This window comes from Thalia democratica, chromosome 6 (assembly GCF_965202585.1).
Source record: "Thalia democratica chromosome 6, ktThaDemo2.hap1.1, whole genome shotgun sequence".
Taxonomy (NCBI): Eukaryota; Metazoa; Chordata; class Thaliacea; order Salpida; family Salpidae; genus Thalia; species Thalia democratica.
The window spans coordinates 10,366,311-10,510,489 of record NC_139170.1 but is presented as its reverse complement, the minus strand read 5'-3'; the positions used below and the strand labels follow the sequence as shown (position 1 = coordinate 10,510,489).

The 144,179-nt window shown below is 26.0% G+C and overlaps 3 protein-coding genes across 5 annotated transcripts; 2 read left to right on the top strand and 1 right to left on the bottom strand.

The window, feature by feature from the left end:
* Nucleotides 1-69,337: 69,337 nt before the first annotated feature.
* LOC145837822 (uncharacterized) lies at nt 69,338-87,324 on the top strand. Its single transcript, XM_082945272.1, has 19 exons — nt 69,338-69,622; nt 71,045-71,161; nt 72,680-72,743; nt 73,549-73,664; nt 76,770-76,815; nt 77,154-77,278; nt 78,331-78,454; nt 80,118-80,215; nt 80,451-80,588; nt 82,017-82,190; nt 82,351-82,576; nt 82,700-82,887; nt 83,044-83,416; nt 83,692-83,825; nt 84,249-84,320; nt 84,872-85,005; nt 85,219-85,383; nt 86,198-86,353; nt 86,469-87,324. Exons 1-19 carry the CDS (start codon nt 69,407-69,409, stop codon nt 86,752-86,754), a joined length of 2,952 nt encoding a protein of 983 aa, XP_082801398.1. The 5' UTR covers nt 69,338-69,406; the 3' UTR covers nt 86,755-87,324.
* A 15,938-nt stretch (nt 87,325-103,262) lies between these two features.
* On the bottom strand, nt 103,263-123,312 carry LOC145837997 (DNA repair endonuclease XPF-like). Of its 3 annotated transcripts, XM_082945510.1 has the most exons (19): nt 123,161-123,312; nt 122,533-122,657; nt 120,055-120,229; nt 117,164-117,382; nt 115,700-115,816; nt 114,333-114,385; nt 112,705-112,844; nt 111,890-111,998; nt 111,347-111,459; nt 109,807-109,938; nt 108,887-109,076; nt 108,417-108,603; nt 107,866-107,957; nt 107,276-107,393; nt 106,063-106,236; nt 105,534-105,679; nt 104,469-104,550; nt 104,165-104,305; nt 103,263-103,626 (listed from the first exon to the last, which is right to left on the bottom strand). In XM_082945510.1, exons 1-19 carry the CDS (start codon nt 123,278-123,280, stop codon nt 103,486-103,488), a joined length of 2,574 nt encoding a protein of 857 aa, XP_082801636.1. In that variant the 5' UTR covers nt 123,281-123,312; the 3' UTR covers nt 103,263-103,485. The 3 variants fall into 3 exon arrangements, with proteins under 3 accessions (XP_082801636.1, XP_082801637.1, XP_082801638.1); XM_082945511.1 differs by lacking the exon at nt 117,164-117,382; XM_082945512.1 differs by lacking the exon at nt 123,161-123,312 and having other exon boundaries at nt 120,055-120,225; nt 122,533-122,639.
* A 14,982-nt stretch (nt 123,313-138,294) lies between these two features.
* On the top strand, nt 138,295-143,491 carry LOC145839481 (dnaJ homolog subfamily B member 4-like). Its single transcript, XM_082947054.1, has 6 exons — nt 138,295-138,456; nt 138,891-139,059; nt 140,316-140,479; nt 140,835-140,963; nt 141,912-142,067; nt 142,309-143,491. Exons 1-6 carry the CDS (start codon nt 138,316-138,318, stop codon nt 142,534-142,536), a joined length of 987 nt encoding a protein of 328 aa, XP_082803180.1. The 5' UTR covers nt 138,295-138,315; the 3' UTR covers nt 142,537-143,491.
* Nucleotides 143,492-144,179: the final 688 nt, after the last annotated feature.

Here is a 144,179-nt window from a genome sequence, read left to right as displayed (position 1 = left end):
GTTGTTGGAAATTAAAGTTTGGTCTACAAGTGTTCAAGTAAAGAAATAAACATTTAATACCTTACGAAAAAAGTTTTGTAAATAACAATTTTTATAGTCTATGTCATGTGTCGATAGCCTTTTATAAGTCGCCGGCCAATTTTCTTGGAAAGAGTTGCTATGATGCCGCATTGTAGTTTAAAAAGTCTTCCCAAGCCACAGTTTATCTAAAGTAGTTGTAACAATCAATATAAAAACACTGTCCTAAACTTAATATTTCATAAAAGAAAACTAGTAAATAATAGTTGTTTAATTAACAGCCTAACTGTAAGTATTTACCACATAAAAATTTGTTTTTAAGTTTTTCTTAATTACGTTTTTAGCTGAAATCTATCTTGCGGCCGCATATCTTGGCTCAGAGAGCCGCAGTTTGCTGGTCTATGGTTTAATTCTATAGTGTTCATAGGTGATTGAAATTTATGCTATATTTTATGCAGGCCGTCCTATGAGTGTAAATTTTAATTTCAAAATTAAACTACTAAAATATTGTTTACAATATTGGTATAATTTATTAATAGTTTATAGTTTTCACTACTAAGATATTGCTTATTCATGAACCAAAAATTAAACTCGATTATTGACTTTATAATAAAATAAAATTAGTTATAATTAAATAGTAATTTTATAAGTTTAAAATTACTCTTTAGTTCAAGTGCACTTTTGGGTTTTACTGTTGTTACTAATGTAAAATTAACTTCATAAAGGTTTTTTAATCTATCCACTTAAACTTCTTTTTTAAACTTAATTATTATAAACTGTTGTATTTCTTAAAGATTAAAAAAAAACAAAAGCTAACAACAAAGTTGTTTTTTTTTTATTCTAGCGAATACAAAAAATATTAACAGTACGAATTTATTGTTTTTTACACGCTAACTGTTTTACAATTTAATAACTATTTGCTTTACTTCAAAATAAGATAGCTCTGAACGTTAAAAAATTAAACATAAAAAAAATCAACTGTCCATTAAGTGGAAAAAATTCATAGTAAATAAATCAAACCAAAGTTTGTTTTTGCTTTATAAAAACTAAAAATATTTTAAAGTAAAAAACAGTAACTTGAAAACAAACTAACAACTTAAAAACTTAAGAAAACGCGAAATTCAAAATTAAAAAGAATAAGAAACATAAATCTATTTCTTTACAAGCTTGAATTGAAAATACAAATTGAAAACGTAAAAGTTATACTTTTCCCGTGTTTTAATAATTGAAGCGGCTAACAGTTGTAGTTCGATATATTTTACTTTGATTGTTTTAATTGTTGTTTCGTTTTCTTTTGCTTTGCTCATAACTTTAAGCAACTGGTTTTCCAAAACTTCCTTTTCATTAAGCAAATTATCTAGGTTTACACTTTTTTCAACTATTTCTTTTTCAAATGACGACACTTTAACATTTTCAACTTTAATCTCTTATTTTTAACTGCCCTTTTCCTTTTCTACCTTTGTAACCGTTTTTAACAAGTCCTGATTCTCGATCATTAAATTTCTGAAACTTAGGTCCAACGATTTGAAATTGTTTTGCATTTTATCTCGCTGTTTTTCAGTAACAACCAATTTGTTTTTTAAATCTTCGTTAACTTCTTTTAGTTTCCCATTTTGTAAAATCAAGTTTTCTTTTTCTTTCATTGACTTATTAACAGAAATCTTATATTCTTCCTTATCCTTTACCAAAAACTTTTACTATAAGTCTGTTTTATACAAACAATAAGCAGAGTTGATTAGAAAAAAAATACTTTTTTATGGTTCAAATTTTAAATAGAGCTTTTAACAGAACACATTTTATAGATACTATAGATTAGTTTAGATTTTTTTGGTCAAATTCTAATCCGTGAAGCAGTTAGGTAAAAAGAATAAAAATAATCTATAACCTACCCGTGGGGTTGGCAAACTGTGGTTTGAAATGTACTTTTTAGCCAAGAACACACTTTTTTTTAAATATAAAGTGAGGCTCTACAATTTCTAATTACCATTGCTTTAATAAAGATTGATTTATCACATTTTTGGTTTATTTAGATTTTTGGTTTTACTTGTATAAAATTAGCTATAGTATACTGAAGTTATACAACTTTAATTGATACATATATATACTTTAACGGGCACAGTTTTAGCCTTTTTTACTTATTTAAGTTAAATATTTTTATAACTTCCTAGATAACTAACTTTAAATAACCTATATCATTTTCTAATTCACTTTAAACTGCAAACTAAATATTTCTACCTGAGAAGTCTCAACTAGGACGACACTGGTCGTAGATTTTTTAGGAAAATGATGTTGCTAATTTTCGGTGCTTATTGACTGAAGGCGAAACTGGGCTTTGCTGAAGATAGCCGAAGTATTAGTACTAGTTGAAAAATAAAGATAAATAAAATTTAGGTTTTAAAAAAACAAACACATTATTTGTAAGCAACACTTTTTATAGTCTTGTCTGGGGTCATTAATGAGTCACGAGTCAAAATTCATAGAAAAAAATTACTCTTACGCCACTCTATAGTTAAAAAATCTGTTCTAAAGTCGTTTAACAATCAAGATGAAAATATTGTTCAAAGTTAAAATATCATATAGTATGCAGTTTAAGAAAGCTAGTAAAAATTAGTTATTTAATTATAGCCTAACTGTAAATACTTACCACGAAAACATTTGTTTTTAACCTTTTTCAGCTGAAAAGTATATCGCAGGCCGCATATTTTGGCTTATAGGACCGCATTTTTCCGAACCTTAGTCTATGTAGATAACTAGTAATAATGGACGGCTGATCTTTATGTATAGTTTTTGCAGGTCGCCATACTTGTGTATATGTATATTTCTAAATTAAACAACCCGAATAATGTTGAAATTTATCAACATTTTATTTTTAGTTTATAGTTTTTAGTACTTAAATATTTTTTTGTCACTAGCCGAAAATTCAAACCTTAATATTGTTTTTATCATAAAAAGAACTTGTTTTCTACAACAACAACAACATTAAAAATATAAATATAAATTACCATTTACTTTAAATGTACTGTTGGGTTTTACTGTTTTCACAAATGAAAAACTTGTTTCATAAAACTTTTTTTATCTATTAACATAAACTTCTATTTTATCCAATATATTACAGAATGTTGTATGGCTTGAACATTATATAACAAAAACACAACAAAGGCTCAACATACAGTTGATACAACTTTATTTTAAAATATACTCAATACAAAATTGTTGTGAACAGTATGAGTTTATTGCTTTTTCGCACGTAAATACTTAACCAACATAATAACTACTTGTTTTACTTGAAAAGAAACTCGCTTTGGACGTTATATAATATCAAGGCATAAAAAATTTGTTATTCATTCAGTTAGTGGAAAAACCTCGTAGTAGATAAAGTTTTACCAAAGTTTCTTTTAGTGTTAGAAAAAAACAAAAAGTACTTTAAAGCAAAAAGAAGTAATTTTAAAATACACTTTCAGCAAGTTAAATAACTTTAAAACTTAAGCGCTAAATACAAAGTTACAATAAAAAACAGTAATTAGTTTATGGGTTATCTAAATTAAAAACAAAAAAGTCGAAATTTTTTCTTTTCCGTTTTTTTCATAGCTGAAGCGGCTAACAGTTGTAATTCGATGTAATTATCTTTGATAATCTTAATTGTTGTTTCGTTTTATTTAGCTTTTTTTAAGTTTAAAAAACTGGTTTTTCATAAATTCGTTTTCCTTGATAAAAAAGTTTATACTTTCTATTTTCACAAGTATTTCTTTTTCCAATGACGACACTTTAACTTTTTCACCTTCAATTTCTAACTTTAAACTTTTTTCTTCCCCTTCTACCTTTGTAACATTTTTCAATAAGTCGTGATTCTCGATCATTAAAGTTTTGTAGCTTAGATCCAACGAATTAAATTTTTTATCCATCTCTTCTTGCTGTTTTTCAAATACAGCCAATTTACTTTTTATGTCTTTGTTGATTTTATTCAATTTATCTTTTTCTAAGAGCATGCTTTCCTTTTCCTGCATGGTAAAAGCCTTAATTTCTTCTTTATCTTTTATCACACACCTGATATTTTCCTTCAACTTCGCTGTTTCTCTCAATAGGCAAGCATTTTTAAATCTAACTTTCTCATTTAGTTTTTTAACCTAACAGTTTTCCTTTAAAATTTTCTTATTTTCAAAAACTATATTTTGATTCTGTACATAAAATCTTTCGTTTTCTTTTAACAAGTTATCATTTTCATTCATCACTCTACCGTTTTCCTTTCTAAGATATTTATTTTCCGTTTTTAGCGCTTCATTTATCAAACAAACTCTATTGCTTTCTTTTAGAAAGTTGTCATTTTCCTTAATAATTTGTTAATTAATTTTTTCAAGTTTGAGATTTTTCTCTTTCATATCATTCATAAATATGTCCATATCTTCCTTCGCTTCCTCAAAACCATACAAAACTTGCTTCAACTCATTCTTCTCTTTGTGTAGTCTCGTTATTACATTTTCTTTTCGTTGATTTTCTCTTTGAAACTTTGCCTGTAAAAACTAGTTTTAAGTTATTATAAGAGTAAGGTGTTTACCAAAACAGTATTTCAAAGTTTGAAAAATAAAAATTCTTCTTCTCTGTAATCAAAGACTGACAATCAAAGTAAGATTTTAAATTATTCTCTTTTATTCTAACAAATTATTGAAAATATAAAGATACATGGGAGTTTTTGTTTATAAACACTCAACATAAGAGCACTACTTTTTATAAACTAAACTATAAAAACATCAGTAGCTTAAAATCGCAAAATCTAATAAGCAGAATAAAGAGTAAAGCTATCAAAGTTACTAACTTTTACTTATAGTATACTTTTTATTACATTAAAGATATTATGTGTAAGTGGTTTTCTATAGGTAGTGATTTTGAGTAAAATACCTATAGAAATTAGTATAAATATCCTTTTAACTTTCAGTAGAAATGAAGTTTAAATTTATTTTTATCGAGTAAACTATGCACATACTAACCTCTAAGCTCTTAATGTAATTTTCCAACTCAGTAATTTTAGAACTCATGTTTGGTTTTTTCAGCTTTTTGCCAATAGTAATGACTATTTCACTAGCACTTTAGATGTGATCTAAATATTTGTATAAAAATATAAAACTTAAAATGTCAAACTTTTAAAAACTTGAACGTCATAATAAAACAATTTGATAAAATATATACTAGTTGTTAAAGAAGAAAGCAAGTTACATTTTTTATTGAAAAAAAATTATGAAATTTATCTTTACTTTAAAAAACCAACAAAATATATTTTACAAAAAAAGACTCATATCAAGTTAATCAAGACCAGGGGTCATCAAACTGCGGTCCGCACCTCTTATAGTCAAGATATGCCCCCCGCGAAATACTTTAAACAATAATTATAACATTTAAAAGTAACAAAAAGAAAGTTTTTGTGGTTAAAACTTACTATTAGGTTCTTTATTTGATGATCACACTTTATAAGCGCTCTTTTATTGCTTATTTAATCACATTTTTGGTTTAAAACAGTGTTTTTATATAACTTACCACACTCGTTTAAAACTACTGTTGCCTGCAGAAGACCTTTTAAAGTTTATTTCGGCTCACGACTAAAAAAGTTGGCCGATCCTTGATAATGACTGACTAAATGCTTACAACAGGAGTTGGCAGCCTTGTATAAGTAACAGGCTAATTTTCTAAAAAAAAGTTGCTTGCGGGTTAGACTTGTATTGATGAAGCTTTCTGCTGTCTGTACTTGTTTAAAATGATTGCTGTGATCAATAAATATACTACTTCAAGCAAAAAATATATAAAATAAGTAATACTGAAGCACTAGTATTTATGAACTGATGTACTTTCATTTTTTAAAAAGTGTTTTTTAGTAGAAAAGTACATCACCGGCCGCTCATCATTGCTTTGCGAGATGCAGTTTGCCAATCCTTGGCCTACAACTTCAAAAAAATAATGTACTGAATTCTACTAATCTTGTACTGAAAATAGCGGTTGTAGGAAAAATAGCGGTTTTTAAGGTGTTGTTCTAAAATTCGAATTTTCAAAAACATATAATATTAACCTATCAGTTTTTTGCAAATACTTAATTTTTAGTTTTTTAATTTTGAACTTGTTAAAACGTGCATTTTAGTTTCATCCAAAAAAACATGCAAAATTGACATTTAAAAGAAAGTTTACTTTTACGAAATATAAAGACTTCAGATTTGCTGAAGATAGCTGAAATGTTGCTTATAATTTTTTTAGGTAATAAAATTAAACTTTATGAGAACTTAAAGAACTTCATTTAAAGATTACAAATTTAAAGATAAAACTTATGATATATAGAACTCATTAAATTCGAATAAAACTTATGATAGAAATTTACAAAATATTGTTCTGATATTTTTACTTTTTAACCTTGCTGAAAATAATTTTCTTTAAAATTTATTGAATTTGGTGTTGTTAACAAAACTTTCTGTACTTAAAGTTTCCAAATTATTTTTTCTACTTCAAAAATATCTATGTTTGGGCATTTAATTTTTTTAAAGATTTTTTTTAATTTTTATTTCATATTTCGTAATTGATGCCTTAGGCTAAGGTTGGGCAGTATACGGCCCGCTGACAAAAAACTTTGGTTCATGACGTACTTTTAAGCTTAAATTCATTTTGTACAAAACAAACGAAATTGACTTTATTCAACAATTTTTCTGAAATGTGCCGTTAAATTTAAATTTTAAGTATACAGTTAAACTAACACTGTTATTAAAGTGCTAATAAAATTATCATATTCATAGAAGTTTGCCTTTAAAGAGCATTTTGAATTTTTTACAGCACAAAAACTCAAAACTAGTTGGACTGTAAAGACTTTTTGTTTACAAGCAAAATACATAGTTTTATCACATAGGTCTTTAAACTACAACCGTTAAAAGATAATTCTAACTCATGAGGTTTTCTTAGCATAAAATCAACTTGTGCAGAAAATTTAAATGAAATTTTTATGGCAAAACTTCATTGATTAATGTTTTGTTTGATTGTGAAAGGTTAAAAGAACAAAATTTAAGCTATATTTAACTAAATTCCTTTTTTGTTTTAACTAGAAATACTTATAGATTGTTTGTGTTAACCAAGTACGGAAAAGACTTTTTTGTGAAAAACTCAATCTGCAAAATATTTTAAAAATAGTTAAGTTTAAAAAAGTCTAACCTTTTTCATTAGAACTTAATATATGATTATGTGTACAAGATGGTAAAGTTAGAACAAATAGGTTGATGAACTAAATAACATTTAAATGTTTTATATATCTCATCTTGCTTACACTGTTTAATAATATATATTAGCAACTCTTTATGCAAAGTAAAAACTTTGATAATGTGTTACATAATAATAGTGCAAATTAAACACTTGATTCACTACCAGGTTTCAATAAAAAAAGTATTTTTAAGTTGAGATAAATAACGATAATGTGTTATGTTCGACTTCTGCCTGCTTTTTATTTTAATACCGACATTGTTTTTCAAAACTTTAACGTTTCGAACTTTAATCGTTTTAGTAACCAGTTTGTTATACTAGACGTTTACAGGAATGTAAAAAAACATTTACAGTTTACAAAAACAATGTCGTACATATATTTTGTAGTTATGATGAGTAAATCATGCTGAAAAGGTTAAATTGTTACTTTAAAATTTTACGTTAACTGAAATCTTCTGAGTTTCAGTTGTTCCAATATGCACAAGAATAGATTTAACTGGCTTACACTTAAATGCAAAACTGATTTGAATGGTAATTTGTTCAGATGAGAAATATTTTTAATTGCAATTTATCAAGTTGGAAGAATCTTAGATGAAATTTAAACGGGTTGATGTTGAACAAGTTAGAACAAAGTTAGGTTGGATTGAGTCGAGTAAGAATTGATTTCGAGCGGATTGTATCTGATATCAGCGGAATTTAATACAGGTGGGAATCAGACGATTGGAACGCATCTGAAGTGGTCAAAGTCAGCTGGTCGTGTGAAAATTGACACGATTTGGAATTGATGGTAAAACAAAAAAAATCGAAAAAAACAATTCAACTGTGCGACCTTGAATCACGTTACTTTATTTACTTACACTCTACTTAATTAAGTATAAAAAGCTGTTAAGTACACTAGTGTCAAAAGAAAATATTAAATAGTTGTATTTCTAATGTCTATTTACGTTTATATTTTTCCTTTTTATCATAACTTGTACTGTTATTATTTATTATTTTTGTCCTGGAGAAACTTTGAAAGGCAAATAAGTGGTGTAGGACACGATAACCGAAAGGTTTTTTCGTAAGGTCAATAAACAAAAATTTTTGAGCGCATTTCTTGTCGTTTAATAAGCTACTATTATCATTATTGTTTATTTACAATATTTTTTCGGGATTTCATTTTTAAGTACCCAAACAAAATTATTTTAGACAACTAGTTTTGTTCACTGCTTTAGAACAGTTTTAAAATATTGCTTGCGTTTTAGATCAACTTACAAGTAGTTTCATTATTTTATTATCCCATCAGCTTTTCAAATATTTCAGGCAGATTCTTAAAGATTTTTTTAATTTTTTGAAATTTATTTCTCTAATTACATCTTTTTTGATGCTTATAAAAGTCTACCGAAAAGTATACTTGTTGAAGTTAATGCAATTTTGAACTTTTTATATATCATTAGCACAATAAAAATACACTCACCTTAATTGTTTACTTTTGAAACTTTCTACTACTACAATTTAAAATAGTGTTTAAAAAATATACACTTATGTAAGTTCTGTAGAATTAAAGTTATGAAAAGTAAATTTTTCAAATGATACTACTTTAAAATAAACCCACGTTATAAAAATTTTGTTCCATATTTTCATTAAAACCATTATCTGAGTGGAAAATTAGAATGTATATCAATTTTGTAAAAATAATTTTAATGTGACATAACTCATATAGGTACATTTGTAGACTGACATACTTATGGGTTAATTACATTCAAGTTAGATCTGGTTTTGTCCCATACAAAGTTAGTATATAATTCTACTCGGGTGGAAAATTAAAATTCTAAAATTACTACTTAAACATAAACTTAACATCTGTAGTTTCAAAATTATCAAACGCAGTATTGATATAAGATAGCGTGAGACAAGGTTTTTTACTGTACCTGATGATAATAAAAAAAAATTATTTTTGATTGTTGTTTTTGTTGGTTGTATCTAACCAATAAATCTAACACATCACACTATTTATAACTATCCAAAACAGTTTGTAAAATAAAAGAAGGAATTATTAAAACTTAAATATGTTCCAAATATCATCATACTGTTCACTGTAAAGTAAATTTATAAGTTTTTATGGAAAGCAAAATATTTAATTTTTTTATACGGATGAAGTTTTTAAAAAATCTAGCGTTTCTAACTTTTATCTATTTACCTAAGTATTATTTATACACATGTTAAAAACATTTATGTAGTATGATAGTTATACCATACAATTTTAGTATATCTTATAGTTATAGACATTAAATCAAACTGAAACTGTCTAGCTGTTATTTTATAAACTTTACATGAACTGAAAACTTTCTCAGTTGTTCCAATACGTACATGGGTTATTATATAGGATTATAATAAATAGAAAACTTATTGGATGGGAATTTGTTTAGATGGAAAAAAAATATGACTTTAATGGATCAGATTGGATGTATAATAAATAACAATTAAAACTTAAAACTAATCAAGTTAAAAAAAATTAAGTTGGTTTACGTCAGGTATGTATTGATTTGGAACGGAAATATTTTGGGTTGGAACTGATCAGAATGGAACTAATTCAGATTGGAATTATACGAGTGGAACGCAGTTGAAAATTGTCAAATTTAGAATTTAGAAATTTACTCAATTTGGAATTGATAGTTAAAAAATTAGTTTAAAGAAAGTTAAAAAAAACGCTCAATTGCGTCAACTTGAGCGTCACATTACTGCAAATGCTCATCTTGATTTAATACAAAAAAACAACTTTGTGTCAAAACAAAATACTGAACTACATGTAAACTTTTTTTTAACATGTCTATCTATATATTTAACTTTTTTTTTACAATTTGTATTAGTTTTTAAGGTTTAAGCTAAAGATGTCATAATAAAGTATAGCTTAGACATTTATTCTAAACAAAGATTTGGAAAAAAAAAAAGAATGCTGCTTGCTTTTTACTACTATTTACAGTTTTTGATAATTTTCCAACAGTTATTTTTAAACATTTCAGGCATATTGTGTATAGAAAGTTTAAAAAATTTGCTAGTTCTTAACTTCATTATTCCAAATGTATGTTTTTTAAATCTACTCAAAAGGTATGCTTGTAGGATTTTATGCATTTTTACGACTGACATTTTTCTTTTAACGGTTTAGTAGAAGTTTTTCTTCTCTCCATATCAAATCACCATACAACTACAAAATATCACCTTGAGGTACAACCTAAAAAAAATCCCTAATGTAGTTTATAATGATCAGGTAACTACTCTTACTTAGGAAATTGTATAGTATTTTTATTTGAACAACTTTTCAAAATTGTTTAGTGATAAACTTGATAAATAGTTTTAATTTAACGAAAAAGTTCTTGGTATATAGTACAGTTTTTTAATTTACTTATTTTTTGCAAACTAGCCTAATAACAGTACGTAACAACTTTAAACTTGTTTTTTAGATAAAAAAAATAATTTCAAACTTCTATAATATTAAAAAACAAAAGCTGTTTACAGTATCACTAAGTTTATTTCCAATTTAACTACTCATATCAAAGAAAATGCTAAATAAACCACTGCGCGCTAATATTGTACTTTTCTACTCTTTAAGAACAGTGTCCAAGTACTTCGCGTCGAACACGCTTTCGCGCAGCTCGGGACGCGGACACTTTTCAGCGTCGAACTTGTAGTGCGTGCGCATGCGTGCCTCGATGAACTTCGTCAGCGGGTAGAGCTTCAGCTTCGTCGCCAGCTTGTGGTAGAAGCAGATGTGGTTGTGGAAGCGGGTGGGGTCGCACTTCTGCAGCTCCGCCCTCCCTTCGCCGATCCCCGCCGCTTGCTTCAGCGCTTCCGTCGGCTCCACGTGAGTCTCCACGTACAGCGTGGCGGGATCCTCCCCCTCGTCGGTTAGCAGGGAAGCGAGGTACAAGACGCTGTTGAGGTGCTCTTCGACGAACTCGTTGTACTTGGCTGTTTGGAAAAAGTGTTGTTATTTAGTTGGAAATGTCAAAAAGTCTGTTGTGACAGCTTTTGATACAGAAGTTCATTATAAAATATTGTTTCCTTAGATTGACTTCTCAGATATGTTAAAACTGTAAACATTTTAAAACTAAAAAAAAAAAATTTAGCATAGTCAGTTTCACAGCAACACGGTTAGGTCTTGAATTTGCACGAAGGGTCACTTTTTCAGCAAGACACTTTTGCACGGCGTCACATTTACACAACGGGTCATTATTGTACAAGAAAGTTTTGCACATATGGTCACTTTTGCATGAAGACACTACTGAGCGGGTTGAAACTTTTTTTGTTCTTTTTTTTTTATTTTTTCGATTTATTGTTTTTTTCCTTTTTTTTAAGTATCATTGTTACCCCTAACCCAGCGATTCTTAACCTGGGTAAATTTACCCCTGGAGGTGAATTTTTTTAATATAAGTTATGTAAACTAATGTTTATTAATTGTCTTTTTAATTTATAAGTTAGTATTTAATTTAAAATTTTTTCAAGTTAAAAAAACTCTTAAAACTTAACAATTTTTTTTTATTTTAAATAGCTTAAAGTTCAACATATCTATTTTTTTTTAATTTAACACCGGTATATTGGAGGTAAATTTAGTAATTATGTTCGAAAAAGGGGTAAAACATTTAAAAGTTTAAGAACCCTTACCCTTAGTCGGTAACTTATATACTGTTAATTATTTATTTATTTTTACTTTGTTTTACTGTTGAGCAAAACTGTCACTAGTGCAAAAGTGCCCCTCGTGCAAAAGTGACACTTCGTGCATATTTGACGCCAATAATTACTGTTAGGATGTATAAAAACATAAGAAATGCTTTCAGAAATAACATGAGATTATCTATAGTCAAAAATTGTTTTGAAAAGTATTTTTAATTCTAGTAAATGAAGTAAATCAATCACCAAGTACTAGATGTAACATAAAAATTTAATTCAAAACTAATTTTGAATAATTATTCACACTAATTCTACTAAATATAGTTGTCCATGAGGTATATTTTTTAGTCAAACATAAGTAAGTACAGCAAACTTTATTAAGAGCAAAAACAAGTTGATCTGAAAAACTAAAAAGTACCTGAGTTACTATAAACTAACCACAGTTCATAATAATTTTTTTTTTTTTTTTGCTTCATAGGTGTAATTTACCATAGGCTTATTTTTGGTTACATGTTAAATACTTTTTAATATTTACTTACACACTCTAGTTTAACTTATGTATACCAAAATACATAGAACATAAAACTTTTTAATAAACGAAGAATTTTTCAAAAACCATAAACTCTGAAGAAATTAGAAATTTATTAGCAAACTTTGAAGTTGGCATAATTGATTTTATAAATATGTAAAACTTGGTAAAAGTGTAAAATACCAAGTGGTCTTTACTTGTGGTAATTCCAAAGTTAGTTTCAATGTTGACCAAAAAATAATTTATTTATTAAGTTGTTTATAGTTTAGTTCCTAATAGTTTACAGCATTAACTTTTGCAGCAAATATTATTTAAAAATAAAAACTTCAAACCTTATAGTTCATTTAGTTCCTCAATAAATAAATCAACCAACTTTTAAAAGTAATCAAGCAAATTAAAACATGTAGCATTGAGTTGTCAACTAATCTGTTCATTGTAACACGACGCGAGGGAAATTTTATTTTGTCAATTCTGAAATCTATTATTCTAGTTCTTCTGATTTAACATTTTTTTAAAACTATTTGGCTTTTATTTTTGAAAGAAACTAAAAATTATTGTTACAAACAGATAAGCTTAAAAAGTTGCAACTATACAAAGATTAAAATAAAAAAATCAACAAAACTAATTGTACTTTTATTTAATATTTCCTTGACTATGTTTTAAATAAATAATAAAACAAAAGACTACTTTTATCAACAGCTGTGACAGGGATTATGAAGTACGTAGATTGAAAACAGAATAAAAAAAAACAATTCTTCTTGAATTGCATATCTGCATTAAACACTTTATTCAATTGTATAAATAGTAAACTCAATTAATAAGTTTTTATAGCAAATGTTTTTAAGTATTTTTAACCGTGCCAAATAAAATCTTAATAATTAAATAACATTTGCATTTCGTAATAACTAATATGAGAACTTAACTATTTGACTTAATACATTTACTTCATACATTTAATTGTACAAGTAACAACAGTATTAATACAAAACACTGAATAACAAACATCTAAACCTTTTTGACGGAGCTCAGACAAAGCGTCCGCATCGGCAACTAGATCTTCGTAGCCTGCATTCTTAACCATCAGGTGGTACTTGTTGTAAGTGGCGTCGGTGAGATTCTTGCTGATGCATTCCATGCAGTAGTTCTTGAGATCATCCAGGTTGAGTTGTTTGGAAACTTTTATCAAGCTTTCGATCTTCGCGTCAGTGGGGTTTTTTAAACATCCTGTTAAAACAGTTTTGTTGAAGTACTTTTTTTTGATATCTTATACAAAAAGTTTTAACCTTTTAGTTACGATTAAAAATTAAATTGGTCAAAAATATTTCATTTTAAAGACTTATCTTATAATATGAATTTTTTTTTGTTATATTTGTCGAACTTAAGACTTTCTAAATTTCAACTTAAGTTTTGGTAAAGCAAAACTATATTTTCTTTGTTTTGCACTACACTTTTGACTGCAACACTCCTTGAAATGATTAGTCATATGACTTTTTTTTCAATGACTAAATCATTTCGTTTTATCTCAGGTTTACAATTTTATTTTTAAACTTTCAGTTTAAATGTTCAGATTTGTACTTATAAAAATTAAAAAATTTACTTAAAGGAGAAATTTAAAAAAAAAGTAAATGAGTTCCCTTTAACTATTCAGTTTTCTTTCTGATGGCAATATTCAACGTTTAAGAAGTTTCTTAATACTAAATATGAAATTGATAAAAAATTGTACAACTTGGAGAAAAAAGCTTTAAGATCAAAATTGTGTTTACTATTAAGAAAAAAGTTAATTTTCTAACAGAGTTTTGTAGAACAAAAAATAAAGTAAAACATGTTTTAGCGTTAACTTAAAACCATAGTTTACATGGAATTAAAATTTTATTATCTACAAATAAAAAAAATATATGGTATGAAATCTATATTAACTTTGATTATATATTAGATATTGTTATACACTTTAAAAGATCCTATGTTTCCACTTTTTCAAAAGATAGAACCTGATTAAAAATACACTCTATAATATGTAAACTCAATACTATAAGTACAAAGATACATTTTTGAAAATGCTACAAGATTAAGAGGGTGAGTTAAATGATGAAGCTGAACCAGTGCAAACAGTAAAAAGTGAAATCTAAACAAAAAGTATATTGACTTAATAGACAAACTTTTAGTTTTCAAATTAATGTGGTAAAGTCATTTAACTAACAAGATAAAATAAAACGAGTTGCACTAAGCTATCATATTAAAATGGTCAAATTCGTTAAAATTTTTTATGCATTTGGATAAAGAATAATATTCTTTTCAGAAGATTAAAGTGAAAAACTTTAAAAGGTATTATAAAGCACTTCATCTAGTTTTCACCTTTTAAACTTTGTTTTTTAAACTTTATATTAAAATAAATAAACTTATGTGTTATAACCGAAATTTACAGACACTGTATTAAATAATTCATAACAACAAACTTTAAAAGCATATATTATTAACTTAAAACTACACAGCATATGCAACAACAACTTGTATGGAATAAGAAACGTACCTGTTATTTGGAATTCAACAAGCAAATTCTTCGCCTCCTCTGGCAGCTTTTGGATCACTTCTTCCGCTTCTACTAAACACTTTTGATTTGATGCACTGCTTTTGATATACTTCATGATGGTGTTGATTAAGACATTCTTTCCAAAACTTCCTACAGCAGCTGGTTTAAAATCTGAGGCGTTTGGGTTCATCCTACTAAAAATTAGTTTATATCTGTAGAAGTTTTATAAAAGTTTTAGTTTTTAATTTTTGCGTAATCATAGGTTTGATACCAAATTTGTTATACTAATAACGCAATTTGATAATAAAAATACTAGGTTGGAATGAAACTAAAATTAGAAAATATTTAATAATATTCCGCTAAAAAGCATCACTAATTGTAATTAATTTACAAGTTTTACCCGGTTTACATCAGTGCTCTCAAATTGTAAAGGAAAATAGTTTACTAACTACATAATTTTTAATAGTTATGAAAAAGATTTTCAAATTCATATTCGAAATCAGTATAAATATATTACAAAAAAAATCAGATTTCTTTTAAAGTTAATCGTAGTCAATATAGCAAAAAGTACGTTTTAAACATAACAAAAGCAGTACTTGTATAAAACTTTTTTTACTAAATATTTTTACTAATGCAGATTTGATTTAGTCATCTATAGTGCAATTAATCATTGTCAAAAAAAATAGAAAACGACTGATAAAAGCTATACTGTAAAATCATTTTCTTACTGTTATTTTTTAAAGCGATTTGTGTTAAATCGTAAACTTGGTTATCGTTTTAACATTTATTTGTAAACAAAAAATAAAGTTTATAATAGTGATGTGTCTAAACTTTTTTCAGCAGGGTTGTTTTTAACAATTTGTATTTGTTTGTTTAACAATAGAGCATTTTCTGTAGTAGCTTTCAATACTATAGTACAGAAAGTTACATAACTGCCTAAAACTTTTCAAGTAGATTTATTTTTTTTAACTTTTAACATTTTTAAAATACTATTTAATCATATTGCAAAGCCTTAATAAGTAATTAACCTATTTAATTTTAAGTTAAACAATTAAGGTGTAAACCTAAGTCCTGTTATTATTGACAATGTGAAAGTTTTTCCTACATTGTGAAACTTAAATGTATAACAAAAACTTTTAAACATAAAAAACTGAAAACAAAGTATTAATCATATAGACCAATTAATTTATCTTAGTAGTAGAAAAATAGTTTTATTGATAAGTAAGTAAATTACTTAGTCCAACAGTTCCTATTAAACTAGTTTAGCTAAAAATCAAATTAAATCAAAAATAAATAGATAAGTCTAAACAATTATTTCACAATTTGATGAAACAAAAAACGTATAAATAATACCGTAAAAAATAACGTAGTTTTGTAAGTTTTTTGTAAATGAAAAATTATATAATAAATAATTATTACCAAAGATGCATATTTAAAAAAAAAACCATTTTAGATAAAAATACTTCAATAATATTTTTTTAAACTTTAGAATAGCTTAAAATGAGTGAACTGTACTCTTTTTCGAATGTACAATTTTCGAAACAAAAATCTTCTTTTTTTTTCAACAATAATTATTATAAAACTACGTAATTTTTGCAAAACGAAAAATATACTAAACTAATATGATAGTAAAAAGTTAACAGATTAATATTTATCTTTAGTAAACTCAAAAAAAAAAACCTTATTCAATCGTTTTTTATAACGCTTTTTTTAATTTTTTTCCAGGAGTCGCACAAGAAACAGAAAACTAGTCAAAATACGCCCCTGATTTATAGTAACAAAAATAAATTTTGGCTGTAGATAAATGTTAACATTTAATATGGACAGGAAAATGCTTTTAATACTTTAAGCTACAAATTAAAACTACTGAAATCTGTTACACTAAACATTAAGTAGATATTGAAAATAGTTAGCTAATTAGTTTAGTTTAAGTTTCATTTTATCTTTAATCCAAAAACAATGTTAAAATGCTTATATAATCTGAAGTACTGTAAACTAATTATCAATTATTACTTTTAACAACTAAAACAAAGTTATTAAATTACTTATAATTTCTTATATGATAACTACAATTAAAGCTTTTAATTACTATAAACATACACAAACTTAAAAAATTAGATTTCCATGTTAAAACTAAAACTTTTTTAGTTTTTTCTACTTTATAAATAAAAATAGGGTCAGGAAAAAAAAAAATTGTGCTGATTATATTTGAAATATTTAAAATTACTAACTGCTGAAAGCATCTTTTAGAGGCTAAAATATTTTTTATGTAAATAAATAAATCCACACTTAAATAGATTTGGTCAGTCTAAGTCTTCAGACTTAATCGGGGACCACTCAGTTCAATCCCGCGCGCAATTCCCACTGATTAGGTCCAAGAACCGCTTAGCGACCAAGTGCAATAGTTAGGATTGACAATGATAGTAGAATATATATAAAATAAAGAAAAATAACTTAAAAATATTTGAAATCAAAAAATTGAATAAAATTGGTTGGATTTGTGAATATATCGACTTAATCCACGTATAATGCTCATTTTAGCACGAGAGTAAAAAAACAAAGACAATTAAAAAAAAAATAGAAAACGCAAACATATAGATTAACAAATTAATAGAAAAAAAAACAAGCTACCGATAGAGGGTTAGGCTAGAGGTAACATTTTAGTAAACATAAAAATAACTATTTAAGATCAATAATTAAACAATAAAAAAGTAAAAATAAATAAAATGAAAGGAAATAAACATCGACCGAGCTATAGAATTATAAGTAATAGTGATAGTAAAATAATATAAATAGATAAAATACTTTAACACAAAAAAAAAGAAGAAAATAGTTAACAAAAAATGTAAGTTTAACAAAAAAATAAAAAGAGTGAAAAAAAACCGACCGAGAATAAGGGTTAGGGGTAACACAGGTAGTAAATGTTGAATTAATAAAAAATAATTAATAAAAAATAAAACAATTTAAAAAATAAACTTAAAAAACTTTTAACCCGTGCAAAAGTGTCTTTTTGCAAAATTGATCTGACATGAAAAATTGACGCCGTGCAAAAGTTTATTCGTGCAAAACTGTCCCTTCGTGCATATTAGATTCCTATTTACACAATACACAAGTAAACTGCTTTAAACTTTTAATGTAAATAATTTTACTTCTTTACTATAAAATAAAAATTTGCAGTCCTCGAAAAAATGGCAGGCTACAAAATTTTTAAGTTAGTAGAAACTCCAAAAACTAAACTTAAACAGTGATTTAGATTTAATCAGTAACTGTCAAGTAACATTACAACTTGCAAATATATACTAAAAATTTATTCATTATATTCTAAAACTGTTATTATAAAAAATAAAGATCTAATACAATAAATAAAATATATGTTTAGAAAAATATCTACTTTTATCTATAATGTGTATAAATATTTTTTCATTAAGCTATAAATGAGGTTTTATGTAAAACCTATAAAAGAAATTAAAAATTTTGCCATTTGATTAAACTGTGTAAATTTTTTTTCCTAAGTGTCAAGTATTATGCCATACCTTTTTTATGAAATCTTTAAGTTTTACAAAGTATTCCTGAAAACAGTTAAATTAAGCAATTTAAGATGATTAACTTTTCTGTTTTACTACCGTAAAGAAATAACTTTGAGAAAATCATAGAACCAGTTTAATAACTTTATAGGCATTTGTACTAAAAAAAATATTTATAACATAGAAACTACTTCATAATTAAATGTTGAAAATTGATTAACTTTTTATACTTTATAAGCAACAAACATATTAATTAAGTTCAGTTTGTAAAACTTTAATTTTAGTTTTTTTTTTCAGAATAAACTCTAAACGATAATACAAGTGCAAATCAAAAGTTTTTTTCACTACCAGGCTTTGGTGAAAAAAAAATTGACTTGGTCAAGTATAATAAAATAGTAAACAGAATAAGCTTTAAAACTATAGAGCTATTATAAGATGTATTTAAAAATATAAGACATACACAAAGTTTTATTTAACTTGTAATTTGTGCAGTTAATGTTTTTTTCACAAACCTTATCATTAACAAAATTGACGCATGGTTGCCACTCTTTGAGACTAAGAAACCAGCTTAGTGACAAAAAATAAGCTGGAGTTGTTTAAGCTTATCAAAGTTTATATGAAAAATTTTAAAACGATAATACAAGCCAAATATTAAAAAAATAGCTATTGATCAAGTTTAAAACCTACAAATACCAAAATAATTAACAAAAAGACTTAATAGTAAATAAAATTAAGATAAAATATCAATATTATAAAACTAGCATGAGTTTTTTAAAAAGTTAAAGGTAGTCTCAGTGGTTATAATTTTTAAAAATTGTACTCTGGTTGTTGTTTTACTTTATATTCTAGTTTTACAGATATAAAAAAATGTGTACTATTGTAATCATTTTCATGGTTGCCACAGATCAAGCTGAGAAAAATTTCCTGACTTTTCTTGACTTTTAGTTAAAATTTTCTTGACTTTTTTAAATCTAAACTCTTAAGTTTAACTTATTCTAAAATACATAATTATACACTTGAAATTATATAAATCTTCCAATCTTATTTTTATACAGGTTTAAACAACAGTTTTTTTGATGAACTCAATCATCTTACTTCCATTAAATCACTTGAACCATCTGTGTATGATTGATGTTTTTACAATAAACAGCTCTATCAGCAAAATACTTGTATTTTCTAACTTAATACAGTTCTAGTTTGTATGCACTCATATAATCTTTAACTCTAGATCTAATATTCTGGATGTAATAGTTTCTCATTTCATACTGTTTTCAAGCAGAGCTTTGTTAATACTTAATCTATTTCGACCTCAGCCTGGTCATTGTGCAACACAAATAATGGTTGCAACAACTTTCCGAGAGAAGATTTGGCAGGAAATTTTAATGTTTCAAAATAGAACTAGTCCAAACAATCTTCCTTTAGCTTGAAGCTCTTGAACTTTAATGCATTCATTGGACAATTTACCAAAGTTCTAAATTGTTTAACGCTAGTATCACCTTCAGAGTTGGAGCACATTTTTTACTATGTTAAGGAGTGCACAATGTTGGCAAAACACATAACAACAATTGTGACTCCTAATTTTTCAAGACTATGCGGATTTAGTCATGACATATTTCATACAAATGTACTTCCAATAGCCATTCTACTCTGAAAATTTTTAACCGCTTTTATAACAAATAATCTAGATTTTTGTTAAAATTTAAGAGCTTTTATTCGTCAATTAGGTCTCTTTTCCTCAAATTTCCAAGCAAATTGGTTGCAGCACAACCAAGATCAAGGGCAGGTTTTAGGGAAGCTTGATCATTTAATTCAACCTTGAATAACTGGTTAAGCTGAGATTCGTAACTATCACGTCTTTCATAATGATGCACTGAAATTTAATAACCAAGCACGAAATGTCATCATGCATAAAAGCAACAACAGGCTGGGTACTCTGGTACAATTTCAAAAAAGGCTGCATAAGAGATATCACATAACTAAAGAAATGCAAGAAAAACTTTGTGTATATATCACAGTTTCACTATGGAAGTGTCCTTGCCACAGACCATCAATACTAAAGAGCATAAAAAAACTGCTTGTTCAAGTAGGGTAGTTGTTCAATATGATAGAAATAATTTGCAGTTTTGCAAAGGATATTTTATTAATTTATACCAGATGAAGGCATTGAAATTAAATAATTTTGTAAATTTCTAGGAAAATTTTGCAATTTCTGTCTGACTTTAAATGATTTTTGATTGTTTTTTCAATTTTGTCAAATTTCCTGACTATTCCTGACTTTTTTTCAAAAACCACAATTTTTTCCTGACTTTTACTGACTTTTTTCTTTATTTTTAGTTTTTCTTAGTTTTACCTACCGTGTGGCAACCCTTCATTTTTCTTGAAAAATTTATTTAGTATTTAGCATTTTATACATTGTTTAATAGTAAGTACCACTAATTTAACAGGGTTGCCACTCTTTGAGTCAAAAAAAAACTGTGCTAAGTGAATAAAAACTGCTTTGAGTTATCTTAATCTACCCTAAGTTACTTAGATTTTTTCAAATACTTAAAAAACAAAATTTTGCTTCTAGGGCAAACTAGTTAACCTCATGCTCATTTTTTTCTTAATAACTCAAAGGAAAGTTTTCTGTGCATGCTTCTGCATTAGATATTCATTAAACTTATGAGAAATTTTGTTTTTAAAGATTCAACTTAAAAAGCTTAAATCAGTTGAAATTGAAAAGCAAAACTTTCAGACAAATTTATGTAACCATGTCAGTTAAATTTATATTAAATAAAAAAAAAATATTTAAAAATGTTGGTTGAATAACTTGGATCTTACTCACTTGAATGCATATTTATTAGCTTAATGTTAACTTCTATTTTAATTTAACATTTCAGTATAAACTCAAATCATGATAAATATTACTATCAAATTTAAAAGGTTATTTATAAGAATAGTGAATAAAGCAAGGCTAAAACAGTTTAAATAAGCATTCTAAAATTAAAAAAATCATGTTCTTGAACAAAATAGGTTAGATTAAAAAATATATTGAAACTTTATTAATTAAATCTCTTTCTAGATCTAGAAAAAATTATGTCCTAAAATTTTAAAATGTCTTAAAACTATTCTGATAACTGTATAAAAATTAAAACTGTCCTGAGTCATCCTGAGTTTAAAAAGTCAAAACATCCTGAGATATCCTAAGATTATCTAGAGTTCCAAAATATCCTGAGTAACCTGAGTGTGTGACAACTCTTTTTTAAGCAAAATAAATCCTGATAGACATATAAACTTGATTAGATAGACTTTGTTGATAAAGTGTATAAAATGTTGATACAGTATCCATAAATGTTATTAATAAATCTGACCTCAAAGCTGATTTAAATAAAAAATACACAAATTTCAAATGTTGTAGTTAATACTTTAAACCAAAAGTGCATAGTTTTAAGCAAAAATTTAAACTAACATTATGTTTGTTTGAAAAACCTTATTACCAGCTTGTATAAGCCTCAAAGTAAGAGTTTGAACTAGGTTGTACTATACTGGTTACAACTTTTATTATGGTTTACTTTTAATGTAATTTTTATATAGATCTAAATTAGCTAACGTTCTACTGGAAAATTATTTACTGATCTATTTATTTTACATTAACAAAATTTTTATGAGTTGAATAATACATACAAAAAAGATTTATCAAATATATATCAGTTATTAGATTTGTTTGTTTAATATTTTTCTATTTCAGGGTTACAATAGGTTTCCAAAAAAGCTTTTTCAGATTTTTCTGAAATTTTTTCAGGATTTTTAAAATAAAAGTTATTTTGTACATTTTAGATAGAATTAAATTAAAAGTTTGTTTTAACTAGTTTAAAGTATTAAAAATATTTTGTACTGCAGCTTTAAATGTACTTTATAATATATAAAGTTCTATATAATACAAAATAAAAATCATAGTTGATATTTTTATTTTATCTAAATTTCTATACTTTATTTTTAAACATTGTTCTAAGTTAAAATTTTCAGTGAATTTTCTTCAAATTTACTTTTTTTTTTCTGTTTATATTCCTCAAATCAAAGTTTTTTTTTTATATTTGCCAAAATTATCAAATTCAATGTTGTATGGTAACCCTGTTGTTATATAAAATCATTTAATAAAAACTTCTTTGTTATAGAAACAGTCATTTAAATTAATTGAGTTGTAATTTTTTGAGCTTTTTGTACACCCAAAAAATACTAAGTTCTGAACAAATCTATATACAAGTCAATTTAATACTATAACTTTACTAAAAACAAAAAACTAAACTGTATTGCTACAATTTTAAAATAAAAATAATGCAGACTAGTTTTGTCTTATGTTTATATCTAGACTTTTTTTAGCTTGAAATTAATTATTGTTATTTAATAAAAAGAAAAATATCACACAAATCTAATTTAGCTTTTCATTGCTCAAATTTAAATTCTTCCAGTCGTATCCAAAGAAAGCCCTGTAGTTCAAGAAAGTATGCGTGTCGCTATTATTTTTGACCAAATTTGTTCTATTACAAGCATGTAGCAGAGTTTTTATGTGTAACATTAATCATAGAAACATCAAACAAATAAGTAATAAAAACTTTCATATAAAAACTTAAGTTAAAATAGTTTTAAAAACTGAAGTTTTTTAGACTAATTGTTGACAGTTTTCTAAAAAAAAACTTAATCTTAGATTTTTCATGGTTAAAAGTTTATACTTCATGTTTATCACAAACTGCATATACTAAGTCAGTAAGAATGACTTTTTTTGCATAAAATATAATTTAACGTTAGAAATATGTTTTATGCAAATTACATGTTTTATTTTTAAATGGTTTTCTTTTTTAAACTGTTTTATATAAATAAATTTTCAAAATGTTTTATTAGACGACAAAAAGCTCTCAAAATATTTATTTTTAAGAGGTGGTGTGCAAATAAAACTTTCGACTTTCAAGTCAAATACATTGAGTACAGTTTAGTGTCTAGCTAGTACAGAAAAATAAAACTCAAAAAAAAAACTTTGTAGATAAAAATTTCTAAATTATTTAAAACAGTTACATAGATAATACCTGGTTTCTAAAAATATTTATTTACAACTATGTAATTGTTTGGTGAAAGCTTGTTTCATAACTTTAATTAGTTTGACACATTAGTTTTACACAATTTTAAAGTAGTAGTTATTGTAACATTATATGAAAATCGAGGTTTTTTTCAATAAATTAGCAAAAAAAACGAGCTGATTTTTAAATGAAGTTTGATAAAAGAAAAACATTTTTTCGTTTTATTTTATCAGTATATACCATGTAAAATCACAATAAATGAGCCGTATTATGCTATCTATCAGTTTATATTTAAATCAAATACTCATACATGAAGACATATTATCCGGACATGATTTGTCATCTAGTTCATTCAGTAGCACTAAAGTTAATCTGCAAATATCACAATACAGGTCAAGTATAGGTTATAAAAATGTATTGTTTTTTAAATTATCTAATTGAAATATTTTGATTGTCAGTAATTAAATTACAAAAATATAAGTCGATTTTTAAAAGACATTATTAAAATCATCAAATTTGAGATTTACTAACTAATAATATAAAACTTCAAAGTGTCGGAAGTTAAATTGTCCTAATTAAATTTAAAGAAACTTTAATTGTCAGATCTGCACTGTCAAAATGTGAAATAACAAAATTCGAAGTGTTAAAATTTCGTTTATTTGAATTTAAATTTTTTGAATTAAGGTTATTTATTATCTAAAATTACAAGCTGGTTTAACATTTTTAATACTACTCACAGTATCCAAATTTGCATAAAAACTTGTAAAGGCTGGCAACATACAACAACTTAGTTTTTAGTTTTATAGCACAAGTTTTAATAGTTAGTTTTGCAGAGAGACCTAAAATGTTAAACCGTAAAAGCTGTGCAAATTAAATCTTCTATACTCTTATTCCGTATAAGTGATTTTAACTACTCAGAAAATTTGAAATAAGTGAATTTAAACACTAACTTATGTTTTATTTAGTTCACAAAAGCTTTCTTAAATACCCATATAAGTTTATGACCCAATACTTTTGTCTTAAACCTAGTTAAACAAAATTTGACTAAATCATAAAACAGACGACGAAAAATGTTACAAAGAAATTATAGAAGTCATATAAATGAGTGTACAACGATAAAAATATTTGCAATAAAAATTCTAACAATTCCACTTCGGGAAAAATCGATGACTATTTTTTCCGTTTACTTAAGTTCCGGGATTTGAATTTCGGGCAATTCAAATGTGGAAAAATAAAATACTAAACGAGACTATTCGAAATTACGAGAACTCAAATTCATACAACTCATATTGTGACAAATCAAATTATAAAAGTTCAAACTATTGAAAATTATATTCAATCAATGAAGATTTGCGTACCAAAAGTTTAATTTTTACAATACAGGCATACAAACTAATTTGAACCTTGAAATCTTTTAAAAAAAAAACTTAATTTAAATTTTAGGAGTTTGAAGTGCTAGATTTTGAAACTTCAGAATAAGAACTATTAAAATTTAAGTATTAAAGGTGCATTGTTGGAATATGAAGTGTCTGAATATCATTTTATGACAGATGTGCATACACATTATGTTTTTGAATTCAAAGTATTAATTAGCAAAGTAAGTTACCCTTGGAAATAACTATATGAAATTTTTTTAGTATTTTTAAGCATTACAACAATGATATTGTCTATTAATCAACTAATGATGTATTTAAAACTAAACTTTATTATACAAAATTTAGTTTCTTACAATAATATCTACTACTTTAACTGAATGATTTATGTTGGTATATATGAAATTTTACTCTATACAATTATATGCATATGTAGGTTATTTTTTTGTTAAAGGATACTGAAACTTTAAAATACTTATATTCGTATAACCCAAGTTTTAGTTTAGTTATTTATTAGGTTACATTGTAATATGTCAAAATAATTCATCTAAAAATAAAATAAATAAAAAAATGTTCACGTTATATTTTGTTTAAAATAAAATGAATGACAAGTAAACAAAAGGTCTCGTTGTAACAGAAATTTAGGCTACTTAATTTTCTTTTTGTTATATTTGACCAGGAAAAACTAATTCTCTGCCGTATGAATGTAATAATTAAGCTCAGGGATTCTAGAAATAAAAAAATTCTGAATACGTAATAAAAAACTAAAAATGTGAGGTTGAGGTCTTGTCCTGGGCAAAACCTTAATGTACGACTCGATGACCAAAAAGCTTTTTTGTGCAACCTGTCCAAGAAACAAGTATTTTGTGCTTTTTTTGTCTTTCATTAAACAAACAACATTGAGCAACTTTTGAACATCATATAGGTTAAAAACGCTGCTTTGGCTTATGAAAACACATAATTTTTTTTCAAATCCTTTCCCTAACTAAAAATGCTGCGCAATGCATCCTTCTATATATTACTGTTTCTAGAAACATAAATAAATTACGACTCTAGTCATTATATTAACGAATAAAAAACAAAGTTAACAAAAAATATAGATTCGAGGGTTTTTTAGGTACGTGGTTTAAAAACGCTAAAGAAGATAAGCGTCAATAAAGTAAATATTTACTACATATGTGATTTGTTAGAACACATTGTCGTGTAAAATTTAAAATACAGTTAAAACTATTTTATTTAAACTATTTTTTTTATTTAAATGTTTTCTTAGTAGTTTTTTCTTGTTTTGTCCAAATTAATCTATACAAGCTTGAAAATACATAAAAGATAAGATATAAGATACTAGAAATCAACAAGTAAAATGTTATCAACATTTCCTAATTACGATTTATTCCCTGCGAAAAAATTATTTTAGTTTATAGTCTGGTGTGATCTGATTGAAACGTTCAGGTGATTCCCAAATATTTGATGAGTCAGCATTTTTTTTATTTATGCTTACCCTTACCCCTAACCCACCTTACGCAAAAATAATAAAAACAAAAAAAAATTTTTTTAATAACTTAAATTAAAAACAAAATAGTAAAAAGCTCTTTTCTGCTGACTCATCAAATACAAGGGGAAACACCAAAGCATACGACCCGCAGGCCGGATCCAGCCCACTTCGTGAAAATGACTGGCCTCCAACCGTTTTTTAAGTTCCTAAAAATGGAATTCGGCCCGCAGGTGAAAAGACCGGCCAGCAAAGTGACAGGCCAGCAAAGGTTAATACTACAAAATTCATATACTCCTGCATCATATTTTTACAAAACAGAACTGAAAGAGTTTCACTTTAAAAATGGCTTTTCATCTAAATAAGTAACTAAAAATAACTTTTTTTACTAATTGTCAAAATCATTTGGATTATCAATTTTTCATACAACCCCAAGCAAAATTTCATTTAAATCTAAATTTTTAAATACATACCTTTGTCAATTATCTGGTCGATTCTTTTTATAGTCATTATAAAAACATCTGACATGACTCAATCTACATCTTCTGTTGTCTCATTTGAGACATTTTTGTGAACTAGAAGGTTACAAAAAAGTGATCTGCCATATATAAAAAGTCAGATTCCAGCCTGATCCAGAACCTCTGTTTAAATTAGAATCTGACCGGATCCGGATCTCAATTTAAAATTAGTATCCAGTAAGATCCAGATAGTATTTTCATTTTAGGATTCGGCCGGATCCGGATCTAAAAAGGCATAATCCGGCTGAATCCATTTACTGGATCTTGTAATTCATTAATCCTAAATGCTCCGCCCCGCTTAAGACTAAATATTTCCGGATTCGGCCTGCCGATTGAAAACGTTGCCCACCCCTACTCTAGTTAATAGAATCTTGTTAAATTATACACGAAAAGGTACCGTAAAATATTTTTTAATATTGTTGGAAAAAAATGCCCTTTTAAAAATTAGCATGCTAGTGTTTTTATTTTCGAAAAAACAGCTTCTTTCATTATCTATAGGTTAGATATGTGACTTAAATTAGTTTTGTACTGAGTTAAGTTTATTTTAGTATAGAGAGTTATACGATTTCATTAACTCTATAATTAAATTAGATTTATTATTATATAATAACAGTTTTAAAAGGAAAAGTAATACCAAAACCAAAAGTTTAGTTTATTTTACAGAATTCCATATACAGTAACCTCTCGCTTATTTACGCACATTGATACGAGAGATCGTAAAAATACAAGAGGTTCTAAATATACTTGCTATAATGGCAGTTTTTTGATATTGCTTCTAGTTAAAAGCAGACTGGGGACTTTCCCACTTTTAACAATTTGTTTACTTTATTTGTAAATTTGAAAACCGAAGATAAAACTATACATATATAAAAAAAATTAAATGTAAGTAAAATACTAATTTTTTAATAATAAGTAGATTTTATCTTTATTTTTATTTATAAGTGACTTATTTGATACTTAACATTTATATCTTTCTACTTAGCAAATTAAATTTATAATTAAGCATTTATTTACAATTTAGAAATGGTGCAGTCTCTATATTAAAAATTTTTTCTGTAGCCTTTTACAAAAACATCCATTTGGTGCTGTAATGGATTTCTTATTTTGAACAAAAATATGTAAAATATAAGAAAAATGTTTAATAAAACTGTTTATGTTTAGATTATTTATTTAATCTAACAAAAATTCTTATATACTAAGGTATAACTAAATGTTTATCAATTAGTCAAGGAACATGAGTTTACAAAGTTTAAAGATATAGAGAGATGAGTTAGCATCTAAAAACATTTTTTAAATCAAAAATATACAATTAACATAGTTTGTGCAATATCAAAAAAAAATAAGGTTTTTGTTTTTTGAAAATTTTAGAATTCTAAAATGCTTATCTAAACGAGAGTGCGTAACGTCACGAGTTCCTAAAGATGCGAGAGGTTACTGTAATGTTAAAATGTACATATATTATTTCTTAAAACAACCTTTTTAAATATTTACTCTTTAATACAAACTAAAAATATACTTATAGGTTTATTTATACTAAACTAAATAGCATAGTGAATTCTTATTATATACCACAAAATCACATTTTTTAAACATTGAGTATTACTGAAAAAATGTTTAGATAAATTTTTTGTTTGAAAAATTTATTTAGTTTAAAACTGAAGCTTGTACCCTCTTCAATCAAAAATAGTTGTTTATATTTCTAGAAAGTAAACAGAGAAATTATTCAAACTAGTATTTAAACTGTTTAAACATAGTTTAATTAAAGCTCTGTTAAATAAAAAAGAAAATTATGTCATTAATAATTTAGTGTAATAAGCTGATAACTATAAGCGATTATTTTTTTTAATTTTTGACTTTAATAAATGTAATTGTTTTATGTTAAAGTGAAAAGCAGAATATTTTATGCTCGTAGTTTTCTTGGCTTCTAAAGGTTCATATTATTGCAGGATTACTTGCTGATTCACAGCTTTTACAAATTTTAAAATATTTTTTTATCAGTTATTGATTAGTTTAAAATTACTAGAAAGTTCATGAAAAAAGTAAAAAAAAATCATTCAATAAATTTTATTAAAGTACAATAAGAAAAGTTTTTTTTTTTAATTATTCAAAATAACACTTGTTAAAAAAATTAAAGAAAGTTTATAAAATCTATGAAAAGAAAAGCTTTAAGGCAGCATTTACCTATCAAGTGTAAAAATGTAGAAGTGAGGAAAAATAACTTTAAAAAACCAATCTACGACCTTAATAGCTGTTATTGGACAATAATGATGATAATTTTTTTAGTACTTCCAAAAAGATAAAATATAAAAGATTGATGTTTCAGAAGTTTTTATTATTGTAAAACTAATGAGTTAGTTATCTTTTTGTTTATTTTTATTTAATTATATGAAGTAATAAAAAACAAGTGTTTTTTAAAAAGCTAAATGAACAACATTTAAAAAAAGGCAACTAAGAGAATAACAAAAAGTATATTCAACCTAAACATTCAACTCCTAAAAATAATATTCAAGAATATGATTGATTTTGTACAACATATTTATATATTTTTAATTCTTTTAAACTAATAAATTATATTAGACCGTGCCGCACTTTCATAACATAAATTTTCCAAATTACAAGATTTTATAAAATGTTCTGTATATGTTTAATAAACTAAAAATATAATTATTGTTTGAAAATCATTATCTATGAGACATCAACATAAGACTTGTTGATAGATTTCTTATGGCTGTGTCTACTTGAAAACAACTTGTTCTTAATCATTTTGTTTCACAAAAGCTGTTTACGATGATGATGCGGTGCAGTCTTATCGCATCTTTGTTTTTTAGACTTATATCTCTTTTGATTTGAAAACTGCTCAAAAGTGCTTACCCGTCAGAAATAAGGTACACGACAATTAAAATTCTAACAATTAAAGTTTCTGTAAATCAAACTCAAAAATTCTTACTTATTGTTAATTATCTCTTTTAATAGACTCTTTTTTTTAATGTAGTCTTACTTATTAGACCTAAATGAATTTTTTAAAACATTTGTAGCTGTAGCTCCTTAAACTTCTTCGTAATAGTTTAAGTTGCCGAATTTTAATCATCATAGTTGAATAGTCATGTAACGACAAGAAGAAGGTACCTGAGAAGTACCAGTTTGAATGGAAAACTGAATTCTAAAAAATCATGCTTGAAAATTAGGGCAGACGTCAAAGTTTTAGCCAAGTTTGTTGCACTGCTACTAGCAAAACACTTGACTTTAGTTACGAAAAAACAATAAAAATACTAAAATGAAACCTAAACTCACTCAAGCTTATCAGTAAAAACTGAATGTCGATGAAGCATGGGCTAACACTTTTAAAGCCTTTAAAAATTTCTATTCAGGGGAAATACATATTTAACAGGAAGGGGACCCTGTCACTAATGCACAGAGAGTCGCTTTTGCACGAGCTTAAACTGGTCTAATTAAAAACTTTTAAGATTAATAACTATTTTATTTTAAAGTTTTTTCTTTGAATTTCGGTTTAAAAAAAGTTTGCTAATCTGTTTTAAATTGAGTTACATTACAATTTAAATTCTTATAAAAATATTTAAGAGGCGATATTTCAAAAGGAAACATATTTTTAAAATAGGTATGTAGGTTATATCAATATATACAAACCATTCATTCCTTTTCACAAAATTTTTAAAGATTTTAAAATTTACTATAAATAACTATATGTTAAAACTTTGTTTAGCCATATCAAAAAAAAAAAAAAAGAAAAGATGCCTTGTAAATACTAATAAGAACTAAATCTATATATCTATTAATTTTTGAGTTGTTGCCCTTAAAAAATTTTTTAAGAATTTCAATTGTTCGAATTTGAATTATTGGAATTTGAATTGTCGTGTACCCTTTAAATTTGATTTTTTTTTAAATGCAAAACAAAGTGCTTGTGAATTTATGACAAGTACCAACTGTAAGAAAATTGTAAAACAAAAAACATTTTAATTCAGTTTGCAGCAATCTAAAACTAAAGTTACACATTAAAATTAAAAAGTTTAATCTTTCAGTATTATAAACTGGTTTTAAAATTATTCTTCCACTGATTTCCACACTTTTTAACGGGTTTTTACTTTAAAGAATTGTAAAAAGTTTCTGAAAGTTTAAAATGTTTAAAAACACACTTTTTATATAATTAAACCATTTTGTTTTACAAAACTAAATCTTTTGAAAAACATTAAGTCTTAAATTAATGTTTTGATAAAAAACTTTTAGGAGTTAAATTAGTAATATTCGTTTTTTTAACTATACAACTTTAATGCTTTTAAATTTTGCTTTGTAAACTTTACAAAAAAATTCTTAGATATGATCTCAGAAGCTTGTTTAGTATTTGTTTTGTTTTTATTAGTCACTGGTTAACCTTTAAAATTAGTGTTTAGTGTTTAAAGCAGGGGTCGGCAGCCTTTAATCACTCACGGGCCATTTTTCATAGAAAAAATGCTCGCGGGCCGCACTATTTAGAAAAAATCTTTGAGAGCCGCAATTTTTTTGAAAAATTTGTAATAATTACTACAAAATTACTGTTTAAAACCTAAAATATATATGTAAAATAAGTAATAATAAAGCACTAGTAAAGAGTTTTTATTGAACTAAAAGCCTAATTTCAAGTTTTTTATTACAATACCTTTTATTTTTATTGTTTTAAAAAAGTACGTTTTTAGCTAAAAAGTACCTCGCGGGCCGTAAAATTTGGCTTTGAGGGCCGCAGTTTGCCGACCCCTGGTTTAGAGCAAAGTTTTTTTTCGGCAAGCCGGATGTAATTTTATTTCTATGCAGATCATCTAATTTAATTCAAGACAATAAGTAAGTTATCAATTTCCTTTTAATAAATGGTAATTATATGTGCCCTTTCTTTTTGATAATATCTAATGTAAGTTTAAAATCCCCGTAAATTATATAATATAAGAGTGTAAATCTTTAATATTTTCTTATCTTTTCAAAGTCAGAATATCTAGTATAAGTTTAAAATTTTGATTTAGCGGGCCATATTATGCTCCTGGCCACTGTTTTAATTTTATCGGGCCGATTTTTAGTTAAGTAAACATTGGCGGGGCGGTTAATCACTCCGAAGGCTGGGTTCAACTTGCGGGCCGTACATTACCCTCCCCTTTTGCTACTAGACCTCATTAAAAAAAACTGTCAGCATTTTATACAGTTTAAAAAAAAAATTAGATGAATACCTTTACACAACGCTGATCTTTGCCACAAGAACAAACAAGATAATATAAAAGAGTCGCAAACTTCAAAAATAAAACAAGTTTTCTAAAAGTACTCCTTCCCATTACTCACATCTTCAACCTCTTACAAGTGCGCCAATTTTTAGTTACATAGAACGATGCTTCACAAATCTTTCTCAAACTCCTAGCCTTTTACAACTAAACTTTAGCAATGTGAAGAGAATACTTTTTAACTCCAGAATAAATATAACCTCAAAGATTTCAGTTTTCTCAGCAGCAGAAGACTGGATTGCTTACTGTGTTCACAAAAGAATCAAGTGACCAAGAAACCTTTTGCTAACTGTCTGCTTGCATTTACTACCAAGACTTGCTTTAAAGTTCTTGTTTAAGCAGTCAAAAGCTTTAAAAAACATAAACTATTGTGTCGATTACATAGACCGATATTTAGTATACTGTAGTTATTATGACAGCATACCAGATAAACTTACTACCAACAGGTATCGCAACCAAAATTCCTTCGGGATACAAACAAAAGGCTCACAGGTTCAGACTCGAGTTGACAAAGTGGCCACAATCGAACGAAAGCTGTCACAATTTTCCATTTGTGGTCTGGTAGACAAAGTCTACATCATAGGTGGCTACGAACACAAAAAACCTGTTAACTCCTGCATTGAGCTCAACAAAAAAGTTATAAATACAAGAAATTTCATCAATGAACACGTTTAGAGCAACTGCTTCAAGCACCGTGTTCAAGGAATAATAGTAGTAACTGACGGGTGCTATGTACATGATGGCCAGTTTGAAGTAGATTTGAAAACGACCGAAATGTACGATCATGTAGCTGATATTTGATCACAATTTCCTGACATGGTCGATTCCAGGAGCTGTCACGGGTCAGCTGCGATAAGAAACAAAATGTTTATCGTGGGAGGAATTAAGAAGAAAGACGTGCGAGATCTTTTAAGCGGTTTCCAATAATTTTACCCTACTCACTAAAACATCCCCCGTTTTCGTGGCAGACCGAATCTATCAAAAACACGTGTTTTTTTTGTTTGAAAACAAACTGTTTGTGTTCAGATACAATTCAAATAAGGTTTTGTTCTACGACACAGAGATTGAAAACGGTCGGATGTAAAGTCAAAAAAACAGGCCGCATTCTTTCCTATTATTGTTGTGTTATAGTTCTAATATTAGAAAGCTGATATGAATATTGTCTTATGTATTTGAGACTATAACATGACTGTAACACTTTTTTAAGCTAGAAGTTGGAAACTTTTCGTTTTTACGTTGGAAATAAAAAACCATATCTTTTATATCATTCGTATTATAAGAATTTGGGACTAAACGTATTTGTATATTTTTTTAGTCTAAAAGCAATTAAGTATAACTTAAATAAAACTTTTTTGAAACATGTAAAGTTTTCAAAAGTTATATAATATAAATAGCTGTGACAAAGCAGTACTTTTTTTTGTACAGCTCTTGATTTTTTTCTAAAAGTTGCTGACTTTGAGTCTCTCGAATGTTTTACTTTATTTATATAAAGCTTGTTAGTCTTAAGAACGGATTAAAATAAGCTCTACATCATTATTGCTTTTTTCTTTACAACTTTCCTTATTTCTCACTTTTTAATATTTTTACTACAGTCTTTCATGCTTAGGTTTTCTTATTTTTTTTTAGTTTATGTGTTCTAACTTGTATATACTAATGAACTGCATTATGATACAAAGTTTGTGTATTTTATAACAGTACAATACGAAATATTAACTAAAAATTACGTAACTCAAAATCACCTGCTTCCTGCTTCATTTCATAATATTAAACAGTTTTATGCTACAGTTTGATTAGTATATAACCAGTACTCAAGGTCAAATTTGTTTTTATTTTTAGAAAAAACACGCACGGTGGTTCTTAAAAACCGTTTAATATCCAATAAAAAACTGATCTTGAAGATTAACATCTTTATCGAAGAACTTGGTCATACATCCACCAATAACAAAACATTTTAAAAAAATTAATCTAAGATCGCAAAATAGTTTTTATGTCTTTTAACGTTAGTCTTTGATTTTCTGTTTTTTTTTTTACAGGTTTACGGATGTTTAGAAAAATCATAATGGTTTTGATATAACATATTTTATTTAAAAATCATGTTCTTAGTACTTATTTTTTTATAAAAATGTTGCCAAAAATGGAAACCTTGTATTAGTTTGCTTGTTATTTTAAGTGTATACAAGTTTGATACTGCATCATTTCTAAATTATATATTGGACTGTACTTAAAAGTTTCTAAATGCTTTAAATGTTAAGTTCAACTTATATCTAGAAAGAAATGGGTAAAAGTGTCTTTTATATTAAATGAATTTAGTTTATTTAAGTATTAGTTTATATTGAAACACATTTCTAAACGCTTTTTTTGCATGAGTTTTTTTTCTAGTAATTTAGACTTTTTAATTTTTTTAAATGAATAAGTTCTAAAAGATGGTTTCTCCGACTTTTACGTCACTTCAACTATTCGACTACAACATAAATTTATGAATTCAAAACTTTTTTCCGAAACGTGATATGTTACTGAAAAAATAAAACTACTTTATGTTTTAAATATTCATATTAACCACAAAGAATAACAGCAATAAATGTTATTATAGTTAACATTAACTTTAAATAATTTTTTTTTAAATTAAGCTTAAAATTTACAAATTAATTTCATTAACTAAAAACACCTGATTACACAGAGAGTAAAAATAAAAATTGTTAAAAGTTGAAATGGCACACAGTGGGCTGACAAGCGGACATTGACCATTTTAGTGACTAAAAAAATAAACCAAGAGTCGTTTCATTATTAAGATTTCTTCCTTTAAAAACTGGGTTTAGTTTTATTCTGCTTCAAGTATTTTAAAAGTTTCGTCAGGTTAAATGTAGCAAACTTTTGCTGTTTTGAAGTTTGAACAAAACTGAAAAATCCAAAAATTTATGTCAAAATTAAGGTCTATAGCAGGGGTCGGCAGCCTTATGTAACTGCGGGCCAATTTTCTTAGAAAAATAACATGCGGGCCTCACTATTTAGAAAAAAACCTTTAAGGGCCGCATTTATTTAACAAAAATTCTAGTAATCAGTAGAAAAATATTATTTAAGATCAAAAATACGATAAATTGCAGCCCGCAGAGTAAAAATGACCGCCCCCGATCTTTTTTTAAACTTTAATAGGATCTGGCCCGCAAATGAACACTACCGGCCCGCGAGCAAAGTGACAGGTACGAAAAGGGTCAATATTACAAAATTTATAGAACTATGTATCATATTTTTACAAAAAAAAGTGTAAGAATTTGAGTTTAAAAACATGCTGACAAATGATTTTATAAATTAGTGACTATTAATAAATACACCATCTTGTCCTAATATTTTGTGCTGTTCTGATTTAGTCGAAATATCTTTTTTGTCAAATTACCCCAGGCAAAGTGTTTTTTTTAATACAATATTTTACATACGTACATGTTACATTTTATAATTTTTTCTTAACTTTTTTTTTTGGTTTTTTTTTAATTAGATATTTTTTTACTATCACTGTTACTCCTTACCCTCGGTCGGTATCTTTTTCTTTTTTTCTTTTATTAATTTTTCGTTTTATATTATAATAGTTTTTATTAGTTAATTTTTATTTTTATTATCACTGTTACCCCTAACCATTACCCTCGGTCAGTAACTTTTTTTTTCTTTTTCTTTTTTTTTTAATTTATCTTTTACGTTTGTTTTCTTTTTTTTTTATATATACTTTTTTTTACTTTCGTGCAAAATTGTAACTCGTGCAAATATTACCCTTGGTACAACTTTGACTTGATGCAATTTTCTCCCCTCGAGAAAATTTGTCTTCGTGCAATGTTGTGCCCTCGTACAATTTTGTCTTTGTGCAACTTAGACCTGTTCCCATTTTTAAGACTTAGACATCTCAAAATATCAAACGCAGAAATTTGTTTTTATCTTTTAGAACACATGAAAATGAATCCATATACAAAATTTTAAAAGCTTCTACCAATGGGTTGGGTATATAACTATTTAACTATCTTTATACAAGCAATGTTTTGATGCTTACTTACTTAAAAAAAAAAAAAATATCAATTAAAAGTAAAAAAGTTACAGATTTTAATTAACTTGTATAATTTGTTTTGTTTTTAATATATAGTTTAGAAATAAAAACATAAAAACTAGTTTCTGTAAGTAAATATTTCAGGTATTTTTATTTAACTTTCTGTAAGTAAACTTTTGACGAAAGCTATGAAAAGTTTTGAGTAGTTTTTACACTTTGAAAGGCAAAGACTGGTTGAGTTTAATCTTGCATAATGTTTCAAACAATTGAAGTGGAAAAAAAACAAAACCAAGTTCAATAAAAAAATCTATCTAAGTATGTTTAAAACTTAGTTTAACTTTCATTTCAGCAAATTATCTTTTTATTTAATAGCCGCTTGTACCCCGTTTTCAGTCCACTGTGTGGCACTGTAGAAACTTATAAAAATTAAAAATACTTAAAACAACAAGATCAGTTTAGTTTTCAGGGGTCGGCAAGAGTTTTGCGGTCTCAGGCTGGATTTTGAAAAAAAAATATTCATGGGCCACAGTTGTAATTTTTAGTTTTTACTATTCTTAAAAAACCCCAGAATATATAAAGTAGGTTGAAATGGTTTCTTTTGCGGGCCGCACATTTACCATTCGCCGCAGTTTGTCGTTCCTGGTTCAAAATATAGTTTCTGGTTTAATTTTGTATTATCAAGATGCTACCGGCGAGGTTTGGTTTAAAATTCTTTGTAACAAGTTATATCAGGTTAAATGTTGGATAAAAACTAAAATAAACCTCATGAATTAAAGCTATCAACTGTTTATACAACAAATTAAATAACAATAAGTGCTAACTTTCACAGCAATCAATTAAACAAATTTTGCAAAGATAGTCAGCTTTTGATTTTTACAAATCAAAATAGTAATTTGTTATTTTTATGTTAAAATTTGTTAGTCGGTTTGATTAAAACATAAAAAAAAGAGACTTTTGATATACTTTTCATTGAATGACAAAAATAAAAGCTCTTAAAATATTCAGTCCTAGAACCTGGTGCACGAAAAAAGCTTTCGGTTATCGAACCGCATACCACTTAGACGCCTTTTAAGGTCTTTCCAGGATATAAAGGGTCTATTTGAACTAAACTTATTGAAAAATTTTTAATGTATAAGAACATTATATGTTCAATATTTAATTTAAAATACACTCTCTGATCTTTTGTTTGTAAAATTGTGTGTTAGTTTAAAAAAATCATACGACACCAATTGCTTACAAGATATGTTAAACGTTTACTTTTAGTCAACTGCTTGGTTTTTTAACAGTTAAAACAAAAAAAAGTATTAAGAAGCTGCTGTAAACCAAACACTAAAAACAAAACACGTGTAACTTTACAAAAATGGAAAACTTGAAAGTTTGAAGCGTAGGCTACAAATCTTATTAAGTGTTAAGTTAATTTATATAGAGTTCAAACAAGCTCACTTAAAATAAACTTTAAAATACGCCCACTATTTTCAATTTTTTTGCTAAACAGGAGCTTTACAGCTTATTATTTGCTAAAACACCATAGTTTTTTGATTATATAGTTTTTCAAAACTAATTTAAGAAAAAGCCTTAAAAATTAATTTGTTAGAATAAAACTTTTTACGGAAATAACGATCGAAAATCTACTGTGAATTTAAACCCTATAGCTAATTTTACTAAAAAAATTTTATTTAAAAATATTTAAATTTTAAACAGTTATCTTTTACTCCATAAAAAGGGCTCGGCAGGAATTTGGAGGTCCCGGGCCAAATTTCAAATATAAAAGTATACGAAGGTTGTAGATGTAGTTTTAGTTTTTACCTTTCAAAAACATTTTGCACATATATATTTCAAAATTTTACTTTTATCTAGGAACTTATTTTTGCTCTTCACTTCAAACTTCAAAATATCGAGTGTCTGTTTTAAAAATTTCAATGTTTTTCACATGTTGCCCGTGGACCGCAGATTCCTTGGCTTAGTCATTAAAACTTTGATATCAAAAAAAAATCCTTTCATAAGTTTTATATCTTAAGAATATTTATTTTTAATTTACTTATTATTAAACCTTAGTTTTGTAAATACCAAGTTATGTTTATTCTGCAATTAAGTGTGCTTATAGAAAACAATAAATACTTACTTCATTTTATAAAGAATGTTCTCAAGTAAGCTAAATTCTTTATTTAAAAACAAAAGAAGTCTTGTGAAACATCACTTGAAACATTCTATTAATGCCCCTGGTGCAGTATAGTGCTTAAAAATGATAGTTAACTTAAACTTATATAAAAATATTTTGCTTTTAAAAAGCATTAAAAACGTTAAAAACATACAAATAATAAATGGAAATTTGAAAAAGAAATAAAGGAGCTTCGGAATATTTTGTCGTATTGAAGGATAATTTTTTTATTATGATAAGGTCTGAACTAATTTTAATAACTGTATTTTCAAATGAAGCTAATTTGTTGTTTGACTTTGTTTTTCAATGTAAGGCTTTACTTAGTTTTGGTAAGACCAAAGCATTAATGATAGAAGCTTGTAAGCAATAACTAATCTTTACATAAAGTCCATAGACATTAATTGTGAGGGTTAACTCCTCATTTAGTTTTTATCCCTAGTTACAGTGTAAAATTTTTCGTAAGCAAATTTTTTTTTTTATTAGTTAAACTAATGCTAAAAATCAATTAGTGTGCCTCTTTATTAAAGACTATGTGTATGTTTTTACAATAACTACAAAAAAAACTATTATAAAGAGTTTAAATGTACTTGTTTAGTGACTATTATTATTAATTTTAATGTTATAGTAATCTCAAAGTTTAAAGCTATCCTATGAACCTTTCAAAACAATTTATCTCAAACCTTTAAGTTAGGTGTAGAAGTTTTGTAATTAAATTAACGCTGCTTCTTTTATAACTATGTATAAAAGTAATTTCAGTAGTAATAAACTAAATTTACTGTTCAACTGCATAAAAATATCAAAATATTTCTAGTAAGTTGACTTAAAGTTTAAAGTATTAGTAGTATAAGTAAACTTATTTACATGTTTGAAAATATGTTTATTTATACAAATATTTAGAAGTTTTGTTTTCCAAGATTCCCCTGAATTAATTTAAAAGAAACCACGTTAAAATCATTCTTTTTAACATTTCTAGACTAAAAAACCAAAAAGTTAATAAAATTACAAACCTTCATTCATAGTCTAATTTTTAGCAATTTAACAGTTTTAGATGTTATGGTTTCTTCAACTTAGACCGTTATGAATCTAGCCCTGACAAATTAAGTGCAAAATATAAGTATAAAATTTATAGACTATGGCTAGACTTATAACGATTTTGCTTTCAAATACCTTACATTTGACAAAAATTCCTCCAGCTTTGTTTAAAATAAATCAACTATTTTATTATTGCTTAATTAAAAACTCATCTGAAATTTGAAAATACATGTTTACTAAATTATTCTTGATAAAGTAGGAAGTAAACAAAAAAAAAACAATGTATCATAAATTAAAAATACAAACTCTTAAAATAGGTTGACACGAGTTGTTTTATAAAAACGTAAATTATGCGAGGTTGGATGTATTTAAGTTGCATAAAGTAAAATTTGTTATTAATTTTAAATATTTTCATTTTATAAAATTAACACACTTTTCACTGAGTTATAAAACTAGTTTATCACAATATTAATTCTTTTTTGTAAAACTCTTAGAGTCATAGCATGTTTGTTAATTTTATATTTCTGTTTTATTGTAAATTAGCAAATTTGTTTTGTTTTATTTATTTTTTAGGTTATAAGGTTTTAAGTAGTTTACAGTTAGTACTGAATATAAAGTGTTTCTAACTAGGTAACTATCTTGGTTATTTTGAAACAGAAAAGTATGTTTATGATAAACATTAATTTCGATATGTTTTATATTAAATATTACATGTAACATTTCCAATAAAGTTAAATGAAACACTGCGTTCTTTTAAGTGCACCAACTTTGTTGAAGTTCTAACAAACGATTTTTCTTCAAAGCTGTTTTCGCTTCACAACCGTGAGAACTCCTTTCTGTAATTGCAGTAAAGTTGAAAACAAATTACCTTCTATCTTAATTTCAACGAAAACTAATTTAATTTTATTGACTTAGAAGTTTGAGTATTTTGTTTCATATTTTGAAATTGTTAAAATTCAAGTTTAACTTTTTTTTTCAAATACAAATCTTAAATAAGAAAATCATAAATTAAAAATTATCAGTTTTGAAATTTATTTGCTCAAAAAAAAAGTACATTAGGTTATGTATTTATAAATTCTTGAAATTAGAAAATCAAACTAAGAATCATTTTGAAATAAAGTTTTTATTAGCTGTTGGACTAATCAATACTTTAAAACTTAGATATTTTCAGTAAATTAAATAGCTTTGATCTTGATGTAAAGCAAAAATAATAAGTGTTCTTAAGACTTTTATAAAACTAATTTACTTACGTACATTCTTAATCAATCAGATTTAGGTTTTAAAAATATTTTGTAACTTACGTTCTATTTGTTTTTCTTGTCGTACTTGAATTAAAACATTATAAAAATACTTGGTTAAATACGCACATATACCTTTTGTAAAAGGTTGATGAAAAATAACAGTAAGAAAATAGATTTTTAAACTTTTAAATCTTTGTTTATTTATATCAAGGATGTAATAATTTGTTAACAAAAATTAAAAAAGCTAACTGTTTTTTATCATTTACATAATTTCTAAACTTTAGTTTAAATCACCTACCTTTTAAACCGAAATAAATTTTTCATTAATAATTAAAAAATAAAATTAGTATAAACCCCGAAACTGAAATTGTACAACTAATGACTGTTTAAAAAAAAGTATTAAAAGTAAATGTTTGTTAAAATAAATATACTAAAAAGTTTACTAGTAATAAACACTTTTGAGTTTTGATTTATTATAGAGAATCTAAATTTTATACTGTGTTTAGTTATACTGTGTTGAGAAAATCGAAAATATAAATCTTAATAATTGTGTTTTATAGACTATATCTATAGCCTGATAGCACAACAATTGTTTTTACTTAAGGTGATAACTGTTATAATAAGTATTACACGAAACTTAAAACTACGTACTTAGAAATTTAAATATATGATCAAAAAGTTCAAAAGTAAAACAATGGTTAAAGTTCGTATTAAGTGCAAAACTTTTCACAAAACAACAATTACATTATTGTATACTTTTGAAAACTATTGCTTGTACATAAAAATGTGAATAAGTTAAAAATTATAATTTTTTATTAGTTTAAACACAAAGTTAAATATTTTTGACTTTTATAAGAACTTAACATAGGCTGAGGTTTTGTTTTCAGTTGTAATACAAACTAAAACATACAGGCGAATACATAAAAAATGACAATATTTTGAGGAAAAAAATTACAAAGGAAAAACAATTTGAACTAAAATCTATAACATTTGTGATAAGGTTTGTATAAGGTTTTTTATACTATAAAAATATGAATAAAATGAAAACTAGTTTGCACTACAAGTGCAATGTTATCGACTGCTAACCTGTTTTTATGTTTTTCAACAAAAGTTTTTATAAAGAATATATGTAACTTGGAGAAATAATGTGGAAAGAGTACACAAAAAAAATTTATTGAAAACTGAGCATAATTAGCAAAAAAAAATTGTTGTTATGTAAAAAAACGTTTCAAAGCCAGTAAGTAATTTATAACAGCTAAAGGTTTTTAAGTCTAAGAATTTTGTATTGCTAAAATACCAACTTATTTTTCTTACCTTACGAAAACAAGTTAAATAAAATATTTACAGCTCTTTTTCAAAAAATTTGATTAATATTATTTTTTTTGCATTTATCATTCTTTTTTTTCAGTGTAATTCAGTTTAACACTATTCTTTTGTTGATTTAAGCTGTAGTTAATAGCACATTTTATCACTAAAATCAATCTTACAAACAAATTTATATTATTTGTCATCTCTGTTGCAACTTTACCTAAGCCTTAGATTGATTTGTGTTTGCCTGAAACAGCCGAGCTAATTGTTAAGTATATTAATAATTAATTAGTTTTCGATATAGACTGTGTGAAATAAAAACAAGCATACTTATCAAACCTTTAACCTTAACTTAGTTTAAAACACAGTTTTTAACATGCTGTCTTGACTTAAACCCAACTTAATTTACAGCAAACAACTTTTTTTAAGTTGAAAATAATTTTTAGTTTAGAATAGAATACTCATAAAGAAATGCAAACTACAGTGGTATTGTATGAAATTGCATCAAAAAAGAAAAGCTAATAGTTCTTATTAAAGATATCTTACTTAGTTATTAGTACACTACTTTTATATAGAAAGACCTAAAAAAACTTTGAATAATTTATATTGTCTTCGTTTTTTCAATGTAAAAAGATTGTATTTAGTAAACAGTACAATTTTTTTTTTTAAAGCACAAGCTCTTTCGGTTTGAAAAACAATTTAAGTAAAAGTTTAGTGTTTTTTTTTTCTAGTTTAACTTAAACTTTTTGGTTAAAAACGTTGATAGTCTTAAAGTAAATTGTGAATTTTTCCAAATAAACATTATTGCTGTTTTGCGCACCGACTTTAAAACACTGCATTGTTTTCCACGAAGCAATTTTATCAGTGGTTTCGTGCGTAATTATGACGTTACTGTAGCGTTGTTCACCACTCAAACGAGTGTATATTGGCGTTGTAATGCACTCGTAAATTATACGATATAACATCATAAATATACTAAATACTTTAGTTTTGTAATTTTAAATTAAATGGTTTACTGTAATAACAAAGTAAGACTTGTGCTTTAACTCAAAAATACTATTTTATAACATAATTTTAAAAAAATATTACAAATTCTTTTCAAGATTTAAATTTAAATACATTAAACATTCTTTATACTTTTTAAGTTACTTTATTTCCTATCGAGTTATATCATTTTCTAATTATGTTATTATAAAAAATCCTCTTGATCCACATACTGAAGTGAAGTTTTAATAAAAATGTGTAAAAACAACTGTACTAACGTTTGATAAACTTCTAAAAAAGTATTATACGCTGTAACAAATTAAAACTTAAACATCGAGACTCTACTTTTGTGTTTAAATGATTAAAAATTTACTTAAGTATTCTATCATAAAAAACATACTGAAAAAAAGGTATAAGTTTAAGTTATTTCTAAAGCAAAATTAAATACGTAATAAAAAACCATAGCTTTAACAATATACCATATATAAAGTAGTTTGTAAAGTATTTTAAACATTCAAATATAAACAATACTGTTATAAACATTTGTGTACTTGATTAAAGATTGAAAATTTAAAAACTTTAACAACAAAATTGAACACAAATTTGATAAATAGTTAAGTGAACATATATTTCTATAGTTCAATATACATACAACTACTTTCAATTCCAATTTAGAGAACATTTTAAGGGTTCAATTAAAAAAAAGTTTTCCATAACTATTGTTTAAATTGAGTATTTAAAACTCCATAAACTACACAAAACTTTCAAACTAAACAAAAGTTATTGAAAAAGTGAACGAAAACCTATAAAACTTTACTTTTAAACCTAGTATACGCGACAAAAAGATATAAGTATTATCACGTGTAAAAGACGTACTTTAGCTTCCTTAAATTTTCCCTTTGTGTTAGTTCCAGACAAACTTTGTGTTAGTTTTATGTATTTAAACTAACAAAAATAATAACTGGGCTAACCAACTTCTTTAATTGACATTATTTTTTGTCATAGAACTTAAAGCATAGTGATTTTTTATTGAACTATTGTTTACTTTCATGAACAGAATTTTTCAACATAAAAAAAAAACATTATTATTTGAAGTGTTTATTTTATAAATGGACAGAAACTATATAATAAAGTAACTTATGTTAAACTGCAATAGCTATACTTTTATTATTTTTAAAAAAATTTTTTTAATTTTAATAACTAAATTATTTTATACAAAAACATGGTAAATTTAATCTATTTCTAGTTTTTTTATTTCATCTACTTGTTTTAAATGTGTTTTAACAAACTATTACCTTTTACACAACCGTATATAGCTTATTTTTCTAGAAGAAAATAAACAAGTTCGAATTATTGTTTTTTATTCATCATTAATCAATAACTTTTCAAGTTTTTATATACTAAGCTAAAAAAAAGTTTTGAGTGTGAATAACAGAAAAAAAAAGAGTACATTTTGTTGTTTACATCTAAAACAATACTTTGTTAACTTAACTAGAAAAGCATTCTTATTTGTATTACAAGATACATAGCTTTTGATATCTAATGCAGGTTTATATAGGTAAGTTATTTAGAAACACACGATTTAAGAAAAATAGTAATTTTTTTTAATCAAATTAGAAGAAGTAATGAAAAACGATCTTTTTTTAAGCCGAAAAATATTTTTAAAGAACCTTGAATAATATAATGAGTAAAAGAGAAACTAAATCTGTAAAATTAGAACCTTTTACGTATAGAATTATCTTTTTTGTTTACAAAGAAGTTATTTTGAACAAAGCTGTTCTTTTTTTTTTGTAAACAGATTGCAGAGAAACAACTATGATCTACGCATTTAAAACTTATAAATAAAGTTTTGACTGAATTTTTTTGAAAATCTACTTGATTTAAGATATAAAACTAAACTCAAAATGTTTTACTTTAATTTTAAACAGTTAATTTTTTTTTCAGTACTTTTTTTTTTGAATGACGCGTTTCTTTGCTTATTACGTACGACTGCTTTCGATTTGTATATTTTTTACGTAGTTTAACTTTTGTTCTATAAACTTTGAAAAGTTCTTTCTGACAAGTCTTCAAAATGTTTTAAGATATGGTTTCGACGTTTTTTAGTGTGTAGCATACTTTTTTTGATGTTTAAGACATTAAAACTTTTGATTTTTTTTCCAATATTTTAACTCTTTTAAACACATTTTTCATCATTAATTGAGTTGTTCAATAAAAAAAAAATTTTAATTAAAGCAATAGTTATTATTTAAACCTAACAAAAAACAGAATAATTTTTAAACAAATTTTTCAGGCGTAAGTTTAGCAAGATGTTTTCGGAAACTCTTTTCATTAACTTTAAGATGTTATTAGCAAAAATTAGTATGAAAATTAAGTAAAATGTTGAGCTAGACAGTCGTGTTTATAATGAAGGCACTTTTCAAACAAATAGCCGACCTAGTTATCGGCACTTCACAGCAAGACATCAATTTATTTGAACTTGGAGAAACCACAAATCGTAGTTATTCCGATGGCATTTAGATAATGAACGGGCGATATTTACGACGATTAAGTGTTCGGATACAGGTTCACATATTTACATATAAGGTGTTGTTTTTAGCTCTTAAGAGGAACTTAACAATAGCTTGTTCTATTTATATACTCATCAAAGTTGTCAAATGAACTCTGTATATTTTCTAAAGAATAACTCAAACTATTAACATTCGTTATTATATAATTTTTATCATTTCTTTTACTCATGTCACTACAGTATACCTAGTTTGTTAACTGTATAAAGTTTACAAGACGTAAATGAAAAAAAAACTATCTGCTAGATAATTATAAGTACATGGTTCAGGCGTTAAATGTTTAATGAAATGTCAAAACATGCTAATCTCTAATTGGTTTCGAAATATTTCGAAGAATGTGAAACAAATCAACTGAAATGAAGCACGTCAATTGAGTTTTTTAAATTGATGTTCAAGTGCTAGGCTGACGTGTTTTGGTGTCAAAATGTGTACACAAGTGTAAAATAAAACATATTACTTATTTGTTTTTTTAATTTATAAAAATTTTTATCATCTAAATTTATAATTTTGTTATAGATTTGTTGTTTTAAACTTTAGACAACATAAACCAACTTTTAAAATGTTTTTTTTTTTGTTAATTACGCTAATATACAAAAATTTAAATAATTAGTTTCTTTTGTTTGTAAAGTTATAAGTAAGATAAGGTTTTTGAACATTCTGTAATTATCTAGGTTTGTTTATGTTTAAATGGAGCTACATTTTTACTATTATCAAGGCTACTCAATTATATTAAATTATTAGTTAAAAGTAATAACTACTTGATTAAAAATAGACAAAAAACAACAAGCATAAATTTAAATAGTTTTTTCAACGTTTTTAATGCCTATTTTCTTATTTAAAGCTTCAGTAAATGATGTATTTACAATATAATATGTCAGGTTTTGTTGTAATTAAAACATGAATTACAAAAACTTTCTTATTTTTGATGTCAGCATTTTTTTGGGACTATAAATTAACAAAAAAAAAGTTTTTAGTGTTAAAAAAGAAATATAAATTAGATATTATTAAAAGTCTTTCGTAAAACGGATAAAACTTTTTTTTAAATATCTAAAAATACTTATTTTTTAGTTTGTAGTGTATAATTATTTTTTGTAAATTTTTACTTTAAATGTTACACCTCGTGGTACTTTTATTTATATTTAGTTTACAAATGTCAACTTTTCGAAAGAAAACATTTTCTCAAAGGTGTTTTATAATAAAAGTAAAACTACTTCTATTAGTAAAATTTCCTGTGCGTAAATTCAAAAATAACTAGGAAGACTAGTTTTTTACTACAACTAAAAGTATATTTAATAGGAAATTTCGTAAATGCATAAAAATTATTCTTTATATGTAACTTTATCTACGAACATCCTTTGTTGTCATGCAATTTTAAACTATTTATTACTTTGTTGATATATTAAGTTGTTTGCACGAGAAAAGTTTCATGTTAGTCAAAATTTTCGTATTTAGTAAAGTAATAAATAATTCACTTTTTGTTTGGCTTTTTTAACTAGTAGCTACATATAAAGCGTTTTTTATATTAGTTTATTTTTCATTAGCTAGTAAAGCTTATTGCTTTTAATCATTATGTTAATAACAAATGAAAGTAAATGAAAACTGTTTTACTTATTAACTAAATTGTCCAAAAAGTTCTAAATTTGATTTTTTTTATCTATTAACAATTTGAGGTAGTTTAAGATAATTTTCAAAGAGTAAAAAACATTAGCAATTACACTCATTTAAAACAAAGTCAAATTATTTATTTACATATTGACACGTAATTCACATCTTAAGCTAACCTAGTAGTTTTGATAATAAAAGCGTAGTCTATGAACTAGTGTTAATAACTACCTGTGTTGTTGTCTTTCAAAACATATGTTATTTAAAGCCTATTTAAAGAATTAAGTTTATCTATCTTTTTTAATATGTAGATTGTATGAGAAAAGTATGTTATTTACATTTATACTTTAGATGAGACATTTATTTACCGTAAATTTCTAAGATTTATATTTATATTACATAACGGAATTTTGCTTACTTATGGACATTTGCTTACTGGCGTTTAGATTTCAATTATAATTATTTACCTATCTTACCGTTCTAAGCTGTAAGACTTTCCAAAACTTCTTTTTTTTTTTAATCTTTTAGTTTGACAAATAAAATTTAATAGCGTTTAAATCTACTGATTTTTTTAATATTGGAAATTATTTATGTTAGACTATGGCAGTGTAAATTTTCTAAAAAAAAGGAAGTATTTGTAAATAAATTTGAATATCATTTTACAAGGATTAGTTTTACTAGTTTAAACAAAGTTCTTAATGTCCTGGACAATAAAGTTAAACTGTATCCGAGTGGTGTACGACTCGATAACCGAAAGGTTCCTTTGTACACCAGGTTCTAGGACCAAATATTTTGAGCGCTTTTATTTTTGTCGTTCAATAAACAATAGTATTTATTATTAAGAGTCGCCTAGAATTAAATTAAAACAGTATAGATTTTATTGATTTATAGTTTTTAATTTGTTAACAAAATTCCAACTATTGATGCAATAACTTTTTAAGTAACATTGAACAACATCTATACAAAAAAAAGATAAGTTTATAGCAATTAACGACCGAATGGATATTTCTTAACTCTTTGTTTAATTTTTGAACCTTAGTAGAAAATAGTTGCAAAAGTCTTATGAAAAAAATTGTATTGTTTTTTATCTCTGTTTGTAATAATAAGTACAATTTAAGAATTAGACAGATAACTAAATTAAATTTTAAGTAAAGAATAATTAGCGATTCACAGCTAAGATCACTTTTTTTTAATAACTTGTAAAATTATTTTCAAAAAATTTTGAAGCTTATATAAGATAAAACAAAAAAAAACCTAAATTTTTCATTTTTCTATAGTTAAATAATTTTTAGTTCAAATGCATACTTTCATTAAATTAATATGTCCTAAAATTAATTAAAAATTGAAAACACTCAAAAATACTTCTATATTTTTAATGGTTTTAAATTCAAGTAATAAATTATTTCTGACTTAAAGAACGTTTTTACAAGAAAAAATACTGCTTATTATAACAAAAAATATTCATAAATATTCAGAAAATACGTCATCAAGCTACTTTTCAATTACATTACATTCAACAAATGACGTAAATCAAATAATGTCAGACAAGTTTACAAGTTTTGAAGTAAAATACTAAAGGTTCTTTATTTAGGAAAAACCTTTAGAGCATGATTATAGTAAAAACAAAGCAATTTCTTTAATTTTCCATCGACAGGTGTCTTGTTTTGCTTTCTAACATTGTCCTTATTTTTTTAAGGAACCCAATAACGTGGCTTTATTTAAAAAAAAAATAAATTTTTGGTAACAAAAGGCAAAAAACTAAAAAGTTTTATCTTTAAAAGTCTTAAAAGATTCTGACATGACTACAAACTAACAGTTTATGTTATTGTTGTTGGTTATTACTTATTTAGCTAAATTTAAATTTTTAGGTTAAATTGAGTTACAATTATACAAAACAAGCAACGCTAACATTTTCTAAACTAATTTTTTTATTTAATAAGTAAAACGATTTGTAATGTTGAGATAGTTATAGTATGTTACAATTTTAATCTAACTAACAGATTTTTAATTTTGAAATATTTTTTAACAGTTAACGCTCTCTTAAAATGTTTTTTGATAGAATCGTATCAAAAAAATTGATAGGGTATCTTTAAAGTTTTAATTATTGAAAACAAAGTAGCGCTCAAAATCATTGGTCCTGGGACCTGGTATACGAAAAAAGATTTTGGTTATCGAGTCGTACACCACTTGGATACAGTTTAAAGTCTTTTCCAGGGCTTAAGTTGGATTTTAAGGGTGTTTTTATTAAAAAAAAAAACAAGTTTTACAGGCAAAGTATAAATAAACTTTCGTAATAAATTTTCGTATACTTTAGAAGTATACTGATAGATTTTTAATATTTAAGATTAGTCATTATTGAGTGTTTTCATTGTACTCTAGTGTCCTTGGTCTTGAATATAATACACAAAGGACCTATTGTATATAAAGATCTTTCGGTCATCGAGCTTCAATGATGTAGTTCATTGCTCTATAGCATCAGTCCAGTTTAGATTGTAGCAAATACTGTCAAAGTTTTGTTACACTTTAGATTAATAATAAAGCTATTCATCTTGTATTTAACGTGTCATTTGCGTAAGTAAGTTTTGTAATTCTTTGACGTTATTTACTTTATATAAGTTTCTTTGTTAAATTATACGCTGAAATTACTAAAAAGTTAAAATTATATAGAGATTCAACTATTTTATAACTTTAGTTTTCTTGTTTAAAAGTAGCTAATATGTTTTTTGATAGAACGTTTTCTTTTGTTTCTGTTTAAATTTCTTTTTCTGTTATAGTTTATTTTATAGATATCATGTGTAACAGTTTTTAAGTAAAATTTTCCTTGAAGCACAGATTTTTTTTGTTATTTTGTAATTTATAAAAGTTGATGCATATATAATTTTTGGATTCTATTATTTAGAGAACTCGTTTTTCCATATAAAAATATTACTGAGTTAAGTGTCGTAGTTTGATTTTTTTAGCATGTTAGTTTAACTTTTAAATACTAAAATTTTTCTTTCGACCGTCGCAACTTACTTTATACATTGGGTATTTTGTTATGTTATGTTTAAGAAATCATACCGTCAATTTTTTTAGTCCAGAAAACGAATGTTATGTTTTTGATTGTAAAAAACTTTAACTAAGAGACTTTATGAAATAAAAAGAAAACTATAACGTATATTAAATCGAGTTTGGGGCTTGTTTCTAATAAGGTTAAGAACATTAAGCTACTTTTATGTTTAATGTTTTTAGTAGTGTAGCTAAACAACTTATGTGTACTCTCACTTTAACAATAAAATAATACTTTTAGACTGATAGATGTTACAAAAATTTATACTATTAAATTAGTTTTAAAGTCTTTAAGTATAATTGAGTAAATAGTTTAGGTTATTAAGTTATTAGACTACTTTTCTACTTTAAATATAAAAAACAAATCTACATTATTTTTAGGAATCAAAATGAAACACATTTTTATTTAATTCTTTATCAAAACAGTTGATATTTACCTGGTTTAAAAACTATTTTGTTATTAATTATAATAGTTTTATAAAAATGTTGTTATCAGTTTGGAAGTTATACATTTTTAACTTTTGGTTTTTCAAATATTTTCAAAAAGTTTATCTACGTCAATATGTATTGTAAAAAAATAAATGTCATCTCACAAGAAAAACTCATTAAAATGAAAATTAATTTTTTACTTAAAATTAGTATTAAAAAAACAATATGATAAATTTATACTTCATAGTAACCTTAAAGAAGCTTTAAAAATTATCTTGTTTAAACTTTGGAGAGTAGTATAAGTATAAACTAAGTACATTACTAAAATAACCTTTTTTTGGTTTTATAATATGTTGTTTTTGAAAAAAATATTTTTCAATGTTTTTGATGAAATTGATAATATACGTTTTGTATCTTTAGTTGCTTTATTGCTATTGAAAACAAGTTGTTTATAAAACAAAATGAATATTTTTATTAAAGTAGCTGCTGTTTTTAATACAAATTTATATTAAAACTACCTAAAAAATTATCTTAAATTAGTTTTATTTTTCAGTTCTGCTGATAGTAGAAATAACAGTTTTACCATTCCACTTAATTGTCCACGATTAGGCTATGAAGGTTTTACTAAGTTTTTCTCTAAATAAATATGTGTGTTTAATATAACATACTCTTCATTTAGAAGAAAAATAATATTCAAAAAAGATTAAGGTTTTATTTGTGTGCAAGGTTTTCACATAGTACTGAAAAGTTTAATTCAAAAATATTTGATTAAAATTCTCACATCTCAAAGCTGTACTACCTGCTGCTAATAAATTAAAACTCGTAAGCTAATTTATATAATGTTATAAGCTAAAAAAATTATATAAATTAAAAAAAAGTTCATTAAATTAGTAACCTCAAAAAAAAAACTTTATCATGATGAGTACAACGCTTTTTGATATTATAGTTACTGAGTTTTTTTTTTTTTATTAAGAATTTTTATTTAACTGTCGTAACTACAAATAGTTGAAGTTCGTGTAAATGGTACAAACGTAAAGCTAATACTTAAATACACTTCGTTACTTCTTCAGTTGAAGTTTACTTTTTAATTTGTAGAGGTCATACTTTGGCGCAAGTAAAATTGTAGAGGTTTTGCACACCAACCTAAGGGAATCTTCCAACAAGCCCTCATGTTTACCGTGTTTATCAGTAAATTACATTCATTATAACGTCACAGCAATAATTTACTTTAAACTAACGTTGTTAACTTAATTTACGATAAGCAAAGTTCGAAAACAAGCCTTAGTGTTTATTTTAAATTTAGTTACCGTTTTTAACTAGCTAAAACAGTATTTTTTATTTTATTATAAATATTTACTTAAAAGTGCTAACTTAACTTATATACAAACAAGCATTTTTAAAAGTTAGTTTTAAATAAATAAACAAATTGATATATCTATAAACTTTTAATTTACTAAAACTTAACAATCTATAACAATTTTTGTGTAGTGTAGTTTGTATTTAACGATATACGTTGGATATTTTTGTTATGTTTTTTTTAAGTTTATCCATATTGAATTAATAATTTGCTTTTATTATTTTTAATCTATTTAAATTGGTTGGTTAGTTTAATTTTTATAACAAAAGTTTTTAATTTAACTTAGAGTTATTGTATAGGTGTTCTGTTATGTATAAACATTTTTATTAAGTTACTTATTTAATACGTATTAACCAGTTCTAACTGTAAAATAAGTTAATTGTTAAAATGTTTGCCCACAAGTAATATTTTTAACAACTCTGTTATTAATTCTAACTATAGATATTGAAACTAAAAAAGTAGTTAAATAAAAATGTTTTTAAACAATTTAAGCGTGTTTATGTTTTTAGCTCCTAAAAGTGTTAGTTAAAAAATATATAATTTTTTTTTATTAACTTTATTTATGACTTAATTTTTATTTTAAAAAGAACACTTAATCTAAATTGCTTGGTTTTTGTAAAAAAAACTACATATTCTTAGTTTATGTTTTTGAATACAGAACTAGTTTTTTAAGTCAAAACATTTCTAAACATTTCGAAAGTTTTCTAAGTTGATATTTAATTTTAAACTAAGATTTTGGATGTTTTAAAACACTTTAAAAAGTTCAAACTTTCCATAAAACATCTTAAAATTGATTTGTTAGAAAGTTGTTGAAACATCACAGTGTATTTAAAATTCAAATAAACTTTCATATTTTATTTTTAAAACTAATTTTAGTGCATCTATTATAAAACACTTAAAAAATAGTATTTTGTTTACTAAATACTGCTGTAAAACGTTATCTTCCACAGCATAAACCGACTTACAGTTTAAGTTCTACGTGTTCGAATAAACAATACATGCTAAATGTTTAATATTTTAATTTAGTCCAGATTGACGTCCATATAGTGCGTCAATGTTTACTTTCTACGTAAAACTCTGATTCAGTGGGTTAAAGTTAAATGTTACCGGAAAAGGAACAAGAACAACTATTTATTACTTTACAGAAGTTTTTTAATTAATCTGTTTCGCACGTCAGTCGCTTTCTAAAGCTCCCACTTAGTTCCTAGAGTTTTAAATAAAACTTTTCTTTTTTATGCAAAATAACTAAACAACAACTAGAATTTTTTTTAATTTAGTTATTAAACTATAGAAATTACGTACATTTTATTATAACATAAACCTTGGTAAAAACTAAATTTGATAGTTTTTGTGTTTTAGATTTTTTAAAGATAAAATTAATCTTATTTTTATTATAGTAAAATAAACATGCGCAATACTTGCTTGATTATTTATTAAAGTATTACATTATATGTAAGTATATTTTATTTTGTTATTTAGGATTTTAATGTGCTTCCTGAAACTAAAAACAAGAAAGAGAAATATTTTGATACTTTTAGTTTCTTCAAACATTATATGTTTAAAACTTAGTTTGAGGTGTTATCTTTTTATTTATATATTGAAGTTAAAAAATAATTAACTGATTTATAGCTCTTATATTACTCAATTATATTTTAAATTTTTAGCTTTTAATCAATTCTAAGAGTTTATAAAGAAAGTTTTAGCCTATCAAAACCAAAACTGAAAAAGGCATATTAAAGTTTTCGTGTAGCTTAGTAGCCATGAAAGTACTATTTTCTTTCTTATAATACTAAATTTGTTATTCGATTTTAGTTATAGTTATACAATTTTTATTACAAACGTTTTGACCAGAATTTCGCTGAAGTTCACCAATGAGTTAAAATTTTGTATATAAAATCAACAATTGTAAATCTCTTCAAATTTCTTAACGTATTTCTTAACTTACTCCAGACCATACCAACTTAATTTTTCAAACTAGCTAAAGAGTTTCCTATCATGTAGTTATCAGACTGAAAGTAGTAGCTTCTTAATTTTTTTTTTTTTTTTGAGATTTTTTGAGTTAAAATAAGGTTGTTTTAAACTAAAAATTAACAAGTTGTACTAACATTGTACTAATTTTTATCATATAACAGCTTATAGTGTTTGTATAATGTTAAAATTAAAATTCTGGTAAAGATTGATGATTTATTTTACTGAAACTAATCAATGAAACATTGAAAAAATAATTCCTAGAGAATATTTCTTAAGAATACCTTGGCTAAAACTGGCTAAAAATTTTAAAGTCTTTCTCAGATAGCTTAAAAGGAAATTAGGCATAACAATTGTTTTTTTTTTTGACATTTCAAACAAGTTAAAATTTTACTATATCAAAGTAACATTAATAATTATAAAGTATTAATACCTTTTGACTAAGTAGAACTAATGATCTTTAAGTCATTAAATTAAGTCAGAAAAACAAAATATTGCTCTTAATCTATCTTCAATTTTTCTTAATTCATTTTGTAGTCTGTATCATAACTAAGTACTTGTTTATGTCATGAACATATTTTTAAATATTAGAATATTTTTAATTTATTAAAAAAAATTGCTTAATAGTAACTACAAACAAAAGTCCGTAGTATATTTATTTTAAACTGAAATACTTTTTTTTACTGCATGTTATTACATTGTCATTTGCAAAGGAAAAGCCACGTATGCAAAAAAAAAAGTTATTGAAAATATAAAACTTAATAAAGCAAATGAAAACTTTTGTAGTAAAAAGTGTTAATACTTTAATCTATTCCAATTTGACAATTATAATCACAATAACAGTATTTTAAACAAACTAAATGAAAAAATTATTAAACAATAAATCTATCATTATAAACAGATTTTTTCTAGAATTACCATTATAAGCTACAAAATTTTATTTAAGAAAAATCATTTAAGTTGTAAATCTGTGGGTACACATTATTGTAATGATAATAAAATCACGTTTAAAGTAAATCAAAAAATATTTTTATGTGTAACTTATATTAGTGCTCTACTTTGCAATTGACTTTTAAAAATGAACTATTAAACTTCAAACAGTGTGAATTTATCAAATTGTAAATGATTAACATTTAAATTCGTTTTAAAAATTGCTATTAAAAAACATCAAAATGTTTAAAGAAAATCATAATGATCAGTTTCAAAGAAAGGCTAAAGTAGTGTTTTTTTTATAAAACCATTATGTAACTTAAGTTTTAAAATGATGTATGAATACTTATTCGTAACAGTTTATATAAGTTTGAAATACTTATTCACAAAGTTTAAATTGGCTATCGTTTAAAACTTGTTATATTTTTGAGTCTTATAAACCTTATGTAAATTAGTTATTTTCTTAGCCAGTAAAGATATTTGCTTGTTTTAAATAAATCGAAACTTTAACACTTTGATAAATATTATACTTATTGATTTTCGTAATGAAAATTATTTGAATACATATAAACTTATATTTTAAACTCATAAATTTTTTGTACTACTTTTTTATATATACGTCCTAAAAATGACGTTAAAAGGTATCCATGGTGTGCGACTTGATAACCGAAAAACTCTTCGTGCATCAATTCCTAGGACTAAATATTTGAGCATCTTTTTATGTCGTTCAATAAACTATATTCAATATATTTAAAACTAAATCAGTTGTATTTTATTTTTTATTTTTTTCTTACCCATGTTTTTAAGGTTTTTAAGATATATCATCAAAAATTATAATTTACACTTTAAATATTTGGTATCCAATATATTGCGTATGTAGTATAGTTGTAATTTATACAGTTATTCCACAGTTAAAATACCACAAACTTAAAGAAAAATTCTATGAACTAATTTGTTTTAGTTTTCAGATTTTATAAAAGTTAAATTGTATGAAAAATTTTTTGTAGAACTTTAAATTAACAAAAGGTCCTTTTTATATAAAACTCTTTTCTTTTTAAAAAAGCGCTTACTGAATCTTTAAATCTTAATTAAGAAACAAGATAAAATAATTGTTTTAAATTGAACCTATTTTTACTCTAACTTAGTTGAATTAGAACAGTTTCACCAGTAGTATTTGTTTTTTCGATTAGGTTTTCGAAGTGAGTTTTTTGTAAAAAGACTCTTTTATTAGTAAAAAAGCATTCTTGGGTTGTTTTATTTGAATTTTGCTTGGTAAAGATTATTTATCCTTTATTTATATAATTAATTATAATGAATATAGAATTCTATGTTATGTTTTAAATAAGATTTAAATTTTTATTATCATAAAGTTTTAAACACATTTTATGTATCAACTTTGTTTAATCTAAAATTAAAATTAGTTTTTGTGATTGTACTTTTTCCTATTGTCAACAGCAAATCTGAAAAACAGAAAAATTACACTAAAACACTTTTCAAGTTTGTGGCTGTTAAAAAGTTTTAGCTTGCGAATAAATTTATCACTCGACTTTTAGACGTAAAAGACTTGTTTACCAACAAAAAACTGAAAGCTTTGCACACCGAATTTCCAAATTTTGCGTTGTTTTCCACACAGCAATTTTATCAGTGGTGCGTGCGTAATTATGACGCAATAGTAGCGTTGTTTACCAACCATGCTGGCGCTCCAATGCACACTTGCCATTAGAAGTCAAGTGCATGAACTTGGATAGCACAAGTCTGACTGAATTGCTCGATTTTATTTCTAGTTGTTTTCAATTTAAAACGCTAATATTAAAGTAACAGGTTTTAAGTTAGTCTAAAGTTCCTTGTTGACATGCCGTAGTAAGTACAATTACTTCATATATTAATTTATACTAACTTAATTTATAGCTAAATTATATATGTAAATTTAAAAAAAAAGTCATTAAAGTTTTGTTGTTATTGCGCATACAACAAAAAAAAAATTCAAACAAGTAGCACAACTTTGTTAAAAGTACTATACTATGGTGTACTGGTAAAAGTTTATTTGAAAAATTAACAAAAATCAATATGTTAAAACGAATGTGCGTTTATCAAAAACTAAAGAACGTTTGTTTCAAAAAACTATTTTTTTAATGAAACATTCAATGATTTTGATATTGCATAAAAACTAAAATAGTAAAACTAGATTATTTACACGTGAAATAAATTTGTTTTACTATAGTAGCAGAATATGCTAACTTTCCATTAGAAAAAACCTAGTAAGTTTCAGCATAAGCTCTTATTTTTGTACTTATGTTTATTTTGTTTTTTTTTTACTTTTATTTATTTTTGACTTATCAGCACTGTTAAATTTGTCAGTAAATAACGCCTGTAGCATATTTTGCTGATAAATGTTTATAAATGTTTAAAAATGTTTACGAATGTTGATAAATATTTTCAACTTTTAAAATTTACGAATTCATTTCCAACCAATAGTTATGAAATTTAGACATTTTTTTTACAATCTGCACTGGTTATTTTGTTACAAGTTAAATACTAAATACATACTTTAACAACTTTTAAATTATTTTAACTGCAAAGTCAATTAAAAAATGCTTGTATTTACAACATAAAACTTGATTGCATTTTTTATTTTGTTAAATAAAAATAAAAACAGTTTAAAACCTTCATTTTTCAATTTCTCTACACTCTTATTATAGTTCTTCATTTAATTTTAAACCAGTCACTTGTGTTTGTAAAACATAACAAGATTTCAATGACGTACATACAAGATACTTTATTTTTGCAAATTAAAATCACATTATTTTTCTGTTTGAAACATGTGTATGTAATGATTAAAATCTTTTTTTCGGCCTGTTTAATTAAAGTGAACTTTATACAAAGTATGAAAAAAAAATCACAAAAGGTGTAAAACTGATACATTTTATGCATTTTAAGCTGCTTTAGAAAAATTTTTCCAAAATTTATTCAACTTTATAAACAAATTTTTCTCTATTCTTATTTTGAACTTCTTTTAAAGTTATTTTTATAATAAGCTTTTTACCATATTTTTTAAAGGTATTAAAACTTTAATAAACTTAATTATCAATTTTTACAAAAGAATGACATTAAAGGTTTTACTCAAACAAAATCGTTTTTGAAAGTCTATCGATCTGAGTTTTTTCGAGCCATTTACAAACTTTAAATTTTATTTTTGTAAAAGAAAAAGCTTAGAAAATTTAAACCATATAAGCAACATTCATAAGTTAAGTTGTGTCATTTTTTTTATGTGGTACTAATGTTGTAGTTTTAAGATATTTAAAACATATGGGATAACTAAGAAAGTGTTTTTTCAAGCAAGTAAAAACAAATCTAGTTTTTTTTGAACGAAATTCATTTATTAGAAATTTAAATTGTTATTTTAATAAAGTTTAAATAATTTTATTTTCACTTTAAAACAACTATATTGAAATAGTGGCATTTAATTCCTTAAACATTTAGCCAAAAAAAAAATTAATATTTTACAACTGTTTTCTTTATATATTTTGTCAAAACAAATATTTTAAGTTTTCTCACCAAAGTAGTTTTTATTTCATACCATCTTAGTTTATTTTTTTAGTAAATATGCACAAAAACTTTAAAGAAAAGTCATTTAGTTTAGTATTAACTTTTAGTTAAAATTTTGTTTAGTTAAACTATTAGTTAAACAACATAAATTATAAACTATGTAATAATACAAAAAATTAACTTTTTTTGTTTTTATCGTTTATTGTAAACAAATAAGTAAGTTAGTTTCGGAAATTTTATTTTCTTTTACAATAACGATTGTTTTATATGATAGTAAGAAAGTATCTTTAAATTTGAACGGCTTAATTTAAATTTAAAATCAAATGTAACCATAATAAAACTAAAGATAATGTTGTTATTGTTCAAACAACAACATTTTAAACTTTCAGTTGTAAAAAAAAGCTTTATATAATGCCTTTTGTTTCATAAGTGGTGCTTTGAATTTGACATTTAAATTCAGACAATTTTGTAAAATTGAAGATTAACAAGATAGGAATGACGTAGATAAAACAAGAAAACCATACTTTTGAAGGCTAAAAATTTAAGAAAACACATTTATGTTCAGCATAGTTTTTTTCTTCATTTCAGAGTACTTTTCTATGCAGAGTTTACTTAAACTGCTAGTAATAAGATAGTTTATCTTTTATATGGATTTTTAATACTACATATATTAAACAGAAGTTTCAGACATTATTCATTAAAAGCCATTTTTATTGAGCAAAATATATTTCAGTTAACCATTAACAACTACTTTTGTTAAATAAATCTTGAGTAAGTAAACAGTTATAGGTTTAAGCAGAAAATACTTAATCATTAAAGTTAAGCAAAATTAAGCAGATTTTTTATTACTTTAAGGTACTAATTGTTAGTGCAAAAACTGTTTAAGTTTCTTTAATATATACCTTTGAATGTTACGTACTACTTTGGTATATGTGTTTTATCGCACTTAGTGTCCCTTTTTTTTAAACTAAAGTATTTACATAACAGCAACAGAATAACTCCCTTTTAGTTTTACTTGAACAGAAAGTTAAGTTTCTGATTTTTCTCATTAGTGTTTTGTATTGAGAAATTTAAATCGACTAGGCATGATATGTCATTTCTACCGAGCTACCTATGTAAACAAATATTCTATTGCAAACACTTGAATAACAGATTCTATGAAGCTTAGTAAATAAAAAATAACATTTAAATGCATACTTGAAACTTTATTGTTTAATTTGAACATTTGTCTATGAGTTATTAAAGTGTGAGATTTCACAGGAAAATCATCTTAAATCAAAGAAATATTATCATGTGGTGTGCAAATAGTGATTATACTGACAAGTTGACTGCTTGGTTGTAAAAATATTATTATGAATTTTTGTTATGACAGAAATTAAGCGATTAGTTTTATATTATTTAGTAATGCATACTTTTTAACATAAAATGTACCATATAAAAGTACAATTATTTTCTTTTGAAACATATATAATACGTATAGTAGTTTAACATATTATATAAAAAGTGTATACAACTTTTTAGTATATTTACAATCCGATTAGAAAAATTGATATAATATTTGATACCTTTTTTGTTTTAAATATTAATTCAGTTGATAATATCAGGTTCTAATTTCATACTACTCTATTGGTATGTAGTAAAACTCAACTGTTTGTTTTATTATAAAATTGATCGGTTTGCAACTTTTTTATATTGTATCTGACTTTTTGATTAAAACAAGCGATTTTCAGTAGATGAATTAAGACTCCTTAAAAAGTTTCTTTTGATAATACTTAATTAAACAATCATTTTATTTTACACCTCTTCTTAGCATGATATTTAATTAACACAGTTTAGAATAATACTATTAAACAACTTTTAAGCATACTCCTTCAAATAAAAGTTATATCTTAAATTTCATAAAACATTAAGTCAACAAATATTATTTGACAAACTTATTATAATCGAAATTCAATTTTTTGACTTCGTATATTTTTGCTCATAATATCTGTGGTAAACAGTTATGAAAGTTATATAGTGTAATTAATGCTTAATAATCAGAATATTTTTATTATCAAGAATTAAACTATATTATATATTAAAGTTATGTAAAAAACGTTTAAACTAGAAAAATACTTAACATTTTCTCATTTCCTCTAAAAACAAAACTTGTCATCTATATATTTGCGATAATTTATTTATGGAAACGGAACAAAATTTAAGTTTTTCAAATACGTTTATGTATTTTTTACCTATTTTTGTAATTAAACCATGGTGGTTTTAAAGAGTTAGTTGTACAAGTTACATTTGCTTTATCTAATTATTAGGCAAAAAAAGGTTGTAACTTGAACTATACTTATTTTTTTTTTATTAATTTTACAAAATATTCTAACTTTGCAATTTTTTGCGACTTCAATTTTTTTTTTTTTTGTTTATTATACTTTATTTGCTTTGAAGCAAAAAAGCCAATGGCTGTCAAAATACAATATCCTTTTATCCTATTGAGTTTTTTATTAACAAAAAAAAACATTTACATAAAAGATATGTGAGTTCGTAAAACTTAGTTTGTTGCTTCTTTAAAAACATTCATTTTAATAAAAACTATTTTTTCATAAAGTTTACTCGTAAACTTTTGACTATTAAAGTAGCATAAAACTGTCAGTTGTAAATTAAATAATTATAAAAAACTATTAACATCTTTTAAGAAGAAATTTTAAAAACTATAATAACATTATAAAATATTACTATGCAAAAAACTTTTTAAATATATTAGTAAAACTGCATTGAATACTGTTTAAAAGTTTTCAAAAAACAGCTTTCTTCACAAATCACAGGATGAAAACTTCTCCGGAAACTTCGAAAGGTTCAGAATTAAGTATAATTAAGTATCAAGGAGTTAAAATCGGAAGTTCTAAAGTCTTGATAAATTTATCCGATCAAGTTGTGTCGTATTGATTAGCTGTTGAGGTATAAAAAATATATCCAAGAACAGAATTGCATACAATTTAATGAGTGTTTTTTTTTTATTGCAACAAATGGAAGTAACTTTTATTGGTAAAGTTGCACAAAAATTTTGTTGCAGTAGTTTTTAGAATATCACAAGTAAAAACCCGAGTCTTTAGATTGTTACGTCATTCATAAAACGTCACGTATGAAATCACGTGAACTAAAACTAAAATTGTTTGTATCATTTCTTTACTACAAGTAAAAAAATAAAGCAATATATGTAAGAATATTTCCTGTTACTTGTGAAACTGTTAGTTTTTATTTATACCAGATTGTTTTGGCGAAATATTTTTTTAGTAATATCACGCGTAAATTAGAAAATTTTCAGATTGTTTTTTTTTTGTTTTAGTTTACAAAGTTCTTACATTTTGCCTTTTTCAGTAATTTTCCTTTTCTCAAGGCAAAGGAAAGTCCAGGCATCTGGTCTGCAGATTTTCGCCGATGTTTCTGTTTTCTCAGTAATAGTAGAAACACAACTTCAGTTTTATATTGTTTCGGTAAAATACTTTCACTAAAAATTCTTGTATGCACAAACTATCAATTACTTTTATATTTCATGAAAAACCACATTGATAAGGAAATTTAAACTTAGTATTCTTAGTGTAATATTTTTTTTCCTTAATGAATTGACAAACGTTATTGATTCAACAATTCAGCACGAGGCCACTAGTAACGTGATAGCATCATGATTATTTTTTGTAGTGTTATGACTGCTTCAGCTAAGGTTACTTATGTCAACGTAAATGCATCATGAATACTATGCAGACGGCACGTGATTAGCACATAATAGCATTATGAATTATTTTATCTTATAGGAGCATGTTTAAAAAAGAGCTTTTGATTTGTGAATTTAACGTAGTCTTTCAACTGCCACTGTTTTTTTTTTTTTTTTTCTGCTGTATAAATATATCTATCCTTTCCCCAGCATGTGTTTGTATGACCTTTAATTAAGGTTTGGAAAATATATATACATAGATCATTAATACTACTTATTAACCTAAAGAAAGTTTCATCTAAACTTTTACTTAATTTAAGGGCCCTACACCCTTTTATGCAACTAAATATAACCTGCTTAATTGGCATAATGTAAACAAATCAGTGACTAACATACTTTAAATATACAAGTAAAAACTTGTACTACTTTTTTAATGTAGTTGAACTAGGCTTCAATCAAATGTGCCGTATGCTTTGAAACTACTCACACCTGCATGTAAATACAAACAGTTTGTACAGTTAGTTCAACAAATAGTAAAGTAAAAGTTTTCACAGCAGCTTTTGTTAATCAGGTGAAAAAAAGTAGTGTAAAGGTTAGAAAACATTTTTTTAGATGGGTGGTAGATAATAAAAATATTTTTTGACGTATGCCTCTAACTTAGTTGTTTTCGAAAAAAAACAAAAAATTGTAGTTTTGAAAAAGTTTGTATAATTAATTTTTTACTTTTTATAAAACTAAAAAAATCAAATTTTCTAAGCTTGCGCATTGAATATATTTTAAAAGTAGAATAATTTACTAAACAACAAAAAAAAATTTTTTCTGTGAAAGAAAGTAAGTGAGCTTGTAATTCTAATATAAAATGCAGAAAGTTTTATTTTTCGAGTAGACTAAACATTCAGAAATGATAAAGACGAATATTTAGTTGTTTTTTCTATTCAACTTAACTATATGCAATTAAGTTAATTATTAATTTACTTTTAGTTTTAATTAAGTTAATCTGTTTTATTACTTATCGCTTTAAATTAACACAAAAACGGTTTGACTATGATATTTAAATCTAACATATTTTGTTTTCTTACTGTATCAGCAATAAACCTTGTTTATTTTTCTCAAAACATAATAAAAACGTTTATGTTTATGATTACTACTCAAAACAAAATAAATGTGTAGTTTTCAATGTCACAATAAAATGTTTTAGTATCTAGTTTACTATTTAATAACTGAGCTAAAAATAAATAGTTTTGAACTAACTGTAACTTATTTAGTTCCTAAAAACTTGGGTTTTGAAGGAACTTGAAATAGAAAAAGTAAACTTTTAAATAATAAAATAATGCTGAAATTTATATTGTGATACGTTAATATTTTTTAATGGACAGTTATTTAAAATTTACAACATTTTTTTTTTAATTAATCTGAGTAATTTAGTTATACTATATTTGATAAATATAAATCTTGTTACAAATTTTATTTTAAAAATAAGTAGTTTAATATTAGATTGTCCTCTTTTTGTTTAGAATTTAATTGCTAAAAAACATCAAGTTAAAATATTAAATCTGTTTTGAGTTATTTTTATAAGGCTTAGAGGTTTTTAGTTTGAACAAAAAGTATAAAAACTTATTTTTATGTCTGCCTATTATAAGGTAAGAAATATTTGTGTAAAAGGAAAAATTTATTGACTTCATTTTTAATTTTGTTAGCAAACATTTATTTTATAAATGCAAAAGTTAATTTTAAGTTTAAGTAATTAATTAAATGTTACAGTTCATAAAGTTTTAGTTTATACCAGGCTTGTTTATTTTAGAAGTTTGAACAGTTTTGAACTAAGAGTAAAAAAGTCTTAATTAAATAAGCCTTGTATGTTTATATTGGAAAAATATAAGAAATCTCTTGGCTTTGAGTAAACTTTCCTCCATTTTTTCATTTTCTAAATTATATAACTAACTTAAGTTTCATTAAGTAAACAGTTGATTTTAATATTTCGTTAGTATAAAAAAAGTTTATACGGTTTTAGCTCAAATCAGATACACTAAAAAGTTAAGCAGGAATAATATATATATATATATATATATATATAACATAGTTTGGTTACTGTAAATGTATAATGTAGTAGGCTTTTTTCTCTAAAATTGGACTTCTTGTTTTTGTATAATTACTGATTAGGTTTTTTTAATTTTTTAGACCCATGTACACTCACACACTTAGCCATTTTTAAATACCACTTTTTGTATTAAAACTAAAACTGTTTTCAAGTTGAAACTTCTTCTTTTTTGAATCAACAATTCATCCGCGCCTAAATTCAATCAAAGTAGCCTCTTAAAAGTCAACTTGAAAAAAAAAATCCGATTAGCCGCTCCCGAGTGGCCCGTGTACACGTCAATCACTTGAGCAAGAAAAATACAAATAATTTGATCTAAATAATCCCCTGTGGCTGTAATCAAGCCTGTGTGTGAAATGCAAAAAATGAGAGATTGCAAAACGAGAGAGTTGTAAAAAAAAAGGCAAGTTTGATGAAGTTTTTTGTTCACGTTTCACGGTTAGCTGTTCAGCGCTTATTACCGGTTTGACAATAAAACAACTTTCGAAAAAATAACTTTTTATCTGTTAGTAATAACTCTTTGTTTTTGAAAATGATAAAGTTTTGTTTAATGGCAATTAACTTGCAAAAGCATTTAATTCTTAAAATATAAAAAGTAAGTATTAAATAAAAAGTAAACAGTTATTGTTTGCAAACATTTTGATTTTTTTTGTTTTCACTAGAGATTTTTCTTGACATAAAACTTATTTAATACACTTTTTTTTTTTTTCTGAAGTTAAGTAAGAGCCGAATCTTTGTGTTAACTGCTCAAGTAATTAACACAAAGTTGTATTAAAACTACTTTTGTTTTTAAAAGAAATATCAATAGAAAAATAACTAGCTTAAAATACCAAAAAAAAAACTAAAAAACTAATTCTAAATAAGGTGTTGTATACAGATTGAACTTAACAAAGTCAATGTTTAAGATTGTTTTAGAAATTTTAAATCTTTCTAAAAAGTTAACTTAGTTTCATTTAGTTAGTTAGTTCATTCACTTAGTTAGTTTTCATTTTAATTGAAAATGATAAAATGATATTTTTTAAACAAAGACGTTGTTTAGTTTGAAAGATAGTGAACATGTATTAAAAGTTTATGTTTTGAGATTTGTACAGCTGTTTTATTATAAATCTATAAAAAAAAATTGTTTACAGATTGTTTTTTAATATCAAATTAATTTACTGTAAAAAAAGAAAAATTTCTTTAAACAGTTGTTTTTCAAAAACACTTGATTTTTAATAGACTAAGTTAAAACCTTGATAATTTTAAATAGTTTTTAAAAGAAATATCAATAGAAAAATAACTAGCTTAAAATACCAAAAAAAAAACTAAAAAACTAATTCTAAATAAGGTGTTGTATACAGATTGAACTTAACAAAGTCAATGTTTAAGATTGTTTTAGAAATTTTAAATCTTTCTAAAAAGTTAACTTAGTTATTAAGTTAGATATACATAAGAAATAAGGCGACTAGTAAAAAGAAAGCTAGTGTTTTTATAAAGTTTGAATTTTAGAATTGAGTGAAAGCAACTTAAATAAGAAAAAAGTTTAAAATGAAAACTAAGGAATTTTAAAATAACAAAAAAGTTTTATAAGTATTTTAGCCTTTGAAACACAGGAAATGAATTTAATGAAAAAAAAATGAATGATAACAAACCATATAATTCAAACTTAATAGAGCTGAATAACTTTATCAAAACAAAGTTAAGAATATCAAAATAAGTTTAGGTCTTAGTTAAATAAAAAGTTAAAATCTAAATAGAAATAAAACTAAAGAACTAGTTCAATAAAAGATTAAATATTTATAAAAAATACAAAGAACAAGTTTAGAAACTTAAAGCTTATGAGGTACTGTTATTATTTAATAACACAAAGGTTTACCAAGCTTAAACAAAAAACTACTGGGTATTAAATGTATAAATATAAAAAGTACAACAGCTTATCTGGTAACAAAAAGTATATCAATAAGTTAGAAAATTTCTTAAGACAACAAACAAGAAGCATTAAAGAAAAACATGAAACAACTTATAGAGAAAAAGCAAGTAAAATTAAAGAACAGAAATTTTGATAAGCTTCTAATCTGATGCGATACAGGAAACAGTACAAAGTAATTTGTTCTAACTCAGCAGTGAGTAGTTGCAGTGAGAAACCAGCAAACTGAGCGAGAAGCCAGCCGTTTGTGTGTGAAGCAGTTGAAACGTGCGAAATTGCTCGGTTATTTTGTTTTAACATTTTTCGCTTGGCTTGTAAACAACTAAGGCTGCAGGTATTTGGTTATTTTCAAATACTTTCGTTTCTATTTTATACAAAAGGTTATTTTTGAAAACATTTGACCTATTACTTAAAATAGCGGTTAGAGCAAACTCATTTTAATTGAAAATGATAAAATGATATTTTTTAAACAAAGACGTTGTTTAGTTTGAAAGATAGTGAACATGTATTAAAAGTTTATGTTTTGAGATTTGTACAGCTGTTTTATTATAAATCTATAAAAAAAATTGTTTACAGATTGTTTTTTAATATCAAATTAATTTACTGTAAAAAAAGAAAAATTTCTTTAAACAGTTGTTTTTCAAAAACACTTGATTTTTAATAGACTAAGTTAAAACCTTGATAATTTTAAATAGTTTGAAACTCAAGTAAAGAAGAGAAAGTACTTTTTTAGGATATTTAAAATTAAAACGTACAATAGTATTAAGTATCTCTATTTTAAACTGTCTATTTTTTGTTTGCTTTATTACCTTGATAACGGTGAAGAAAAGGTTAAGGGTATTAATAAATTGTTAGAAACTTGAAAAATATCTTATAAGAATGGATTTTATACATCTTTCTGTGTGTTTAGTCATCAGTTTGAGTCTGTTTAATAGTTAGTTTTCAAAATCTTTGTACATACCAAGATAAAAATATTCAAAACTTTAATTGTACCGAAATGAAGTTACTTTTTCTTTGTTTTTCTAGCTTTTTTTTTCTTTTTTTTAGGAATAAGTCACTTTATTTAACGAAAAATTCTCTATGTCGTTAAAATTTTCACACAACTTTTGTGAATAACCCAAAACCCAATACGTATTTTGAGTATTAAACAAAATCTACAAAAAGTTTTAAGCGTTGAACAACAAAAGAAAGTTTCATAACAATGCAAATTCAAAGCATGCCCGCTTGGAAATTAAATATTAAACGCGTCTCGATGTTTACACAACTTTTTTTGTTTTACATGTTGAAAATCGGGCATGTTCTCATGTCGAAGTGCGTCATTGAAACCCTCGTCACTTCCAATGTGTTGCTCATTGCTGACTTGTGCTGACCATATTTTTAGTGACGGTTTTTAGTCCTTATGCCGACGGATGCGTTTCTTTTTATGATTGCAAAAGTTGCACATGCACAGCTTTATAGCTTGAATTAAAAATGTTAAACCATATTACTCACAGCAAGGTTTTTCTGCCCATCCTTTTTACATATTTTTAATCCATATGCTATTAGATGCTTATTATGACTTATTATGAAATTAGTTTTGGATTACGTCAAACAAACATGTTTTGATAGCATTTTCTAATTAGTCATTGGCTAAGTTTTATATCTACAAATTTTGTACCTTTACACCGAAACAGTACCAATGTCATATCTACGTCATGTCATAGACAATGGTAATTAGTTAGTGACAAGTGCAGCCTTTTGCATAACAAATATTTTATGAAAAGTGCATGATTAAGCTTTCGGTTTCCATGGTAACCTGTGGCAGGTTGTGTGTACTTGGTAGCACCCCCCCATGTTAGCTTCATCAAAAAAGTACGTCATTAGGATAATCCCTTATCAAGCTTTCCATTGACATATTGACTCATCACTGCACGTTGCGTACTTGTGACTTGAAAACTTTCTCTTTTGTTTTGACTGCCGCCGTGTTTTCTTATCAGTGTTTTGTTTGTAATTTTGGAAGTGGTCACTGGTTCCTTTGTGTCGTGATTAAAGTTAGCCAGGATATTATTTTAACGGCATACTTTTTTGATTGTAATAAATCAAAACCCTCCACATAAATTCAAATGTGTTATTTTAGACCATTTGTGCTTGTTTTAGAAAGATTAAGATTGCTTTGAGTAACTTTATTTTTGATTAGTTCAATGTTGTTTTATTTATTTTATGTATCAAAAAATGGATTTTTTTTAATCGTTATCTTTTTTGAAATTTTATCGGCTGTCTAATTAGTTTTTTTGTGCAAAACAAAAAAAAATCAAGCAACCCTTTGATCTAATGAAAAATTTTATGCATTCATGACAAAAGGTATGTTATCGGATGGTGACGTAGTGATAACAATACCGGTTATATGCAAATTAACCTGATTAAACGCTCTGCTGATAATTTTTTCATGAGATTAAGCGTACTAAATTTCTGCTGATAAACAATTTTTTTTCATCAAACTTTAAATAATTTTTTTACTTTTTTTTTTGTGTTAAATATGTTTTAAACAGAATGTTTAGGATTAAAGTTAAAGTGATTTTATTCTTAATTACAATAAAGCAATTAAAATTTTATATCTTATAATTTCTTTTAAAACTTAGCTAAGATCACAAAAGTAAAGGAAAAAATTTAATGCAAGTATTTTGCATCCTACTCATTTTTTTCCATCTGTTTCGCGTCATTTTTCTCTATTGTGACGTGATAGACCTTCCAGTGCCTAATGAAATTTTAATTTCTCTCGCAATCACTGACAGTTAATAGATTTTTTTTCTTCTCTTTTCTGCTGCTTTTCAGTCGAAGAGAAGGTTGTTTTTTTCAGATTTTTTGTATTGCCGTACAGTGAAGGTTAAAGTTTATCATGAGAAAACACAGAGCATAACCACTTTGATAGACTTTAAAAATTTTAATGCTTTTTTTTTATTGAAAGATCAAGTGTTTTATGCTTTTTTATTAGATGGTTACTGCTGAGAGAAGCAAAGTTGTTTTCGATCTTAACTTTTAATTGAAAAGACTAACTTGGTAATAAGTTTTTGAAGTATTCAGCTAAGTACAATTAGAACTTAGTTTCACTGAAAATCGAACTACATGAAATATGCTTTTTAAATTTTCACAACAAAGCCTTTAGCCTAAATTTGGTTTGATTAAACAAATAATTTATAAAACTGATTATGAATCCTATGAGAAATGAGAACTTTTTCAAGTAATTAATTTTTATCATACCTTATGCAATTATAGCTTTCAAGGTCAAGGTTTTATTTCTTATTTTAAGCATTTTTAGAATTAATTTAAGTTGCATTTTACAAAAAATTAAAGTTTTTCGCCATTCAAGAGATGAAACACTAAAAATGAAAGAATTCTTTCAAGCCCCCACTTTGAACTGTGACGTCACGATTGCCGATCTGCCCCCGTTTCCTGCCAAATCCCATCAGCCTCATGGCAACCAGCAGCACGGTAACCATGAGCAGGTGATGCGCATCGGTTACTATGACGTCATCAAGACGATTGGGAAAGGAAATTTCGCAGTCGTCAAGTTGGCTCGACACATCTTCACAAAAGCTGAGGTATTAATTTTACTTCATTTTTTTTTTAATTTTAAAACTTTAAGACGTTTGATAATTTGATACTTACTAAATTTCATAAAACTCTTAGTTTTGGTTTTTCGTAATTTTTATAACATTTTAAATTTTGCCTGCATGTTGTGTTTAATATTTGTTCAAATACCAACATGACAAAGTTTATTTTGAAACAGTTTTTTATCACTTACAAGTTTTACAATAATAAAAACAATTCTCAGAAATAAACTGTTTTCTGTAAATAAACTACTTTTAATGTAGCTTTCTGTAAAAATACAAGCTAAACACCATTTACTACATGATTTAAGGTATTTTTAAAGACAAAATAAACAAAACAGTTTAACTTAAGTGCAGAAACTGGCATAACTGTTTTAAGCAAATAAAATACTTCAAGTAAAAGTTTATTTGACATAAACAAACTGTTTTACTTAAAGTACTTTAGTTTTTAGCGTGTCGCAAGCTTTTTCATGATGTTACTAAATGCTTCATGCGTCAGTATAAGCTTTATCTTACACGCTATGTACGTTGATAAGCCATGTAAGCTTGTACGTTGTGTAACAATCAAACTGCGTAAATCACAAATTCATCTGTTTCAGTTTGTAAGATTTTAATTATGAAATGTGTAAGTGTGATAAGATTTTATTTTAAAGTTCTAAATTTAAAAAGGAGTTTGAGCTTCGTCACATCATTAATAGCTTTTTTAGTCTCTGAAAAATTATCAATTGAAAGCGGGAAAGACTTTACGCAGGCACGATTTGCTGTTTAAAATAACCCACAATATTTCAATTGCTGACCTCAAGTTTCAAATCAACTTGATCTAAGGATGCGTAGCGTGAAATTACTTCTGTATTTGATTGAAAAATTAAGCTGGCAACTTGTTAACAATCAAAAGTTCAAATGGCACTTGCGTGTGAACAGCTTTCACAAGTCGTCACGACCCGCCTGAGTGCTGATGAAAAACTCATGCTCATCAGAGCGCGACCAGTCACGTGATGTTAACAAGATCACTGCCAGAGGTCGATCAACTGACCGGTGAATCGAAACAACGTGTCAGTCTCGCGTCGGATAAGCGGGGTCAAAAGTTCGCTGCGCCAGGCCGACCGCGAAAGTTTGACCCCGAAGGTCAGACTGAGAAGAGACAAAATGACACGCTTGAGTTGTGGAGCTACAGTGACAACAATTTGTTGTTTTACTGTCTTGATGTTGTTTTATTGAAACAAAATACCTAATAAAACAAGGTTAAATTACAGTCACTTTTTATGTTAAAATTGAGTATTATTGTTAAAATGTAGGTTTCAAGCTTTTAACTAGTTAAGTATATAGACTCTCAAACTTTTCTGTAGTACTTTTTATTGCTTTTGTTTATTTTTTGCATTCTAAAAAAAAATATAGTTGGTTGCATTTTTACAGGTAGCAATCAAAGTGATCGATAAAACTCGACTTGACGAAGTAAATTTGAAAAAAATTTACCGAGAAATACAAATCCTTAAACTCCTCCGGCACCAAAACATCATTGAACTTTACCAGGTTTTAATTATGCTTTGTTATTATGATATCAATTTAAAAAAAGTTTAATTTTTTTTTATGTGTTTAGCTTAAAGTTATTTTTTTAATAACAAATTGTTTTTTACTAGTTGGTTTAACAAATAAAAAACGATATTAAAGATACTAAGAATAGAACGTAAAAATATCCAATCTATGTTTTTTAATGGTGCAATATTTTAAGTTTTCAACTTGTTGTAATTGTTTGTGAAATTTTATTTGATTAAAGCTAAAACATAAAAAAGATATAAAGGTGAAATACATTAGTAGCCTTTTATGTAAATTTGGAGTGATATAAAATTAGACAAGGGCACAAAGTATATAAACAAAAAAGTCAAAAATTATGATCAAATTGCGCAATGTTTCGTCCTCTAAATTGTGTTTTTTTCCAAAACACAGCTGCAACAAAAAATAATCCTCTTTGCCGAATAATTGATAGCGACAAGTAATTTGTCATCAGAATCCATTTGCATTTTCATTAAGTTATTTTATTTTGCAGTGCATTTAAACCTTTATCTAAACGGCCAACATGTATGCTGTAAATTTATTTTCTATTTCGTATAGATCGTTTTTTAGTAGTTTCTTATTTTATTGACTATAAATATATTTTACGTACTAAAAGCTTTTTTTTTTATTCTGATTTTTTAAGACCTGTGTAAGAATCAAATTGTTCAATTATTCGAGTCTATAAGTTATGTAACAACCTTACAAACGTAAAAAATTTTGTTACACTATTTTAAATTAAAGTTGACGAAAATGTTATTGACATAATATTTTTACAAGTTTGTTATTAAGTCTAAGCATAAAAGTATCAGTAATTTCTTATAATTCAAAAAAAAAAAATCCCCGTTTATTCTAACTGAAAATATTGCAGACTTCTTTGCAAAGACTAAAGCAAACAAACAGCAGCAAGGCTAAAGTCGTAAAAATCCAAGTTTTTTTGATTTAATAAAATTTGTTTGCAAACGTCAAAGGAAATTGCATGCAACTGAAAAAGTACGTGCAGCTAAGAAGAAATGACTTTTACCCTTAGTTTATTCGAAAAATCCCAACTTAATAAAATTAAACTTGTATCTTCTTAATAAACCTGTTTCGTAAATCCCAGCCTTTCTGTTTTTCAACGATTATTTCATTTATTTTATTTTTCGGAACGCAAATTCAATCAGGCTTTGGGAATCGATTTTTCTGTGAAAAAGTTTTTGTAATGCAGCCTGTATGCTTCTAGCTTTGTGACGTCATAAAATGCGTATTTGCAGTGACGTGCAAGGGCTTTTGGCTTTCGCTATTTTCTTTTAAAGCTGTCAGATGCGCTTTTGAAAGTTCTCTGTGTGATCGAAAAAACTAAAGTTGCTTCGGGTTTGAACTATTCAGCTTGACACAATCTTGTTTTCGAGCGATATGTAAAATATTGAAATACTTTAAATGTTTTATTTTATACTAGTCTAATATCAAACTTAAAAACAACTATTTTTGGTTTAAATGTTTACTTTGCTCATTGTTTAGGTGTTGGAAAGTGCCACAACTATTTACTTGGTATTGGAGTACGCTAGCAAAGGAGAAGTTTATGGTTAGTGATTTGAACTGCTTGTCTATGAATATATGTAAAAATACGTTTTAGAAACAGCATTAGTTTTTGTTAGTTTTTTAAATAAAGAGGTATTACAAACAAATTAACATTTTGTTTAACAAACTTGCAACGAAATCAAGTTATCAATAAAATCTCATGAACCTCAAGTGTTTATTTATTTGTAAACAAAAGAATAACTTCTGACGCACTTCTTAACATTTTCACTGTCTAAATCCCCAACGACGAAAGATAAAATTCCCGAAGCGATAATCGCTTATGCAAATCAGCCGCCTCCCCCCCCTCGAAACTACGTCACCGCAAATCATGACGCTCGTCACGGAGACGATATCTCGTTGTGACGTCACACTGAAGCGAGATTATGAAAGAAACTTGACCTGCGCACATGCCTCGATTGATCTGATGAGAGATGTTTCGTGTTTATTACGCAATTTTTTGTGACAAAGAATATTTAATTAATTCACTGAACAAGCTTGTGAACTAAACAAACATAGGAATGCATTTCGTTTGCAGCAAAACTGGTTTGAAGTTGAAAAACTGTTTTACATTTATCTGGAAAAAATTATGCATTGTAAACATTTTTGTATTAATGTACCAAGTTGTACCTACTAGAAAATACAAACTACAAACTGAATCAAAAGTTACACTTAATACGATTTACTTTAAACGGTTGCGTATGAAACGAACAGATCAAAGTTAAAACTGTGTAAGTCATATTGCCTAACAAAGCAGTTTGCGATATTTTTGAAAGGTTTACCGTGAACGAACCAAACATATTTTTTTTTAGATTTGATCTTCAACGTGGAGCGTTTGAAGGAAGAGGAAGCGAGGAAGATCTTCTTTCAAGCTCTCACTGCCATCGAGTTCTGCCACAAAAACAACATCGTGCATCGAGATCTGAAGGTGAGCTTTTCTGGTTGCATTGAACAGTGTTTTATCAGTGTATGCATTTACTTTTTGTTATATCGTTTTATGTGACAATTTACAGCAGTTTTTGTGTTTAGTGTTTTCGGGTTTTTTACTTAAAATTTTATTAAAAGCACTTATATATGTTTTTATGCACTTTATGTAGACTAAGTTGAAAGCTACATTAAAATTCTTAGTGGTAAATTTTTGCTTTGTTTTAATTTTTCAATCTACAATTAGAAAGGGAGTTTTAGAGCAGACAAGTTACAAATAAAATCCTTATCATTATGTATATCTACATGAACCGCAATGGACTTTAGAACAAAACATCATTATATCTTATCGGTTTAAATTTTTCTAACATCTAAAAACCGAAGACAATAAAAAAAAACTCTAAAGCTTTTTTTTATGGCTTTAAAAAAAAGCGTCTGAATGAAACAAAAATCTTTTCAAAGTTTAAAGTAAGTCAGTTTTGAGTCACAAGCGAAGAAAAGCGTCGAATCTTGCCGCTTTCATCTGCGTTGACAATCAGTTCAACTTAACTTTTAATTTTTGATGACAAACACGCGTCCAAACGCAAACTAGTCAACTTCGCCCAAAAATTTTACAACTTAACTTGGCACTTTCACTCAGTTTCGTGCAAAGTTTTTGATTCTCACTGGCAATTTGAATACAACTTTTGTGCGCATAATTTGCGGCTAATCTTTCTCACGAGTTCGTGCCATGATAAGTGACATTTTATTGCCTCGTAAAGCGAATGGCTTCTAACATCTGAAAAATTACAATTTAAATTTTAGCTTTAAAGTTTTTCAGACACTTTCAAAGTTGTTTTATTCAAATTTTTATTGTTGGGAGTGTAATTTCGACTTTTGAAATATTTGTGTTATTTTTTGCTCTAACAGCAAACTTCAAATTGTAAAATAATATCGTGCTTCTGCAATTCCTAGCACTTTCAGAAGTATTTTAATGATTTTATACTGTTTGAAGAAACTTTATTTTATTTTTTTATTTTTTATTTTTTGCTTAAAACTTTTAAAGTTTAAGTTGTTGTTCTAAACGTATTTTCATAATTTCGTTTTTTAATTTTTGTTTCACGTTAATTTTAATTAAATTTTAAAAGCTTACTTAACGAAAATAAACAATACTTTTATCAATTTTTTATTGATTTTTTAGTGTTTTAAATTTCAGATACAACGTTGTTTTATTTTTTTTTTTTTGTGCAAAGTATAGAACAAAGTTTAAATTAATAAAATAGTATTTTTATTTTGAAGCAAAACATGTACGGAAAACAGCTTCGAGTATTTTGTATCACCTTTAATAATCCAATTACTTTAAATGATTTTCTTATAAATGATAATGTGTACAACATGAGTGAAGTCTAGTGTGCATCAGTTGTGATTTAAAAAGTGTGACTGTGCTAAAATATGAAGCAAGTTTGAAGTACTTTTTTTTACTTTTAATTTTGAAACTAAAGAAACAAGTTTCGCAATTGAAAAGCTATGACGAACGTAATTAGAGGACTTTAACCACCAAAATATTTATTAAGCTGATATTACTTTTGCAGAGTTTACAGAAAATAGTGCTGATTTTGTAGTTCTATGTTGTTATTGTTATTCAATATTTCATCAGTCAAATAAATTGTAACAACATTGGCATTATTGTTTACAAATATTTTGACTGAGCAAAAAATAATTAGATTTTAGCTGCAACTGCAAAATTATCGTGAAAAACAAATTAATTCTCGTTCATAAATTAAATCTAGTGTTTTTTAATTTGTTAATTCAAAGAGGTAATAGCAAAAATCCCATAATTTTTTTTCATAGTTACAGATGAAAAACTACTGACTAAGCCTTAATTATTAAAAAAATACAAACTCGACGTTTAAAGTAGTTTGTAACATAGAAGCTTTTACAACATCATACTTAATTGACATTGAATTCAGCGAATTTTCACACCGAGAAAAATGCTGCTTGTCTTAACTTCAATTAATAATTCATGCCACCACAATAGTCTGTGCTAACCCGGGGTGAGAGTAGTCGGGTGTTATCGGTGTTCACCTCGAACATTTGTTCGGTTGTGATGCCAAGTTCACGGATAACTTATCAGATTGAAGATTAAAATCATAAACATTGTAAACTGCGTTCAAAAAGAATAAATACAGTTATCTATTGAAATCTGCTTTTTATTTGTAAAACCTGCTCTAGACAAAAAGATACATAAATTCCGAGTAATCTTTGATCTTTTAATATCTAAGTTATTTAGTCTAATATTATATTTTTGTTAGTTTGAAGAGAAGTAAAGAGCATCTTAGTCTTGCTTGTTTTTAATAATACTTTTAGATTAAAGGTCATACGTGAATTTTTTCTTTAAAAATATGACCTTGATTAAACTTAACTCCGTGTTTCTGGCTGTAAATATTTCATAAAGATGCCTTTATAAACATCACTGTTAGACCAGCAAGTTAGTGAAAAGTTAACAATATAAATTTTACGTTGAAGAAGTAAAAGCTTGTGAATATTTCATGAGAAGCTTGAAAGTAAACAGCGAAACAAAAGTTGCCGTGAAATTTTTTCCAGCACGAAAGCTCACTCACTATCTAGCCGGTTAAAGGTCAACAATAACGATTTGGCCGAAAGGAAACATTTTGATCGAAAGGACAAACGATTTGCGAAAACAAACAATCAGATCACGGAAGGCTCGGCAAGCAAAGAACAAGTCGAAGAACGTTGAGAACGAGTTGCGGGGTTTGGTAAAGAAGCGCAAACCAAAACATCGAAGTCGCCGAAAAGTTCACATGCAGTTCGCCGAGCAAACAAAGCAGGCAGCGGGCCGAGAACAAAATCGATGCGAAAGCAAACAAAAAAAAAGGAGCAGCCCGGCCAACGGGAGCAGAGTGAAAAGAAACGGGACGAAGCGCAGTGATTTTTTTCGTCTTTTCAATTTCGCCCGCTTTTTACTTCTCGATTGACGTCAATGAGCGGTTTGTAGTGACGTCACAATACCAAGCGTTTTGCGTGCGCCGCGACCTTTCTTGTCGGGATTTTTTTGAAGTTTTTCGTGTTGTTTTTTGTTTCAAACGTTAATTCTTGTTTTTTTTTGCAGGCCGAAAACCTTCTACTGGACTCAGACGGTAACGTCAAGCTGGCTGGTTAGCTTTGTTTTTTTTTGTGTCAAAATGTTTTAAGTTATTTTGAAAATATAAAGAATCATCATAGTACAAAACATTTCTCGTGAGAGTTGAAATAAGATTTTTTAGTTAATTTCGGTCTCATAACAAAATAGCATTGTTTTTTTTATTATACATGTATGCCTATTTCAGTTGTTAATCTCTGGAAAAATTTTGCGCACGTACTAAACAAAAAGTTGTGTGTCATAATACTTTTCCTCAACAACAGCTACAATTTTTTTTCTTTTTAAATATTTTCCAAACCAGTTTTCATAACACTGATTTTCATTACAATATTTTAACATTCAAACATCTTACAGACTTCGGTTTCGGCAACTTTTACCAGCCGGGCAAACTGCTGGACACTTGGTGCGGAAGTCCACCGTACGCCGCCCCCGAAGTTTTTGAAGGAAAGTTGTACGAGGGACCCCACCCTGACATATGGGTAGGTTGTTTAGAATATTAAAGTGTTTTAACATTTGAAAACCGTGAATTATTTGTGTTTTACATTTTCAGCTTAAGTTTTGTGTTTGTTTTTATTAGTTTTTTTTTTTTGATGAAGGTTTTATAAAAAATTTGCCCGTAAGCATTGTATTGCTTTTTATGACACTTTATTATGATAGATTACATTAACTAGCAGCAATTATTCAGAGTTAGTTTTTAATAATTGCTTTTAGAAAAGAATAGACAAGAAATTTATATAAAAGGACCTATTTCGATAAAAGTATATAAGGTTTACCAAAATGTTAAACAAATTTGATAAAATTAAAACCAAGCAAACCACAAAAAACTTCACAACTGTATTTAGATAGCTTAAACCTTATGTAAATATTTACTACCTCGTGTTTTAAAAACCAAAGAATTACCCAGCAGTAAATAACTATAACACTCAAAAACATTTTCGTTTATAATCCACACAAATTAATATTCAATAAATTAGTACAAGTTTCGTGTAACGTGTACAAAGCGTTGTGTAAGTGACAAAAGTACAAGTTAATCAAAGTGCGCACAATGAAAGGCAAACAATGGATGTACGTCATTGAACCTTCCTGTAAACAATAAAGCTGCAGGCACAATGAAACTGAGCTGCTAGCTTGTGCTTTGTCAGGGTGTTGTGAAATATGTATGCAAACTTGCGTTTTAGTTGCACAGTAATGAAGCTTGAACTTGTTAACAAAAACAAGTTTGCGTAGCGTGCAAAAAACCACAGCAGAAGTTAAAAAAATATTAGTTATAATAAGGGAATATGCTGAAACTGTAACCTAGAGAATGTAAAAGCATAAAAACTGCAAAAATAAGCAATTTTTTAAATGTTCAAGTTTTCATGGCGTAATAGCTTTAGATGAATGAACATAATTGATAAAAAAGTTAACAAAAAAATTGCTAGTGACTAAACTTGAAACACCAACACAAATGCTAGGGTGCAAACTAGAAAGTTTTCAGTAAACAAATAAGCATCCTATACTGAAACTATAATTAAACGTGATTTTTTTACAGAGTCTGGGAGTCGTGCTGTACGTTCTCGTTTGTGGGAATTTCCCTTTTGACGGCAGCAGTGTGGCAACGTTGAAAGAAAGAGTTTTGGAGGGAAGATTCAGGATCCCTTATTGGATGTCTCAAGGTAAGATACGTTTTTTGTATAAAATTTTAAAAATTAGTTTGCGTTTTACTCTGGTGCTTTATTTTTGAGGTTCTGTGAAGTTTTTTTTTTGTATTATGGTTATTAAACACTTAATTCCTTGTTAAATCCACATTAATTTTTTGTATCAAATATATATTATAGTTTTAACAGAAATTTATTTTGAAATCTTCCACAGTAAACACATAACTTAAATGTCTAATGAAGTTATTACAATTTACACTATTTCAAGGTGTCTTTTTAAGATGAAAATAGCGTCTTTTTAACTTATTGTTTCAACAACGGTATACATCACACTTTACAAACCTAACCTTTGAAACGCTTACAGTTTTTTCTGGGTAATTAAATGTAGTAATTTGATACTGATTGCTGCATGCAACGATATACCTGGCTGCGTTCTCGCCTACGACGTTTACAACAACTGCTGACGTGAATAACATTAAATCCGTTCGGTTTAACTTGAGCTCGGCTCGCCAAATCCCAGTGTGTGAAAACAATCTGAAATTCAAACAGGGAAACATTCGCACCTCTGCTCTAACAACCGCAGCCTTCAACATTTTCGACACCAAAAATTTACGCGTGACGTCAGAAAGCCGCAGTTTTCCGCTCGTCCAAACCGAAATAGTTTTTGTGTAAATTTTGCGGGCCCGCTAATTAGAATTTGTTGAAAGGCGTTTGCGTTGAGTTGTTATGACAAGCATTCCACTTGCGTGCTAAACTTGAACGCAGGGCAGAAAAAGCTTGTGCAAACAAGCAAACTGCTGCGTGCTTATAAAAAGGCCTTATTGCGTTTTGATTGGTTGAAAAAGAAGTGACATGTTTTCGCATATTTCGAGGCACATCAGTAGACATGTTTTATATAATATGCTTTAATATGCACTTGTAAAGAAATGTTTAAAACTGTTAAGTACATTTGCAATTTATATGGCAATTAAAATGTGTTGATAAGCATGTTAAGTGTGGATTAAGTGTTCGCGGCATGTATATATATATATATATATATAAATGTATACAAAGTACTCAAAGTGTTGAGTGGTATGCATTGTTGTAAAACTCAAAGTCAATGTTAAGTACAAACGCTGCTAATGTCACACGTTGATCGAGCATGCCAAAAAATACAAATGTTGTTAGAAAAACCAATTTTTTAGTGTTGGAAGTTAAGTTTTGACTAATGTTTATAATACACTTGATTTAAACATAAATAGCAAAACTTGTTTTGAACTAGGAGTTAAACTAGAATATTTTATGTAAATATAGTGGGTTTACTTGAGTGCTTTGAACACATATACTTTCATAAAAATTTCAAAACTACGTCTTCTCGCGACACAATTGACACAGATGTTTTTGGCTATCAAAATTTTTGAAGATATTTTATCGAAAGATAATTTCTGTTACGTCAAACACACACAAGCAGCTGTAATTAACTATGTTTCAGGTGTTTAGAAAATAAACTTAATTTGCTTTCATGCGCTGCTACCAAAACGCATTGCTTTGTACTTGTTTCTAATTAAATATAAATCAATAAGTGCATACACTAAAACAGCTGAAGTTTCTTATTGGCAATAAAATAAAAGTCAAGTTCAAAGTTTAAACATTTAGATTTTATTACTTTTAACCATTGTTTGAACATTCTTGTATTTTTTAGATTGCGAAAGCCTCATAAGAAAAATGCTGGTAGTAAACACCAAGAAACGAATCACGATCAACCAGATTAAAAAGCACCCTTGGATGCAACCAATCGTTGTAAGTTTAAAATATATTGAATTTGTCAAAAACTTTTTTAATAAGTAAAAATTAATAAAAATAACATCAATGTTGTAACAAAACTAAAAAGTTCCTGTCAATCTTGATAACTTTTCTAAAAATAACAGATTAAAACTTATAATTTCTAAATACTTTTTAAGTTTCAATTGTAAAAAAAAGTACTTTAAAACTGAATTTTTTAAACGGTATTTTTTAAAAAACCCGTCAAATGCAGAAAGAGAAGCAGAGGGAGCTGGAGCTGCAGATGCTCACTGGGGGGCGCAGTTCCACCCCGCAACCCAACGACCTCAACGAGCAGGTCGTCAAGATCATGACGTCATCCATGCACTTCGACCGCCACCAAGTGATGGAGGTAAGAAATAAAAACTTGAGCAAAAGATTGCTGTGTTTGCGACTCAATAAAAACAAGTTCTAGTGAAAAGTTCGAGCCCCTTTTTTTGACAAACTGCAATATTTAAGCATGTTTTTTTTTTGTTTATACGAATAAAAGATAATTAAGAATACTGAAATTTAATAAAAAAAATTCTAGAAGTTTTTTTAGCAAAAAACATTTCAGAGAAGATCGTTCTTCTATAATCTAGATACTTAATAAAATAACGACTGCGTTTAATAAACGTGTTTTTTAATTAAATTCTCGTAATTTCGCCTTTTATAACCTCATTATCGTTTTAACTTAAATTTAGTCCTAAAAAGAACTGTAACTTCAAATTTCATGATAATTGTTCTTCCACGTCTCCTATTTAGTTACAATTCATGATGTAATCAAACTTTAGAACTTTCATACATATTGTGTAAACACTAGATGAGTAAAAGTTTAGTCGACCCATGGTGCAACCACAAAACCGTTTGAACATGCTTAATTGCCACCAGACTTTAATGTTGAAACTTGTGTAGAAAACAAACAAGTTTCAATATCAAATGAGGTTGCATAACAACGTCACTAGTTGAACTTGGCTTTTTATTGTGACTCAGCTCAGTGCAATACCGTTAGAAAGTTGCGTGAAAAATTTCATGTGCGTAGTAAAGCTGGGAATGTTTACTGTGGAAGTTTTGTACGAAATTTAATCACATAAACTTGTGGGTATTTTGAAGTTTCTAATTGCAATTTTAATTTAGTCAAGTTTTCCATGTACGTAGTTGTAATGAAATATACTCTCATAGTTTTAAATGAGTATAAAAATGCAGTTGTAACTGTTTCGCATGTTGGTTGCAATAATACAGCAGTTTATAAACATTAAAAATAAAATGTTGTTAAGCTTTGTTTTGACTGAAACCATTTGAACTTTTGTAACTTTAAAAATTGAGTTGTGTAATGTTTACAGTCTGTGTTTAATTTAAGTCTCTTTTGTTGCTTTACAATAATAATAAGTCGCGTGCAAACTTGAACTTTTGAAATCAAACAAAAAAAATTTAATTTGAGTGAGACATTTATTATTGTTATTACATAATTAAAAGTTCAGTAAGGTACTATGACAAAGTTTGAACAATAAAAGTTTTTATCTACTACAATTTACTTTTACGTTTTATTTAAACTCCAACTGAAACTGTTTGTTTAACAAATAATAATATTTTGTTGACTCGAATTTTTTAATGATTTTTCTAAAGCCAGCTTTAAATACTTTCGCAACATGCAAAACTTAAAAATCTAATATTTTTTAAAAATATCTCCAAAAAATTTACTATGAAGTTTAACAAAATCATAAATAAACTTCACATGCTCTAAAATGTATTATTTTTATAACAACTTTATTTTTCTCAAACAACTCTTTACCTTCAACAGTCGGTCCGGACGTCTTTGTACGACCACAACTACGCCACCTACCAGCTGTTGCGCAACAAGCTGAAGCTGCAGCTGGTCACCAGCGGTCGCCACATGTCGCACGAGGCCAGCAAGCTGACCCACCAGAGGTTCAAGAGGAGGCCGTCCAACATCGCCGAGCACACGCTCATCAAGGTGAGTTGAGAAGTGTGATGTTTTAGGAAAACGTTACTGAAAGTTTAAAATTTGGATGTTAAACACTTACACTCGGTTCTTAAACTTTTTGAAAAACACTTTTTTTTTTACATCAGCTTAGCTTAGTTGACTTATTATTCAAAACCGACCTTTCACACAGCTTTCCGGGTCACTGAAACCCGCAATTCCCGTTTTACCAGTGCATCCAAACCAAACAGTTACCATGACCACGAACCCCAGTACCATGGTTACGAGTCACAACACGACAGCCAGTAACCATGGCAACATGATAAACAGCATGCAAGCCACAGCGTGTCACCTGCCGACTTCCAGTATTTTCATGAACAGACAACCACACAACTTCAACACTACTCAGCATGATGCAGGTTGGAACTTATCTCAAGTGTTTTAACTTCGTTTAAAGCTAAGCAAAAAACCAAAATTATCTTCACATCGCTGTAATTTTTTTTAAGTTGAAAATAAAAGTAGACACAGTTATGTTTTTGCAGCAACAGCAGAAAACATGCGACCAATCCACTGTTTTTCTCGGCAACATCCAAACGCTTATCAGACGCCAAACACAAACGTCTATCAAATGCCAAACGCAACTTATCAGCAGCAGAGAGCTAACATGCTGCACGACGAAGGGGTTCACGACCTCAACTCTAACGAGCAGATCCATCAACCAATTAGCAAAGTGAGTTCAAACTAACTTCCTTCATTTTACGATTAGTAATCTAAAATATTTTTTATATTTTTAAGTTTATTAAAACTTTTAAACATTTATGTCTTAAAATATATTTTAAAAATTTGAAAATCTACCTTTATAATGATGCATCTTTTTACTTAACAGCTAGCTATTCTCCAACGTCGCCACACTTTCATTCTTCCCAGTAACCAACCCCCGTCTCCTAGCAACCAATCCCCTCCTCCGATGTCCTACTTGCAGCAGCAACCACCCCACCAGGTCCCCGTGACAACCAAACCCCTCCACCAGGTGGCTCAGTCGTGCGTGCCCCCGGAAAACCTGCGCAGGTCGTCGGGTTTCTGCGAGGAGACTTTCTCCTCCCAGGGAACCAACATTGGCAGAGCAGTGACGTCACAGCTGAAGAGCGCTCTGCCGCCTCACGTGGTGGCGGAAAGCAGCAGGTCGACGCCCGCCGACGAGGACTGCGGTCACAGGAGGACGACGCAGCACTGTTTGAGGTCCAACCCCAAACCTACCAGTGAGTCTTGTAGATTGTTGACCTTTATAAAATTTAATTTTTAGCTATAAAAATTTGTTCATAACTTGAAAAGCTCATTTATTTTTAGCCATTTTAATTGAAACCAAGCCTTTTTAATGACTTAGTTTCAAGTTTATTGTCATTATTTAACCTGAGTCAATGATACATTTGATTGTTTTTATAGATAAACCATACTATTACTAATTAGTGTATTAGTTTTTTTTAATTTATCAAAACATTTATTTGAATATCTTTTAATATTTTAGTCTTTACAGGAAACTTCAGACATGGTAGAAGGGCATCAGATGGTTTGTTGCTAAGCAACGGTTGCGGCGACCAACAGGCAAACCTTCTTGGTGAGCAATTGAGGAACTTGCAGAGAGCAAACGGTTTCCTGACCATTACTCGGGTAAATAAAAATACTAAGCGTTACTTTAACGATGTAAAAGTTTATAATTTTTGTCAGCTGTTTATTTTTAAACTTATATGTTTTCTTCTTTACTTTCAAACAGTAAATTTCTTTTTTTTAATCTAATAGAAATATAAATAAATAAACTTTCCTTAAAGTAATAGAACTGCTAGTTTCACAAAACTTGCATACTAGCTAGATCTAAGTAGCTTTAGATTTGAGAAAGTAAACATTGCAAAAAAACTTGTTTCTCACGAAAACTTATCAAAACCGTTTCAAGTACCGATAAGAAAAACGACCTTGTAGATTTTAAAGAGAAAATCACTTTATAAATTATTCGTTGCGAAAAAATCGTGCCGATTATTTTCTGCGTCACTCTAACGCGATGTGTGAAATCTAATTTAAAATATTTTCGTTTAACAGGAAGAAGTGAACAAAAAAGAAGACAATGTTCTTTTCAAAAACAACCAGCAAATTGGATCAACTGCTTTACAGGTATTTTTTTTTAATGATGAGAAATAAACTATGTAATGCTAAACTCAACTGAGAAATGTTAACCTTAAATTTCGTTTACTTTAGAAAACGTTACTGAGACAAAAAAAATAATTTAAATACGAAATTCAATCCAAAATAAACAAAATGGTTATCAAATAAGTAAATTATCTCACTGATTTTAATGTCAAACAAAGTTAATTTCTTCGTATTGTTTGCGTATTTATGTACTGAAAACCTTTGGCAAATATTACCTAATTCTTTAAATAATAACAAAGACTGTTCACGATTTATTTCTGCTATGAAATCAGATTAAATCTAAACTTGAAAACCAAAAACACTTTGATGATAATAACAGATAACGACTTTTTTAACTGTATCATAAAGTAAAAATACGTTAAAATTACTAGTACTTAAGAAAAATTTAAACTGACTAAGCACTTAGTTTTCCTTTAAACAATATTGGTTCTAGTATATATATAAAATTGTAATAATAAATAATGTTAAACTTATTTAGTTGTTTTAATAAGTTTAGTAAAGTTAAACTTTTACAGATTGCAGCATTCAATGCAATAGTGACGTCATTTCCCACGTCTCAGCACCGCATACGTCATCAGTATCCGTCGGGAATTATGACGTCATCGAGAAGAAGATCCCTCCATGCTCCTTACATCGTTCCACGGAGCGGGTTGGTTATTAAAATGGTTGAAATTTTATTTTTTTGAGTTTTGATGATAAATACTTTTATATGAAACTTTCCAACTTTTTTTGTACAAACTTATAATAAACTTTTTAAGAAAATAACTTACTAAATTTGTTTATTTGATAATAATATTTTTACTTTATAATTAGTTTTCCAAATAAATTTCTAACAAACTTTAAATAGTTTTTTGTTTTACAGATGTCCAAGTCCCCATGACAGGGATGTGAATTCACCGAAGCATAGCAACAATCTGGCTGCCATGGAAACGCTGGAACACCTTGAAAACTTGTCACAGCAAGTTGCTAGGGCAATGTACCCTCAGCCGCATCAACAAGCAACAAACTTTCAAGAACAACAAACAATGTAAGTTTAAACACTCAGTTAAAGATTATAAGTATATTGAAAAACAATTTCAACCTGTTTCGAAAAAATTGAAACCATAAATAATATCATGTCTTTTATATTGGTTAAAACATTTTTCTGATGATTAAAACTTTTTTTTTCTTAGCTAGAAAAAATTTGTTGAAGTTCATGCACTTATAAAAAACACAAAAAAATGTCAGTTTTGCAACTAAAAATTAAATTTTAAATTTTTTCTGACATGCTTTAAGTTAAACTAATACTTGAACTCTGTACAATTGTAAAGTCAATTAATAACAAGTTATCAAAAATTATATTGAAAAAGCATTTCTCTTAAAAATGATTTTTTTAATTAAATAAGTACTATTTACATGTAATTTTGTACGTTTTGTTGAGAAAAAGCAGCTGAATTTGTAAAAATATCTAAAAATTTTATTCTCATCATTTTAACATGCTAAATTGTAAAAAAACGTTTTCTGTAGTTGTTAAAATTAAATAAAAAAAACATATGTAAACTATCATTTAAATTTAAAATCCGATCTAAGAACTATACCACTTTAAATATAACTAAGAAATTTAAAAGCTTTTAAATCCTTAAACTCAAAACACCAGAGAAGCGCTTAAAAAAAGTTTACGACTCCAAGGTCGACAGTATAACGTCATCAGCCGAATTTGACGATGCTTTTAATTTTAATAGCCTCCTATATAAACAAGACTGTCTGGTTTTGTTACCAAGTTTTGCTTAAAAACGGTGTAAAAATTTTAACTAAACAGCTTTTCAATTTTAAAAAAACGCTTATCAAACTCTTTTCAACAGAATTTCCCAGCAGCATGCTGCAGCGTTAAGTTTTTCTCAGCAAAACACCAGTCTGATTGAGAAACCGGAAGAAGAAATCGTGTCACCTCAGCACGTCATTACGTCACAACTAAACTTCGCTTCAGAGAGTCTAGCGCAGCAGCTACATAGAAAAAGGTAAACATTTTATAAAATAAGTAGGAAGTTAAAAAGTTTAAATATCTTACTGTATATTTTGGAGTTAAATTTATATGAATCATTAATTTGATTAATCAACCATACAATTTTTTAGGCTACGAGAAATGAACTTTGTGCCAAACAACGGTTTCCTCCCTAACAACGATCAATTCCTTGTTAACACGAACCCCCTCTACCCCCAACAACAAATCCCCACGAACAACTTAACCCAGCAACAACAGCTTCTCAGCCAATTGTTACCCCAACAACAGATCCCTGGCAACCATTCTCCGCAGCAACAGCAGCTCTCAATGGAAATGCAGCACCTCAACATCGGACCCCAGATGGAAAACGCTAGTTTCCATGGAAACCAAGCCGCCCATCACGGGGTTGATTTTTGAAAAAGTTTTTCCGCCCGCAAAAAGCCCGACTACTGCCATCGCCGAAATTTGATGACGTAATGTTTCGTTACGTCACTGCTGCTAACCGGATCGCCACTCAGCGAGCAAAAACTTCAGCGTGCTAATTATTTTATTTATATCGTTTATTTTCCGGTACGACGTTTTTCGAACTCTTTTTGTTTATTCGCATTGACGTCATAGCTGTTTATGACGTTGATAAACCAAATAAAAACAACTATGAATAAATTAGTTTTGTATAGTGGTGAAAGCTGTATAAATGATAGTTAAAGTTTTTTCTTTATGTTGCAATTCTAAAAAGGAACTTTATGGTATGTTCTACGAATATAATTTTTTTTAAGTTATTCGAAATTTAAAGACTGTTCAAGCTATTGTGTTTTTATGTTTATAACAATTCCAATAGCAACTAAGGTTAAAAAAGTGTAGCTAACTTCAACAACAAAAAATTGCAAAAAAACTAAGAAAGCTTTTAAAAGATAACTTAGTTTTAACAAAAAAAAAATTTTTGTTTTCTAAAGTATTAAATGTAACAAAGAGTTAGCTTCTACGCTCCATAAAAAGTCTATATCTAAACACTCTAAAAATTGATTCATTTTAGTATCTAACGAGTTGATAAAAAATTATAAATCTGCAAAACTTGAAATAAATTTAGTGTTTAAATGGGTTCCTCTAACTGTAGCTTAATTTTTAACTTTTGAAAATATGAAGTATTCTTTAGGTAAAAAAAGTATTTGATTAAATTTTTAAAACTGTGTTCTTAAATAGATTTAACTACTAAAATTCAAATGTTTAATAATAATCTTATTAAAATTAAATTTTTCAATCAATTTAAAGCAACTTTGACTTTAAAATTTAATTTTTTCCTTTAAAAACGTTTTTAAAGTACAATAGTTATAATAATAATTTTGAAAACTATCACACCGATGTAAACAAAAACATACGTACTTAGAATATTTTTAAACATTTTCTAAATAAACTTTAATCTTATACTGTGAAATACGTAAATTGTAGTTTTTCTCTTTAAATTTTTTAGTACAAAAGTTCCGCCTATTATTTGATTTACGTCAAAAATATATATATTTAAACTTGTTAGTTGCGCTTTGTCTTATTTTATAAAAACTTAATTTTTTATAAGTTTAATTAAACAAAAAAAGTATAACAAATATACATTATATATCCTTTATTAAGTATTTTTGCTCAAAACTTAGCCTTACAGAATAGGACACTAAAAACATTTATATAGTTGTGGTTTTTTAACACAGTTTAAAAACTATTTAGAAAAAAGCGTTATAGTTTTACATGTGTACTTTATACACAAAAAACAAATGAAATGACTATATTTTGTTTAAAACTAAAATATGTATAAATTGGTTATCAATAAGTTATGTATGCTAGTTAAAATTTAGACGTTAACCGGTTATATATTTTGTTAACATGAAACAAGTAAAAAATTATATCAAAACCGTACATTTTGAATTTTTAAGTCGTTTTAACTAGGTTTTTGAAGTTTTTTTTAAATACTTTAAGGTGTTTACCACACAATGCATATAGAAACTGATCATATGACATCTCTTCATTTTAATAGTTCTGTAGACGCTTATTAGTTTCACTTACGATGTTCGGTTGCGACTGACTGCTGAGTCCTAAAAAGGACGAAACCGGTCTCAGTCTACCGAAGCTTGTGGTCTGATGATCGAATTGATTAATGAAAAATGAAAAAACTGATAGTAAAATAAATCACCTTTTATCAAAAGTTATTCGATTAAAGCACTTTAATTTTAACCAAACAAATAAATTTTAAAACTTTACAATGAAACATTTATCAAAGTATCTGATAAAAGTTAGTAGGTGTCAAAAGTTAACGAAGGGAAAACTTTGCACAAAAAGTTACTTTTTTCGAAGACGCTTTTGCACGAAGGGTCACTTTTAAACGAAGACACTTTTGCACCGGTAGATATATTTTTTTATTTTTTTTTTTATTTTTTTTACTATTATTTATACCCCTAAGCCTTAAGATTGATCAATTTTTATTTATTTTTTTTTTTTTTTTATTTTTTTACTATCACTGAAACCCATACCATTGGTCGGCAATTTTTTCTTGTTTTTCTTTCTTTTTAATTTTTTTTATTGCGTGCAAAAGTTAACCTTCGTTCAAAAAAGTATTCGTGCATATTTGATCGTTCCCAATAAAAGTGGCTAAAACTTGTTTTTATATATGTTAGCTAACATAGGTGGAATAAAATTATATATTTAACTATATCAAAATTTTTTGTAACTATATGTTACAAAGCTTTACAAAAGTTAATAAACTTTATTGAGATAGCTCACAGTCATATTTAAAATTATAGTTTTTGAATACTATCTAAGTCTAGAGTCTTGTCAATGACAATTTAAGTTGTCTGAAAATTATTAGAGACCAAACTGTTTTTTAATACTTAAATCAGTTAACTTAATGTTAAAAAGAAACTTAACTTTGTTACCAAGCCTAAACAGAGTCTCAGGTTGACAGATTTTTCAACTAACAAACTAAATTAAATGATGAGCTTGATTAAACGATAAACAGTCAATTGGTCGTGTTGTGTAACTAACATGCGTAGAAATTTCTAGGAAACTAAAGTACGTCAATTTTACGTAATAAATATCAGCTATATATTGATTTTGAAACTATCAGTATTTTCAACATATGCTTTGTTTAAATAAACTAGAAGCTTTTAATTTAATGACTAGCAATTTTTCTTTTCATTTGAACTAAAACAAACTTTATGTGTTCAAATAAAAATTCTTAATATAGTTTATTACTGTTTTAATATTAACAGACTCGTTTAAACTTAGAGCTTATAGTTAGTTTTGGACTAATACTTGTTTAACGGAACTATTTAAGTTGTATGAAAATTATCAGTAATAAACAAAAACTTTAATATGTATATAATATAATAAACATGTATCCGATCATAACTTTTTCAATTTGGATCAGTATAATTTTTAATTTTACAGATTTAGCTCAAAAAATTAATACTAATTGAATTTGTAACATTAAAGTATTTAAAACTGGTAGTTGTAACAAGACTTTGTTTGTATTCTAGTTTAACGAAAAAAAATAAAAGCTGTTGGTAAGATTATTTAAGTTGTTCGTTTTAAGTACAAACAAAAAGTTCTATGCAAATTATCTAACTTTTATATTGTTTATTTAGAAGATAAAAACTTTAGTTTCAAAAACTTTTTATAATAATATTTTAAACAAATATTTTAATTGTACAGATTTTTACAATTAAAATGTTACTGCAGAAGGTTTAAAAGGTGGTTAGTAAACTTAAAAGTCAGTCTGATTTGCATATTTGCTTATTGAGCAAAAAAATAAATTTTATTCATGTTGTTTTTATTTTAATTATTAAAACTTAATTTATGATTAATTCCTAATATTTTCGGCTAAGGGGTTAGGGATAAGGGTATGAATAAATAAATAGAATATTATAAAAAATTATTAATATAAAGTTCTCTCTCAGCAAATATAATCAGACTGACCTTTAAGTAAACTTTCCTAAAAAAAGGAGTTTTTTATCGCACTTATTATACTTATAGGTTTATTAAACAGAAGTACTATTAAGTAAACAGTTAATACCTTTTTCAAATACTTTTCTTTGGAGAAGAAAATAAAATAATCAACTCTTTACTTGTTTTTACAAAACTGTATGTTATAACTTAAATATTTAACAATATTTTTAATAAAAATCTTTTGAAATAAATAAAATAAAACAAACTAATGTGTTACATGTAAAAAAACAAAAAAACTGTACAGTGCTCTTTTAATAAGCTTTTTTAATGGATCTAAGTTCATTACTTTGTTACATACAGTATTTTATTACTTATTTTAGTGTTACAACCTTATATTAAGCTTTATTAAAAAGAATTAGAGATCCACCTTTTAAAAAATTTTTGTTTTTAATTTTAACAGCTGACGTTCTCTAACTTTTCTGATTTAATTTTTCCTTAGTTACAAAATAAGAATAGTTTAGTTCGTTTAAACTTTGAGAAAATACACACATTGGTGTTTCAACACAAGCTGCAAAATAAATTTTTGTTAGCTTGCTCTTTTAGCGTAATTGACAAAATCTGTCATAAATACCTAACACGTACATGGTGCGTTTGTTTTACGTTTACTTGTAACACAACTTTTTTTCTTTAAAACTTTAGTATTTTAAACCCAAGTGTAATATATTCTGTCAATGTTAGTCTTAAGTATTGACGCACTTAATAAATGTCAAGTCAACTTTAAAAATTTTAATTAACCGTATTGTTTGTACCACATAAGCAGCCACCTTTTGATTTAAGTATTTCGTTTTTGCTATCGGTTATCAGGTTCTTAAACGTCTTGTAATGAAATACAACTAATATTAATGTTAAATCTTTAGTTGTGATAAGTCTTTTTTTAAGTATTATGCTTAAAAATCATACGAATTTGTAAAAACATCTAAAAATTTTCAGTTTTAAACGTTGTTAACAAAAGTAAGATTTAGTTTGATATTTAAACAAGCCTAAAAAACATTGTTTTTTTTTTCTACTAGCAATATAAAAAACGTGGAAACTTTTAGATGTAGCACTAATATTTAAATAACTAACATTTATTTAAATACAAAGTATGAATAATAATTTCCTGTTTTTTTAGTGGTAAACAAAAGTATTCATTTTACTAATTAGTAACTGTTTACTTAAATACTTTAACTCCTTTTTTTAATAATTGATTAGCACTAAAATATAGCGAATAAATATGATGAAGTTTTTAATGTTAAAATCTTTTTAATTTCACTTCTACTTTTTGATATTATTTTATTTTTAAATACAAAGTATTTAAAATAAAATTTTTGCTTATATATGTTTTTGTTGAAATGTATAGAAAAACGGAACGTTTTTTAACATTTAGAATACAAAGAAGTTAAAACAGAAAGATAATACGATGATTAAAAACCTTTATATCTAGAAACGTTATAAATAAAATTAAATTTTCATAACTAAAATTGCCATTCAATAATAAATTTAAATTAAGTATCGGTTTTTGGATTTTCCTACTTTAGAATTAAAATTTGGAGTTTGAATAAAAAACTTTGCAAGTGTTTAAACAGCAAATGATACAAAAAGTTTTATAGAGCTTATTACTTTTAAACTGTCTCATGCTTTCGCAATGACCAAAGTAAATACACTTGATTTAATTTTATGTTGGCTACTTCATTGCGCAGCTCTCTGTAAACTGAATTGTTACAATCTTATTATTTTTCATACATAATCATACAAACTTAAATTTGTTTATTTTTAAAAGTTTATTAGTTATACTTTTTAATGCAATAACTCTATGAGAAAAAAAAAAGTTTCATTATTTGTTCAAGTAAGTAGTTGGCAGCGTTTCAAAATTTGACGCATAAATATAATCACTGGATGCGTGTTATGACTTCAACTCTTTAAAAAAATGATCTACTGAAAATTTAATTTAAATAACTTTATAATATTTAGAATTTTAAACAGCAGCATACTTTCATGCATAGATTGAACGAAATTAATTTTGGCATAACTTGTTTTAAAATCAAGGACATATTTGTTTTGCTAACCGAATCCGACTCGCGAGCCGTAATTTGCCAAGCCCTGATCTTAGTAGCAACGCTTAAAGTTATAATTTAAAGAGGCTGTTAAAATTAACTCAAGTTACTAAATAACCGCTATTTTAAAAAGCTGGTTTGAAAATCGATACTGTTTGCAAGCCTTAAGTTTATCATTTTACCTATAGAAGTAGATTTAAAACAACACTGCAAACTAGATAAGCAACATGAAATATTTGCCACTTTTGTTAAAAATAAACTCATTGAAGACAAATGTATATAATAAAACTATTTATTAATATGAAGTTTTGAAAACATACCTTTTAATGCTTCACAGATTTGTTAAAAAATGTGTCCAGTGATCAAAATTACATCAAATTATATTTTAAGTTTGTATTATGTACTTTTTCTTAATAAACAAAATGAGATTTTTAAATTGTTTGCAAATGTATTCAATTAATTCATTTTTATAGAATTAAGTAAGCTTATAATGGTTAAATATAATAAACACTGTTTTCAAACAACTTTAGATCAGATAATGATAAAAAGTTGCAAAAGTAATATTCTGACAAAAGTTAAATACAATTTTGCGCAGTTCAACAAAACACTAAGTTCAATAACTCTTGTGTTCATTATAATCGTACAAACTTTTGCTTACTTGTATATCTTACCATATTTTGCAAAAACAAACTAATACAAAGGTTAATATGTTTCAAATATTATTAAGGGTTTCAAAATAACTTAAAGTATCAAAAATTACATGACTTTCAAACCAATGCAGTTTAATATTTCTTTTTCAATTAAAACATCAAAACTTTGAAAAAGCTTTGCAATTTAGCACTTTCGACAAAAGGTTCATTCAATTTATTAAAAGTTTACTTGTTTTTATACTAATATATAATAGTAAAAACATACACTTTAGTGTAGTAAGAAAAATTTCATGGATAAATGTGTTTTAAAGAGCTGATATTATTTCTAATACCACAGAGGCATTAAAAATTGATAATCAGCAAAACTAGTCAATAAAAAATTTTAAATCAAATTTTTTTAAATGTTACAAGCATTTCCAATTTTCCATCATAAAAATAAAATTTAAAATCTAAACACCCAATAAACTAAAATTAAAAAAGAAAGCATCAAAACAAAAATTAAACAGGTTCATTAAAACATGTATCTGAGTATAGATATTTTGTATACAAAGTTTTAAAATTTGCTATCGTTAAGACTTATATATTTCATTTGTAAACTCACGATATTAATTACAAGTAGAGAACTGACTTTCACTCTAATGGAAATTCCTTGTCAGATCGATATCTTAATTTTCTTACTTCTATGATATTTTGTGTTACGAAATGTTTGTAATTGAGTAACTAGTATTTGAGTTTTAAGAAAAGTCTGTCTTTTTATTCACAGAAATTTCTAACGCACTAAATGTGTTCAAACTTTATGTTTTTTAAACATTCTAATTTTTTTTACTCTGTAACATTTTTGTAATATTCTTATTTATTAAAAAAAAATTGAGGTTAACTCAAAATTATGTTGTATTTCTTACCAGTTTTTAGCAAAAATAAAGTTAGTGAGGTTTGTATTACTGCGATCGAGTTTGTTGTTAAAACGTCATTTGTATAATTTAATTAAATCTTTGCTTCTTTAGTTTAAACTAGGTCTACAGTTTAGCTTAAAAGTTCTTAAACTGTCTGATTAATAGCCTTTTTATACAAATTATGTTGCCTTGTATTAAAAAAAATCTAGTTTAAAATCATCTTATAATTAAAAGCACCCATGTTAAGGAAGTAAATAACATAAATTATATGCAATAAAGATTCAAAGATTTTTTAAACTTACATGAGAAAATTTTGAAAGTATATACTTATGAATTTTTTTTGTTAAAATTTTAGGAAAAAACTAAAAAAGAATAATTTCAAAACATATAAAATACGTAAAACTTTGATTTTACAGGAAGCAAAAGGACACTATTAAATAAATCTATTTTTTGAAAGAGAACAATATTTACTATATAAAAAAAATTAAATCATATTATTATATTTTTTATTTTCTTTCGAATGTGTTTGAACTTATAGCAATTTTTTATAAGATAAAAGTTAAATAAATTACTTTTAAACAAATTAACGAAAAAAAGTAATTTTTTTGTCTTAAAATTAATACGGTTTTTGTTATCAAATATTTAAATAAATTGAATTTTTTATATGCAACAACAGGCTTACATAAAACTTATTTACTGAAAGTTTTGCTTTTTGAAACTATTTTAAAGTTTTGTTTTGCTTTTTCTGCTAATAACCATTAAATTATATTTAAGAGTGATTAAAAATGTTTCAAAACATCAAACGTTGCATAAATTTTGTTTAATAAAACTAAAATATAAAAGTTTCTGACGTAAAAAATACTTTATTTAAAGTTTGTTTTGTATTAAAAACTCCCTATAAACCTTAGCTTTTAATTTTTTATAGTTTATCTTAGTTTTTTGTTTAAGCATAAAAGAAAATTAAACTCTATCAAAACACCTATCTCGATTTATGATGTTGAATTACTAATACTTTGAAAAACTATAAGAAATTAAAGAAATTTTACGTTTTAAACACCAATCTGCTTTCATGAATATCTTACTTAAAAGTAAACCAAAAAAACACTATTTTGTTTTTTTTTGATATAATTTCTTAAATCTTCGAATTTTCACCTAACAAACACTTTCAGGTAGTTATAAAATAAAAGTTGGTACATATAAACATTTTAGTAAAATGAAATGTCATTAAAAATAAATGTTTAGTAACTGTGAGAAGTTGTAAGATAAAAGTATTTTTGAAACTCCCTATATATACTCCTAAAATAATTGAGTTGATAAAAGTTTCTTTTGTTCTTACACTTAAAGTGTTTTGAGGTCAAAAATACGGCTGTTAGAAAAAAATCTAGTCGTAATTTCATGATTTAAATCACAGAAAAATTTCAAAATTTACATTTTCTATATTAAGTATACAATACAAAAACTTTTGTTAGTAATAAGCTTTAAATTATTTGCTTTAATCTTCATGTAAAAAACTTAATAAACTATCAATAATACCTAAAAAGTCAATTAAACTTTATATGATAAATTTTTTAACTAATACAGTTTCTAAAAAATATTACTTCGATAAAGTAAATTTTTAATTGGTATGTTCAATAAATATAAATATTTTCGGAACATTTAACGAAAAAATTTAATAAAACCGTAAAACACATTAGAAAATACTTTGAGTACTTAGTATATACATTTAATATCTACTTTCAATGTAAGTTATGTGTTATAAAAGGTCCAAGTTTAGTTTCAAGTAACTTATTGCCTTTATCAATCAGTCTGTAGCAGTTTACTTTCAGTTTGTTCGTTTGAAAAAGACTAATTAAGATGCATGCATGCTTAATCTAATGGAAAATGTTTCAGAGTGTCAAAACCAACAAGCTCATAAAAAACAGCAAAAGGAAAGTATAATTCTTCTAAACTCATTTAACATTAGTTTATTTACGTCATTATTGATTAATCAAGTTTTAAAAACATAATGACGTACTTCTGAAAGAAAGTGTTTGTTTTCTGTTTTGATACATTATAATTTTGCTTGTTTAAGCACTTGTGACGAATATCGTGGTTCTGAATTGAATTTTTTATTGTGTTCTTTTATTTTATCAATTTTTAGTTACAAAATTTTCAAATCAAGTTTTTGATTGTATTGTTACTTTAAGATTTAGATATTTTTCTTTAGTCTGCTTTTAAGTTCTAAGGAATAAATGAAGTAACTTATTAAAAGCCGTTTAAAAAACTTTTTAATTTAATTAATATAAATCGTATTAAAACTACAAATTTAATTTTTTACTAAATATTCAACAATAGTTACAATACAATTGTAAAGAACGAGATATCTTACTAAAATTACACTGCAACTGAAACTTGTTCAAAAATGTTGTTATTTTAAATGTAAAAAGTTGTAAACTGATAACAGGTCTTTTAAACATTGATCATTAGTAGTATGTAATGTTTTTCTGTCACCGACATTAAAGAACTGCACTGATTGAATTATTAAAATGATGTCACAAAATCATAGTAGTTTGTTAAGTCATAAACACAAATTAGTTCGACGTTAACTGAGTTTAAGACAAGGTTAATTGGGTCTTAAAACTTTGCATTATTCTATCAATATATATTTAATTATAGGAAGTTTAGGTAATTATTTGATTTATAAATATTCTCTACGCTAATAAAACGATTAAAAGTTTTAAATAAACTTTATGAAGCTAATAAAATAAAAACTTCTAGCTATTTTACTTCAAGATTTTTGTTACTTTCACTTATATTTAAGCAAGTATTGTGTGACTTAATTGTCAAAATCTAAATGAGAACTAGAGAACTGTCATTTAAGTTCAATAGATTAGATTTTATACTAATTTAGAGTGAAAACCGTCAAATATTAGCTTTATATTCTGACATTAATATAGTATAACAAGCTTAAGAAAAACTTTCCATAAAGTAAGTTTGCAAATAATAATATTATTTTCATATTCATTGTACTATGTTAAGTTGAACGATTAAGCGATAAGTTTACAGGTTCTTTTGAGCTTTTATTAAATGTTAATAAACTTGAGACTGATGTAAGAATGTTTCCAACACTAAACTAGAAATTAAAATGTATATAAATTTTTTAACACTAAATGCTACAGAACCTATAAATTTAAGAAAATCTCAAAATTTTTTAAATCATAATGTTGTAAACTCTTTTAGTTTTTTGCGTCTACAGTTTTGTAAGAATTTGTGTTATTATATACAGACAGTGTGAGTTAAAGTGGAAACTTTTAAAGTTTTTTTTTCTTATTGAAATTTCAAGCTGTATATTTATCTTCATTATTTACAATATAATGTCTTTGAAATAAGCTAAATGTTAAATAGTTTTAATAATTGATTACAAAACTTCATCTAAAACCTTAGTTTGTCTTACCTGTCTAATACTTTACTGTTTCACAAACTTAAAACGCATCGAAAAAACATATTACCATCATATCTATGATTAAACAATCAGATAAATATTAAAATTTATTTGACATTTGTTTACCTTCTTTGACACCAAAACACGCCAGTTCAGTAATTAAATTCAAACCTTAAAATCTATTTGACATGCTAAGCTTAATTTACTACTTAAAATTCCTGAAAAGTGTCATAAAGCCAAGTTAAAGTTCAAAAATTAAAAAAATCTTGATAACATAAAGCTTAGGATTATAATTTTTTAACTTGGAGTTTTTTAAGAGCTCTATACCTTCTATCTTATCAATTTAATTAAAGAAAGTTAAACTATTTTCTTTTAAAATTTAACATGCATTAAATCTTGTTTATTTACTTTTATAAATTAAATTATCAATAGTTCAGCGATTCAAACTTGAATTGTTTTATTGCAAACAACCGTCTTTGTAGAAATACATCATTTCAATAAACCATAGTTTTAAATGCTCAAAAGTAGCTAATAATAATGACGTATTTGTTTGAGTTGCTGATAAACTCTTCGGCTTTTATATTAAACTCATTTTTCACAAAACTGTCTGACTTTATTTTTGTTTTGCTTAAAAATAGTAGCCTACATTTAGAGAAAATATTATTGTATTTTTTCACGTGAAAACTTTAATAGAAAAGTTTCAGAAATAGAAAAAAATACGCAAATTTAAAAAAAAATTCTTTTTTTTGTAAATTGTATATTTTATACATTTTCTCTTTAAAGCAGTTTTAAAATTAGCCCAGTTGGATGAAAAACATTTTATTATATTAAGAATTTTTTCACGTAAAAACGTCTATTTTTACTATTTGTCGGAATTGTTTAGTATTTAAGAAAATAGAATTATTTTTCTTCATAGAAAACATATTGTTTTTAGCTATACTGGAATTAAGTTTTCACAAATTAAAAATCTAAATCAATGTTACGTTTTTGTATTACACTAAATTACAAATAATCAAAAACTTGGTTAAATACTGAAACTTTAACTAAAATACTTAAAGTTATTGTAAGTTCAAAAGTTTTATTTGAGTTAACTAATCATACATTTATTTGGGATACTAAATTACTTATTAAAAAAAAAGAAACAGTCCAAATTCATACGCTGTGACTATATTATAAACAACATTTATAAAGTTAACTTAATTAAAGTTATGTTTCAAATGCCCTTTTAACTTGAATCTATTTATTATAAATTACAAAAACTATCATGAAAATAAATTTTATTTTTTTTATGTACTTTTGTGTAGACATTATAATTTTTATACAAACTGTAACCACATAATTTTTTTCGATTTCTGTAAACAACCTATATCTTATTGACCACTACAATTATGCTTTTTAATATCATGTACAAAATAATTACTCCTTAATATTTTATAGAAAACCTTTATTAATCTTTATGCGTTTTAGTATTAAAAACAAGTTATTAAAGAAGAATAAAAAATGTTACAGTCATTTAATAGAAAATAACTATACATACTGGATTTTTTATTACCAAAATATTCTTTGTTATTAAGCATGTTTTAAAAACTAAAAAAAAGAGTAACAAAAATAAACCTTTTTAAATAAAGGTTGATACAACAGTCAAAATACTTTGTTGCTAATTAAAATGTGAAAAATGGATAAAATAAGCCAAAAACACTAAAATGTCCCAACTATTATTTTTTAAAAAACTATAAAATCAAGTTTAAAACTAAAGTTATAGCAACTATGAGCAAGTGATTCTGAACATTTAATAGTTCGTTTTGTGTCATTTTATAAATTAATTCTTCATTTTATTACTAATTTTTTCTAAAGCATTTAGTTGAAGCTATTACAAAAATTTCTTACTTAATAACTAAGTGATATATATTTCTAGATTTTTTATCGGAAGAAACTTTGTCTTAGTATGCAAAAATTTTGCATATGCTATATATTTAGAAATAAGTTGATTAAGCTAATAAATTAAAATTTTCAACACAGAGCTTACCTTAAGAACTTTTTTAATAAAAAGTTTTGAATGTTTTGTTTTACAGTTGAGGAATACGTAGGCACGAAACTTGAGTTCTGCAAGTTTTTACGTCTTTTATTAAACTTATATATATTATAACTATTTTTTTATTAACTTGTTTTGAAGCTGATGAGTGCATAAGCACGAAACTCGAGCCCTTTAAGTTTTACATCTTGAAATAAACTTTTTTATTAATAAAGCTCTTAAGGTGGGCTCAGTGTGAAAGATTTGATTTATCAAGTTAAATAACTTAATGATATGTATATTTTAAAAAAAATAGTATTGTTAAATATTTTCAATGAAACAAGCTAAATTATTTAAAATGCCCACTCTATATCATGTGTAAAACATTAGCGAAGTTTCCTTTAACTTAAGATTTTGTGTCTTCGCTTAGCCGTTATTTTGTATATTGATTAGTGTTGCTTTAGTTAAACTATTTTATTTGTTGTACTAAAAAGTTTTGATATCTTAACATGTAATGTAAATCTTGAATATAACTTTAATTCAGATAATACAACTAGTTATGTTTAACAAATTGCTTAGACTTTTTTAGTTAAAGTTTGAAAATTATGTAAAGAGTACAAACTTATAATTCTAATATATTTTAGTAATGCAATTTTTAACTTTTGTAATCATACAATAACACTTGTTAAGTAAGAAAAAATAAATTTTGAAGCCTTCTTTGATATGTTTTTTGAAAAATAGAAAGAAGAAATACGATTTAAAATAAAAAATTAAAATCAATTATTTTTCATCCGGAGTCTTACTGACTCCGGATTAAATATATTACTTTATATTTTATAAATGCAATTAAAAATCTAATAAAACATTTAAAAATATATTCAAAACTATTTTCAACAAAGTGTAATAAAAAGTGTCGTAAAAGTGTTTTATTAAAAAACAAAGGCTAAAAAATAATTTTTGCAAATGCTTAAAGACTTCAAAGAGACTTTCTAAATAAAAAATAAGAAAAAAAAAAGTTCAAGTCTTGTACCGTTTATTTAGACATATCAATGTAAAAGCGGTTTATTAAAATAGAATGAAGTTTTAACCCTGGCTTTTACGGTTATCTATACTAATTTAGCTAGTAAATAATTAAATTTAAAACGTCTCAGACAAAAACACACATACTATAGCACAAAAATGTTGTTTATATATGAATATTTTTTTAATGAGTATTAAAAAAATTTAAGCCACTTCAAACGTACGTTGAGTTATATCTAAATTTAAAAATTAAATTACTTTCTTTATCAGTTTCTAAACTCATTATTTTTAATTGTGAACTCTTTTAGTTTCCCAGCCAGGCAGCTTATGTTCTTTGTCGTTCAACATTTAAAAAAATAAAGCTCTATTGTTCTTTAATCAGTCGTAAAGGTTTTTAAATACTTTCAGAAAACTTCTTTTGATACTTACGTCTATAAATACAACTAATTTTTGCTCATATACGAACTTTTAATACTGCCCAAAAAAGGCATACTCAAAGAGTCCTGGTATACTTTAAATGAAAAGAATTTAAAACATTGCAAAAGTTATGTTGGTTATCGTTGTAGTAGACCTGCAACTCTTTTGGAAGCAGCTAGCTGTGCCAAAAAAGTATGGGAAAAATTAACTTACAAAACATTCAAAATTACCTATATGTGAGCATAAACTTGAATACTACTGAAGTATAAAATGATGAAATTTCAAAGGTTTTTCCCAAATGTAAACATTACAGCCAAAGTAAAGTGTTTAAATAAATCCGTTACTATAAGCGATAATATCAGGAGTGTCTTATAAATGAAGAATTTTTTTTTTCATAAAAAGCAAGCATTGTTTAAAAAAGTAGACACTTCATCAAATGGAGATGATGGTAGTAACAAGTAGTATTAGTTTACAAAGAAGTACATACTAAGTTTTATAGTATGTACTCGTAAAAAAAGTGTATTCAGCAAAAATTAAAACTGCTGTCTGTAGTTATTGTTAGAATGAGCTTTTGACAGCTTACAAAATGTATTGAAAAAAAAGTTTCTGTCAGGCAGGCTATTATTACTTTTTTGTCCAAGTATCGACATCAAATAAACTTTCACCTTTAATTATTTTTATCATAAAATTTTGATTTTAGTATTGACTTTCATATTCAAATCATAGGGAATGTTAATTTAAAAAGCAGTGCTGTTTATTTTATATAATAACAATTCATTATTGTAGTTATGATAAATAGTGGAGTATGTGATCTTCACTGAACGTTATTTCCGTCGACGTCTGAGAAAAATGCTGTTTCGTTATTAGTAGTTTGGAAAATTGCTTTTATTTTTTAAACATGAATAAATCTTAATAAAAAAAAAGCTTTTATTTTTTACCAACTTTTTTTTTAAATACATAAACTAATTTTTAACACAACTTTTTCTGGCTCAACAGTTCGTAATCGGTTGTAAGTTTGTACCTAGGAAGTGCATACTCAAACCAAAGATGACTGTAGCGTAACTTTTGTGTAATGCATATGACACAAAAAAAATTCATGTTAATAAGTTTACATACCTTACTAGCGAGTGTTGATCACCAGACCACAAGCTCTTATTAATCTGAGATTGATATTTAATTTTACTGAAATGAAACTCAACAGTCAGTTTTACCCAAATTAGTTTCGCAGTCGTCAGTCTAAAATAGTGATGTACCGGACCCGGACTTTTTTTTTCAAATTAGAATCTGGCCGGATCCGGACATCAGACAAAAATGGCAATATCCGGCCGGACCCGGATAGTGAGTCCGGTACATCACTAGTCTAAAACCACTTATGGTGTTTTACCATAAAGCCACTGTTTGGTAAAATAAGTCATTGTTTCAGAGAATAACAAAATTAAGATGTTGTTATTTTAAATACCACTAAAAATTTGTTTACTTATTTTTCTTTCCTATAACAAAATATTTACAGATTTTTTTATTAACAAACAAAAATTTAAACTATCAAAATGTTGGAATACAGTTTTCAACAACAAATTTGCAGCAAATTAAGTTGGTAAAGGGTCGTAGAAAATTATAGATATTTTTTATTTATATGTTGCATAAAAGATTTCATTAATTTAAATTCCCATTTACTTATTAGATCATAAAAAATTAAACTCTATTTTTTATATATATTACTAGTTTCCTATCATACAGATCTGTAATATTTAGTTTATATTTGTTTAAAATCTAATTTTTTTAACTATTTTTGTATATTATAATGATACTTTTTTGAAGGTTGTTTAACCATGTTTTTTTTTAACTATTTTTTTGCTTTCAAGCTGGTTTTGAAGTATGTACTTGTATCTTTAAGGACTACGTAGAACTGTGTTTATTATCAGCATAGAGAAACGTTGTTAGCTTTTTATAAATCGATGATTTTTTTGCAGAAATTTTCATCTTACAAGAATTAAGAAGGAACTATAAAAGCTTTAAAAATCAAAATTTAACCACTAAATTTATTAAGAAAGTAATTTAGCCAATTATACTATATTGTTATTTTTGATAATATTAATTTTATTTGTATAACAATTTCGTTGTTTGTTTTTTTAGATGTATAATTAAATTGTTTAGATTTCTTACATTTTAGTAACGGTAAACAACCCAATTACAAAATAGAATTATATTTATGAGCTGTTGAACACTTAAGACAATAAACATAAAATATACTTAAACGTGAGTCAAATATACCTTTTTTACATCAACATACCTTTAGTAGTTATTTGTGGTACAAAACCTACTACAAACTCTAAAAAACAAATAACGTAAATCAAATTTTGTACAGCTAATCAATAGCTTTAATACTATAAGTTTAGTTTTACAAAAACACAACTGATAACAAAAATTAAATGACGCAGTAAAATAATATAAACAAGCGGTTTTAAATAACATTTTAGATTTCAGTGAAAAAAAAAACGTTTAAAAAGACAACTGTTTAAATCACAACTAAAACAAAGTTTAATTTATACTCTTAGTAATCGTGAATACTTTATTAAGCATTATAATAAATTTTCTATGTGTAAACATTTATAAGCTTGTATCTTGTATTATTTAAGTTGTTCAATAAAACAAAATTTCCTATGACAATTTTCGAACTACATAAAAACTATTGAAAAATAGACAAAAAAGGTTACTACTACGAAATTTTACTCTTCTTCGATGTAGAAGCTTTCAATGCGGAAAACAAGGGCCGCTTTTTACTTTTAGATGAACTAGTGATTGTTGTGGAATCGTTGTAAACTGTTTCTTTTACTTTGAGGTGAAAAAAGTCGAACAGCTGTAATAAATAGTTAGTGCTTATCTTTTAAAGTTGTTTAAAAACTGAGTTAATCCAATTTTTTTTTTATACATTAAACATTTTGTTTAAACAAAAAAAAATTTTTTATAACTTACATTTATAAAACAACTTTTCAGTATTTTTTTGAGACTTAATGGTTTTAAAAGATTCAGTTTTTGAAAGTTTTAATACAAAAGTCGAACACCCCACAACAAACAACTTAAAAACAGTTTAATAATTTTTATTTTTTCTTTATCAGTTATATTTAGTTCAGGGGTTTGAAAACTTCGGTCTGCGAGCTACTTTTCAGGTAAAAGCATATTTTTTTTAACAATAAAAAGAGAATTTTTTTAGTAAAACTAAATCTATAAATGAATACATCCAACAGTTTTGATATCCAACAGTTTTGTTATAATAAAAGACTTTTTTAGATCAACATAATATTTATAATAACGTGTTAGTTATTTCACCTACATAACAAAAACAAAGCATACAAGAATGTTTTCAAAGCGTTTGAATCATTTAAAATTTAAACAACCTTCTTTCCGTTAATTTTACTTTGAATTAATTCACTCAGTTCGTTCTCGGACATTTTTGTTAATTCCAGCAAATTTTTCACCTTCCTCATAATCAACCTTGCATTGTTCTTGTCAATCCCAGGCAGGTGCATAAGAAAGTCCTGTTAAATCGATAAAATTTTTTGAACTCACACGTATAGCTGGTAGTTAGCAATTGAATACAAGAGCTTATACAAATAAGCTTTTTAAGTAAAAATATAAATAAAAGTTTATTAAACTAAATTTAATATATGTTTTTTTTATTCAAAAGCTTATAACAGGTACCTGTGGTGCGAAATTGTATTTTCCTTCCATGACGTCATCAACGCCACGGACTGCTTCAGCTTTCACGGAATCGGGATTTTCCCTGAAATAAAGTATTTTAATTATAAATCTTAATCAATGGTAGTTTAAACGAGTGGTCTCGAAGGTAGTTTAAATATGTGCACACTTAACTGGAATGAAAGATTATGTGCACCCAAAACTTAAAACTCCAAAAAACTCGTCTAAGACTTTTTCTTACTTACATCAGAAACCTTTCATGCATCATAAACTTTTTCTTGCATTAGAAACTTTTTCTTGTATTAAAATTTTTTTTTGAACCAGAAACTCCAGAATATCCAGTGTGAGTTTCAAGATGAATATAATAATAAGAGTTTTATGCACACTAAGACATTCGTGCAACACAAAATTTTTTTTTGCACACTGGTGTGCATGGGTGCACACCGTGAAGACCAGGTTTAAATAGTTACAGAAATTACACATGTACCTAAAATTATAAAAATTGCCCTTTTTTCTAATATTAAAGTATTTGTTTTTGTACAAATGCTTGTTGGTTTTAACAATATGGTTACATGACAATTCAAACTCGGACAACTCAAATTTCGACAATTCAAATTCTTTAAAAAAAAATTAAAGACTATATCTCAAAAAGTAGTATAAATTTGACAAAAAAGAAAATACATTTGAAGATCTTATTAAAATCTACAAGAAACTTTTTTTGTTGCAAAATCTTAAACTTTTTTAAGCTTTTTAAAACTACTAAAAATAAGTAAGTTTTCTTTATTCAAGCCATATCTCAAAAAATATTTAATATTTTGCAAAAAGAAAAAGATGGCTTGTATATATATATAAGACCTACATATGTATTTTTTATATTTGACAAATATACATTACTTTTTTAGTTGTGGTCCTTTCAACTTATTTTTAGAACTTGAATTGTCCGAACTTGAATAGTCGAGCACCCTAACAACACCATCGATCTTTACTTTTATCAAAAAAAGGCATTTTACTAAGACAATTTTCAACCTTCGACTACTCTTAGACCTTTTACATAAAAAAAATTTCAACCTGTTAATCTTGATGTCCTTGAAAAGGACGGCGGCCTGCTTGGGGGAGGAGCACCAGGCGATCCGAAGGGCGGGAAAATGTTTTATGAGGAGGACCAGCCGCTGGTTCAGCTCCTTCAGCGACATCCTGTTCGACACTCCCCGGGCCTGCACGTGACATTATAATTATGATCACGTGATATTATAATAACATCAATGAAAACGCAACTAGTTGATGGAATAAATAAAAAACTATTTCGTCAAAACCGTGGTTTTTAAAAGCTTACGCGTATATCATAAACACTACTAACTTTAACAAAAAATTATTAAAGTCGTAAAAGCAGGGAGAATTTATTTAAGCATTATAACACTTGTCTTTCGAAACTATATTCCATAAAACTTGCTAACTACTTTAAACTTCCCTGAAGCTAATAACAAAACAACAAAAAGGATTATTAGCGTTTAGCACTCTCAAAACCGTAGTTTTTCTTTGAAACATTTTTTTCAACTTTGTATCAAAACTCTGCATCGCGACCTTTCAAAAAATCTACCTTGAAAGAGAACGCCTTGCTGGCGTCAAACTCGATCAGGAGGATCGCCTTCTTGTAGCTCCTCGTCATGGAGGTGCACTGCGAGAAGAGCCTACCGTTGCACAGGGAGCCGATCAGGTCCGGGATGCTCTTCCTCTCCACGCATATATCCGGCGTCAGTATGTAATCGCCCACCTGAGTTGATAGTTTTTAAATAAAGGTTTATTTTAATATTTTTTTTTCTAAAAATTTTGGTACGATTTTATTTATTTTTTTCTAAAAATTTGTTAGTTGAATTTTTTTCGCCTACCTGTCGGGCAAGTTGATAGTTTTGTTTGAAAATTGAAATTTTACTTTGACAACTTGGACGAGTAAAATTAAAACATATCGTATTGTTTATTAAATTATTTCAAGATATTTCAAAGCAGACTCTCATACGTCTTTCCAGATTTTTTAAATAAGCACTGAAGAGGTCTTTGACCGAAACTGAGTCTGCTTTAAAATATCTTCAAAGAATTTGAAACTATAATTTCTCCTCTAGGAGTTGAGATCTTTTTGTTAGTTTTCGAAAATCAAAGCATTTACATATTATATTGTTTCGAACTATTTAAGAAAATGATAATAAAAGTAAATGTTAGTAGTTTTGCTTAATCTGTGATAAACTGTTATTAGTATAGGTTGAAAAATCTAGGTTTAGGTAGTTTTAATATTTTTTCTTTCTAAAAATTTTGGTACAATTTCTTTATATATTCTAAAACTTTGTTAGTTGATTTTTTTTTAATACAGCAAAATTATTAAACTTAGATATTATATAAAACAAAAGATTGTTTAAAAAATTTTGTTTTTTGAAAACTTCTATAGATTTCTTAAAAGCTAGATATTAAAATAGCTTGAAATGTTTAAGCGTAACATAGTCAAGTGAAAAAAAAGTTATCAAAATAATCTTATTTGTTGTGTAATTTCTATATAAAAATAACATCTTTTTTTGATTACTTAAAAAAAATTAAAATTTGTTTTGAAACATAGTGTTTTCAATATGAAAGTAGTTCCATAAGTCCAGGGTATATATAAAATTAAAACATTTTAAAACAAAACTTAATTTGATCATTTGATACTCACTGTAATACATCTTCATTCATTTCAGTAACAAATTAAAATAAAAACTAGCATGATATCGTTCATAGATTAAATTGTAATAAGTTGTGAAAATTTAACCATATAAAATGAAGCTTACTTCCAATTGAACGGGTTGAATTTCAATATTTTGACTGTGAATCAGGGTCGGCAGCTCACTTCGGAACTCTCGAACATCGACTACTATTATTTGCTTCTCTTCCTTCTGGTAACGGAGTCTAAAAAATAAGGTTTAACTACAGTAGCTAATGGAATTTTGATTAAAAACTCTGAAAAAACATATGTAACATAAATTTTGATAGTTAATTTTAATTTAAAATTTACATTTTGATTTTATTAACAATTTTATTAATAATAATGATTCTATCATAATTGATTAGAATATAAAATTCCTGACAATTAAACTAATGATACCATGATAATTACAACAAGAAGTGTATTGAAATCAATTCTATAACTTATTATTATTATTTTTTATTCATAACATGAAAATTAACGTTAAGTAAAAAGATAGTAACGATTAAGTAAGTAAAACTTTTAAACTTTCTTTTTATATAAAATACTTAAACGTTTTTAACAGTTTAAAAAAAATAATCTCATATCTGGTTCGCAAACAGTGAAATATTAAAAATTTTATCTCAAAAAGATTACAGATTAAATGAACATCAATTAAATGCACAAAATTCTAACTTGCTTTCGTACAAAGGATCATCTTGTAGAAACTCTTGTTCGTATTTGGTACCGATCAACATACCTTCTTGACCTTGGTGCACAACCATGTTCTGTTAAAATCATTGTTAGTTAAATGTTAAAGATCTTAATAGAACAAGCAAGAAACTGATGTTCAAAAATATCAGGTGATCAACAGTTTAATTTAATTATGACCTTGTTCGTTCACAGATTAAGTAGTTAGTTCTACTAATTTGTAATTTGTAAAGTGTTGAACTACTTCGGTCTTAAAAATGCTTTCATTTTGTACAATGTAAACTACACCAACAAAATATTATATATATTTGAGTTTTTTATCATAAAACAAACTACATAGCCGTTTAATCTAACTCTGTCCTAAAAGCATAAATGAAACAAACTAAACAAACTTTTTTTCAAACCGGTTGTTACAAAACTACATTTTTTTTAAATAAACCTCTGACCAAAATCTTTAAAACCCAAAATTTACAAACAACTAAACTATTTATAAAGTGATTTAAACGTAAAAGTTCACTGCAAAGCACGAAACTGACGTTTTTCTCCTGTATGAGCTTGTCGAAAGCGCGGTTCTCGTCCTTGATGGATGTCATGTAGACTTGCGACTCGACCGACTTGTCGTACGCCATGAAGTTCAGCCGGAACGGGAGGTCGGGCCGGCACGCCTTGTAAATTTCTATTTCCCTCACCACTCTTATGTTGGCGTCGTATAATATTATGTACCTGGTAAAGTATTCATTGTGTTTGTGTTCGTTGGTTATTAAACGATTGCTTGTAGAATACATAAATAATTTTTTTATTGATAGGACACAATTTATTGACCTTATAAATTGATCTTATATCAATTCTCTGCTACAAGCGACTCTATGTATACACAACAATCTAACTTAGATTTTGTAAGAATTGTTCATTAAAACTTTCTTACATCATATAAAACTACATAATTATTCTTTTTAAGCAAAAGACCTAAGGAGAGAAACAAAAAAAACACGAAAGTCGCCCGAACCTGGGTTCGATTTGCGAGAGGATTCTCTTTATCTGGTAGTGGTCGCTGTTCCCGTATAGGGTATGCACGAACGCTTCGACCGGCTGGTAGCTGCTCGCCTCAACTTTCACCGCCTCCGTCATCACCTCGCCCCCCTCTTCGCACGTCACGTCACCTTCCGACTCGACGGGCGCTTGGCGGAAACTTGAAACTGAAAGGAGTGTGTGATTAGGAAAACTGTAATTTGTTTGAGCTGGTTGTAAAATATATTACTTTAGTTAAATTAAAACTACAATGAGAACAAGCAGTAAAATGTGCATATACATTAATTGTAAAGTTGTGTAAATAAATAAAACGGTTTTTCAATTGTTTGATTGCAGAGTGACTTTATGCAGTTAATCATTGCAGTAGCTAAGCATGTCTGTATGAACGAAAACTACAATAAATAAAAAAAATATTCGCTCTGAGAATCAGTGTGAACAGAGAAACATTTGTAAGCAATTTATAAATATAGTTGCTTTTATTTATAAATAGATATAAGCATTAAACTTTTTTTGATAAATAATAAGATGTATACTATTATTGTATCTTTAAAATTTGACTGTTTTAATAACTGCATTTGAAAATTTTAAGGTAAATTTAAACTATAACTCTCAGTTTAAAACTTAGCCAGCTTTAAAATAAAAATAAGTCACTTTTTTACTTTTAAGATTTAAAAAATCTTTTTTGATTTATGTATTAAATATTTATAAAATAGCAATCGAACGTTATGTTTCAACTCATCAACTGTTGGTGTTAGTCGTGACATCAGTTTCTGTCACGTTGTAAAAAGTTACAAAGTTGAAAAAAAATTTAATCTAACTAAGATACAATATTTAAAAGAATAAAATTTTTAATGTTTATGTTCTAACAAATAAAAAACATTTTTTTTAATTACCAACTTTTATTTTTTGATCCATACGTCTTGTGAAACATTATTTTCTGTGCTTTTTCATGGCCATACTTCAAAACATCGCAAATCATAAACATGCTTTTGATTCCATTGCAAAATATCAAAACTTTTCCGTTTTCATCTGAAAAATATTTCCAAATTTAATTTGTTGTGCAAAGATTTTAAATTTTAATAACTATGGCAGTGGTTGGCACGGTGTACACTGGTGCACACTAATGTACAAGAAATTTCTTTTAGGGTGCACGAGACTTTTGGGGTGCATGAAACTTATTTTAGGGTACATGATTTTTTTTCTTGCAGAAACTAAATTAATTTTTTTTTATCTTTCTACATATAAGACATACTCAACCATGATATCTAATTGACCATTTTGTTGTCAATAAAACAACCATTTATGTATTCTTCTAGTTCTATTCTGTTACATTATGTAAAAATTCTTCCACCCTTAGCCACCCAAAGAAAAACCGAAGTGATCAAATCCATTCAATAAGTTCATTTAAATTTACCATCGAATAAAAAGTACCAAGACTACTGATTGCTAATTGGGGTAGTGGCAATGTATTAAATTAATCTAGTTAGTATTTTAGACCTGGGTAATACGAGTAAAGTATTGTTGTAAAATTAGATCATTGATATTAAAAGTTTATAGAAATGGGTAGGGTAAAACTAGTAAATCTAAAGTTAGCGTGTAAAAATTAACTAGATGTTACCGAATTATTAATAAAAAAACGATTAAAAGTGTTTACATATTCTTAAACACTAGCGGCGCTAAAGAATGCAAATTGGGGTGCACAGAATTTTAATTTTGTGATTTAGGGTTCATGGATTCGAAGTAGCGTGCCGACCACTATGCTACTGTTTCCAAAAATTGTGCTGGTATTTCTATACAACAAATGTTCAGTACAAACCAGGGTTGCCACTTGTTTTTCAAAATTTTTTCCAGGTTTTCAAAATTTTGTTCCAGGTTTTTAAAAGTACACATTTTTGGGTCTATTTTTGGTTTAAAGTTAAGTCTAAGGTAAGAAACTGTGTTATATAGTATAAAAACATTGAAAAGATAATATAAAGCTACTTTAAATATTTTTTGTAATAAAATATTTTTAATGATGACAAATTTTTTTATTTATATGATAAATTTTTTGGGTCAAATCGAAATTTTACTACTGAACATCTAAAAATTGTTAAAATTCCAGGTTTTTCCAGGTTTTTTTTTTGTTCAAAATTCCAGGTTTTTCTACGTTTTTTTCAAAATTTCTCAAATTCCAGGTTATTTTTGCCTAAACTGTCGAATTCCAGGTTTTTCAAGGTTTTTCGAGGTTTCCAGGTAAAGTGGCAACCCTGACAAACTCGATCTAGCAGATCTGGGTTTTTTTTTTGAAATTAATATCCAATCGAACCCGACTGAAAAATTAAAGTTTTTTATTAAATAGATAATTCAAACAAAAAACAGTAAAACTTTAATTCAATTTTATAAAATAACTTCTTACTAAAATTGTATGATACCACAAAACATAACTAAAGTTACTTACTATTTTTGGTTTCAACCACCGAAGTCTTAATTTCTTCCATTAGTTCCATCAGTGCGACCCATTTCGGACACAGTTCGAGCTTCAATTTCTCCACGTCAGTTGTTTTGGAGGAACTTTTTTTTTAATTTAATTGTTACGTTATAAAAAAAACGTGTATAACTACGTTACAAATGTAGCAAAACCAGTTAACGAATGTAACATTTTCTCTAGTTTTTCAAAACCGAACAAAGGAAGTAAATCTACTTCAGGAAAACACTAGATATAAGTATTTTAATAACTTTACTTAGTTTTAAAATACACTATCTGGTTAGATAAATTCATGTTTAGCGTTATCTGTAGTGTAAATAAGTAGTAAACTTGTGTATAACTGTGGATAGTTGTTGCAAATGCAAGGCAATATATTGTTTTATACACGTTCTAAAAGCCAGAGAAAAAGATCAACTTCATTAAAAAATAATAATTAAAAGTTTTATATTAAAACTTTTTTTTTTTAATTAATAAAAATAACTACAAAAGTAATGTATTAACTATGTAAAAAATCACTTTCTGCCAAAAACTCTTCTTTTTGCAGATTCAAATAATTTTTCGTACTCACTCATAAAAACCCATCCACAATTTCTATTGACAAACTGTTTTGTACCGATTTGACTTTCTACAAAATATAATCAACATTTAGCCATTTAGTACGTATTTTGACAACATTTTACATTTTGTATGGTTAGGTCATATAATTTAGATTAAAACTAAATTAACGAAAAACTAATATAAAAGTAGTTTTTTTGAATTATTTACATGTCTAAATCATTTTCAATCAAAGAATAGCAACCAACTGTAAACCTTGTAGCTCTAAGTGGATAGAATATTTTTTATAAAACAAACAACTCAACATATACAATAAATTTACAATATCAAAGATTTTTCAAATTTATTGTTTTTGTATATTTTAAATTTCTAAAATGCGTAACTAAACGAGTGCGGAGATTTGCGAGAGGCGACTGCACGGCGCGCAAGTTGTTTTGATTAAAAAACAATAATGAACAATTTTGACAAAAGCAATCTTTCTTTTCATTTCTTTCAATATCTTTTATGATTAAAGAACAGTTCTTAACTGTAAAACTCATAGCTATGAATGAAAAAATTTAAAAAAAAAACCAACCGAGCGCCCACAGGAAGGTGGTTTACATTTTGTATGGTTAAGTCATATAAATAAAATTAAAACTAAATTAACAAAAAACTAATACAAAAGTAGTTTTTATTTTAATTCTTTTCATGTCTAATTCATTAAAATCAAAGAATAGTAACCAACTGTAAATCTTTAAATGAAAAAAATTACATGAACAAAAATTAAAACAAAGAACCGAGGGCCCACAGGAAGGTGGTGCAGTCGTACTGGCACAAGAACTCGAGCAAGTGGGTGAACTTGCGCATGTCGTTGACCAGCTGCTTCGTCTTCAAGCTCAGCTGGTTCCACTGCGGATCCAACTGCTTTCTTATGTACCTTCAATGTTTGAATGTAGCTTTTTTGAACTTGAAAGATTTGTTGTAATTTGATATTTCGGTAACAACTATGTAAAATAAATGTTAAAACAGTTGCACAATTAAATAATTAATTTTTTAATATTAAATATCTTAATATTTTTATGTACCTGGTTTCAACAGTTTAACATTTGAAAACAACCAGCTTTTTTGAACTTAAAAGATTTATTATAATTTTATATTTTAGTAACAACTATATAAAATAAATGTTAAAACAGTTAAACAGTTAAATAATTAATTTTTAATATTGAATATTTTAATATTTTTGTGTACCTGGTTTCAATAGTTTAACATTTGAAAACAACCAGCTTTTTTGAACTTAAAATATTTATTATAATTTTATATTTTAGTAACAACTATATAAAATAAATGTTAAAACAGTTAAACAGTTAAATAATTAATTTTTTTTAATATTAAATATTTTAATATTTTTATGTACCTGGTTTCAATAGTTTAACATTTGAAAAACAACCAGCTTTTTTGAACTTAAAAGATTTATTATAATTTTATATTTCGGTAACAACTATGTAAAATAAATGTTAAAACAGTTGCACAATTAAATAATTATTTTTTTAATATTGAATATTTTAATATTTTTGTGTACCTGGTTTCAATAGTTTAACATTTGAAAACAACCAGCTTTTTTGAACTTAAAAGATTTATTATAATTTTATATAAAAAAAATGTTAAAACAGTTAAACAGTTAAATAATCAATTTTTTAATCTTAAATATTTTAATATTTTTATGTACTTGGTTTCAATAGTTTAACATTTGAAAACAACCAGCTTTTTTGAACTTAAAAGATTTATTATAATTTTATATTTTAGTAACAACTATATAAAATAAATGTTAAAACAGTTAAACAGTTAAATAATTAATTTTTTAATATTAAATATTTTAACATTTTTATGTACCTGGTTTCAATAGTTTAACATTTGAAAAACACCCAGCTTTTTTGAACTTGAAAGATTTAAACATTTCAATGTTAAAACAGTTGAACAATTAAGTATTTAATTTTAAGTTAAATAAATATTTTTAAAGACTTATAAGTTTTCAACGGTAGACACTGTGTGTTTTGTTGAGAAGAACTTGTAAAGTGCAAGGTAATAATTAATTTTTGCATGTATTGGAACATAAAAATAATAAAGTGTTTTTTCAAAACTTGTATTTTGATTTTGAAAACTAATAACATAGATTTTTTTTGCATAGACTCCACCAAAAAAAAACCTATAAACCAAATGAACGTACATAGTCTAAACATATAACGGCAATGTAAAATTATACTTACACTAACACAGACTTACATGAAAAAACACACCATGTTTATAAATACTAATGTCAAAAAAAACCAACTGTTCTGTTTGTTCTATAAATGGTTCTCAACAAATTTTCAGAAAAACTTTATAATTGAATTTCAAATAATCAAAAAATCAAGTTATATAAATTTACCTGTCAAATTCGCGACCTAAACTGTTTTCTACTGTCCATTCATCTTGATCCATCTGTTTATTTTATTAAAATTAAAGTTTAATATGCTTTAACTGTTTAAAAAAATCATTACATAACTAAACAAACTTTTAATAAGTTCGATAATCTTTAGATCTATAAAAACTAACGTATTTATATTACTATTTGTTTGAACAGTTTAAAAAAACATAACTCAGTAATACTTTAGCAAAATACGTTAAGGTTATCTATTCATGGTTGCCACTCATCAAGCTAAGAAAATTTTCCTGACTTTTCCTGACTTTTTCCTGACTTTTTACCAAAATTTTCCTGACTTTTCAAAATCAAGCTCTTAAATTAAACTTATTCTAAAATACATAATCTAACACTTTAAACTATATAAAGCTTCCAATCTAACTTTAATACAGGTTATAAACAATAGTTTTTTGCTGAATTCTATCATCAAACTTCCAGTACATCACTTCAACCATCTGTGTATGATTGATGTTTGTAATAAACAGCCCTATCAGCAAAATACTTGTATTATTACCTTATAAACACAGCTTGTCTGAAAAAAGAAACATTTTTTAGCAAATCCTAGCATAATTGTATCTAGATAAACAAACGACATATAAGGAACATTTTGCAGTTTATTAAAGGATATTTTACTAATTTATACCAGCTGAAGGCATTGTAAATAAAATTAAATATTTTTGTAAATTTCTAGGAAAATTTTGGAACTTTTTTCCGACTTTAAAGGACTTTTAATTAACTTTTACCACTTGAAGGCTTTGGATAACAAGGAATTCTGTAAATTTAAACTGACAAAATCTGACTTTTTTTTTTAATCAAATTTTCTGACTTTTCCTGACTTTTTTTCAAAACCCCCCATTTTTTCCTGACTTTTCCTGACTTTTGTAATTTTTCAAATTTTTCCTGACTTTTCCTGATTTCCTGACTTTTCCTGACCAAGTGGCAACCCTGTCTATTAAAAGTTTATTCAATTAGAATTGTTTAACTAAAAATGTTTACTGTATAACTCTGAAAAAACTATTAATATGCTATTTCTTTAAAAAATAATAAAACTACTGGCTGTTATTGTTTTTAATTATGGATTTTTTTAAGCAAGTAGAAGTGTTTTTAACTAAAAGTTTAAATATAACGTTTACCTAACTTTATTAAAACAGTTTATAATTGTATTTGGTTTTAAGCGTAAAGAGTTGTTCATTTATCTAACATATATCTTAATTCCTTGAAGATATATGTAACAATAAAGTAAAAAATATCAAACAAGACACAGGTGATAAAAAATTGTGTATCAATAAAAAACCATAAAATTGTTTATTTTTTTTATCATAACAACACCTCACCCCTCGGTTATTTTCCTTGAGCTCCCTGAAGCAAGCGGCTTTTATTTCGAATATGTTCTTCTGGACTTCCCGCATTTCCCTGGTCATTGGCACCAATATCTCAACTGTGTCTTTCACCTTCATAACATCACATATTCAATAACAATAAGTTGACTATATAAAGGTTAACTGTGTATAGTATACGCACAACATTACAATATATTAAACCCTTTATACATATTAAGGTTACATGTCAAATCAAACTTTGACAATTTTTAAAAAGTGTTTAATGGGCTGAATCTTAAAAAGTGTTTTTTTTATAAAAATTCGCATGTCGGTCTAATTAACTAGAATATAACGGTAAAAAAAACATACACTTATTAAGTACCAGGGGTGTCGCGTGGGGTGTTGCACTGCCACAGTTGCACCACATTAAAGTTTTGTTAAAAAAGTTAAGTATCTATAACGTTTTAATTATATTTAGGATTAAATATCTTATGAATCTCTAATTTAGGCAACGATAATTTTGCTCACTTCGCTGCCGCAAATAAACTCAAAAAGCAAAATTTCTTCAAGAATTACCACAGTGCGTGTTACGTAAGTTACGAGTGCACAAAATTGCACGAAGATACTTTTGCAAGAAGACCATTTTGCACGAGGGAATAAAATTGCACGAAGATAAAATTGCACGAGCAGACATTTTTGCACAGGTTGATTTTTTTTTTAAGTTTTTTTATAATTTTTTATAATTTTTTTATAATTTCTATTTTTTATAAAGATAATTTTTTCGATCACTGTTACCCCTAACCCTTACCCTCGTTCGGTAGCTTTTTTTTAACGAATTTTTTTTCTAATTTTTTTTTTATTTTTTTTTTACTATCACTGTTACCCCTAACCCTTATCCTTGGTCAGTAATTTTTTTTTTTTGTTTTTTTATTAATTTATCTTTTATTTATTTTTTTTTGTTTTTTTGTTACTCATGTGCAAAAATGTAACTCGTGCAAAACTGACCATTGGTGCAAAATTGTCTTCGTGAAATTTTGTGCACTTGTGCAATTTTGTCTTCGTGAAATTAAGCCCCCTTGTGCAATTAAGTAACCTCGTGCAATTTTTTCTTCGTGCAACTTAAACCCGTTCCCAGTTTTTATATATAACAATTATAATAAAACTAAAACTTTTAACCTTTTTAATAAGATTTTTTTTAATGAGTTATATTACTTGTTAAATTTTAAAATTCATACTTAAGAATAAATTTCAAAAAATTTTTACGGTTAAGAGTGGTATTTTATGTTTCCCATTTGAAACACTATACAGGTTTAAAATTTACATTTGTTAAAACTTAAAGTATTTTAGCTTTTGTAAAAATAATCATAACTAAACTTGAAGTAATTCAATACATTTCATAGAACAATTATCAATGCCTCTAACAAAACATAAAAACAAAGAAAAAGTTCAAAGAAAAGCAAGTGATAAAAAGGCACTTACACCGTTTTCTTCCAAGAAATTTTTGACGTTCAAATGAAACCTGGGCCGCAGAAAAACGTTTGCCACAAACAATTTTTTCATCAGCTTTGTCAGCGGCGTCATTCCTTTGCTCATTCTGACTGGCTGGTCGGTGAAAGCGTGGATCTTCGCCGTTTTGTTTTTCGTTCGGAAAAGCCTCAGAATAAACGGTTCGAGGTAGGAGTTTGTCAGAAAATGCGCCTTAAATTTCAATTGTCATTGTGAACTTCCACAAAAAACGTCTAGCTAATTATACAGAAAAGCTGCCCATTTGCTCAAGACTAATTCGAAAGCGATGGAATTACTAAAGAGTTATTGAGAATAAATTTTCCAGGTTTTTCTATTACAAACTTACAGTCATAACAGGTGTCAGCAGCTTATAGGCTTTTTATAAGTAGCAGACCAAATAAACTAGTTAAAATTTCTTGCGCGCGGCATTATACAGGAAAACTTAGTTCACAGGTCACAGCTGTTAAAATAACCTTTACAGTGATAAAAATACTATTTTAAACCAAAAACATGATAGCATATATGCAATAATTATAATAGTATTAATTATAATACTAATTATAAAATCTTTAGCCTAAATGTAAGTTTTTACCACAATTTTTTAAAAGCATGTTTCAAGAATAAAAAATTGTTGGGAACCGCAGATTTTTGCTTTGTTGGCCACAATTTGTCAGCCCCTAATTTTAAAAATTTAAATAAGTTCAACATATGTACTTCAATTTAGTTGAAGATTGTTAATTTTTTAATGCATTTTATATATTTTAGATATAAATAACAGATGTCTATTGGAATAAAAATTTAAGTTTTATAGATTTTACAGACTGTTCAAAGTAACATAACTTTATGCATTGAACTACTGTTTAAATTATATAAATTTACATAAAAAGTTAGCTCAAAGTGTTAAAATTAAATAACCTTCGAGCATTAGCTTAGACGAACATTGTAACGAAAATCACAAAAGTATTACTAAAAACTCAACAAGCATCATCCAAATATTTAATGTTATCTATCAGTAAACAAAACTAAACTTTAAAAACTAGCATACCATTTCCATAAGATACCTTTTTTAGTATACATATTAACTTAACAGCTTTTAAACATATGGACTATATAAAAAATACTGTATTGAATAAATTAACAATAGGCCTTCGCCCCTATTAAACATCATTTATTTAATAATAAAAAACTATTACAAATAAACTAGAAAGTAATACCATAAAGTGACTATTTTTGTTTGATAAGCATTTGAAATACATAATTATAAGTAAGTTTAAGTAAAACACAAATAACTTAAACTGTATAAAACTATGTAAGAGTGTATTATTGTTATGTTACTTATTTCTCACAGGGATAACAACTGAAGAAATAACTTATGCATGGCTTTTTTAAGTATAAATTTTCAAAATTGTTATTAATTTTATTTAAGGTCATAGGATGGTTCTTTCTATTTTATTTTAACATTGGCTCAGAAATGAAACTTAAAGTATGCGTTTTAAGTCTTTTTTTATAGAATACAAACACTTAAATGAACTGTTTAGATATAGTCATTTTTGTTCTAAGAACAAACCTGTACACCAACTTTTTATTTCTAAATTTCTCGGAAATTTAAAATTTAACTATCTTTTGTTTTTATTAATTAGAAAATCCAAGTTTTCTGGAAACGTTCTTTGCAATATTTAGAAAAATTATTCAAACAAAATCTAAGTAAAAGTTATAAAATTCCCTAAATTATATTTCTTCAAATAGTATAAAAACTTTACTGGAAGGGTTAAAAAAATTGCTTAACAGTTATAGGAAAAAATATGTTTTTGTGAATTTTTTTTTTCACATTTTAAGTTTGTATACTCCATAGGAACCTATATTACTACTAAACTTTTTTTTAAGTTACCTTCAAGCTTAAAAACATTAAGTATAATCTATTAGATAATATAAAAACATTACTAAAAAATATTTTCACCCCTATAGCATTAATAAAATAATAATTTGCAACTAACTTGTAAAAAAATTATTATAAAATATACGATAAAATGTTCTTTATTAAATGCTATAATACAGAAAGAAGTGCTTTAAACTTTTACCATATTAGAGTCCAATACAGACAATAATTGTACATATTAATGTTAATAATAATACTAAAAATATTTTAATACTTATAGAAAAATTCATGTTTTGTATTAATTTTTTTTCCAATACTTAAAAAATATACTAAATAATAAACACTCGAAGAGTTACCTGTGCTAAAGTGTTTTATCCTAAAATTAATTATCAATCAATAAGATTTTCAATAACCTTAATATTTAAGGTGAAAATTAAAAGGCGAAGTATATAATAAAAATATTAAGATATATTTTATATTATTGTCAAATATTTTATATTAGTATACATAATAATAATTCTAAGATCTGTTAAAAAAAATAAATGGTTTTTTGAAAAAAAAAAAAGGTGAAAAAAAACTAAAGAATTTCTAAATAACTATTAAATTTAAAATTCAAGATATTTAAATACTATTATCAAACAATTTATAAAAATCAAGACTTTCTTATAAGTCCAAATTAAAACATTTTACAAGTTTGCATAACTTTTATTTATACATTTATTCATTTTTTAGTATATTTATTGTCATACTTAAAAACTATTATTTTATAACTACTTAAACTTTTTGTATAATTCTTTAAAAAAAGCTTTAGTTTAACATTATCAAACTTTTAAGCTTGTAATTAGTCTGCTGAACTACTATAGAGGTATTTTCTTCTTAAATGAACGGACAAGACATTAGTATATTTTACATGTAAAGAACTTAATTATCATATGAACTGTATGCTATTTTTTAGTTAAACACTAATGTATGTAACTCAGTAAATTACTTTTGTGACAATCACAGCTGTGATGAGATGAATGGGGATTCTATCCACCAAAAAGTCCATCACAAAGATTCTGGATGATGCAAAGTAAACACCTCCCTCAGTGTACATGTTTTTCCTTTGGTTTGCCGTTGATTCACCGCTTATAATTTTTGGAAGATTTTTTGTTTTCATCTGTCTTTATTAAAATAGTTTTTAATTTTTTTAATTATTTTTTTTTGCCTAAGAAACAATATCAACATGTATATATATTTACAATAGGTTTATACGACCGTTTTGTAAATGAGATATATTACATCATATACGAAACGATCCTATAAATCTACTGTTTTTTATATAATCAATTAAATATTTAGCTCCAATTCAACTTTTCAAGCACTTTTGACCAGAACATTTTTAAAAAGTTATTTAATATATTTACACTATATACTTTTTTTATAAATTACTACCATATAAATTTGAAAACTTTATGAAGAAACATATAAATATTACACTTTTATATTTTATATTTATTATAACTAAAACCATTTAATCAAAAACAACTTATGTTTGTAGTTTTAACACCATATGATTAATACAAAACTTTTATTAAACTTATCTTATATAAAGCTTTTAACAAACTAAAGATTAATCTAATTGCCCAAATTTAGCTAACTGTTTAAATTATATTTTAGAACAGGATTTCCAAAGTTTTTTTTGAATTTATTTTACATATTTTTTTTTCTTTTCTTCCAGGTTTTCAAAGTACAAGTTTTTTTTTTTAGTATACATTAAAATCTACAGTAAAAAGTCTTTTAAATACTAAAAAAATATTCAACAGATATTGTAGTGCTACTTTAAATGGGTTTTATAATAAAAAATTCTAAATAATACAAAAAAAATATTTTATACGATAGACTTTTTGTATTTAATCAGTGTTTTATTACTTTACATGCAAAAATTGTTTAAAATTACAGATTTTTATAGGATTCCAGGTTTTACAGCAACCCTGTAAAAAATCAATTAAAACTTTTAATATTTTGTTTTATTTATTAATCCTTACTTATAAGCAAAAGTTCTAAAGTTTAATTAACTTAAACTATTGATTAATAGTAGTTAAATCCAATTGCAAAATATTATATAATAAACTGTCAAAATCACAATGAACATGTTTATATGTACTAATATCAAAACTAAAATAGATAAAATTTAAATAACTTCAGGTAATCTTGAAATATTTCTAACCAAATAACCTTTGAATATGTTATATAAAAAAAATAACATTATCTTCATAAACAAACTTTATTACATTAAATAAATGTTTCGAAAACTTTTTGCATAATGCTTTTATTTTTTTAGTAAGCTTTATTTTTAAAACTTATAAAGCATAAAAAATCATTTTATTTAAGTTAAACTCGCGTATTTCTATTTTTTAACAGTTTAGGTAGTTATAAATTATAAAAAATAGAATAAATATAATTAGAATAAACTACTTAATATTTAAATTCTATAAGTTTTCAATTTTATAGATAGCTAAAACAATTTCATAAACTAAGTTATAAAATAAGTACTATTATAGGAAGGTTATTTTTACTTGCTAAATCTCTAAATTTTGTATTTATTTGAATTTATTCATACGTCATAACTTAAAGTTATTTTTAAAGCTGTTCACTTACCAAAAAAATTTTTTAATTTCATTTAAAATTTATCACTTGACAATGAAACTCGTATAGTTTTGAAAAGCTTTGTGTAATAAAATATAAAACAAAATGAATAATCATTGATATTAAGTTGCAAATGCTATATAAATAGGTTAGAAAACCAATAACAGCTAAAAAATTGTTTATAAGTCTTTTAAAAACTAATTTTGTTAACATAATTTTCGCCTACTGTAACTTTTGAGTAAAACCCATAATAAAATTTTTTTTAGTAAAAACTATAAAACTGGAGTTTTTTTTTAATGAAAATTAACCTATAAAGCTTTTTTTCTGCAAAAATCTTGGTACAACAAAAAACATTATTATTCTTAAAAATGGTAAAAAACATCTACTGAGCATTTACGATATATTAATTTAGACATAAATTGATTAAAACAGACCTTAAGTATTTTATTTTTTAATAATTCTAGTTGTATATAAACTTAACTATGACTGAAGATCTCTGATAGAGTTAAAAAATTGTTTTATAATGGAATTCATTGAAAAAATATTTGTTTCTTAAACTAATTTTTTTGTAACTTATCAGTTTTAATCTTAATAAAGAGATAGATTAAATGTAGTTAAACATTTTCAAGCAAATAATTAAAATCTTAAAATTTCTAAAAGTAAGAAAAAAATTTTTTATCCAGTTCAAATCATGTTCTTAATAAAATCTAGAGCTATTTGACATTTTTTTAATTTGGATATAGTTATAATTTTTTTTAATTTTTTTTTTTAATTAGGTCAATAAACTTTTAATTAAGCTTAAAACTGAGTCTGCCAATTATGCTGGTTTTAAACTAACATAAGTTGTTCGATGTAATAATTCTGTTCAAAAGAGTTAGAGTTCAAGATTACAACTAAAACTTTGTTGCCCATTTCACAGTATAGCTGTAAATACTTGACTATAATACGTTCAATTCCAAAGCCCTGAAATTGTGAAACATTTTATGTAGAAAAATAGTTGTATTATTAAGCAGCTTATAAAAAAGATAAAATATATAAAATACTCATTAGTTTTCAAAAATTAAACTAAATACTTGTCTAGTTATCTAAGTTTTACATATTTTGGTAGTTTTCAAACAATAGAGTGATTTTAGTACTACAGCAACATTTAAGATATACTTTTTATTTAAAATACTAAAATTTTTCATTAACAAAAAATATGGTATATAAGTTATATTTAATTTGAGTCGCTAGTATAACTTACACTACCAATATTAGACGCAAGACAAAAACTTTGAAATTTATAATTAAGTTTTATACAACTCACAAAATATTGTTTTATTAAATTGAATTTTTTACTTACAAAACCCTTGAGTTTAAAATTTACTGTTTTAAATTAATTTGCCACAGTTTCACAAAAAAACTAAACAGTTATCTATTTCAGATAAGGTTTAAAAGTAAAACTATGATGTAAACAACAAAGCAACCTCTGCAAAAACAGATAGACTATTGTTTTCATGAGTTTCCAAAAACAAATCTTTTTCATATGGAAACAAATCACTGTATTGAGATTTGTCCGCTTCATTGGAACTTTCTTCCTTGTCCATCTTCAAAATTTTTTGTATACACTCTTTTTTAACAAAGCTATACTAGATACAACATCATAACTTTAAATTTAAGCGTTTACAAAGTGTTTCAGGCTAACAAAATAATTCTATTAGTTTAGTAAACACTTTTAATCTTAAACAATGTAACTTATAAGAAAAATTAGTTACTTTCTATTGCTTTAAAACATTAAGTAGTGTTTAGAAAAAAAATTAATTAAATAAATAAAAAGAAAAATTTTAAAAAAATCAAAAATTTATTAAGAAGAAGAAATCTTGACTCAAAATAACATTTTATACATGTTATTATTTACTTAGTTATTAAACTAAACTATTAAAATATCACAAAACAACAAATGTATATTAAAACTAATTTCATTGAAAAATGTTAAGCATTATCTAAAAGTAAAGTTTTTAACAAAAAAGTATAATTATTTGTAGACTTAATATTGAAAAACTCATTTAAAACTTTAGAAATTTAAAATAAAATAGTTTGAATTTTATTTTTAAGTATTTATTTATATTTATAAAAACTTATAAGCATATTATAAGAGTGGTTGACTTATGTCTTCAAGATGGTTCCTAGAATTTTGAGATGAAGAATTTTGACAAGAGATGCTTGTTTCAAAGAACTGTTATTTTGGAATGTATAATCGGAGATTGGTGGCTTTGGAATCATTGAATATTTTGGTTGTGAAAGTTTGAGTTTTTTCAGTTTGTGCCTTGTATGAGTTTTATGTTTGTTTTAACACTGTAATTTGTTTTTTCTTTTTATGTTAGTGTCTTTCAGTTTAAGTGGCTTAGGTTTTAATGCCTAGGTCCTTCGTTTGACAATAAACTTCAAAATAAAATAAAAAAATATTAAAAAATAAAAAAATTAATTTAAATTTGTTAGATAAAAAGTAATAAAATTTATTTTTACTTAAAATAGTGCTACTCTTTGTAGCAAAAGTTAAAAAATTTAAAAATAAGTGGTAAAACTTAAAATTGTATAATTAATCAAGCTTTATTTTTTTTTTTAGCATCAAATGACAAACAATTATAAAAAAGTTTGTTTTAACATCATAAAAACAAGCCTGAGATTGAAGAAAAATAATAAAAAACTAGCCTAAGCTTTACAAAAAATCTTCAAACAATCCTGAGTAAGCCTGAATTTTTCAATTAACTTAAAAAGATTATAAACTAGCCTGAGTTAGTTTGAGTGGCAAAATTAGTCTGAGTATAAACTTTTTATTTTATGATAAAAATTTATTTTTAAAGTACACTTAACTAGTAATAAAATTAGTTTACTTATTTTATTCAGGTCAAGTATCAATGGATTTAAAACTGTTATTTTAGTTTTTTTTTAAACATAGTAAAAAAATAATTTTAATATTTTTTAAAAAAGTGATCAAATCAATAGATAATTAAAATTTAATTACACAAAAACTACTGGAAAGTAAATTAAAAGCTAGGAACATATATAATTTAAAAAGAATTATATTCCGTATTAAACATCCTTGGTCTTTTTTTTTCTTTAAAAGTTTTCATTAAATATTTATGTATGAATATAACACAATGTTTCAATTTAAAATAAATAGTTGTTAACTAACACTTGTTTATACTTTTAATTTAGAAAATATTGATTAAAGAGCAGTTATCATTCAAATTTTTATTCAAATTTCCTAGTTATATAAAATATCTTATTTGTGTTTAAAAATACTTCCAGATAAAGGTTATCACCAAAAATTTTACAAAGTACTTATATGCCTGGGTATGAAATATAAACTTTACAATTAACATGTTTAAATTATCTTATGATTTAATAAGATCATGTTTGCTGTATTAAGTTATTCTATATTTACAGTAGTTTTGACAAATTTATAGCTAGTAAACATTAAGTTTAGGATAGTATCTAGACATAAAAGTTGAAAAGTTAAATTAGAATAATTTATTCAAGGGCATAAGGGAAGTTAAAAAATTTTTTAGTCTTAATTTTACATAAACAAGCTACCATTTACTTTATATTGTTCCTTAAAATTTATAATATAATTTAAAATATAATTTGAGATATAAGCTATCAAATTTAGAGTGTATTAATTTTTTTATGGGAAGGCAAACTTAAATGGAAAAATAGACTATTTAAATAAAAATTTATCTCCACCTACAGTTTTTAAACAAACTTTTTTTAGACTGTACTAATAAAAATTTCAATAAGTTACAATGTTTTTTTTAATGGTTTTATCTAAAATATTACATGATAAACTGCTCACTACAAGTTGTTTGTAATTCTAAAGAAAAGAGTTGCTAAAAATTTAAAGTAAAATGCTTAAAAAACACTGTGAGTAGTAAAGGGCCATAGTGAGGCCATAAATTGAAAAACTACACTAGATATTTTAAAGTTGGTGATGAAGAGCAAAAAAACAGATTGTAGGGGTATTTAAAGGTAGTTTTGAAACTTATACTAGGTATTAGGGTAAATTTCAGAAATTTAGGGGGCCATAAGCTGTAAAAGTGGGGAGGCATAAGGCCATAATTTGAAACTTACACTTACTACTCTAGAGTTGATGATATAAAACAAAAAAACCTTAGACGTATTTTAGGGTGATTTTTTGAAAAATCTTGTTGGAGGGGGTCATAGCTTTTTATTCTTTGAAGGGGGCTTTATGAATAAAAAGTTTTGGAAACCTTGGTCTGGCATAAGTTAATCTACAATTATAGATTTAAGCATTAAAAAATTTCTAAAACGAGTTAATTTTATAGTTGATAATTCAAAAAGTTATGTTTTACTAAACTTAAGGGCTGCCTGTTGTTGTTTAAATTAACAAACAATTTAGTACATGATATTTTTGTTCATTTTTTTCATTTTCAATTTTTACAAAGGTCCAACATAAATCTTACATGATAAAAGTTTTGTGATAAAACATCTGTTTATTGAAAAGGATAGGTAGCTTAGATTTAATTCACTAAAAATTATCACCAATTTAATTTTAATATTTCAAATAACAAACACAATTAAGCTTGCTTTCGGAAAAAGGACTTTCCCAGTGTTGTTACCAGTTATACATCAGTAAAGAAGACAAAACTGAGTGTTTTACTAGGAGTAAGAAGCTTTTTAGTCGGCGCTCCAGGTTTTTTAAAGAAAATATTTATTTTAAAGTGTATTATAAATTAACTATATATTACACCTATATAATATTATATAAATAATATAAAATGAAAAATAATAGAGCTAAATTTTGTACTATAAATCGAAATAAAAACACATTTCAAATTTTAGTTATATATTAGAAAATATTTTAAATTTTTATAAATTACTTTCCTAATGAAAATAAGTATTAGACTGACTAGAGATACTTGATGAAAGATGGAGGACCGGACTCGGTCCCAGGCCTTACTTTGCCTCTATGTTTTATTAAATAATCAAAGAAGGCACAAACACTTTTTCAATGCCATAAATTTTACTTGTGTAAAATGTTACTTTCCTATCTTAAGTATTTTAAAAAACTGTAAACGTTAAAACCTCCTAACGCTTATTTATTTTTTACAAACGATACACATTTTATTTTAACCAGTCAACAACTACATATATTTTTTTAGTTTGTTAAAAGAAACTTTTAAACATGGTGACGTAGTTTACCAGATTCAAAATTTATAACAAAAATCAAAGATTTTTTTATTAGATCCGATTGACTTTGAACTAAAACAAAAAAAATACCGGATTCTGCATTAACTAATAAAAAAACAAGTTAAAAGTCTTCATACCTTATATTAAAATAAATTGAAAGCATTTGTGTACGTTCAGGTTTTGGATGTGAGCGTAAGTTCTACCAAGTTATAAAAAACATGTAATTTTTTTTAATATTTCTTATACTAAACCTTTCTTATAAAAAATAATAAAAAACTTTTAACTTTTCAGGACTTATTTTCTGCATATATTTAAAGTCTATAAACAATTTAAAGTCAATAAGTTAACGAAAATAGATTTGTTAAATTATACTCCGTTTAACTAAATTTAAATTAATTTGTCAACTATTTTTCTAAATCGTAACACATAACTAAAACCTTTATTTTATAGAGTCAAGGTTATTTTATATTTTTTACCTCTTTTGCAAAAATGTTTAGTACATAACTATTTACTAAACGAAAAATACAAAACTATCAAAATATTTGTCCTAGGACCGGGTGCACAAAAAACCATTTCGGCTATCAAGTTAAACACCTGTTGGACACTAATTAACGTCTTCTCCCGGACAACTATAATAAAAAACAAAGTAACTTGGGATTAATTTAATGTATTATGAAAACACATCTATTGAAAGTAATACTTAATTTTATAAAACTATATTAGTTGTTTTCTCTTATAATAGGGTTGGGCAACGTGAATAATCAACGGGCTGGATCCGGAAAAGCTTAGTCCTCGATGCATCATCAATGTTTTTAACAAGTTGTTTAAAATCTTGAAGTATATTTGAAGTAGATATTATCAGTAATGACTGCAGATTGCTATCAGTTAGATTTGAACATAGATTACTTCTGTTTGTATTCGTGGTCGAGAATGTTTGTTAACAAGTTTGTGAAGACCCAAGCAGGACAAGTAATTTATTTTATTTTTTTTTAACTTTGTTTAAACAGAATTTTCTTAATATGGCAAGAAACATTTTCTAACCGTTTTAAGTAAATATCTCAAAAACGTATGAGAAAATAAATTTTTAGCGAATTAGTCTTTTTTCCCCTCATTAAATATACAGGTATAAAGCAAACTTTTAAAAAGTGATTTGCTCCAACAGGCTTAAAGCTAAGAAGTTATTTTTTTGTGCTATCAGTTTAGGTGTTTTCCTAACGAAAAAAAAATTACTTAGCGAAATTCCAAAATTTTCATTTTTGAGGGGCAACAAATGCACCCTAACGTACACGGTAAAGTGGCAGATTATGAATACAATTAAGAAAATTTATCGGCAAACTGCATAGTCCGCCTAAAGAGACCTACTAACTCTCAAATATATATCATTTTATCATTAATACAAATCTTTAAAAGATTAAATACTCTGGCTATTAACAACGATTAAGTATTATTGAAATTTAGCTTGTAGTTCTGCAACCCTAAGGTAAATAAACATATTTCTAAAACCAAAATTATTTATTTTATTATGGTAGTAAAATTTCTTACTTACACAATGCTCATAATACAAAAGTTAGAAATATTTTACAAAATATTTTTAACTTAAAGTGGTTAAAACTGTGAAATATAGTTTGCTTTTTGTTTTATTTAAACTAACAGGCTCAAAGTTTTACTCCGAATAAAAATCAAATATAACTCCATTTGTTTAACCTTTACGTTAACCAGTTTCGACAAAATCGTTTGGTTTTTTTTTTAGTTAGTTTTATTTTAACTATTTTTTTTTAATTAAAAAACTTTTATTTGAAGCTTTTCTATTATGAAAAGCTTTTTTTCTAAACCTAAACTTTTTGTACTTGTTAAAACATACTTAAGTTTATAAAATGCTATACCTGTAATAAAAAATTAAAATAAATAAAAATTTATACATCTTATGTCTTTCAATTATGCTCTAATTATACATCTTAAAATTGAACTTTAGAAAATTGTATTTCTATGTATCTTTCATCTATAAATATTGTCGATCTATAAACGGTCTATAATATTTAAACATTAATTAAATAAAATTTTAGATGTGTAAAAATAAATTTAAAAACTAGTGTTGTTTCCTTAATATAATATTTTTTTTGATTTAGTGCATATGTCATTAGTTTCAAAAGCATTTGAAAAAGTTTTTTAGTCTTTCAGGACTGTTTTGCTTAGTTTATTTTTCTTTCAACTAATAACTTTCCAATCTTTTACAATAATTTTAGTGTAAAATAAAAATAGAAACACTTGCACATCTTTCTTATTTGTTATTAAGTATAATTTTATAACAATAGTGAACTAATAAGCTTAAGTTAATTGTAACGTTTAACCATATAAAATTTTGAATTTGTTAACATTTCTCTTTTGTTCTGCATCAAAGTTTTTAATGTAAATTTAAGTAATAATATTATTTAAAAAAAAAAACAGATTGTTTTCATGTTTTATATCAAATGTTTTAATATATTTAATTTCACAATATATTAATTTACTGGTAAAATAATAATCTAAATGTAATTACACACGTTTTTCTCTTTTTGGTCTCATCTTTCAAAACCAGATTGCATAATTTCATATGATCTTAAATTTTGGTGTTCAATAAAATTTAAGGTTTACGGATACGGACAATTTAAAATCCAACAGTTCGAATTCTTAAAAAAGTTTAAAGAGCTACAACTCAAAAGTTAATGTATGTATTAAAAATAATTGTAGATATGTATGTAGGTCTTACTAATATCTACAAGCTTTTTTTTTGTTTTTCCAAAGTTTAAAATACTTATTGAGATATGGCTAAAATGATATTTTGAATATAGTGGTTTTAAGTATCTCAAAAGATAAATAAATAAATTTTAAAATAAAAAATTGCTTGTAGATATTAATATGTGCTACGTACTTTTTCTTTTGTTTTATTCAAAAATATTTTACCTTTTGAGATATAGGCTATTAATTATTTTTATAAGAATTTGAATTTTCCGAATTTAAACTTTCATGTAACCCCTGTGTTTTAGCAATATTTCAAAGTTAATTGACAAGTAGCATACTGCGGCTGCACGAAAAAGTTGGTTTTCAGTAAACACAGGTAAGTACTTTAGTAGAAGTACGCAATAAATAATCATCCAAGACAGGTAAGCAACAATCTTTTTATTTCAATAGTAAATTTTTGGTGTAAGTTGGAATTTTTCTGAATAAATCTTTAAATAAATTATCTTTATAAAATACAAACAAAATTAACATATCTTATATAATTTATTGGTTTTTGAAACTTAGATAAGAGCCTTGATTTAAAATAACCTACAAAAGTGTTGGCTAAGATAAGGCCAAGTGGACTACTCTTTGCTAATCCATCTGTCTGTCTATATATATACTTTTACAGGCCAATAATTTTCTTTTCAATATTTTTGTCCTTTATCTCAAAAAGTTGGCTTAACTTCTTGTTTGTTATTCAGAGAGCACAAAATATGCTCAAAGAAAGTGCATAAAGAAGAAAAAACACTATTAAAAGTATAATTGGATCTCTTGGTTATCCGTCACACGTTATTAATGAAAAAATTAATATAAAGATTCCTAAACTACAAAATTTATTGAACAAGGACCTAAAAAGTGCTCTTTATATTTAAGACTGCCATATTAAAGTAAGGAATATAAATCTTTTTAAAAGAAATATATAGTTAATAAATAGTTAATTCAACTTTAAGGTCTACCTAATTAGTGATAAGCTATTTTCCTAGAAAGCACTTGAATACAGTTTATAAGGATGTAACTACCGATCTAGAAAAAAGTAAAGTTATTCATATATTTAAATGCCACTAAAAAATAAGTACATCGACAGAGCTTCTCCTAGATTTCATTTTAGAAGTGAATAAATTATATCAAAGGATCTAAGAAGTTTGATAGATATTGGTTAAAATAAATTATCTAAGAGGTCATCTTTAATTGCTGAACACTTATTGGATAACTACGAATTGTCAAAAAGTTATAATGATAGTCGTTTTTAATTTTAAGTAAAGCCCATAATGTATATCATTTAAGTGTATAAGAAGCTTTAGTTATAAAATCGTATAGAGCTAATTTATGAAAAAAACATTACGTTTTTAAACCTAACCTCTAAAAAGATGTTATAAACTTTTGTGTATTGTATGTAGTTGTTTTTTATTTCTATTTTTTCTATTTATTTTTTTACTTATGCCTATCTTTATTTAAATTACTAATAATATCTTAACGTATTTAGGATTTATTTATAAATTGTTAATTTATTACTAATGACTTTTGCTTATTTATAAGAAATGTGTTTTTCTGATGTAACTTAATTTTGTTTACTTGCACAAAATATAGTTGCTATTAGTAGAAATTGAAAAGGGCAAGCCTGCCATATATTACATGTGTTCGCTCAACAAATAATATTTGAATGTAATGTGTCTCCCTCCTCTACAGTCTTGTACAAAATTTCCAGTACTAAAATCTTATCTAAAAACACCTAATTTTTCCACTGAAGTTTGTAAAAAATGTCTGTTACTGACATCTAGTGACAAAAATTATTTTCAAACGCATGGTTTCTAGAACATTCTCCAACTTTCAAGTTTTGAATTACAAAAACACAAGAATGACTTCACTATATTTATGTGATTATGATATCAACATTATGGAGAATTTGAAAACTTCAGAAATAAAACAAGCTGTATTGACTACTGAAAGAATAAAATGTATAAGTTACAGTATTTTTATAGCTTATAATGTGATATTAAACTCTTTTTTGTAAAAAAAACTGTAAAATTCTGTTTTATAAACTAGTTTTAAATTTAAAATTTTTAATATATTTAAAACCTGAAGAATTATTTAAGAATTCAGCTTGAGCAACAGTATTTTACACAAATCTTAATTTATACAAGGTTGCCAAAAAACCTGGTAACTGGAAATACCTGAAGTTTGAAAAAATCAATAAAAAACCTAGAGTTTAAAACATGTAAATTGTACATGTAGAAAAAGAAGTTAAATTTAGACACAATATCTATCAAATACTATTTTTTTGTATAATTTTGAAATTTTTATTCTAAACTAAATTTAAAGTAGCATTACATAAATCTTGAATGCTTTTATTCCATTTAAAACTCTTTTTTACATTATATTTACTATTATTACAAGATTTAAAAACTTGTATTTTCAAAAATCTGTAATAAATTCAAAAAATATGGAAAAATATTTCAAAATTCCCTTGGCAAACCTGGATACTATTTAAAATGAATAGAAGCTTAAGCTCAATCTATTGGAATTTGGTTTCAAACAATAAAAACTTAAATGAATGAAATTTGAAAAATAACAGCATTTTAAAGTTCTAAGTGATTTTAGTTATTTATTACTAGGACAGGGTTGCCACACACTCAGGGAACTCAGGGAACTCAGGGAATCTCAGGGAATTTTCAAACTGTAGAAAATCTCAGGGAAACTCAGGGAATTTTGGCATTTTTTTTTTAACTCAGGGAAACTCAGGGAAGTTTTGATTTTTTCTCTAAATTTCAGGGAAGTTTTTGAAAATATCAGGGAAATTTTTTTCTAGATCTAGAATGAGGTTTAGTTAATCCAGTTTCAATATTTTGTTCAAAAGTAGTAATTTTTATTATTTAAGTAGTTATTTAGAATTTTTTTAGCCTTGCGGCTAGTTCTTCAATATTCTTAGTATTAACATTGTAGTTTTTTTAAGTTTTAAATTTATATTTACTTAAGTAAAATCAAACAGTTTAGAGAAATGAAAGTTGTTGTTAACTATTCATTGAAAAGTTCTAATAAATTAGGCAGGAAAAAACTGTCACAATGAATGTAAACTTTTTATATTTGCTATAATAAAAAAAAATAAAACAAGAATGACTGTTGGTTTGAACTTTTTAAGAAGGGCTGCTGTTTTAAATCCGGCATGTCTAATTGGAATGGGTAAAGACCGTTGTGTCAGAAACTTTACAAGGTTGGTCCAAAAACTTGTCAGCATGAAGATACTAAAAGCAAAAGAGGGTGATGACAGCATTAATCAATACATTGATTTGTTAAGTTCTTCTAACACTCAAATACTTTTTGAAAATTTTCTTGAAAAAAGTCACAGTTTAGACACCTTTTATTTTGACACACTCGATATCCCAAGCAAGTATAAAGATTTAACAAGAGTCCTTGAGGCTGTTTTTGTGCTTCACAATGGCCAGGCAAGTGTTGAACGAGGCTTTAGCTTAAATAAGGAAGTAATATCAACTAATATGGGAGAGATGACAATAAGGTCCCGAAAAATGATCAAAGATCATCTATATGCAAACAGTCTAGAACCAAGCACAGTTCAACTAAGTTCTAAATTGTTAAACTTTGTAAAATCTTCTAGGGCCCAATATTTGGCATATCTTGAGCAACAGCACTTTGCTAAAAATGTTCCAAATAAAGGTGATGCTTTGAGCAAGTTAGGAGAACAAAAAAGTAAACTTACAAAGCAACTCAAATGTTTGAATGAAGACTATGAAAAATATACTGCAGATGCCTACAAACAGTCTGATTTAGAAGCAATGAAAGAATTGTTAGCAAGAGGAATAGCTGCTAAGTACAACGCAAACAAATGTGAAAATAAAATTAAAACTATTGATTTAGAAATTGCATACTTAAAAAAACATATACTTATTAAGATTTTTTTATTAGGTAATGTGAAATTGTTTTAATAAAATCAAAATTATGTTTTCAGTTATTTAAAATAGATTGTGTATGAACATCCAAAAGACATAAAAAAAATTTTAATTTTAGATTATTTTGTATCAGTTGTTAGGTATTAAGTTGTACTTTGATATGAGATATTTCTTTAGCTATTTCTTTAAACTTTCTTTTTGCAGGTTTTTTTACAATAATGTTAAGCTTTTAACTTTTATTTACTGCATTCAGAACAGTTGCTAGGAAAGACATACAAGTCATAATGAAGTTATTATGTATGCATTTAAGTGAGTTCTTCATGTGAAATTATTATTATAGTATAATTAAATTTTGTCAATTAAAATGTCAAACAAATTTAACTTTATTCTTTTATGTAGAAAGTTAACTAACAAGTTTACACAAAGTTGTGCAAAAATCTAGTTTTTAATTTTTAATTGGTTTAAACCTTTTAAGATTGAGTTTTTGAAAACAGTTTTTTTCATAAATTTAATGCAGAAGCATACACATACAACCTTCCTTTTATTATTAAAGAAGAAAAATGAGAATGAGGTATTAATAATTTGTGTTAGAAGAGAAATTTTTTTTTTTAAGATTTGAAAAATACTCAGGGAAACTCAGGGAAATTTAAGGTTACTCAGGGAAATTTTTGGTCACTCAGGGAAGATTTTTTGGCTCAAAGAGTGGCAACCCTGTAATAACTTGTATACATCTTTTAATACTGTAAAGAGTAAAATAGCTCACAAGGGTGTTTACAAAGCACAAATGTGAAGCTCAATGACTAATTGGTCTTTCTCCACAACAATATACAGGGTTGCCACACACTCAGGGAACTCAGGGAATCTCAGGGAATTTTCAAACTGTAGAAAATCTCAGGGAAACTCAGGGAATTTTGGCATTTTTCTTTTAACTCAGGGAAGTTTTGATTTTTTCTCTAAATTTCAGGGAAGTTTTTGAAAATCTCAGGGAAATTTTTTTCTAGATCTAGAATGAGGTTTAGTTAATCCAGTTTCAATATTTTGTTCAAAAGTAATAATTTTTATTATTTGAGTGGTTATTTAGAATTTTTTTAGCCTTGCGGCTAGTTCTTCAATATTCTTAGTATTAACATTGTAGTTTTTTTAAGTTTTAAATTTATATTTACTTAAGTAAAATCAAAGTCTGATTTAGAAGCAATGAAAGAATTATTAGCAAGAGGAATAGCTGCTAAGGACAACGCAAATAAACTTGAAAAAAAAATTTAAACTATTGATTTAGAAATTGCATACTTAAAAAAACAGTATTAAGATTTTTTTATTAGGTAATGTGAAATTGTTTTAAAATCAAAATAATGTTTTCAGTTATTTAAAATAGATTGTGTATGAACATCTAAAAGACATAAAAAAAAAATTAATTTTAGATTATTTTCTATCAGTTGTTAGGTATTAAGTTGTACTTTGATATGAGATATTTCTTTAGCTATTTCTTTAAACTTTCTTTTTACAATAATGTTAAGCTTTTAACTTTTATTTACTGCATTCAGAACAGTTGCTAGGAAAGACATACAAGTCATAATGAAGTTATTATGTATGCATTTAAGTGAGTTCTTCATGTGAAATTATTATTATAGTATAATTAAATTTTGTCAATTAAAATGTCAAACAAATTAAACTTTATTCTTTTATGTAGAAAGTTAACTAACAAGTTTACACAAAGTTGTGCAAAAATTTAGTTTTTAATTTTTAATTGGTTTAAACCTTTTAAGATTGAGTTTTTGAAAACAGTTTTTTTCATAAATTTAATGCAGAAGCATACACATACAACCTTCCTTTTATTATTAAAGAAGAAAAATGAGAATGAGGTATTAATAATTTGTGTTAGAAGAGAAATTTTTTTTTTAAGATTTGAAATATACTCAGGGAAACTCAGGGAATTTAAGGTTACTCAGGGAAATTTTTGGTCACTCAGGGAAGATTTTTTGGCTCAAAGAGTGGCAACCCTGCTAGGAGCTTGAACTTTTAAAATCAGAAAGTTGAACTTTATTTTAGCAGTAAACAATCAATAAAATTAGTGTAGATAAGACAGCTAGCTAAAAAATATTTTTTTTAGAAATCAAGTACATTTTGAACTCCTAAAAATGTTGTTTTGATAAATTTGAATATCAATTCTTAAGTAGTTCCATTTTCAATAGTTTAAATTTTGCCTTGGTAGTTTTAAAAATTTGTAAAAATTAAGATTTTTTGTGGTTAATGTTTAGGAATAAATTGAACTGTATTTTTTACAGGGTTGCAACAAAACCTGTAATTAAAAAAATCAACTTAAGTAGTAAATTTCGATTTGACAAAAAAATCAATTGTATGGTAAATTTATTTTTGTCAACATCAAAATTTTTTTATTAAGAAGCTTTACAATATCTTTTCAATGTTGTTACTCTAATTAAGGCCATAGGGGGGGGGGGGGGGTAGAAGCCATTTTTTGACCTAAAATAACATATAGACTTATATTATAGTAAATTACATAATCTTTCAGATGCATTTTTTAGATTTTAAAAATATTAAGTAACTTTTTTTTTATGACCGGTTATATAAAGGGTTGTCTTTATAAAGGGTAACTTTAAAGCCGTTTTTCTCGAGTTTTTAAAAACAGGCTTTAAAATCTATCTTCTCCTTCATTTTTTAAGCAATCTTCTTCAAATTTTCAGGAAATGTTCCTTACATTATGAGAAAAAAACGTTATTTGTGAATTTTAATAATTTAAAAAAATAAAAATTTTATGACAAAAAAAAAAAAAAAAGTGATTTTTTATCAAAAATTTTTTTTTTTTTCAAAAAAAAGGTATTTTTACTTGAAATTTTTTAAAGTCACAAATAACGTTTTTTGTTATTGTATAAAGAATAGACTGTGAAAGTTTGAAGAAGATTGCTTAAAAAATGAAGGAGGAGATAGATTTTGAATGCATTAGTCTTTTTTCGCCGTTTTAGTTTTTCCTTTTCCAAAAGGAACCTGTTATGCGGCCCGACTTTGGCCGGTCATATCTCAAAAACTAATTCGAATTTTTAAAAACGGTAAAAAGCAACTTGAAGCTTAGTAAAAACTCTATAAAATACGATCAACTTGTAAAAAACATGGCCTACCCCCTATGGCCTTAACACAATCTTTTCCCTTAAACAAACTAAAATAAACCCTGAAACAAGTACTTTCAAAAATCTGGAAGAAATTTTGAAAACCTGGATAAAATTTGCCAAAAACCAGTGGCAACCCTGTTTTTAGCACAAATCAAAACTAGAAAATATATCAATACTTAGGTTTGGTTACATTTTTAAAGATTTTTAAATTAAGAATTTAGAAATGATTTTATTACAAATTCTTTTTTTTGCTTTTATTATTAAGAAACATTTTTGCTATTATCTGATTTTGGTAAGTACTACAGCTTAAATTGTAATTTTTTCAGTTTTTGGCTCTTACTATTATTATCTGATTTAATATAATTCAGGTAGTTTTGTTTAATCCAAGATTGTTTTTGATTACTCAGGCTAGCTTTTTTTCTTCAAAGAGTGGCAATCCTACATTAGAAGATTTAAATATTCTATCTAATTAAGATTCTAAATGGTACTAATAAAAGATGAAAATTAATATCTCTTTTCTTAAATTATAGATTAAAAATAGTTATATGCATTTAAAATTTTATCAATATTTTCTTACAAGTTTTTGCTGCTTATTTTTTAGTCATTAAAGTAAATTTAATGCAAAAAGAAGACAATATTATAAACAGTAATTATTTAGCTTTACTAATTTGTACTTATAAGGTTTAAATTTCCAATAATGAATCTATTAATAATTTTGTTTTGATGGTTACATTTTTACAATTTTTAAAAATATACTAGTTTTTTTGATATTAAAAGTTTAAGCCTGAGTTATCTATTGTTCAAGTATTTTTTGTAGTTCCAAGTATAAACAAACTTGATTTTTGTTGGAATGCAATAATTTAACCAATATTTAAAATCTTGATGATAAAGTTTTACTTTTTTAGTCAAAGAGTAAGCTAATGGAATTTTTAATAACTTAAGTTCTAAATAATAATTAATATCTATAAAACAACATATGTTTTAGAATTTTATAGATAATTATTCAACCAGCAATTTAAATAAGCATACCTAAAAAATACCTATTTTTTATTTGCTTTTATAAAACTTATAAGTATTAAAGTCAAGATATTACAAATTAAAAAAGATTAGGACTTCGTAAACTATTAACTGTTCAATGAGTTGCTGGTATTATATTAGTTTTTTTTAAGCTTTGTTTTCAAAATCAATGTAGTAAAATTAGTTTTGTGTTTTACAACCTTATATAATGATTCCTTGTTAGCTAAATAATTTTTTACCTCCATAATTATATTTAATTAGTAAACATATACTATTTAATTACTTCTTAATATGTATACTAATTACTAATGAGTGTAGCATGTTAACTTTTTGTTTTTATTATCTGAATTAAGCATTTTTGCTAAAGAATTGTTAAGTTACATATAGTGTTTGGTAATTAGTTTGAAAACCTGATAGATATAACTGTAATGTACTTCAAAAAAATCTCTTTACTGTACTTTGTAATTATTAAATCTAATTATATAGTTGTATTTAAAGTTGTCCTTATGTTTTTAATATCTATAAAGCTTTCCTTAGTTTTATTTTACTTTTTTTTTGATGTGAATAAGTTTATATATGATAATTATATTAATAAAATATTTTAGCAATACTATTACAAATATATACAAAATGGGTAAAGACTACTACAAAATTTTGGGAGTTTCAAAGTCAGCATCTGATGACGAACTGAAAAAAGCTTACAGAAAATTAGCTGTTAAATATCATCCTGATAAAAACAAGTCACCTGGAGCAGAAGAAAAGTTCAAGGAGGTAATTTGCTTTTGTTAAAAAGAGTAAAAGTTATTAAAATCAAAGTAAATTTTTCAAATAGGCCTTTACTAAGTAATTATGATAGGATAAATTGGTAAGGCTTTAGAGTACATTACAGTATTTTTACACACTAGTTTAATGATCAAAAAAAACTATTTTGAAAGTTGATTATCTTATTATAAACTAGTATGTAAAAATACTTTTAGTTGTATTAATTTACCTCCTAAATATAACTTTTTCCCAAGTCTCAGGCTAGTTAATAAAACTTCAAAATCAACTTTTGAAAGAATATAAATAATAAAACTTTAAAATTTCACAGCAGACAAGAACATTATTTTAAAGTATCATAAAACTTTTATGGATTTGTTGTTTGTAGTGATAGGCTTTGACTACAAATATTATCATCATCTTTTTTCATCAAATATCTTTTGCAGGTAGCAGAAGCTTACGAGGTGCTGAAGGACAAGGAAAAGAAGGAGATATACGACAAGTACGGTGAAGAAGGACTGAAGCAGGGCGCAGGAGGCGGTGCTGGCCCCGGTGGACATACTTTCCGTTTCAACACAGACGCCAATGCCACCTTCCGTGACTTCTTTGGCAGCAGTGAGTAACTTATTTAAGATTTTAGGTTTACTTGAAGGTTTAGAATAATATTCTCATCATATATTTTTATAAAATTCACTTTTTAATACTAAATTTACTAATTTATGAAAAGTGTGAATCGTTTAATGTTATCAGTTTGTTTAAAAAAAAAAGGTGTTTTCTTATTAGTTTTTATGATGTAGAAGTTTATTGCATTTGTTCACCTACAACTTTTGATTGGTTTATGAACTTTATAAGTATTATTTTAAATTACTATTGTTTGTAGAATCACTTCAGGGTTTTTGATAAGGTCAGGCAATTTAAACAGGAAGTCAAGTGATGTAGGTAGGGTTCCTTTTGTCAAGACTAGATCCCATTTTCATCATTAGCTTACTCTGTTTAGAAAACCCTTACTTTGTCAACCCTATTTTATCTCAGTCAGAGATTTCCTAATGAAAAATCCCCTAACAGGTTCAGGTTCCACAGGTCCAAATGTTAGGTATGAATTCATAAACAGATCACATCTTTGTAAGGCAAATCGCAAAAGAAGTAAGCTATTTATTTATGTGAAAAATTTTTAGTAAATTGTTTGTCTAGTACATTTTTTAAAAAGAATGCTTGGTTTAACAGTCCAAAATATTTAAAAAGTTTTAAAAATTTCCAAATAACAGTAACTCATTCAGGCTAAATCTGGATACTTTAGGATAACTTGATTTATTTTTAAAATGTTACAGGTTATATTTTAATTGCATTAGAATTGTATAAAATAAATAATTTGCATCAAGTTAGAAAATCGACTTGTTCTATAAAGCTCACTAAACAAAGTTGTTATTTTAGGTTCTTCACCAACGTTCTATGATTCAAGCTAATTTATTATGAGTTAAAATTAATATCAAAGTAATTTTGTTACTATTAGTGTTAATTAATTTCAAATTATTAGAAAAAGCATAAAACTAATTGTTCTTTCAGAACGGTTTAAATTTAAAAGAACATGTACCATTTATTTGATTTTAGTTACTAGTTTTTTTTTCTTATAAACTTATAAAGTATAAAAAAAAAATAAAGTTTACCGTAACAAAAATCAACACTAAGCTATACCTAGGTTCCATATATAACCTTATTTTTTATATCTAACAGTACTTTTGTTTACAACTACTTTGAATCATAATAAATTGTTGCGTTTTGCAGTATAAAATTATAAATTCTGCTTGTCAATCTTTTAAAAAAGTTTAAAATTTAAGTATTTAAAGTCAGTTATTGAATGCGAAACATTGCAGGCAATCCATTCGACATATTCAACAGCATGGGAGGCGGGGGAATGGGAATGGACGATGATTTTGGTGGAATCAACATTGGTGGTTTTGGTGGCAGGCCAAGCAGGTGCCAGAAAAGACCCAAGGTTGAGAAGAAACAGGACCCGCCCATTCACAAGGATCTCAAAGTTTGTGTTGTTATATATATAGAGAGAAATTTAATTTGATTCTGTCTCAGTATATAATAAAGTAGAGTATAGGTTTAAATTTAGCTCAACCATGCATTTTGATTGTCTTTAAACAAAATCTTCTTTTATTTAATCTTTTAATTAATCTTTTTTTAGTTTAAAATTGTATTTTAATAAAGAAAGCATTTTTTTGTTATGATGTTGCATTGCCATTTTATCTCTTTCATATCAATGGCCTTTAAAAGGTATTTTACTATTTTGTTACCTTCTACAATTGTGATGTTTACCAGCTGAATTTATTTTCAATTTTTATTAAACAAAATAATATTTAAAAATTTTACCTACACCGCAACAGGTGACACTGGATGATATAATGAACGGTGTTACAAAGAAAATGAAAATCAGCAGAAGCAGACCGAACCAGTACGGAGGCTTCAGTACGGAACCGAAAATTCTCGAGCTTAACATTAAGAAGGGGTGGAAAGTATGTTGTTAAATTGAAATATTAAAATACTAAAGTTAATGAGATTGCTTGAAAACTGTTTAAAGTTTTAATTTTTGTTTTTTTTTTTATAACGCAAAATATGTGTTGGTATTGATAATATGATAGTAAAAGTATAAAAAAATATTTAATTTAATGAAAATTCTTACTGGTTACATTTAAACAATGTATTTAATGTTTGATTTAAAGTATACAAATATCTTTTTACTTCCAAATATTTCGAAATCATAGACAGTATCTTGTTTGTTTATACTTATTTTGGTTAATCATCACTATTACGTTTTGCTGATTAGTAATTTTTGTGTTGTTGTTATAAAGGCACGCATATGATAATATTTATATACTTAAATATATATTTACATTAAAAAAATCTGAAAAAGTTTTTTGTTTCTCTATTTGAAAACTTGGCTCAATAAAAAAATATAATGTTTTCAGATTAATCGTAACAAATTCTTGAAATATTGTATTCACCAGATGATATAATGTAATTTACAGATTATACTGATTTAATATATGTTTAAGTAAAATAATTAAAATAAAAAAGTTGTTTGATTTCCAAAACTGCATGTTAAACTTATGACATACAATAATGATTCTGAAAGAGTGCATACATTTTTTATACTGATCAAACAATTGTTTATGAGCGGTAAAATTATAAATTGTGTTCAAATCTATTTACTCTACAAAAATGAATTTATCAGTTCTAAACAATTTATGGTGTTTAAATAATTAAAACGTTTAGTTTTAGAATTAAAAAGGTACGTGCTAAATGTCTACCCAAGTTTTTTTTTCATTAATTAAACAGGGTTGCCAATTAACTTGAAAAAACCTGGAATAAAAAAAAATTTACGAAATAGAAAAAAAAATTGCTTAACATAATATAAAAATTATTATTAATAATATGTTATCAAACGAGAAACTAATCAACAGGCGGGAACGAAGATAACGTTCCCGAAGGAGGGTGACCTTCGCGGCGACAACATAGCGGCGGACATAATCTTCACGCTGAAGGATCATCCCCACCCCACGTTCAGCCGGGACGGACAGAACAACTTGCTCTACACGCATTCCATCTCGCTGAAAGAAGTTTGTTTATTAATTATGTGTTTTGGTTTTTCATGATTTTTAATTCAGTTGACGGAAGAAGTGTTCAATAAGTTTTGTTAACTTAACATCAAACACCTGTAACTTAATGCAAGGAAAACAATATATTTAAATTTTTTTTGTCTACTAATAGATAGCAAAAATCCCTTAGATTTAAAATCTGTTTGTAAATAGACTGCAATTTAATTATAAAAAGCAATGTTTTATCTAATCTACTTTGTAGGCGTTGTTGGGGTTCACGTGCGAAGTGCCGACCTTCAACGGCAGCCGCAAGAAGATCGACTGCACCAACGAGGTGGTCACCCCCAAAACGAGGAAGGTAGTTGCGAACGAGGGACTTCCCAACCACAAGAACCCGCAGGTGAAAGGCGACCTGATTGTGACGTTCGACATTCAGTTTCCGAATTACTTCTCGTCGAGAAGCAGGCAGGTCCTCGAAGAAAACTTATAGCTCCTTACGACTGAACTGTTGTTTTTGTATCAAGCTTGTGGGTAATTGATAGATTTTCTATTAAGGTAATTCTTGGCTTTTTAATTCTTGGGAATTGGTTATTTTTTTGTACCTAACATTTTTTTTACTGTGTAAAATAGATTGCTAGATGTATAAAGACTTCTTATGTTTACAAAGCTATTTAAGTTTGTTTAATTATTTTGATTTGTTTACTACTTTAAATTTACAGGCCTCCATCTAGCATATTAGTGTTTTGTAATTTACTAGGTTCAGTACCTTGTGCTTATAAAGTTATTTTTTATATATATTAAATAATGGTCAATTTTCTGACCGAACGTATCGATATTGATAGACTTAAAAAAATTTGTAAAGCTAAGAACTTTTTGGCATGTATATATAAATTGTTATACTAGACTGAAACCATGTGCCACTTTAGACTCTTTGTTTTTACATTATTTATTTTAATTATTCTTTAATTCTTCATATTTCTAAGCTTCAAATTTTTAGAAATTAGTCTCACGCACAAGCACATGGTTTAGGACCTGAAGTTTCAATCCAAAGTAGATTGCTGTCGTTCAATTATTTACTTACTATAATATTTATTTTGTAACTAATCCAGGAAATTTGTAATTGGTATAAATTTCAGACAATTAATAATTAAAAATAATAAAATTAAAAAATATCTTGCAAAATTCATATTATTTTTCCCTTAAAGTTTATTGAAACGTTTAAAAAGCCTTATTTAGGAAATTATTATATTACTATCATATTTTTATGATGTTTATTTTTTCAAGTTTTTTTATATTGAACTTTATATTCATCATTTATATATGCTGTTGATTTAATACACTCTGATTTGTGTTTTTTTAATTTTTCTTTAAAACTTGTGAAATTGTTTTCGTATAAACAAATTTTCAATAAATTGATAAATAAACAAGAAAATTTTGTAATTAATCATTTTTGAAAAATTAAAAAAAATAGTAATAATGATAAACTATTTAAAATGGTCTATGGAAAACTTTACAAATTTAAAAAACATAAGTTAAAACAATACAAATTGTTTTTAACCACAATTTTTAATCCTTTACCTTGACTAGACGAAAGCGTTTGATTACGTAATTATAACTTGTGCCAATATTTGATGTGTGATTAAGTTCATAGGAAATCAGTTGCAGTTGGTTATTTAAAAGAGAATGCAGATTAGTTAATTTGATTTATACTCTTCTGCTATTTTATAAATAAAAATAATTCCCCACATAACTAATTTGAGGTTTATAAAATAAGTTATTTTAGGGTTGCCACAAAACCTTGAATTTGTCAATTAAGGTTAAAAAAACTCGGAAAAACTTTGATAAGAGAAATTAAAAAAAAATCTGGAAAATTTATCAATTTTTTATATAAAGTATTAAAGTTTTAATTTGACATTTCAGTTAAATAAAGTTTTCATCAAAAATTTTGTTTATAAACAAATCTAAAGTGTTCTTTTCAATGTTGTTATACTACTTAACACGGCTTTTAAACTTAACTTAAAGTATAAATAGACCCAAAAACGTGTACTTTCAAAACCTGTAAGAAATTTCGAAAAAACCAGTGGCAACCTTCTTAATTGTATTTGTTAAATTGTTTTGTTTATTTATATGAAT

What these genes read in the sequence shown, in the direction of transcription:
- LOC145837822 (XM_082945272.1), top strand. Translation starts at nt 69,407, where the DNA reads ATGAAAGAATTCTTTCAAGCCCCCACTTTGAACTGTGACGTCACGATT. An exon ending in ACATCATTGAACTTTACCAG is followed by an intron (nt 71,162 to 72,679) that starts GTTTTAATTATG and finishes CTCATTGTTTAG; the next exon opens with GTGTTGGAAAGTGCCACAAC. An exon ending in TCGTGCATCGAGATCTGAAG is followed by an intron (nt 73,665 to 76,769) that starts GTGAGCTTTTCT and finishes TTTTTTTTGCAG; the next exon opens with GCCGAAAACCTTCTACTGGA.
- LOC145837997 (XM_082945510.1), bottom strand. Translation starts at nt 123,280, where the DNA reads ATGGACAAGGAAGAAAGTTCCAATGAAGCGGACAAATCTCAATACAGT. An exon ending in CAGCTGTGATTGTCACAAAA is followed by an intron (nt 117,383 to 120,054) that starts GTAATTTACTGA and finishes TTGAAATTTAAG; the next exon opens with GCGCATTTTCTGACAAACTC. An exon ending in AAGGACATCAAGATTAACAG is followed by an intron (nt 104,551 to 105,533) that starts GTTGAAATTTTT and finishes ACTTTATTTCAG; the next exon opens with GGAAAATCCCGATTCCGTGA.
- LOC145839481 (XM_082947054.1), top strand. Translation starts at nt 138,316, where the DNA reads ATGGGTAAAGACTACTACAAAATTTTGGGAGTTTCAAAGTCAGCATCT. An exon ending in CCATTCACAAGGATCTCAAA is followed by an intron (nt 140,480 to 140,834) that starts GTTTGTGTTGTT and finishes ACACCGCAACAG; the next exon opens with GTGACACTGGATGATATAAT. An exon ending in ATTCCATCTCGCTGAAAGAA is followed by an intron (nt 142,068 to 142,308) that starts GTTTGTTTATTA and finishes TCTACTTTGTAG; the next exon opens with GCGTTGTTGGGGTTCACGTG.